The following is a 144,179-nucleotide window of genomic DNA, read 5'->3' on the forward strand; positions in this document are numbered from 1 at the left end:
AGAGAAGCGAGGTCTTCGGTCAGCCAGTACAATAGCACGGTCAGGCCTAGCTGTCATCTGTCGAATTGCTGAATGCATGCAGCATGGGTTGGGCACTAGATCATACATATTTTCCAGTATATTGTAAATATATCTATAGTATACATGTGCATATATTTAACAATATATTACAACATATTTATTTGTATATTTTTTCCATATATAAAGTACATATATATATATATATATTCCCATATGTATTACCTTATATTTCACAATATATTTTTCCAAACTAAAATATATGAAAATGTAAATAATTAATAATTTGTATATATTAAATAAATTACAACAAATACATTATGAAATATATGATAATATATTGAGCTTAATATATTATAAAATATATTTCATTTTCATAAGGGTGAGTCAAAAGTCATTATGAGTGTCTGACTGGTGTAATCAATAATACATGAATAAATAAGTGGACACACTTCACACATTAATAAAAGAACCAACTATATCAACTTAAACTAATCTTGTGTACTGCTGTATTGTTATTTTTAGGTATGCATTAAAAAGTGGTACGCAGCGTATACCTAAACAACTTCTGCTAATAAAGCAGGGAAACGCCCATTCAATATCTGGTGCGTTATGCTGTTTTTGGTCTTTTATATATTTTAAATCTAATTTATCATATTTTCCAGTCTTTTAATGTAATTTATCATATTTTTGCACCATTAAGAAAATAGTATGCAAATATTTATCATATGCAATTGGGTCTTGTAATTTTTTTTACTTGTGCAGCTTTGCGGCGACTTCTCATTTTGTCTTGTTCGTCGTGAATTGTTTTTTTCTTTTAAGAGAAAAACATTTCCTGTTTAAGTTTGTAAAAAAAATGGTTTATAATTAACTTTATCATTTGCTTTAAGTTTTCCTACAAACCTCTTTTTGACAATAGCAATCAGATTGCAGTTGATTGCACATATACCAAAATCTGACAGTGTAATACTTTCTGACATTACAGCGGTCAAGTTGTGGTACACATACCACATTTTTACAATGTACCACTTTCTAACACTACACCGGTACTGAAAACTATTTTCATAGAGACATGGATGTATTTAATAAATAATCACAAACCTTGTCATTTTTTTTAAGTTTTTACTTGAAATAGTGTGTTTGTACATATAAACGAAGCCTGTCAATGTACGACAGGCTCGTAGTATAACACGTCGTTACTTACTGCACTCTAAGCCTAGCGTAGACGTTTGAGAAAAAAGCAATAAGGAAGCCCGGTACAGTACAAACAAAAAAATGCAGGGGCGTGGTTTCAAATTTCGAAGACACTCAACCTTGGAGTAAAACATTTAAAAAAAAAAACAGTTCCTTCACCTGCCCTCGGAACAACAACAGAAAAGGAATACGACGTGACTTCGTTTTAGGTAAGCTGACTGCAATCGAATACACAATAATATACCAAACTTTTTCAAAAACTTTTTGTGCAACAGGATTCGTCTAGTGCTACCTGCTATGTTTAAACAAGTCACTACAGAGAGAAAAAAACTTCAAAGTATGCAAACGGAACAATGAATAGTAGGAAGTTAATACAGCAGCAGTATGGTATCTCTGTTTTATGTTGCCCAAGGGAACGAACTTCTTGTTGTGTAAATTAAAATTAAAAAGTCGCTGTATTTATAAACAAATAAAGACAAGTAGTGTATACTCATGATGAATGCAGCATAGAGACGGTTGTGCGTTTTATTCTGGTCGCATGCAGATAGAATATTACAGTAAGCTAGTACAGTATTTATTTTGTTATTTCAAACGTTTCAGTAGTGCTTACAACTAGTTTTGTTTTACATGGGTAAAAGGTTAAATGATTAGTTTTCGACTAATCGTAAAAAACCCCTCCCTAAAAAAACACAACATTCCAGATACTGTATTTGGCTTGACACAAGGTTGTATGTGGTGTATGGAAGGCCATCCGGGTCAAATATTTTGTACACGTTCTAATTTGTCTTTAGTACGTGTTGCCTTTCTAATTATTACGCACTAATTTACCAATCAGATCAATGAAAATGAAATGAGAACCAATGAATTTAAAGAAAACAGTATGTGTAAAAAAGTTATCCAATTAAAAATCTTGTAAAATTTGCCACACACCCAATTCGTGGCGATATATGGACGATTGGGTAAAGTCTAGTGAAAGATGGATACACCCGGACCCTCCGAGACGGGTATCAACTGGCGGTTTCAGAGCCAGAAATCGCGTTAATTCAGTGGTAACCCCACTGTAACTAACGCCTCTTTCACACTGGCATGCTCTACCCGGGTCAGGACCGGTGTCAATCTTGATTAGAGCAAATATTTCTTCATCCCTGCTACAATCTGGCTCATGGTGTGTCTCAGGCAACACAAAAATATGGCTAAATGGAATAAACAAAAACGTTCCTTATGCAAGTGAAACCTTCACGCTGTTTGTTGACCCACACTTTGACCCAGGTTAACCCGGGTACGACCCAGGTACGTGGTTTCACACTACACAGGATTGTGACCCGGGTAGCCAGAACCTGAGTCTGGACCTGGGTGGAAGTGCCAGTGTGAAAGGGGCTTTATATGGAATTTTTAAACAAGTTTAATCTAATATTAACTATGGTTTCTCAACATTTTAGTGTAAAAGCTGAAATAATATAGAGAAAATAAAAAAAAAACGATTGTGTACATTGTTAATATAAACTGACCCGTATCACGGTCAACATTGTCTGTCTCAAGAAGTCGGCAGCACTCAGCAAATGTATTTGCAATTTTCCCTATTATATATATTTTTTTAAAGGCGTATTTCATGTCTGAAATTATGGCAAACCTCGGTACTTCTGGCAAACCTCGGTACCCGCAAGCAGGGGCTTCTTACAGGCCGAGGTCAGACGCGAACCCGGGACCTCCCGCTTTAGAGCAGAGCGCCGATACCGCTGTACAAAAGAGCCGGGATCCCTTGCAGGAGCAGATATCGGGCTTCTGTCTTCATGTTTACCTGGCGTCACCTACCAGCCCTGACCCCTAACCCCCGTGCACGCTACACTATTATGGAAGACCATCCGGGTCAAAAACGCATACCTAGTACACATATTGATTTGGACCAATCAGAATACATAAAATAGTATGTGTTCTAAATAAATGTAAATGAACTATGCATTTTTTTTTACATAGGAGCTGGTCATTTTACAGTAGTACCTAGTTATACAGACATAGTCTCTTGTAATGACTTCATATTCACAGTGTAATTACAATATGGGAATAGTTCTGTGTGCTAGTATAATATACAGTAGTCTACACATGGAGCATAGTTCTGATGTTTTGAAGCATAAATGGCCTGGTGTTTTGATTCAGGTTGATTCAGGTATGACGATCCGCTGTTTGGGAGTTGCTTCAGCTTCTAGTTTGTAATTCTTGTTTGGGGACCAGGGCTGTTGATTTGAATCTCTTTTTTTTTTCATTGTTCATGTGCTGATTTGTTGAACAGCCCTAAGGTATAGTTAGTCTTAAGCCTGGGGCACTTGGACGTGCATCTACTCTGGCCATAGATGCAAAATTCTTTTTGTGCATCCATCCCACCCACATTTGCTTTCATCACATTGGGCTTAAGTTAGTAAGACCCTGAAGGTAATTATTAGCAGCTAAATAAACCACAATCACAAGCAATTTTCTGGTTTAAACAGGATTTACCAACGAAACAAAACAAAACAAAAACAAAAAAATCGGTGTCTGCCTTTAGTGCTAAGGATCAGCAGTTCAAATCCAGACCACGGTGAATGTAAAAATAAAATATAATTACTAAAATAATAATAAAAAAAAAAGTATTACAAATGGCACCCAACTAGTGGTACGACTCCCTCGGGATGTGTAGTCTCATTGCTGAGCTCAGATATATGCTGCTCAGCTGCTCTACACTCGGGGACAAGCGTTCTCTAAGCAGGGAAAATATTTAATGAATGACCCCTACTGGCCAAATAGGCATGTGTTTATATATATATACACTGTATGATAATAACTAAAAATATAAATCTTTGATGATTGAAAACTATCTGGATGAAAACAGTTATAGTAACTGGTGCCAAATACACTTGTATTTTCTGGTAGTGAAGGATATGAATCTAAAAGTTAAGTAGCTGACTTTAAGATTATGTTGCTAAATAAGAGATGGAAAACTGCAAATTGATCCAAATTAAGCAAAAAAAAATCAACAGGTATTTCTGTAAAAAAAAAAAAATCATATAGTAATCAGATAAATCAAGCTAACGACAATGTGGATTGGTGTTCAAAATTACTAATGCAAAACAAAAAACAAAAAACAACTTTTATTTGATAATTGCAAAAAAACTTTATAATTTATTGTATTAATTAAAATAGCATACATAATGAATATTTCTGGTGATGCATTGTGCATATAACATAATTACAAGGTCACTAATTCATACTTAATAATATAGTAATTACATTTGCTAAGTATTAGCAAGGCAGTGAGCCAATGGCATCTGTAAATAGCTATTAAGTAATTGTAGTATTGATAAGCCTTAAAATTTAGGGCTGTCAGTTAATCTCAGATAACTTCTGCGATTAACGCGTTAATTTTGTGGGAGATTAATTTTTTCAACGTGCGTTAGTTGCACTTCTGTCTTGTCCCTCTTAACATAACTTAATTTATTTCCTGCGTCACCATTTTAGTGCCTGCCAGGACTGAGTGAAGGCAGTGAACTGTATTATGTAGCAAAGCACTATGTAGGGAATCTTATTTTTGATGGTTCATTGGATAGAAAGAGGGTTACTTGTATCTACTTTCACAGAAGTGCTAGGTGTCTGCTGTACCACCTGCATGCTAAACATGCTTTCACTTCTCAAAATACACTTTCACGTAGCTTTTCTGCTGTAGACAGCAACAGTACTACAACAAATGAAACCTGTCAGTACTGTTTAAGAAATTCAAGATTGCTGCAAACCCATGAATCAAGCTATGTGATTAAAACCAAGATTAACTGAGATTTTTTTTTTAATCTCAAAATTAATCACAATTTTTTTTATTTTATTTTTTTTATCACTTGACAGCCCTGTTATAATTAACCCCAAGTACAGACAGAAAAAAAGGACTCAGTGTTACACAAGACAGTAAACCCTTGGTGTTTATTCATATTTATTGTATTAATTCAATCTTGTTTTTTTCATAGCTGTTTTTGCTCCTATGAAGTGTTTCTGTTTTTAAGAGTTTTAGTGCGTTTTAGTGCCAAAGAAGCTCCAGACAGTAGAAAATAGGTTTTTCTTTTTAATGTGTCAAAATACTGTATACATATTCTACAATATTATTACACTTAAAGCTTGTTATTTTGGTTGCACATACAGCCCACATAGTCTGATTTATCTGTGTAGTAAAAATTCCTGTTTTCACTGACACTTACTATCATTAATCTGCTCCTAAATAACTTGTGGTAAAGTAAAGCAATCCAGGATCAGTACTGGTCGGGGTCTGTGAAAACAGAGGCTAAGGGTTGCTTGTTGGATTCTGTGCACAGTCTGTTTTGATAAATCAAATATTGGATCACATTACCAAAACCTTACAGACAGCGCTTTGGAAACTGACATTATACCAACAAACCCTCTCTAAACAGGTGAACATGGAACTGCAAACTTGATTTAATTAATAAAACGGTCCAATTAAAAATAGTCCTTTACTAAACATTCCTTAAAAACAGTCCTTAAAGTCATTACATTTTTTCATTTAAAGTTTAATACAATAATTGAGATCTGCAGTTGCCCTGTTAGGTGGTCATAAGTAATAGTCTGTGTTCCTGTTTTTAACTGTTCGGTGTCATTTTCAAAACTAAGATAATGTTGCTGTTGGATTTTGTGAGACATTTTTGTATGTAATCATGTAAGTTATCACTCATTCATGATGATTTACCAATACTGATAAGAGAGTTGTTATCCTGATTAATAATTAGCCTGTGTGTGTATTGTTGTATGTTATCTTTTGTACGATTCACTGTAAGCCTTATTTAATCCTGAATGCCTCTGTACAAAAACTGTTTATTTGAAACCAGGCTCGTATTTTGTTGGAGTGGAATTTGCTGAAGGCAAATAAGAAATGACGAAGAAAAATGTGAGGTCATAAACTGGAACAAGTTGTACCTTCTGTGGTATCCAGAAAAAAAAAGTGTTATTGTGCTAATGCTGGGGAGGGTGGCACAATGTTGTACCTTTCACTAAATGTGATGACACAGGAAAAGCTATTAAATGTATAGGGATTTAAAATAGTCATGAGATTAGACTAAAACATTTGTGTACTTGACTTGTGTTTTCCTGTAGTTTCATTTCACAATAAAACATATCCTTTTGTGTAAACTTCTTGATGTTAAATGTAACATGTGGTTTCTGTAGAATTGTGGAGAGATGCTTTTTTGTTAGATTAGACAGAGGGAAACAGAAAAAAAAAATACTAGCACATTTAAAAAATGGGGTAAGTTCCAAGGCTGCTGTAAAATTCTTTATTTACATTTTTTTAAGCAAGGCTTCCTGTTTAAAAGTGTTGTGCTATGTGTTCCTTTTCATTTTACACCAAAATATTTGAATAGGATTTATATGTGGCTGAGAATAGACCACAAAACATTTTCAATTTTTATCCAAGTTTGCGATTGGTCTTTAAAGCAGGAGCAGTTCCTTTTTCATGTGGTTTTTGCAAATTGTACAACCTGGCAACAGGCAGGTGGCCCTGTATGATACTGTGCTGGATCCTCTCCGTGTGTGTATGTGTGTACTAGGGAATGCTTGCAGATATAGGGAGCACTTTTGATTTTGTCCCTTATACAGTATAATACACCTGACATGGGCAACTCCTGTCCTAGAATGTTACAGTAATTAAAAATATCTAGGAGCCTACATAATGCTGACTGTACTGTTTTTTCAATAACATTAAAAGCATGCATTTGTTAGAGAAGAGAGCACAGAGCCTGCTTTGTGGTTGTGATGTGCTGTAATAAAGTTACTGAACGTAATCAATCGACTTCCAGTTCTTTGATGTCTAAACTTGACATCCAACCTGGACACCAGTTGCTATTGCTGTTGTGGTTACTGAATCACAGCTGACACACGAAACACTCTTCTCAAAATGTTTTATTTTATTTGCTAAACTCAATTTAAATAGGTAGATTGAACATATAGGACACCGAGGAAGCAGCCATTAGTCTACAAGACTTGAAAGACAACATTCAGAGGGCCTGCACTTGACCAAAGTTTCTATTAAACAAAGCAGAAAAACGGTGAATACAAATTGAATATTTACATATTCTACAACAGATTGATTAAACGTAGTTTGAAGGATAACATTCAAGGCCCTTTACGAGGGATTAGAAACCTAATTTCGACCAGTCAGGTAAAAGAACATTTCAGATCCATTTTCAAAAAATTCTTAAGGAATAATGAAGTGTTTTCGGATGGAGGTTCCATTTGTTCAGTTTAACAGTTATGGTTGAATCAAACACCTGGAAATCACAGAGTTCCCCATCATTTTATCCTCTTTGTTAAGTATTAGTATGCAACTCTGGTCTTAGAAAGCCACTTAGCTACAGATTTAAGATATATTTAAACACTTTATGTCCTACTCAGTCTAAATTAGTTAAATGTATTAATTAAAGCCATAGCTATAAGGTCTGAGGTTTCTTACCCTGGTAAGTATAATGGACAATCTAGGGATCAATACTGACACCAGGCCTCTGGCCTCTCACATTAGCAGTCCTAGGGGCTGGCCGGTTTTGGCATCCTTTCCTCTGCCCGGTTGTTGCTGGGTTGATAGTGCACATATTTTGGAAATGTTAATGGTTTAGCTACTTTAATTTTTATTTTCAGTCTCACCTCTGCGAGGGCTGCTCTCCGCGAGCCAAGGGGAATCTCCTTACTCGTCTCTAAGTTATAAGCATATATCTTTTATTATCAATTCCCGAGGTCTCTTCCTTCACCCAGCATTTCACTTGTTTTATCTTTAAATGCACCAGGGAAAATGCTGAAGGCAATACATCGGGTAGATGCTTTCTTTCATTCCGCACACTGATGGCTGTGGTTTTCCCACCACATATAATTCTTAACCCCTTAAGGTACACAAGGAGTAAAGCGAGAGCAGTTGTTCAAATGGTTTCTTTTTAAAATACATTTGGGAGTGACTCAATATCACAAGGAAACTTGGATGACCAGATCCAACCTGTCAGTAAATTTTAAACCCTGTTTCGTGCATCTCATTGCAAAAATAAGAAAATAGCATTATTGTGCCTAGTCACAGTGATATAGTTAACAATCTCTAACTATTTCAAAGTTTTTTGCCACTGACCTCAATGGGGAACACTTTTGTATTCATGTTGCTTCTAATTTCTACTGCAGTATTTTGCCCCTATTGTGTCTTGTTTAACTTACATCTTTCTTGCCCCCTTACATATAACTTGCCCCCTTTGTACAGTAGATGTCTGATCTTTATACGACCGGTCCCTCTATCATCCGTTTTTGTATAAATGTCAAATGTTTTTTAAACAGCTGCAATTTACAGGAACTTAAAAGAAAAAGCTACATTCATAGGCAGGTGTCACTGTGTGTGATGTGTTGAGTAGGCTTGTCATGGTAACAGTAAGCTGATATCTACTCGCTTGCATGCATGCAGTTCTAATGTGTGATCAAAACAGGATACAATGAATGAAGTATAGACTTGAACATCTGTTTAGTAACAATACATTTTAAACAAAAAAAAATAAAATGATAAAACTGTTAAAAGTTACAAACCTATAATGAACTCCAAACCCTAATTTGTATTTTAAAATAAAAATACTGAGGCAGAAGTAACACAAATAATTATAGTTTAAGCACAGCATCAATAACGTGTCAAAAAATAGTTTTTTCAGAATCCTCACCGAATTTAAGCTTTCTGCTTACAAATCCCCTAGGATATAACTAGACTGGCTCTCTATGAATCCCTAACCACAAAAAATATTAACATGCACTTTCAGGAACTGTGACCTACTGTAGTAGGTCCTTTTAAAACACTGGGATTCTAAACAGTGTGGTGTTATTTAGAGCCACGATTGTTCTGATCAAATGATTGGAGCCTGACCTATTCTGATCTCTAAGCTAAACAACGTAGTGTCTGGTCAGTACTTGGATGGGGACATCAAAGAACATCAGCAATAAATTGCATCTATATAAGGAAGTATCTATGAGTAAGGAAAGCGCAGAAGGGACTCACACAGTCTCTGACGAGTCCTGACTATCTGCAGTCTCCCGTTTTTAACATGACAGCTTGACTGACGCATGTTCAGCTGCAATGCCCATCCTTGTTTCTTGTTTCATAACTTTGTGGTTTCTTTTCCTCTGCTGGTATTCTATTGTTTCTGTATTTGACACAATGTCTTTCTTTCTCTGTTGTTTTCCTCTCCACTCTGTTTTGTTTGTAATTTACTGGTGGCAAAGTCCATTTATGATTGTTCATTGTTCAATGGTGTTTACAGTCATTCTGAGTGGTTCTGCATTCTGTGTTCATTGTTCAATGGTGTTTACAGTCATTCTGAGTGGTTCTGCATTCTGTGTTCATTGTTCAATGGTATTTACAGTCATTCCGAGTGGTTCTGCATTCTGTCTTCATTGTTCAATGGTGTTTACAGTCATTCCGAGTGGTTCTGCATTCTGTGTTCATTGTTCAATGGTATTTACAGTCATTCCGAGTGGTTCTGCATTCTGTGTTCATTGTTCAATGGTGTTTACAGTCATTCCGAGTGGTTCTGCATTCTGTGTTCATTGTTCAATGGTGTTTACAGTCATTCTGAGTGGTTCTGCATTCTGTGTTCATTGTTCAATGGTGTTTACAGTCATTCCGAGTGGTTCTGCATTCTGTGTTCATTGTTCAATGGTGTTTACAGTCATTCCGAGTGGTTCTGCATTCTGTGTTCATTGTTCAATGGTGTTTACAGTCATTCCGAGTGGTTCTGCATTCTGTTTCTCTGAAGTTGAGCTATCTTATTCTGCAGTTAACTTCCTGTCTTTGAGATTGTCTGGAGTATCCTATGTGCCGGGACTGAACATCCCTCCTCATTCCAACTACTCTGCAGACATACAGTCTATACAGAGAAAGCAGGAGGGACTGAGAGAGTTGGAATGTTACATTGTCACACGATTTGAATGGAACGAGGAAAGCATTGAGTCCCAGCACTTAGGGATTTTCCAGACAAGCTCAAAGCCAGGTAAAGGAAGATTTAGAATAAAACAGTAATAACACAATATTGGAACAGCAAAAGCCAGACCTATAAAAAAAAATAAAAAATCTAAAGCAGTGTAAACAAGCTACTTACTCTTTACAGATTTGTCAACAGTGCCAAATATACGCTTGAAGGTTAGATAAGAATATAAGAATCTCTAGAATCTTTAAAAAGGTTAAGCACATAGCAACTAATAAATCAACTCATAAAATACTCCCTGTTAGCAGCTTGATGAATTTCACAAACAAGATTTCCACGCCTATGTTGTAATGATAGGATACAGGAAGTGAACCAAAATTGACACACGTGCTGAGATGGGGCTGTGATTGCAACACAGGTACACAGGTTTCAGAGCAAACGCCTGCTTGTCTGGCTTTTGCCCACTCTTGCCTGTGGATAAACTGGAGACTGCAGTGTGACTAACTCCACAGGATCTATTCCATATTCACTGCATGCAAGAAGTGCAGAGCTGCAAAATGGCCTTGTCTTACATAAAGTTAACCTGTTTTAGATGTGTGTGATACTTTCGTTTTGGTTTTAGGACGAATGGGATTCAATCCTTTCCTGAGATACACATGTGAAATGACCTCTGATGGACTCAGAGCAGCCTGTATTTAAATGGAAGTTCAATATGAATACTGCAATACAGTTTGAGCTTGACACTGCAGATTTTTATATTTCATGTATTTATAAAATGTAGCACAACCTCAGTTGGGTATTGGTTTGCAAGGGTAAAGCTGTAGCAATGGTGCTAAGATGATTACTATTAAACCCTTTTCCTAAACGTCAGTTATATATCTTAGTCATTTATACATCAACTAATGACTTATTAAAATATTATCTATATATTCACTATTATGTTCTTAAATGTGCCTCCTTTCAAAACAACATAATGCATATGCCACAAAGGCACATGAAAATGTAAAGTCAAAACTTAATTGGATATTATTGGGGGATATAAGTTGTGTCCGACATATACGAATGTACAGCATAACGGCGTCTGTATTAGTGAGGGACTACTGTACCATTTTAAACAAGCGTGTCATGGCTGTAGCTTCAAAATAAGAGCCCTCAGTAAGATGAAAAAGTAAACCACCAGGACTGATATCACTTTATTTACTGTATGCACATGTAAAAATCTAAGTTTGATATTCAGACAGACAGATGCCTTCATATACCTCTAGATTCTGATACCTCCAGGTTATTAGCATGTGTGGGTGTTTATTCTATAAAAGCAGAAGTCAATGTATTGAATAAATGCAAAATGTAACCACATCAGGATTTTGATGCATTGAGGCCTTTGTTTTGGTCAGAACTTGTTATAAAACTTGTACAAGAGTAATTGTTATATTTCATGGTTCAGATTTGAACAAATGAATGGGGAGCAAGTGACTGCTGCATGTTTGCTCTAGTGCATTTGATAATACCTATATCAACAATCAAGGTCACAATCACAAGTTGACATGACACCTGAGAACACATACAGGATGTCTGAATTGCATATTTATATAGATAATTATCTGTAGAAGTTGAGTACCACTTGTAATCCGGTATAACATCTAATGGAGTCCAGCTCTTTTAGCACAGCAGACAGCACGTTAGTTACTTAAGCTGGGTCTTTTATGCTCAGTTGTACAGCACTGTGCACATGGCTAAGGATGGGATGTGGGGAAGTGCATGATTACGCTCAGATCAGGCTGTGGTAAAGTATAAATGAGCTTCCTCCTCTATCTGACTAAGTTGAGTCAGACATGAGTACAGAGGTCACGTTGGTCTGCTATGCAAAAAGTTATATACTAGTGATGATTTGACCAATCTCCCTTTTAAACTTGTGCTGACATGCCCCTAATTTCACAAATCGAGAGGGGATGCCATCCCAACTCTCAAGGTTTCTCTGTAACTGAGAACTGTACTTCACCAAATCATTTCACCAAATTCCATTTTCAAATAAAAAAAACTACATATCATATTAACTTTCTAGTGAAGCATCAGTTCCTCAAAATTATATTTTACACTGCAGTATACAGGTATTTCCTTTACAGTACAACATGAAGCACTAGGGGATTATACACAACATTTAAAAAGGACATTACATTTTTGTGAATGTTGTTTTGTTTTCCTGGTAACATCAGACAACCGACAGTATAGCTATGATATTTTCTGAAAGTACAGTAGGCATTTAATATAGAATTACCAACCCTTAAAATATAGAATTTAAAAACCAATAGTGGTTAGTAGGAGATTTTGTTATTTGGAGGATTTTTCTTCTCCAAATAAAGGTAAAACATTAGTTCAAGTTTGCTGGTCACTATGAAGGTTTCCTGTTGTCTTTCTGTTTCAGGTTACTACTGTATGGAGAGAAACATGTTGTGTCTCTTTGAATGTAATAAAACAACAAACTATGACAAGAAAGTAAATAAGAGTGAATACATATATTTGGGGAGGGGAGTTTGTTATTGTGGTCTGGTATTATATTGATATAACACATATATAGGAATGCGTAACATTTCGTAACCTCGCTCAGAATGCCTCCAGATTTTCAAGAAGGCGCAGGTGAGAAATGGGCAATTTTTCACTTGACATTTCAGCCAAAGGCACACTATTGTACTAGCTGTCCCTTCGGACTGGCTGTGGTGCTTCTGTGGAAAAGCTGATAATGTATTTGTGGTATTTGCTCACAGTGACACTGGGCACAGAACTACAAAACCTTCTGGGTAGCTTGTGTGATTTTTGAACTCTTATATTTTTGTGACATTTTACAATATGGATGATATATTGCGAGGCAACTTTTAGGCAACTTTTTCTGGCAGCCGAAAACATTATCAAGGATTTTTCTTTTTTTTTTTTTACAAAAGTTCTTGATTCTTTTTAGAGAAAGCTATTTATTTTTTGTTTGTTGGATTAAACCCATATATAACATAATGTCACCACCTAGTAAATAAAACCACATGTATTTTATCTATAAACATTTTATTTTGAATGCGAATTCCTGTTCAACCCTTGCTTATTCCTCTCTCATTATTTACACATTTCATTGTCCTGAACTATTAAACAGTCAGTGCTGCTCAACTTAGACTACTTAAAGAAATGTAATAAATTCAGTGAAAGATGTTTCGACTAAAAGTCTTTTTCAATGTCTTTAAATTATGGAATGAGAATTTCACTACCTACACTGTTTTGAACATATGATTGACAAATTACTTTACAAATCACAGTCGTAAACAGTGAGAGAATCAGGAAATGAGTTACAATGTCTTATTTGTTAATGGGAAGCATTTATTCATTGCTATGATACAATAATGGTGGTGATGCGTGTGTGATGTCTTAGTGATTCTAGTGTATAGACATGCAGTCCGCTCTCGCGCCTGCACAAAATCATTGCGGTATGTCTTGATAAAAAGGCTCCAATACAAACTCACAACCACAGACAGCACAGAAATAATAACACAGCAGAGCTTCTTTGATTACAGGAAATCAATCTTATTTTATGTTAAACCTGCTACAGTATTGGAATTCAAAGTGTTGTTATTGATGACACTACAGCAATGAGCAAATAGTAATTATCTAATTGGTGACTTAAGATATCTGCTCAGTAATCTTTAAGAGTATGAACTCAAGCTGCTTGTGTTTTGCATAAATGCCAGACTCGGCTATATATCTTATACAACAGTGAGAACTAATGATTCACTCAGTTTCCATGTGTGTTGTAACATTAAAAGAAATGTTGTAAGATTCTTTGACGAATGTTTCGAATAGAAGTCTGAAGACATTGTTTCCCCATCCGCACACACGTCTCCAGACTGCACAAGTATTTCGTTTTGAAAATATTGGCAATTATCCATCATGCTGCTGAGTGGGGAGGTAGAGTTGTCACTCTTACTGTGCCCTCTGTTTGCCGTACCCATTTTCATATTTTTGAAATTCTTGCAAAAGACCAGAGAGAAGTTGCGCCAGGTTGGCAAAGCTACATCTCAAGCAGTTTAATTCAATGAGTGTTTAGATCAGCTGCCGCTTTGATCATTAAGTCTATCAACACTGCAGATCAAGAGAGTTAAGAAAATCATTTAACACAGCCGACTTGTTAACCAGTCCCAGTATTTGTCACAGTAAGGTTGTCTTTTTGCAAAATTACTTGCCCTAGGTTTAAATATGAATTATGGCACCACCATTGTTATAGACGATTTAAAAAGTGTCAAGCAATAAGAATGATATGATCAACTGTACAATAATGCTAACTGTCAGATTCCACATGTTCTTCTTTTTATTGATAAAGTATATGCTCTGAGCACACTCTTAAACTCAGGGGAGACGTTTAAGGAGGACAGAGATGTTTCAGACTCCTGTAAGTGGATTGTTCGTGCACTGGGCTTGCTATATGTCCAGACAACTTTTTAGTAAACAAGTAGAGTCTCTTTCGGTTTATTAGATGCTTTAAAAAGTGGATTGGTTGGTTGCGCAGACCACCGTAAATCACAAGTTTAATTGATATTGTAATGTCTGAAAGACTTTTTGTTTATAAACTTAACTAATTCTTGAATTGATTAAATTAAATTAAATGCTCGCTTTGACAGTCTATTTGTATTACAGTAGAGCCTTAAACAAGCAAAAACACTTGTTAGTTTAAATATTCTGTTTCCATTTACTTAAAACATATTATTTCTCTTCAGAGAGTTTTGCCACTCTATTATTAGAGCAGAATACTTTTTTTTATTTAAAACCTCTATGCTTAGTAACAGCACAATCAAATAAAATCATTAAAATATCGTTCTGTCTAAAAAGGGTTACCTTTTGTTTTTGCTAATTTGCAATACCTAGCCTCTGTGTTTAGTTCTTTAAAAATTATGGCATCATTTTCAAGCTAATTAAATGAGATGCCTGCTTCTGCCAAGGTTACAGGCTTCTGCAGGTTAATTTTAATTAGGCACCTACTTGGCAGCAAATGCAACCTTGAATATTAAAACTTAGGACTGCTCATACATTTACTTAATGTTATTATATTAGGTTTTTTTATTTATTTAAATACTTTTGTTTTTTCTTACTATAAATGGCATATTAACTCTGTTCCATAGAGTTTGCCATTCTGCTCTTGCTGACTGAGATTGTTTTAAGGCTCTGAGTCTAATTAAAAAAGATGCTTTTGCCAGACAAGGGAGGTTTGGAACTTTCAGTGCAAAACTTAAATCTTGTTAGCCAGGCTCTCATCTCTGCATTTTCATTCCCATCATCAGTGGGCAAACACATTTTAACTGAATCTGGGTCTTCAAAGAACCACACACCCTTGCAACCGAGGCCTTCCATGCAAAAGGATCTAATGACTGAAAGCACAAAAGAGACATGCCTGAATCGTCTATGAAATACTAGGCGTGGGAATTTCGAATCGTTTAGTGCTCGAGTACTCGAGCTTTCAAAATTTCAAGTATTCGAACCTAATGCCAGACAATATTATTCTACATATGCACCACAAAAATTACCACGTTAACAGTAGAACCGCCGCGGTTATACTCATACCTAAAACCGACGCCGACAGTCATTATGACGTTACATTTTAAACAACATCAATATTAAAATGAAAGACAACTATCCGATATAACTCAAAAGTTTTATTCAAGCACCTCATATCAAACGTCTGCACAGCCGAAACTCTGTGTTTAAATGAACAATTAAACATAAAGGGGTTATTTTCTAACTTACCACATATAAAGCACTACTTCAAAAAATGAAAAACTATAATAAAATAAACATTTCAAAAGAAACTAGTGTGTAAACAGGTATATGTACATACAAAACTGTAAAAACGAAAGTAATTTTTTATTTAAAACGAAGGTAACATGTGTTAGCTATTGTGTGTGTCATTCGGTGTAGCACAGAAATCAGGTTGAGCTGCTGCTGTGGCTATATATATATATATATATATATGGACAACCATAAATGGACAACCGCATACCTTTCAGACAGGCAGAGCAATTTAAATTTGAAAACCTCAACCCATCAAAATGACTTCCGTGGCTAGTGTTAAGGTGGTATATGTGAATAAAATATTGTAACGACCCCTGGTCGTGAGGCTCAAAGCAGGAAACGGAGGGCGTCTAGATGACATGGTACGCACCCAACAGTGGCTCACACACACACACACACCAACACACACCCACACTACCGAAACTAGTGTTATGGTCCCACCCCAGAACAATACAGATAATGTGAATACGCAGGACCAGATGAAACAATAGTCTGCCAACCTGAACTGACTGGGTCGCTACAATATATTGAACTTACATTCATGAAGAGATATTATTTAAATGTCTGAGTACTCAAGTAATACATGAGTGCTCGAGTAATTATAATTATTTCGAGTACTCTAGTACTCAAGACCCTTTACCCACCCCTACATAACACTGCAAAAAATTCCCAGAACCATGAGTTATCATTATCACAGTTGTTGATTTCTTTGTTATCTGGTACTTTTTAATGGGCGCTACAAGGATAACGGCACGATAATTCAAATAAACTCAAAGTAAGTGCTGAAAGAGTTGTAGCCCCTGTTTGTTCTCTGTGTTTGGTCCTCTTTTTCCCTGAGCTGCTAGGTGTTGTCTTGCAGAGAGGATATCGCAAGCTCAGGAACACTCATGTGCTGACATGCAGGCTGTTTGGGGATCATTTCGAGTTAGTACAAGAATGTACAGAAGAAAAGACACAGTATAGATCAGGACGGTGCTGAGGAGAGGAGTGCTTCCTTAAACTTAGCTTACTTCTCCCAATTGTAAAAGGCAAATTTATTTTGTAAATAAAATTGAAAGACTTGCATAGGGTTGCTGTAGTAAAGATTATTTTGTTTTTAAAATCATTAAGAGTCTTTGCATCTTTGGGACACAATGTCAGAAGAGTACAGTATGTGTGTGTTAATCAGGTTCTGTGAAACCATGCGTTATGCATTTTTTAAGATATTAGAATGTCAGTGCAATTATGTGTGATTATGAGCATGCACTGGTTTTGGTTGTTGTTGTCTGGGTTCAAGTACAAGGCTGTCTTGATCCTTATTTATGGTATGGTAGAAAAAATGCTTGAAGAATTGTCAACTGAATGGTCAGGGGAGAGGATGGGGGTTGGCAAGTTAGCCTAAATCTCGTTTATAAGACTTGCCTTATTTGTCACTTCTTTTTTTGTTTCTTGATGAAAAGAAAAATAATTAAATCACATTATGATTAAATCAATGTTTTTTTTTTATTCCTAAACAAAATTAATCACTTTTTTTTATTTCTACATGTAATGAAAAATGATGAAATCACATCTTATCACAAGGCGAGGCACCTGCGATGTTGACACGCCAACTTTCTTTGCCACAGCAGCCTGAGAAATCACAGGAGACTCCAGCTCCTTCAAGAGTTCAACGTGATTTACTACTTTATTACTCACTGCACTGTCCTACGCGACCTGTCTTGCTCTGAAAAGTGATCTCCATTCATGATTAGAAAATACTGTATCCCAATTAAACGAAGTGACGTCCCAATTAAACGACATAAATAGCATTGGGAAGAACCGTCTCCCAGGGTTGTATCCCATTTAAGCGATTATCAGTATCCCGATGAGGAGGCGCTGACTGTATATATATATATATATATATACAATATATAGAACACCATTACATCATGTAAGAATAAATTATGAATTTGAATGTAAACAATAACAAGTAGTTGTCATGCCGTCAAAAACCTATAAATACCTCCAATGTTTGGATTCAAACACAGGCTCCCTTGAGAAAGATATGTACAACATATCGAAACGTTGGGCAGCTGGCTCTTTGAGCTAAAATATATATATATATATATATATATATATATATATATATATATATATATATATATATATATATATATATATCTATACAGTGCACTCCGTTTATAAGAATCACATCCGTCCCAGATGATTTGATTCTTATAAGCGGTTGATTCTTAAAAGCAGGCCGATATGATTACTGTGGTGAAGTGCTGCAGAATCAGTATGTTAGTTTGAGAATAAGAGCTTTGTCCCTGCAGTGTAATGGGTTGACCACTAGATGTCATGAGTTCCTGCATGTGTGCATGCCTCTGGAAAATTCATAGTTGTTTTCTGAATAAATTAAGGATAATCAATTGGTTAACTGCTTGTTAAAGTTAATGACACCTCAAAAAGGGCTTAGCCGATAGCTTTGTGATGGGGGTATAGAGGAGTAAGGAAGTGGAAGCGTGTGTGCAGTGCAGAAGTAAGAGAAAGAAACCAAAACCAAAGAGCGAGTAAGAGATCTGTTTGTTCCAGTACGATACTGTGCAGATAAGTAAAGTAGTCACAGTATATGTGTAGTTCCGCGTTGTTAGCGGTTGTTTCCCCATCGCACTGTAAGAAAAATAAAACCAACACCGGTTTTAAACTGTAAATCAAGACTCCAGCCTGATCATTTACACTGCCCTCGGCCACGTCACATTACAATTAGCAAAAGCGCCTCCACGCGTCAACAGTTTAAATACACTATACAAATGTCAATGGTGCTCAATCACTGAGAACAATACATCAGAACAATCAAAACATGTCCTCGTGGGTAAGCAACTTGTTATATGATCACGATTATGTTTACTCAAGGCTGCAGAATCCTATTTTACTACAGTATACGTGAGAAGCAATCGTCTCATGAGGGTGCCTAGTTTAACTGCCGTGCGGTGTTATGTGTAATGGCCTTTGAATTAAAATGACATTACAGTACAGTATTTTACTGTCAGGACTACCACTGCATTTAAGCATCTGTGGCTAACTTATTTTCAGTTAGGATGCAAATCTCAGTTTTTCACCAAGTGGAGATGCAAAGCTACGCAACCCCCCTCCCTCTACATGCATATCACACAGTAACACTGCTGTACTCAGTATGTATTCAATGCATGTGTATTCACTTTATTGAAACACATTTTCACTAACAGAGAACACAAAAAAACATACCTGCACAATGCAGTGGCGCAGTCATGTTTGATTAGAAACAATGCAGTGTTTCCTGCGTCATTGCAAGATCCATGCTGCGTACGTGCCTAATCACGCAAGATTTGATCAAACTCAAATTCAAAAACAGCTTTATTGGCTGTACACGTCATTGCACTTGACACAGTGTTCAGTTTGCCCCGAAATTATTCTTATAAGCGGATTTGCTTGATTCTTACAAGTGGAGTATTTTAGCATGGTTAGTATAGGAATGATTTGGTCCCAGTGGTTTTGATCACTATATGCGGTTGATTCGTATATCAGTGATTTATATAAACGGAGTGCACTGTACAGATTCCAAAGGTACCCTGGTAAAAAAAACAACAACAAAAAAATTATAAGGGACACAGCAATGCAGGAAAGTATCATAACTTGAATTGTTAACAACAACAGCAAAATAGATTGCAAGATTTAAGGGCAGGTTCTTGAGGTACAGTCTAGTGTCAGAGGTACTATAAGACTCAAACTGATAGCGTTGCAGTGAAGGGCACAGTAGCTACGATCACAAGTAGAATATACTTAACGAAAAAATGACAAAAATATTCGAAAATAACATGAAATACTGCACTACTGTAGTTTATTTTTATTTTTATTTTAGCTCAATCCTAAAATTCTGGGTGATGCAAAACTTTTGGCCATAGATTTAGCAACATTTTTTATGCTAGTGAATTTGAACAATTTGATTTGTGAAAGGAAAATCAAACTCTTAATTCTACAATACAGTTCTGTTGTAGCAAACTAGCAAACAAACCTTCTGAGTTGCTTCTTCAGATTATTGTCACAGTTTGATTGTCCTTTGACAGAAAAAAAAAAATCCAAAATGTGTGCACTGGTAGGAATAAAGATCTTGATAAATGTGGACCACTATCAACATTTGGCACTGAAACACAGAAACTATATTGACACAGATCCATAGCTAAAGTATAGAGGCTTCTCTTTTTTATAATGAGCTGGGATTGAAACAAAAGCTAATAATTTGGTCCACTGCTCAAATCAGGGTAGGAGACAGTACAGATAATACGAGCAAACGATTGAAACATAAAAAGTGAAATAAAATCCAGCATCACAGGGTGAGTAATCTAACTAACTGACACTGTAGCCACTGCTGGCAGGATGCCAGTGCTTTGCCGCAAGACAGCTCCACAATCAAGGGAAGTGACTGTGGGTGTGACTTTCTCTTTTAATATTCATTGGCAAGCATGTGTTTTCTTAACACATCTTAAAGCTGTAATGTACAGCATACAAATAAAGAGCTTCTTCACAACTTTTGAGTTGATAGTAATCAATGACACATTGTGGCTTGACCTACAGTATATTGTTTGAATCTTTGACATGAAGTGTGGCTACTTTCCCCAATGCAGACCATCAATTATTTTATACGATGGCATAGATCACCGAAAACATATTCAACCAGCTGCTATTGCTGTTACTAAAATGCAGCCGCGGTAATAAATAAAACAAAAAACGTCAAAGTATGAGTGATTATTATTTATGTTTCCCGGATCATTTATACATCTAAGAAATGCAGAAACATTGTGCTTCCAGACCCGGAGGAAGGCAAACTAGGCAGATTTAGGGGGGCTGCAAAAAATAAATAATGAAATGAAAGCAAGAAATCTGCATTCTGTGCGAAGCACCACTCTGGTAATTGGCATCGCACCGAAGAATCCTATCCAAACATGTTCTTTCGCATGGTATGGAGTGATCGATAGTAAATTGCGCTTATTTTATATTCCGTTCTACAGAGAATTGATTTATGGAGACGCAAAGTTTCAAGAAGTAAGCCACTAGACAGGCATTGATTTTCGCGGTAAGAACGAGAATTACAGTAAATACAAATGATAATAAAATGAAGTCCTGTGTTATGTTTTCAGCCCGAGTTTTATCGCATTTCCTGCACTACTAGCATGTACTTGAATTGTTGTTTGTCTGGGCCCCACCTCCTCCTCGCTAGATCCAGCACCAGTAGTAGAAGCAGAGTAGCAGTTATTTGGAGACACCCTCTTGTTCTTAATATTTGACCTGCGCATTTTTGACAAAGTTTAAACAGTTAAGCAAAATTAAAAACGTTTGACACTTTACACTTTAAACTCTAAGCGATTAACACTCCTAGAAGGTAGCAGTTGGTGTGACGACCTCTGTTGCACTTTTTGCTAAGTTGTTGTTCAAGTTTGTATTTTCAAAACATATGGTACATTGGGAGTGTGTTTTTTTGGTAAGTTTTCTGGTAGTATTCACCTATTTATATTTCCCAATAGTGTTGTGTTCTTCAGTAGAACAGTTGTTAAGCAGGAAAAGCTCCTTTACAACATCAAAGGAACGTTAATGCTTTACCAAAACATTAATTTTCATCTAGTACATTTCGTTTCATAATACAGTTTAAAATGATGACGTTATTGAGGTTATGAAACAGTCATTTAAAAATCCCATATACCGTGGGAATCCCAATTTAAAACCTGTACACGGTCCATACAACAGCAAAGATCATGAGCAGCACAGAGCGCTCTCCATTATGGAAGGCCTTTCGGGTCAAAAACGCACACGTAGTACTTGATTTGGACCAATCAGAATACATATAATAGTATGTGTTCTAAATAAATGTAAATTAACTACACATTTTCTACGTAGGGGCTGGTCATTTTACAGTCATGCAGCATAATTACAAGAGTAGCCAATCTTTGGGATAACACCTTTTTAATTTCAGACATGAAATACACTTAAAAAAAAAAATGAGAATAAAGGATAATTGCAAATCGTGGCGGCGAGAGATTTTCTTCTGCGGTGCAAATATAGATTTGCTGAGTTCTGCCGACTTCTTGAGACAGACAATGTTGACCGTGACACGGGTCAGTTTATATTAACAATGTACACAATCGTTTTTTTTTTTTCATTTTCTCATTATATTTATTTCAGTTTTACACTAAAATAATGAGTTACCATATAGCTAATATGAGATTTAAAGTCAGATCTTTCAACACTTGTTTAAAATTACATATTAGTTACTTGGGTCCGGGTCTATCCATCTTTCACTAGACTTTATCCAATGCCAAGTCCATATACCGCCATGAATTGGGCGGGAATGGCAGATGTAAGGCGACTTTAAATTGGATCATTTATTACATGTACTATTTTCTTTAAATTCATTGGTTCTCATTTCATTTTCAGTGATCTGATTGGCTAAATAAGTATGCGTAACAATTAGAATTACAACACGTACTAAAGTCAAATTAAAACGTGCACTAAATATTTGAAACGTGTTCTAAATAACGCGTTTGTGATCCGGATGACCTTCCATGCTCCATAGGCGCAATTGCCAGACGCCTGCTTAACCTACAGTATATATCAGAATGGAAATCCACTCAATTGAAATTGCGCATTTTTTTTCATCTGCGGTTCACTTTAGCTGCTAAACACATATCAAATAATTATACACAGTGGTTTAGAAAAATCAATTCATGATCATTATTTTCTTTTACTTTTATTTGTGCATTTCTGAGTCGTCCTACGTACCCCTTATGACCCTTAGAAGTGCCCCAGGGGTACGCGTGTACCCCCATTTAAAAATCCCTGTACCACAATATACTATTTTATGCCAATACTATGTAGATAATGATAATATCTTTATTTTTACATCACGCCTTTCATAGCGGACCACCATCACAAAGTGCTTTACAGAGGTAGGCTGTGAACTGTGCATTATATGCAGAGTCATTTACAATAGGACATTGATTTAACATCTCAGGATGGAGCACAAGGAGGTTAAGTGACTTGCTCAGGATCACACAGCAAGTCAGTCAGTGGCAGAGGTGGGATTTGAACCAGTGACCTTCTGGTTACAAGCCCCTAGACTTTAACCACTGGACCACACTGTCTCCTATAGATATGTTTTTATATTGGAAGCTAAGTACTTTGATGACTGAGTTGAGATGGTAAACCATCAGCTGAGATCTCAAACGTCAGCTTCACATGCCAGCTAGGCGCCAACTGGCATGTAGTTCTCACAAAACTGATATAATATTTGTGCAAGCAAGTGCAAGCTTTTAATATGCAGATGCAAAGTTAAAAAAAAGGAACAGTCAACCTTTATGTTACATAAATATGTGCTTGCTCTTTGTTGCTTTTTTTAATTACATTAAGAGATGCACATTGTTTCTTTGATTTTCAAAAAATACTTTACGATACCAGTATGGAGACATTCTAAATTTATGTTGTGGTTGCAGGTTGGACTAAAGTAATAATAAGTAATGGTATGAGCGGGACTGACCAAAACATCAATCTGGTCTACTGGCCGTATCTTGATGAATTAATGGGTTGAATAAATCCTGCATGCCTGCCCTTGTTTAGAAATACTGTAAGAACCTTTTGAAGGCATTGCAGAAGTATAGTGAGAACGTTTATCGTTTAAGTTATGAAGTATTTCTAAATGTAGCGCTAGTTATGGATGAGATCTCTTTTCCCTTGTTTGCAGGGGGGTGGTGTGATGGTGGTGGTACTGCAGTGACCAGCGCTGGACAATGGCAGGAAACACCAACACCGTGACAAGGAGCATGGGCGATGCGGGTCACAGTCTAGACGGGCTCTCGGACAGACCCCCTGACAAGCTTATGCCAGGGGAGGGGAGTGATGTCAAGATCCTAAAGGTCTGCTTCATCAGTAACAGCTTCAACCTGGGCAAGAACTTCAAGCTGGTCAAGTGTGAAAGCTCCTGGGCAATCAGGGTAAGTAGACTGGGCTTCTGCCAGGGCATTCTCTACATCCTTTGGTTCCCTGTATACGTACAAAATATGTGGATTGGTGTCAGGTTAAAGTCAACAGTTTTGGTAAGATTTTAAGCAGCCCTGAGTGTTTATTCCTAATGAAGTAATTTCAGAATGGTGCCCAGCACCCCAGTTAGTGCCTCATGTACGGTCCATTCAATGCAAAGAGCTTGTTAAATGTTCTTTTATCTAGTTGATACTGTTGCAATACTCTAGATGATGATATTGGGCTGGATTCGCAGCACTAATCTGGGATTATCTTGTTTGACACTGAATTAGATAGTTCAAGATCTATGAAACCAGATTAGATTCGATTTTTTGTGGTAGCATTGTTACTATACTAACAAGGATGGTAGTCCCTCTTTACAGTATGATAATTAGGTGTAAACAACCCCAACCTTTATGACAAGAACATCAATGATATTTAATATTAAATATGCACCAACTAAGTATGCTATCAGTACTTTAGCTATATGTTTGTGGGATGAAACTATTTTGAGAAAGTGTAGCCTTCACATATGTTGCTGTGTTAATTGATGAGGGGAGGCAACGCAAAGTAAAACTGCACCCAGTGGAGTTAGAAATTGTAGTGGAGCAGGTTGTTTTAAATTATAATACTTATAATACTCTATTATTTGTACCAATGTAATAAACTATAAAATAAAATCTAAGAAATTATGACAGTAATTCACGTTTATTCATGCTTAATATAACCTGTTATTTACAGGTAATTTTCACTGCTCTATATGAAAACTTTAATGCAAGTACAGCAGAACCTCAGTTATGAACACCTTGGGAATGGAGGTTGTTCGTAAGTCTGAAATGTTCGTAACTCTGAAAACTGAATTTTCAATGGTTTTATTAAATGTGGACACCCGCTATCTACACCCTCAATCTGGCGAATAATACAAGGAGACAGCACAGTAATGCAATACTCATATTGTTATGGTTCTAAAGTCTTTAAAACAGTACTGTAAATGGAAATAAAATGCTACATTTAAGTTACCATTGAAATCATAACTATCAGATTTAAACGTCCATGAAAACCTGGGTTAACGTTGTGCTTGTTTTAAACAAAATGCATCCGTGCAGCTTGCGTCCTTCATCTTGGAAAAAAAAAACAAAAAAAACTTGTGCTGTGTTTAAAACTAAAACGTTCCTAGTAAAATTGCCTGCACTTGCTTTGAAATCTGCCTCACCTTTCTGGATACATTTGTTGGTAGTAATTTTGCCTTCTCTGTGACCAGCATGCTGCTTATAGGAGCGCTTATGTGGTTGTATTGCACTGATGGGCGTTTTGATTCTTATAAGCGGATGATTCTTAAAAGCGGACCGATATGATTACTGTGGTGCAGAATCGAACTTAGTATGAGAATGATAAGCGTTTGTTCCTTGGCTGCAGTGTAACAGGTTGACCACTAGATGTCACGAGTTCCTGCATGTGCACGCCTACGAAAAATCCACAGCTGCTTTTCCTCAACGAATTAAGTATATAAGTCAAGTGGTTAACTGCTTGTTAAAGTTAATGACACCTCGATTGAAATGGCTTAGCCGATAGCTTTGTGATGATTCTTATATCAGTGATTTTTATAAATGGAGTGCACTGTACTACTAAAAATATTAATAATAATATGAATTTACGCTTGTCAAATGACCCCGGAGATTGGTTGTGCCACCATGATACATCAACAGTCGCTTGCAGTCGTCTGGGCATTTAACAAAAAAATCCCAAACAGCAGAGGGGTTTCGAGACATTTCTTTCAATACAGCTTACGCTATACAACGCTTTGCTGTCGAGGTGGCGAATGAAGAAATTAAAGGTTTGCCTCTGGATAACACAAGCTGGAGGGGGGAGGGGCGGACTGTGCTCAGTTTTCTAAATTAAAATTATTAGTGTTAGCGTATATTTTGTATGTTTCAAACATACTCTACCATAGCACTTCTCTTACACTGTCTTGTACACGAGGTATTCACTACATATTTTACTGAAGCACTACAACCGCTATAGATACCCCCACCCAGTGCTTTGGCATACTATACCCTGCTCCCTACACAGCAGCGGCACATAAAGAGTTGCTATGTATAATGATTTGGTAGTGGATTTTAATACAACAACTTCTATTTATGTAATATGCGTTACACAATTGAGTGCGAGTGCGAGTGACATTTAATGTGTGAATAAAACACAGTGCGTGAAAGCCACCTGACAAACCCTCGAAGGTTTAAATCTATCTTCCAATTCCTGGCTAGCAAACAAACCTTCGAACACAGCCCTAGTAAATATGAAAATCATGAACGTGCACACTAATTGCAATTATGGGGCACTATAATGTTTAGTGCCCTTTCGTAAATGAGGCCCAAAGTGTACTAATTGGTCTTGAATTCCAGCAGTGCTGCAAGATAGCACACTATACAGCCATTACCACACTGGCTGGCCGGCACTATCTATGCACAGCTATCCCACAGAAATAATCCCAGCACAGAAAATGTTTAGAAAATGAACACTAAATTCCTACAAAAAACATTGCTCCACCTGTCTTTTCTAATAAGCAGGGTCCAGTAGTGGCTCCATTTGGCTTTCATTATGGTGTCTGTACTTCTGTTTGAAATATAAAAATCAAATTATCCCTTGTATTTAGGAATGTGGATTTCTAATTTCTAATTTTTTTAATAAACAAAGTGTTGTGATTTTTGTTTTACAGGATATCATCAACTCTATCTTGACGAGTGGAAGGTTAGGCCCCAATATCACTTCCACAAGCTGCTACGGGCTGCGTCTAAAGCATCTGAAATCGGACAAGATCCACTGGCTGCACCCTGACCTGACTGTGGGGGATGTGGAGCAGAAGTACGAGTGCCTGCATGTGGAAGCAGAATGGAGGTATGTGCCTGCGTTACCTGTACTCGGCCTCTCCTACCACTGAAACTCAATTCATTTGAGATTCACAGAACACTTTAATAAGGGGTGTGGTTTTCTCTGAGTATGTATTTGCATATGTTGTATCAAAAGAAAGGTTATCAAAAGAAAGACAGCCATTACCAACAACAACCTTCATCAGAACGACCGTTCAGTAAAAGATCACAAGTTAACTGTGCCAATGGGTGGAGTAGTGCTCCACCCATTGGCAAAATCCAGTACTGCACGTACTCCCGTAGACGTGAATATCAATAACAAAATGTTAGGTTACTTTTCGTAATTCTGGTTCCCTGAAAGAGAAGACGACCAACAACATACTTATGGGATATACCTGCCTATAGGTAGGTATTACTGAGCTCTTTACAGAGCTGACGATAGGCCCTCTTTTTGCATCGAACCCGTGAGGATGACCGATGCGACCTTGCAAGGTTTGTTGGTCGTCTTCTCTTTCAGGGAACCAGGGTTACGGTAAGTAACCTAACGTTCCCTTTCAATTCGAAGACTACCAACTTATGGAAAAGTAGAGCAGTCATGAGGGAGACAGAATGGCAGCATACGAGGTACGCGTCAGAACCGCATAACCCAAGGTTAGCGATGGAAGCGTGCAACCTCAAAGACCCTAGTGCCTAATGAAGGCAAGGAAGGATCTATCACATTAAGGCGATAGAACCTAAAGAAAGTATGCGGCGTAGCCCAGCTAGCCGGCACTGTCATACGCAGACTGTGTCCTCAATCCAGTGTGACAGTCGTTGCTTTAAGAGGGGCTGTCCTAGGGTCCGTATACCGTGACAGACAAAGAGCTGGTCAGAATGACACAGAGCTCTTGTCCTATCCACGTAACACCTCAATGCCCGCACCGGGCAGAGGAATTTCAATCTCCTAGCCTCCTCCTCCAAAGAAAACAGAGGTGGATGGAAAGACTCCAGTTCCACAGACTGATTCATGTGGAAGGCTGTGATCACCTTAGGGAGGAAAGCAGGGTTTGTACACAGTGACACCCTGCTGCCATCTTCCCAAATATGCATGCAGGAGCTGTGTACCAACAGCGCTTGTAGCTCACTGACCCGCTTTGCGGAGGTGATAGCCAAGAGGAAGGCTGTCTTCATAGACAGATACTTCAACTCTGTGGAGTGTATGGGCTTAAACAGGGCTCCATTCGGGGAGAACGGCCCTCCTTGGAGGGCGTAGTCGCTGAGCACCCTTGAGAAACCGGGTTGCCAAGAAATGCGTACCCAGAGATACTCAATCAATGGGGCCATGGCACGCAGAAATGGCCGCCAAGTACACCTTCAGTGTAGAAGATGACCTACCGAAACTGCAAGATAACTGGCATAGGGCAAGAGACTGGGCCATGACCCTTAGTCAGACATCAGTTCTGAAAATATTTCCATTTTTAGGCGTATAACGACCTAGTGGAGCCTGCCCTAGCATTCTGCAACGTACTGACTACTGCGTCAAATAGCCCTAAAGCTGACCAGCGGTCCCGTTCAGGGGCAAGACCCATAATTGGAAACTGCCCAGTTCCGGATGCCAGAGAGTGCCTTTCGTCTGACTGAGGAGATCCAGGCGAAGCAGGATCTCCCAGGACTGGCCTTGTAAGAGCTGGCGCAGGGTCGAAAACCAGATTCTTCTGGGCCACCTGAGGTCCACTAGGAGAACTGTCGCTTTCTCTAACCGGACCTCTAGGAAGGCCGGGAGCAACGGTATCGGCAGGAATGTGTAAAAGAGCGTCTTGGGCCACTTGTGGGCTAGGACGTCGAGTGGAGGGATTACCATAGGGGGCAGTGTGTTGTCTCCGCCAAGGCGAAGAGATCGACCTGCACCTTCCTGAACTGTTCCCAAATGCGCTCACCCACCTGAGGGTGGAGCCGCCACTCCGACTGATGCACACCCTCCCTCAAAAGGAGGTCCGCTGCCCAGTTCGACACTCCAGGAAGATGCGTCGCCCGTTGGGACAGTAGGTTCCTTTGAGCCCAAATCAAAAGCCGAAAGGCTATGCGATGTAACCCGGGGAACCGAAGGCCACCCTGGTGGTTGACTACCACTGATATGTTGTCTGTCCGGACCAACACGTGTTCCTTGTAGCACCGGGAGAAAGTGCTGAGGGGAAGAAAAACAGCCTGCAGCTCCAGCATATTTATGTGTAGGGATGTCCAACGGCCCGACCAGGTACCGCGGACTCCTCTGCCTTCCCAAACTGCCCCCCATCCCAAGTTGGAGGTGTCTGTCGTCACCACCTGATGGTTCGCCACTGCTCCCATCCGCATGCCTTTGCACAGGTAAGAGGCACACCTCAATCAGTGCAGGACTCTCGAACAGGAGCTCGACACTGTCAGATGACGGTGTCTGTCGTGCTTTGGATGCAAGAGGAATGCATTGTGCAGCCATCAGACCCAACAATTTCTGACACAGCACCAAGGTGACCTCCAATCCCTGTCGAAACCGGGAGAGGCAACCTTGAATAGCTGCTACCCTGTCATCCGACAGGTATGCACGCATACTCTGCTCTGTCACAATCGTCGTGTGGGCCACTGCTCCTTCTCGCGACTGGGAACAAATCAACCAGTTATGAGGTAGTACCTGCGTCCCCTGCAACCGCAAGGGGGCCAGGATAGCGTCCACACACTTTGAAAACGTATGAGGAGCTCAGGAGAGGCCGACCGGTAGCACGGAAAACTCGTAAACGTGTCCCTGAAAGGCGAAGCGGAGGTACTTTGGTCATTCCATGAGGTGTCAGAACCTAGTTATACATGAGTTTTGACTTATCAGGTTATATCTTGCCCAAATTTGTAGTAATCATGCTTCCCATGAGTATTATGGGAACTATAGTTTTTATTCCCACCATGGGGACTACACTGTCCTATTTTGTTCCAGGTACGACTTGAGAATCCGATACATCCCAGATAACTATGCTGAGAAATTCAAGACGGACAGAACCACATTACTCTACTTCTATCTGCAGGTTAGTCAGTGTTGGGGATCCTGAGGGTTACAGATTTTCTCAAATCTACACAATAGAGATCATGTTCAGCTTGATAAAGCAACTTCTTAAATAGCTAGCCTGTATAATTTATGTAGCTGCCAAAAATTCAGATCACTTTTGTTATTTAGTTTTGGGGAGTCAAAGAGGTGGTTTAAAGATTAAATGTGTAAGTGGGTTGCAGCCTTGACATTCACAATAGCATGGGCTGAAGACATGAGCTTACAATATTTATAAATATGTATAAAAAGAATCACTTGGGAAAGGTTTATTACAAAAGAAAATGACATACCTGACTGTAGTACTAGTCGCTGTACTAGTGCCAAATCTTGGTCTTGAAAGCTCTAATCTGCTTACTTTAACTGTGACTATGTATGGATTTACCATTTGCTAACTCACAGTTGCTACAGTTCGTGTGGTCCTTTCTAAAACCACCTCATTCCAGGAATGTAACCTTTTCCGGTGGATGAAAAGGATATTAGTTCATAAGCAGAAACCGCAAAAGAGAATGATAGAGACCACACAAAATGGAATATTAAAGAGTTGAGACATGAAATATTAAGAAAATGTAGATGGTATAAAAATTTCCCTTTATTGTAATGGCTGTATTTGCTGTATGCCATGGTTTGTCAGTAGGATGAACATGTCACTATAGGCTGCCAATTCTGCCAAAAAAGAAAAACGGTGCTGTGAGGGGAAGTGGCTTGATCAATTCTTCATTTTAACTCATGAATACTCATAGCAATGTGGCTGAAAGAGATGTGCAATAATGTGGTGGATCCCAATTCCAGCTGTCTCACAATCCAGACAAGATTGAACACATGTAGGAGCAGTGTTACACAAGCAAGCTGGAGGATGAAGGGTGAAGTCACAGCACCCAGGAATTCCTGGCCGTTGACAAACTTGAACAGTCTTACCCAATCAAGACTCATGCGGTGTGCGTAGCGCACAGCACTAGCATGAATGCTGATGGTTGCCAAAATCAGTCCAGTGTTTACTGCAGCGGCATTTGTAAAACAGAAATGTGACAAACTTGGTAGAATCTAACATTTTGGTCAAACTGAGGCTGAATTTTTTTTTTAATCATTAAAAATGGCTTCTTTGTAACCTGAAGCTGCAGTGTCCCTCAATCATGTTTGCTTTTTTGTTAGACTAAATATTTTCCTGGGTGATTGTTGACTGCTGCGTTCTTCAGTAGCTTACCCTTACATGCTCTCCACTCAACCAGAGACCAAGCCTTTGAGTTTGTTTACATCCCCTCCAGGCACACAAGCTTCCTGCCTCTTTGACTTGTCACACTGTGAACTAACGCAGTCACACTTTGGCGGATACCTGCAGATACAGGAGTCTATGACTCACCTGCAAGCTCTTCTGTATCTCTGAAAAGCAAAACAAAAATGTAAATTACCTTTTTTTTTCGCATGGTGTTTTTATAAACAGTTTTGTGTCTTTGTGTGGCCTTGTTGTGGACAAAGTGGCATAGCTGGGTGATTTAACTAGCTTCTCATGGTTTTCATCCTTGGAGGCCTTGGTTTGAATCCAGTCATACGTCATGAATTTGGTTGAGCAGTTTGTCTACATCACAATTGGCAGACTACAGGGTAGGACTGAAGTACACTCTCTTGCAGAGCTACGAGGGGAAGCTCCCACTTATTTAGTTTAGATACATTGAGGGAAAAATCCAGCAGTAACGATCCCTAATGTACACTTGTCAGAGCAAGTCATGCTGGTTCAGGAGCTGGTTAGGCCAGTAAAAGAAACAAATAATTCAATTAAAAATAACTTTATCAGCTGTTTGTTGTCAACACTACTAATCTTTTTGCTATTAACCTTGTCTATGGTTTTATATACATGTAGGGTGCCCATTAAGAGGCTTGACAAAATATTTACTCAATTTCCCAGCTATTAGCTGGTCACCAGCTCACCAGCAGTTGCTGGAATTTTCAAAGGGAAAAGTAAACAAAATGATGCTATTGTCACACTTTCTGAGATTAAACCAACCTGTTTTTAGTTCCATTTTCCTTTTAAATTACATCTGTTTAAAAAAACATGTCCATTATACTGGGTATGTCCCTTTTGAAAGTGTACCTAGTAAAGGCATAGCAAAATGTAAAGAAGCATAGTGAAAGCATTGTAAAGACAGGAGAGGTGTGGTGAAGCATATTAAAAATCCAAGCAAACTATGATAAATTCATAGTGTAACCATGGGGACAGCATGACAAAACTCTTTTTAGGGCTATAACTTTAAAAAGGGACATTCTTAATGCAATAAAGGAAATTGGAACATCTAAGATATTGTCCTTCCATAAACTCTAAATGAATAAATGGGGTGCAGGGGTATGAACTGAGTTTTCTTCTCCCTGTGCAGGTCCGCTGTGACTACATGCAGTACTGCGCTAGCAAAGTGAGTGACGGGATGGCTTTGCAGCTGGGCTGCCTGGAGATCAGGTAAGACTCATGGTTTCAGCTTCATTCAGAGGTCAAGTCAGCAGAATGTTTGAACTCTCACCTACATGTACAGTATGTGAACTGTTTTTTGTTTTTTGTTTTTTGTTTTCTTAACAGGAGATTTTGTAAAGACATGAGTCCAAATGCTCTAGAGAAGAAATCCAACTATGAACTCCTGGAGTAAGTGCTGTGCTTTTGCAACTTAATGTTTTTGGCTTGTCTACCCAATCTTCTTCCTCTCATCTACACTGACATCTGCTGGTAAAGATAGGGATCAGCACAGGGCTTCCAGGATCATCGACGCATAAACCTACATCTCAAGTTAAATCACAATTTGACACAAACATGAGCAAAATATACTATTTAAAGGGTGGCTCCTCCTGGTGCATTTTTGCTGGACAAACCAAGCAATGTTTTGAAAATTCCAGCCAAGTGCCCTCTTCTGGTTAGCAGCTGCCAGTGCACTTTGCTGGCACATTAAATTGTTTGCATTGTCATCTGATATACATGTACCAATCACTTTAGTTACAGTTCAGATCTAACAGTAATATTTAGTTTCTCATTATAACAAAAAAGGCAAAATTAGGGTTATTCAAGGACCAGGGTTTGGTAATGTATTTCAGATAGTGTGCCAACAAGTTCTAAAATGCACTGATGTAAAATGTATTCTATAAAATGCATTTTGATATTTTGCTAGTACAGGGTTAGCTCCATTTATCACCACTTATGTGGTTAATTACTGTAGCCAAGCTGTGTGAAGTATTATACATGTCTTATCATATTTAGTATTGTAATGCTACAATTATTAATTATTTTTTGTTAGTGTTTATCTTCACTTATATAAAATGACTGTTTATAGTACATATTTGAAATCACTTCACATACATTTTAATTAAAGTACTATGTTATATCTTGCACATTTCTATAATATTATTACACTGCTTATCTGTTTAATATGGTTCTCTGTTAATCTCTATTCTTGTTTCTGCTTCGACAATTACTTCCCAGGCTTAGTGTCAACCACAGAGTATGCACAGTGCTCCATATAAGGTTTTGGGTCTGAGAGTAACTTACCCTCTAATTTTAACACTGAGAGAGTAAAATGTATTTTCAGGGGAGTAAAATGCAACATTACCTTGAAGTCATAAGTAATCTCGATAAATACTGTACAATCTTTAATGGTAATGGGGTTGGCATTAAAAAAAAGTCTTCCATTTTAACTGCAATGTTACTTTGAACTCCTGTACCACGCATGTGTTCTAGAAGGTTCTTTATCGGATCAGCGCATTTATTTTGAGGTATCACACTGACTCTGCAAATTATAGTTTAACATTAAATTGATAAACTCAGTGAACATGTTAATATTTGAATATAAAGCCATACAGATAAATAAAATAAGGAAATACATTAATACACTATAAAACAGTTAGTTTAATATTATAGCATCTTTTTTTAGTGGTTGCCTCTGACGATGGTTTCAGTTGGATTTGTAGCTGTGTTTACGCTTCAACCTGTGTAGCTTTGAATTTTTCTTATTCTTACTGTGATTGGCTGCAAAGACAACAGGGCTAGCCAGAGATTGGATAATGTTTGTTCGGTTGTTTTTTCTTGTGTACAGTTTCCTAGTAACTGAAGACATTGTATTCTGGGAGATGTAGTTGTTAGTGGAAGTTTTAAATTTAGTACGTATTTTGGATTTTGTAATGCGTAAAAACGGCAGGTACGCAGCTTATCTGGACCGCTGAGTATGCATCTGAAAATACTTTATGAAATTAGGTTAAATGACCACTAGGGGTGTGCAACTGTAATTTTTGTCCCATTTGAAACTGAGATTTTTTATAAAGATTTTCCATTTACTTCATCACAGTTGCAGAGGGGGTCGGCATTATAGCTGCACACCCCTAGTGGCTATTTTTAAAACCACTTCAGTTCAGAAATTCAGCTTTTAAGAGCCATAAGTTAGTAAGCCTGGTAAATAATCATCTAAAGAGAAACAGCAATAGAGAATTATATAAAACACACAATTAGATATTAAGCAGGTAACAAACACATAGATGGCAAAAGTTCCTTTAGTCCCCTAAACAGGGTGCAACTGAACCTGTGTGAATAGCCATATTTTATTCTAGACTAAAAATACCATCTTTTTTTATTTCAGGAAGGACGTGGGTCTTGATCTGTTCTTTCCTAAACAGTTGCAGGACGGTTATAAGGTACCCAAAGCTACAGTATGGTCACTACTAGGGTCTCCACAGCTGCAGTGCTGAGATTGAGATTAAGAGAGAAGAGGGTTCCCTATATTAAACATGCACACATTTTAGTTCTAAAACAGTACTTTACGTTTTGTGAATAGGGCTCAGTGCGTTCGTCTTTCATATGGGAAGACCTGAGAGCTATGAAGTGAATGGTAATGTATAAGAGGTTATTTTTACTGCAATTGTTTCACTGAGACTGAAGCACAATATAAGAACTAAGTGAGTGGCACACACATTTATGAACTAGGAATAGAATCTTTTTTCCAATATGGAATAATCTTAAAATACACTTAATGTCCTGCCCAAAACGTGTTTTCATTGATATGTAACTGGGAGATGTATCTAACAATGCAGTGAAATCTCAGTCCAAACAAAGAGATATACTGCAGATTTCCACATAGTGGTACCTGTATAGATGGCTCAGTGCTTTGTGTTTTGTAGGCCAAGCAGTTTCGAAAGATGATCCAGCAGACCTTCCAGCAGTATTCCACCCTCAACGAGGAGCAGTGCATCATGAAGTTCTTTGATACCTTCAGCAACTTCTCAAACTTCGACGAGGAGGTCTACCCTTGTGAACTGGCCGTGAGTCTCCTGGTACCTGGTACCTGGTACCTTTGCTTTAGGTCATGTGGCCCGATTTCAGCTATAACAGGGAGTGAATTTAAACTACAACATGAAGTGATTAGGAACCAGGAGAAGTTCTGTATATGGAATATCTGCATATTTCAATTCAAAGTATAAAATGCAAACACAGAATCAAAAGAAAAAGTGTGGGGGTGGGCAGTCATAATAATTCTTGTGCGCATGAGTGGTACGAAATTGATTTGAAACCCTTGGTTTGCATAGTAATTTGCAGAGGTGCATGTGTCAAATAGAAATAAAGTTGTAGTCTATCCCTAAAGCCTGTAGAAATATAGATATAGTGACACATGGTAATCGTTTATTTTTAATAGCAAGGATGGAGTATCGCAGTGGACCTGGTCATTGGATCCAAAGGGATTCTCCAGCGATCCAGCAAAGAGGCCAAGGTGAGTACAGGACATCCAGTGACTCAATATGTTTTCAGCCACCCTGCTGGTTTGTGGTTCTGGTAAGGGAGGGACATTTGTTGCACGTTTTAACCTAGAGCATTTACTTAATAATTATCTTGGTGTACCTGAGTAGAAATGTCCCCTTTGATAATGTTCCCTTCTTCAGAAGTAGGCAATGTTTTTTTTTCTTCTACTAATAAACATTTTGTTTTGTGATGGGAAATGAAAGAATTAATTAAATTACTTGGATTTCTTCTGGCTTTTTAGTAACAAAGTTTCTAGTAATATGCACACTTGTACTGTCTTTTGTGAAGCTTTGAACACACTTCTCAACGCAACGATTATGTAAGGGATATTCACAGGACAGGAGCAAGGGCTGCGAGGAGTAAGCCCTGGGACTTGAAATAGGAATTATGTGATTGTGACTTTAGGAAGATGACATGCTTTCCCCTTGGCTCACGGAAAGCCGCCCTCACGACGGTGAGACAGAAACAGATCAACCTCCAAGGCTGGGAGCGTCGAAGCTTCCCCCAAGGGAAACCTAGTGATAGAAAACGGTGTGCAGGCTTGCCCCCTGGCTCAGGGAGATACCGCCCTCTCGGAGACGAGACCGAACCAATCAGCCTCCAAGGCTGGGGAGCATGCCCCTCAGGGGGAACCTGCAGTGATAGAGATTGTTAAGATAGATTTGGCCGGGGGTCTCCTCTGACTCTCGGAGAACCTTCCTCTCGGAGGTTGAGGCCAGCTCGGCTGGGCCTAAGGTTGGGAAGTGAACCCCCCAAAAGAGGACACCCGGCTCCCTGCATCTGCTCCACCAATGCAAAAAAGAAAGAAGGGTCAGTAAAGAAACATAGGTGAATTAGTGACAATCAATACTGGAGGATTTGTTTTATTATTGGAGCCCACTCAGAGGTGAGGGTAACAAAGCATTGCCACTCTAGAATGAATGTAGACAGAATGAACACAGTGGTGAGTGTAAGGGGTGCGGCAGTAATGAACTATTTGAGTATGAATGAATGTGTTGCTACTAATTCTGGAGGCTGAACTGGTCAGCAACACTGAGGCGGCAGGCTTGGGATTGTACAAACAAGTAAGAGCACAGCAAAACAGCGGACAAAACACAGAGCTGGGCGGGCATAAGCAGACACCGTGAAGCCGAGAGAGGTATGGCAGAGCCCACCAAACAAAACGCATATAAATTAAAACAAACTAGGGTGAACCGTCCCATTCATTTCTCACAACCAAAGCATGGAAAAATGTAACAATGCAAGCGAAAGTCTGGCGAAGCACAGACGTCAGAAATGAAAACGACATGTGAGGGTTTGGCAATACGCAAATGCAAAAAGCATGACAGAGAATGAGTGTTCGACCCAGGGCTTAAATAGGGAGGTTAATTGATAGATTGGCTGGATGAACTAGAATGAATCAATAAAAAGATCAAAAGGTGACATCACAGAAATGTTTTAATGTGGAATATTTAATGTTCGATTAGGAAATTGGTTTCTGATTGCACCTTTAATGTTTGTTTTTTGTTTTATTTTTGTACTGTAATAATTTATTCATGTTTTACTTTCAGCCCTAAAATCATAAAAAAGTATCTTCTTTGGACTGTATTTGTTGGTAAACATCAAAATTATTTTCCAGCCCACTTGTTTAGCGGAGTTCCACCAGATTAAAAGCATCACGTATTCTACACTGGACGAAGGAAAGACCATGGTTCATCTGGACATAGCTGGAGCCAGACAGGTAAACCAACTGGTTTCAACTTCAAAACACAAAATGATGCGGGTAAAATTAACTGTGGGTGTGGGGGGGGGAGGGGGGGGGGGGGGGAGTGTGAGAGAGAGAGAACATGTTTTTATGAAACTGTTTTCAGGTGATTGGGCTCAACTCACAAAGCTTAATTCACAAAGATATTTACATCTGTTTTTTTTAAAATAAAAGAGTAGTGATCAACAGTTTTATTAATTTTTAAACTATATATATTATATTTTCATAAAAACAAATTATTGACAAAACAATATTAGGGTTTTGTTTTTAGGCTATTAAAGTGCTATTGATTGAAATACTTTTTGGTGTGTGTTAAGAATTATAAACAATATTTAACGTGTGAGTTTTTTTTTTTTAAACAAAAAATAGCAATGAAATATAAAAACATACCATCAAATACAATTGATACAGTATTTGTATTATATTTAAAACACTAATTTGAAGAAAAACATCAGGCATGGTGTCAGAAGACTATTGAATTCTACTGTGGATTTTTAGAAAACCAGTAAAAAGTAAAATGTGAATACTGGTATCTTAAATGATACTGTAAACTGAGCATGTAGGCAAGCTGAGCCACCAAGGTATACTGTACACATGTCTTACTTATATTAGCTAAAACAAGGTGTAATAGTATTGTACTAACTGCATTGGGTGTACTCTACATATTCTTCTGGTTTTAACAGCCCTTGTCCATTAAGACCTCCTCCTTGGCAATAGCAGAGAACATGGCTGACTTGATTGACGGTTACTGTCGGTTACAGAGTGGAGAGGTTAGCTCCCTGATTGTCAGACAGAATAAAGGTAAGATAGTCCTGGTGCTAGACTGGCCACCTGAACGCAATGCCTGCCATTCTGAATCTAACACCAAACAGCTTTTATTTCTTGATCTATTTTCATAGCAGCAACTAAGGATGAGGGAACCAGTTCAGGTGTCTGGTCATTTCACTGAAAAACAATTAAGGTACACATCATAGTGATAATACATACTCAAAAGTACTTGACTGTCATTTGCTTACGGTCAATGATTGCATACACTGCTTCAATGAAAAAGACACCAGCTGCATTAAAGATCGGAAATAAAGATTGTTCTGTCCTGTACAAGAAAGGGACATTTCATGTGTCTGTTGTTATTTTTACATATATTTGTGTTTTTATTTTGTTTGATAAATGAAGTTTATAACTTCTGTTCAGGGGTATGGACAAACCGTCATTCGCTACGTCATTCAGTTATCACCTATTCATGTCCTACTGGTTAATCATCACTATTATAAATACCCTGTGTACTCACCCCGCACTTTGCTTTTGTTTAGTTTTTGCAAACCCACCTCCCGTCCCCTGTCTCCCTCTTCCATTACTCTTATTCTCAAAGCTATGGGGGAGGGGGTCTCCTGCCTCGTCCAACGGCCAGGCACGAGATCTTCAATCCAGATAGGTGAAATGCCAAATTTGTTTAGTTTCATTCCTTGCATAGTGCATCAATAAAATACTTTGTTTATAACTAATCAATAGTGTTGTGGGGTTTGTCCTGAACTGCTGAATTCACTAATGGTGAAAATAGAATGTCTTTAAAAGTGGGTCTTAAAAACATTTAATGTTGTACAATTTAGCATGTACTGTTTTTCAGGTAAGCGTTTACCTGTGGAAATATTTAGGAACATTTGTTGTATAGAGAAAATTATCGATTTTGAATGTGACAACGCTAAGATCGATACAGCACAATGGCATTGTCAAGGATTTCCATTTGCTGGAGTCCACTTATATTTCCCCACACACTTCTTTGATTAGAGCTTTGTTTCAAAGCTGGTCGCTGTAAAGGGAGGGTGTTTTGCAGCTTGGAGGACCATGTCATTACTGTATATGTAGAAAGAGACTGACTCCTGATTTAGAAAAGCCAGCAGTGAGTGTAAGTCTTCTGAATGCTGTACTCTGTTACACAAGGCTGTATACTGTACAGGCAAAAGCTGCAGGACACCATTAACTGAAATATTATCTATAGTAGTGGTCAAAATACAATAGTTTACTATTTGTACAGTATAAATAAAATAAAATAATGTTGAATAGTTGAAATCATGGGCTACCATTGCTAAATACACACAGTACAGTATGTTGCGTTCTGTGTGAAAAGATCACTGGCAGCTCATTTGATTGCATTCTCTATCTAACACACAACTGTGGCTAAACGTTTTGCACCAACCTATAGAATTAAGAAATTTTGCTTCATAAAGGCGAATGAAACCTTCTGAATAATTTTACGTTAACATCATGAATTGCATACCGCATTGTAGTTTTCCATATACTTGATGAAAAAAATGACAAAAATTAAAAAACGTGACATTTCGAAATCTAACATGAAACACTGTACTACTGTTATGGCTTTGGGTAGACTTTTGCGTTATCATTTTGTAGTTTCTTTGATTACATGATGTTAAAATATCTAAATTAAGTTCATATATATATATTTGTTTAATTATGTCTCAATCCTAAAATTCTAGGTGATGCCAAACTTTTGGCCATAGCTGTGGATAACATAGAGTAACAGGAGAGCTTAATCACATGTTTTGCTGGGATCTAATCACCACAATTGTAAATGGTGTAGAAGGATGATCATTAACTGATCACACTTCTGGAATGCAGCCAGTCTGTGCAGTCCCTGCATTCCAGGGGCTGCTGGAGACATTGTGAAATGGTTTGTGGTGTCTGTGACATTTTTTGGAAGCATGTTGTGGGTTTTCAGATCACCCTGCTTAGGTTTCTAGTGGACACGCACACACTGAATATAGCAGCCTTAAAGTGTTTAGACTTCTGCTAACAGGAAACCGCAGCGAACGAGAAGTGGAAATATTGGTCAGCACACAACGAGCCCCAGTCTTGATAGCAGCGGCATTAATAGGCAATCTAAAGAAAGGATAGCTCAGATTAAGACTGAAAACTGGTCTTGCTCAAGTCAAGAAGAGAGAACCAACGGCCATATGTAGTATATATTGTAACTATAAACATAGAATGTCTGTAGTTATTGGATGTGCTTCTGGGTCAAACAAGTTGTAATTTGAGATTTATAAGCGAGAACGTCTTTATAGGACTAGATGTTACACCTGTAATAACTAAGGGTTGAACACATTTTTCTTGCCTCTCGTTAGTGGTACAGCAACCTCGCAGGCCCTCCATTACTTGTATGCTTATCATTTTGTTTTCCAGATTGGTGAAGCCCATTGTTCCTACTGCAACACTAGTTCACTTCCTGTGTTACGAGTAATAGGACCCCACTGGAGCCATACCGGTGTTCTGTGCTCCCCATTTGAAATGGGGCTGTGCTGTATTACATGCAACAAAGATCATGAGATAGAGAAAACCAAGTACTTCAGACCCCTAATAAAAATATACTCAGTCAACCATTCGTTAGATAGCATATAGCTGCTTCTGTTATTATACTTCACTGGGGATGATGTGAATGAAGGGGACATACTGTAATGGAGGTGACATATAAAAATGTTACATTTTTCCTTAAATCTGGAGAATTGTTCAATTGTCATGAAACCTGATATTAACATTATTTAGTTTAAGTTATTAAGTATATCAGAAACTGGGGACATATTGAGGTGTCTGTCTGCCTGTCCGTTCAACCATCTGTCTGTATGTCACACATTTTTGTGGCTATCTGGAGAATCACTTATCAATTTGTAATTAAACATCTAAATTGATGTATATTACTGACATACTTGTTAGTTGTTAGTTTATGAAATCAAAAACGACAGTATAGAACTAAATGAATTACACAACATCATAAGCTAAGATTGACATTTAAATAAAAACAAATGGTAGCCATGCCGTCAGAAACTACCTACACATAGATGTTTACAAACCCATTCCACTGTCTTTAGAAAGGTATGTTGAAGATACTGATCAGTATAGCTGGAGCTTGCTCTATGGTGAAGGAGAATAGTAAACTGTATATCACATATTGCAGCGCACAACATAAAACTGAGCAGGAAACCCAAACTCTCTAAAGTATGGCTCAGTATGAACACTGTGTCTATTTTTATAGGGGCGGTTATATGTCATTCAAGCCACAGTGGCAGGCTTTTGAGTAGCAAATGTTTTTGCCTGAATATTTACTTTTTTGTCACTGTTTCTTTTTAAACATTTTGTGGTCAGTTCTCACGTGAAGCTACTTTTGATGACTTTTTTAATTGAACCCTCCAGTGACAGTGATTTTAATTATTTTTTTGAAATTGCTGAACCTGTTTATGTGAACTCTATGAGTTACGGGAAATTGCCATGCTAAGACTGAGTGAATGTATGCCTTATAAAGTATAGCGTTATGAAGCATAAAGAAACTGCACATGGCACAATCACACACACAGGGACACACGGGAGGTTGCAGGGTTGACATGGGAAGTCAGACTGTAATTGAGTTCATTTCTTTTATTTTGCAGACAAAGATAAACGACTTTCTCTCCCTGGAATCCCCACGTATGTGTATGTTTTATTCTCTTGCTTTGTGTTTACATGTTATTAATGTAATTGCATATATGTAGATGCTGTAACTATTTGCAAAAATACTTTGATATAACGGTACTGTATCATATACTTGGTACCAGTATCCAAGGGTTTTGGATCATCCCAGTGTCTTTGGACAAATTGATGAAGCGAATTGGTCACGCATGCTGACCAAGATCAATATGTTGTCCCTTCACTGACCGTTTATTACAGAGGAATACTGTTATGCTGTTGCTCTTTTGTATGTGAATATCTTTATAACTGAAGACCAGTCATTTGGACTGCATATGTGGGCTCTGATTTTAGAGTTAAACCAGACAGATGTGGATTTTTTTTTTTTTTTTTAAATTAGGATTAAACTCTATTACACTCAAAAATGATGACACTAATTTAATTACTAACCCTGAGAGGTCGCTTCACCACTGCTGCGTAGCCATTATAAAATCAAGGAAACTCTCTTAAACATAGATCCTTTTTTGTAAATAAAGTAAATATAGTTGTGCTTTTTATAAGGTCTGTTAAAGATGTCTAAGCTTTTGGTGTTTTACTTGTAAAGAGTATTAAAAATAAGGTTCAAAGGGGTCCTCAAAGGTCTCCCCTGGTCTAGACACAACATCACAATGACTCTGCCGATATTTACGGAGGTAAAATGGGCAGGGACAACCACAACCACAATCTTCACACTTATATAGTGTCTTTCACAGCTGAACCCCAGTATATGTGTGTACACTGTCAAGAATTCTCGCAACATACTCTTTTTATTTATATATATGCTCTGAGCACACTCTTAAACTCAGGGGAGACGTTCAGGAGGACATAAAGATGTTTCAAACTCCTGTAAAAATTAATTCACTTTAAAAAGGTTTTGTGAATAGAGCCTAATATCTCACGAAGCAAGAACTCAAACCCATTGCAGCAGGTTTTGTCGATACCTGATTGTCGATACCCCAATGTCTTTTTGTCCCTGTCAGAAATGAAGGCGACAGAAATTCCAGAGATTTTCAAAGACAAAGCTTTGGTAAGTGACACAGTTTGATATCCACACATTATTTAAGCAACCATTTGAATTCCACTGGTCTATTTTAATGATCAACTACCACTCTTAAATGCCATATTAATCCTGCTAGCGTTTCCCCCCAGTGAAGACCTAATTACAATCAACACATATCATATGTGAAATGAGGTGTGTACAAAAATCAGGTTTATGCATTTTAAGATGGTGACATTAAGATCCACCGTTGTTCATATCATTAAAATTGACTGCTTTATGTGGGAGTTCATATTATGTAAAGGCAAATCATAAACAGGAAAGTCCTCACAACAGGAGTGAAAGACCACTTTTGTATATTAGATACAGATGTTGTTTTACAAAAGATAAGTTTCAAGCCACTTCTTTGGATGATCCTCAGTTTTCTTTTCTGTTTAACAGGGTCTGATATTTATGCAGAAATACCAGATGAAATGTCAAAGTCTGGTAAGAAAAACGTAGATTTTTTATATCATCCACATTTGATCAAATTGCTACTGTTGTTGCTGTTTTCATTCTTACATCTGGTGTTTTTAAATGTATGAGGCTAATTTTAAATCTACATAATCACCACCCTGGTTCTTGATAGCAGCAACCACACATGTGCTGTGCTTTACATTCACCACGTATGTTGAACTTCAACATATATCCGAGAATAAAAGGAGCCAACAAGCTGTATAAAGATGTGATATCTACAAAAAGGGATGCGTTTCAAAAAAGGGTTAGCTTTTCTATACCATTTTTTATGCTAAATCTGTAGTCACAGTAGTTTCTCCCCTCTAACTTGACTCGATTTGACTATCATGTTTGTATAACTCTTTCCTCTTATGTTCCTTTGCTGTAGTTATAAAATACGGCCTCTCCCGAGATGATATAGTCCTGGGGAGGATTCTAGGAGAAGGATTCTTTGGAGAGGTGCACGATGGGGTTTATAAAACCAAAGTAAGTAGGAAGAGACGCGTGAGCTGTGTAAGCACTTTATCATGGTTTTCTCCATCTCGCTTCTTCATTGTGATCATCAAGGTCCAACACAGCTTGCATTTTTGGCTGCCGTGTACACAGACTAAAAAAGTAAAGGAGTATTTTATTCATTTAAATGCAGTAAATGATTGTATTTCTTTTACTGAGGGTGGTGGTCAGTCCAGTGTGTTTAACTCCTAGCATGAGCCTGTTGAGGGGTCTGTTCAACACCACAGCCCTCACTGTATTCGTTTGCTTTGTAGAAAGGGGAGAGGATATCGGTGGCCGTGAAGACGTGTAAGGACTGTTCTCCTGATGTCAAGGAGAAGTTCATGAGTGAAGCAGGTATGTAGGGGTGGCGCTGGAGAAAATCTGAAAAACCACATCAAGCATTTCATGTAGAACCCTTTAAGGTAAAACTACAAAACTATGTACAATAACTTTTTCAGTCAAACTTTATTTTAACAACTAACTGTTAACAAATGTTGTTCATGGTTAGTCAATATATATTTTAAGTCACATCCCCCTCGGAATCTATTAGCAGTAACTACACTTATGTCATCAAGAGTGTCTCACACTCTTAATGTCAGTGACAAAGAATGATAAATGTTAAAACCACAACAGAATCTACATAACAGATTATATATCTTAATATCAGCATTTAATTTTTTTTAAATTTAGATTTCATTAAGTATTAAATGTTTTTAAAGGTGTTCAGTGGCTACCTCCTGTTCAAGTTCGCTTGTGTCCTGACACATCGAAGAGAAATACACTCTTTAACACATTTAGTAACCTGTTTATAAGCTTCATAAAAAAGGTCAGCTAGAAATGTCCATCAAACATCAGGCCCATATTTAACCCCAAGGTAGCAGTGGTAACATTTCTCCTGTGGCTGCTTGGTTTCAGTCATCATGAAAACTCTGGACCACCCGCACATAGTGAGGTTGATAGGAATCATTGAAGAGGACCCAGTGTGGATTGTCATGGAACTTTACAAATACGGAGAGGTAAGTGTCATGGAGACACTGCATTTTACAGAGGCCTTTAAACTTTATGACCTCTGAATTTGCACACTATTTCTTTTTTTATCTGTTTATTATCCTGTAATATCTGTTATTAATCATCATACGGTTCTATATAAATACACATTCTCACAGGGCACTATTTTATTAGTTACAGTTGTGTTGTCATTTTGCAAATATACTGTACTTGATCAACCAATACCCTACAGGGATAAACCACAGCTGGATTTTATTCCAACATTTTACATATTGCATTAACCCCCTATTGTAAGGTTAACCCCATCAGAACCAAGATTAGGTGGTGTAAAAATAAAATCTAGTGTCCCAGCACGGATAAATCGAAAATGATATATTGTTCAAGTGAAAGTGATGCATCAAAGTGAAAGCGATATATTGTTACCTAGTCCCCCAGCCTAACGCCCTCTCTTTCCCACTCAGCTTGGACACTACCTTGTTGAGAACAAGAATGCGTTGAGGACTGTGACTCTCGTCCTCTACTCCCTGCAGATCTGCAAAGCACTAGCCTACCTCGAGGGAGTTAACATGGTGCACAGGTAGGAAACCGAATGCCAACTCTCACAAACCGCTGGTGCCTAGACATAAACCGAAAATGTCTTGTTGCTTGTTAAAAAGTTTGCTTTATAATGTGTTCACTAGTGTAGGGGAGGGGGGTTGGGGTGAGTCCTGTGATTGAGAGCTTGCCAATTCTAGCTGGGGATCAATGCATAGGCCTTTGCACTTCGAAGGGCTAGGAATAAAACTCATCTGTGACTGGTTCACCACACTGCACCACAGTGACCCCAGCTGATCAGGCTCCAGACAGTCAGAAAGAGACCAGTCAGGCTGAGCCTTGTCTTTAGGGTTCAGTAACTTGCCAGAAGCCACTGCTTGCTTTGTTGGGTGATAAAAGGAGATCTTCATTGCACTGGTGAGTTGGGGGTAAAATAAATGTTTGTTCAACTCTGGTCAAGCCAACCTGCTTAAAGTTTGGTTATTAATTATTTTGTGATTCCATGAATACCCTTACATGTGATGCATTCTTTTTAATTGAAAGAGGTTTCCTTGTTTTCACAGGGACATTGCAGTAAGGAACATTTTAGTTGCAGCCCCAGACTGTGTGAAGCTGGGGGATTTCGGCTTGTCGCGGTATTTGGAGGAAGAAGAGTATTATAAAGGTGGGAACTGGACATATCTTAAATCCCATGTGCTCTGGCATTGCCTTTGACGATCATTTGTCTCTACCTGCTCTATAGTATAGTATAGTATAGTATAGTATAGTATAGTATAGTATAATGTAGTAAAGTATAGTTTCGTATTAAGCAGGTACAACCCCCAAGAGTTGAAAGGCAACAGCCTCGGATGAGGAAATCAAGGATAATGTCTGTATAGAGGATGAGCCAAACCTAGTTACAGGCCACTGTAAAACAAAAATGTTTAAAATTGCACACAGGAGCAACTTAATTCAGAACCACTCAACATGATTATTATTATTATTATTTGTTTATTTAGCAGACGCCTTTATCCAAGGCAACTTACAGAGACTAGGGTGTGTGAACTATGCATCAGCTGCAGAGTCACCTACAATTACGTCTCACCCGAAAGACGGAGCACAAGGAGGTTAAGTGACTTGCTCAGGGTCACACAATGAGTCAGTGGCTGAGGTGGGATTTGAACCGAGGACCTCCTGGTTACAAGCCCATTTCTTTAACCACTGGACCACACAGCCTCCTATTACAAACAAAAGGGTAACAAATACACACATTAAATGACAAAGCAGTATGTTAAGTTATGTAGTGTAACTTAAGAATAATACAGATGACTGTATCAGTGAAGCTCCCCTTGCACAGCGCACTGAGCTCATTGCCCTTGTCTCTGTGTGCAGCCTCTGTAACCCGCCTGCCTATCAAGTGGATGGCTCCTGAATCTATCAACTTCAGGCGCTTCACCTCGGCCAGTGATGTCTGGATGTTTGGTAAGTTTGCCCCTTTCGTTCGTTTGTTCATTTGTTAATCTTTCTTTCTTGTCTGGGTCCGTTGCTTAACATTGGGACTGAGACCAGTATAAAAATGACTAATAGGGGTGTACACTGTAACAACCTGCCCTGCACATTCAAGTTCAAAATGTTGACAAGAGAACAAAAAAAAAAAGAAGCATGTTCAGAATTTTTGAAGAACAATATATGTGTTGTGAATCCCACTACTAATACACACACCCCAATCACAGGCATAAGAACATAAAAACATTAGAAAGGTTACAGACGAGAGGAGATAGAAAATAAGTATTCAATGGCTGAGTTATTGCAGGAAAAGTACTACTGGACAGTTTTAAATCTAAAGACAAATCCAGCAAACTATATATATATATATATACAAGAAATCCCTCTCCTCCTCATGGGACCTCGGTGAAACTTTTTTCTCTGCAGCAAAACCTCAGGGTTTATATAGGGTGTCAGAAGTGAAATGCTGTTCGCCACCTAGTGGTGGAGATCAGTATTACAGCACATTAATACAAATACACAATAACCAACAGGCATGAAAAAGAAACATAGAATTAGCTCTGGGCTTTAGACTTAACAGTGCATTTACCCTTTCCATATTAATAATTTGTATTCTCAATGGCTAGCTTTATGTGATGATGTCACAACACTGAGGTGTACACTAGTAATCATCTTGGCTGACCATGTTGAGCACTATGGCAGGTTTTTCTAATTCTTCGCCCAGCTCCTGTTTATAAACCTGCTGCGGTTCTGTTTTAACAATGTCTCCTGGCTGCTCTGATTCCTCCAGCGGTGTGTATGTGGGAGATCATGAGCACAGGGAAGCAGCCTTTCTTCTGGCTGGAGAACAAGGATGTGATCGCCCAACTGGAACAGGGGATCCGACTCCCCAAACCTGAAGCATGCCCCCCCACCCTGTACACCCTGATGACCCGCTGCTGGACCTATGACCCCAGAGAGAGGCTGAAGTTCACTGAGCTTGTCTGTAAACTCAGGTACACGCCCCCTTCTAGTTCCCTTAGCTTGTATGCCAACATTGTTCTTCTAAATATTATTATTATTATTATTATTATTTATTTCTTAGCAGACGCCCTTATCCAGGGCGACTTACAATCGCAAGCAAATACAAATACATTCAAGTGTTACAATATAAGTCATACAATAAGAACAAGAAATACAATAATTCTCAAGTGTGACAAACCACAATTCAATAATACAGCAGATAATAGTGAAAGTTACATCAGGATATGATTAAGTAGTGATAGTTACATCAGGATATGATTAAGTACAAAATACTACAGATTAAACACTTGGGAGATTACAATATTCTGAGGTACAGGATTAAATGCAGTAAAATAGGGGGCAGATAAGAGCAAAATAAAGCATATTTAAATGAAGGGTGATAGTGTCCCAGGATACAACAGAGGAGTTCTACAGGTGCTGTTTGAAGAGGTGAGTCTTAAGGAGGCGCCGGAATGTGGTCAGGGACTGGGCAGTCCTGACATCTGTAGGAAGGTCGTTCCACCACTGCGGAGCAAGGGTGGAGAAGGAGCGGGCTCGGGAGGCAGGGGAGCGTAGCGGAGGTAGAGCCAGTCTTCTAGTGCAGGCGGAGCGGAGAGGTCGAGTGGGGGTGTAGGGAGAGATGAGGGTCTGGAGGTAGCTGGGTGCAGTCTGATCAAGGCATCTGTAGGCTAGTACAAGAGTCTTGAACTGGATGCGAGCGGTGATCGGGAGCCAGTGGAGCGAGCGGAGTAGTGGAGTAGCGTGGGCGAAGCGAGGTAGAGAGAACACCAGGCGAGCAGCAGAGTTCTGGATGAGCTGGAGCGGACGGGTGGCGGACGCAGGGAGGCCAGCCAGGAGGGAGTTGCAGTAGTCTAGGCGGGAGAGTACCAGGGCCTGGACCAGGAGCTGGGTAGCATAGTTGGTGAGGAAGGGTCGGATTCTTCGGATGTTGCTCAGGAAGAATCTGCAAGTGCGTGCCAGAGTGGAGATGTGCTGGGAATAAGAGAGGCAGGGGTCCAGGGTGACTCCAAGGTTTTTAGCTGAGGAAGAGGGAGAGAGTGTGGTAGATTCCAGAGGAACAGAGATAGAGAGATCAGAGGAGGGGGAGGAGGAGGGAAAGAAAAGGAGGTCAGATTTAGAGAGGTTGAGTTTGAGGTGATGCGAGTGCATCCAGGAGGAAATAGCAGACAGACAGGTAGAGATACGGGAGGAGATGGTGGAGTCAGAGGTGGGGAAGGAGAGGAAAATCTGAGCATCATCAGCATAGAAATGGTATGAGAAACCATAGGATGCGATGAGGGGGCCCAGGGAGCGGGTGTAGAGAGAGAACAGGAGAGGACCCAAGACTGACCCTTGGGGGACTCCAGTCAAGAGAGGGTGAGGTGTGGAGGTTGCTCCACGCCAGGTTACCTGGTAAGTGCGGTTGGAGAGGTAGGAGGAGAACCAGGCCAGAGCAGTGCCAGAGATCCCCAGGTCAGCAAGAGATGATAGTAGAATAGAGTGATCAACAGTGTCAAAGGCAGCAGAGAGGTCGAGGAGAATTAGGACAGAGGAGAGAGAGGCAGCTCGGGCACACTTAAGTGAGTTGGTGACAGAGAGAAGGGCGGTTTCAGTGGAGTGAGCAGAGCGGAAGCCAGATTGGAGAGGGTCAAGCAGAGAGTGGTTGGACAGGAAAGCAGAGAGCTGGCGGTGTACAGTCCGCTCGAGGGTTTTGGAGAGGAAGGGTAGGAGGGAGACAGGACGGTAGCTCTGGAGGGAGGTGGGGTCGAGGGTAGGTTTTTTGAGGAGGGGAGTGATAGAGGCTTTTTTGAAGGCAGAGGGGAAGATGCCAGAAAGTAGAGAGGTGTTGAGGAGGGAGGAGATGAAGGGGAGTAGAGCAGGAGCAGCAGCTTGAAAGAGGTGAGTGGGGAGGGGGTCCAAGGCACACGTGGTGGGTTTGTGACCCTGGAGCAGGGAGGAGAGGTCAGAGTCTGAGAGGGGCAAGAAGGTGGAGAGGGAGGGCGAGTTAGTAGGGGATGTAGTGGGTGTAGGGGTTGGAGCAGGAGGGGGTGCGGGGGAGGGAGAGGTGTTAAAGAGTTTGCGGATATCTGAGATTTTAGAAGAGAAGAAGGAGGCAAAGTCGTCAGGGGAGATAGAGGAGGGAGGAGGAGGGGGGGGAGGGTTTAGGAGGGAGGAGAGGTAGAGAATAGTTTACGTGGGTTGTTAGTGGAGGCTTGGATTACAGATTGGAAATAAGCACATTTAGCAGAGGAGAGAGTAGAGGAGAAGGAGGAGAGAAGAGTGCGGTAAAGGTCTAGGGCAGCAGGGAGTTTGGTTCTCTTCCATTTCTTTTCAGCAGATCGCAGTGTGATTCTTGCCGAGCGGAGCACAGAGGAGAGCCAGGGATGGGGAGGGGAGGGGCGAGCGGGTCGGGAGGTGAGGGGACAGAGGGAGTCGAGGGAGGAGGTGAGTGAGGAGAAGAGGGTGGAGGTAGCAGAGTCTACGGAGAGTTGTGAAAAGGAGTCGATAGGAGGGAGGTGAGAGAGAGCAGTGGAGGCAAGGACAGAGGGGGAGAGAGAGCGGAGGTTACGGCGAGAGGTGACAGTGGGGGTAGGAGGAGCAGGGAGAGGGGGGAGAGACAGAGAAAAAGAGATGAAATAGTGATCAGAGAGGTCCAGGGGGGTGACAGAGAGGTTGGAGGGGCAGCAGGCCCTGGAGAAGGTGAGGTCCAGTTGACGGCCAGCTTTGTGGGTAGGAGGGGACGGAGAGAGACAGAAGTCGAAGGAGTGAAGGAGAGGGAGGAATCCAGCAGAGTGGCTGGGGTTGGAGAGATGGATGTTGAAGTCACCCAACAGGACAGTCGGGGTAGACAGAGAGGGGAGGGAGGAGAGTAGATAGTCGAGTTCATCCAGAAAGTGAGTGAGAGGCCCAGGGGGGCGGTACAAAACAATGAGCAGGAGTTGACAGGGAGAGGTTAGTTGGACTGCATGAAATTCAAAGGTAGTGACAGAGAGGGAGGTGAGATCAGAGGGGACAGAAAAGAGTAAGGAGGGAGAGAGGAGAAGACCCGTCCCACCTCCCCGTCCGGTGAGACGCGGGGTATGGGACAGGACGTAGAGAGAGGACAGGGCAGCAGGAGTAACAGTGTTATCAGGGGACAGCCAGGTTTCAGTGAGAGCAAGGAAATCGAGCGAGAGGTGGGAGGCAAAGGCAGAGATGAAATCAGCTTTGTTAGCAGAAGAGTGACAGTTCCAGAGTGCACCAGAGAGTGTGCGGGAGGGGGGGAGAGGCAGAGAAATGAGGTTAGAGGGGTTGGAGGAGCAACAGCGGAGGGAGGGCAGAGGACGAGGACGGGAGGACAGAACAGGGATGTGAGAGACAGTCATAGCAGGACAAGCAAGACAAAAGGCACAGTAGGAGCAGTGGGGTGGAGGATACAGACCTGACTAGTAGATGGCTTCTTCCAGAGCGCTGGGAGGTTCGGATCTATTCGACCAGTGTCTTAGCGCAGGCCTCCTCTTGCTGGACTCCCACAGCTAGACTCCCGGCTCTTTTGTTGAGGCTCTTCTGTTGGCTGGCGCTTCGTGCTGGCGCTAAAATAAGCTGCTTAAATAAGTATAAACATAAAACACATACAGCTACACTGTGATCATCTGGATATACCACTCACCATTGGTGTTCTATATGAAAGTTGAGCAAATTTGCAGAGTCATTTTGCACTATGCTTAACTGTACATTTATTGAGTAAATAGCACACATTGTTCAGTGGTGTATAATTCTCTCAAGCATTTTTGTAATCCCCCCTCCCAGATGTGTGTTCCCTTGCATTTAACGCTAAAGGGTTTATCATCCATGTCCCTATATTTAATTGATATGAGTGGTTTAGTACCTTATCGTGGTTTAGTTAATGGTAATGACATGGTTTCTCCTTGCCTGAACTGTTTCAGGGACCCTGGACGGTGCTTTAGGTTTGACTGGTTTACTGTATTTCACTGTGTTTCACTGTATTGCACTGTGTTTCTTTGTATTGCACTGTTTCACTGTATTGCATTGTGTTTCACTGTATTGTATTTCACTCTACTGTATCTCACATTGTGTGTTTTTCTAGCGATATGCACCAGATGGAAGTGGAGCAGGATGAGGAAAGGAACCGGAGTCGAGTGAGAGGCACCAAGTTCCACGAGCCCATGATCACCATCAGTGAGCCGCCGCCAAAGGTACTGTGCAGCCCCTGACAATACCTGAGACACAGGGAGAATTAAAGAACCATTGTGATTCTATGTTGAAAAAAAAAAACCTGAGTCGAGTCCCATGTCACATACTGATTGGGATGATCAACTGTACTGTTTTCATAAAGCATTAACCTTTATTAACATAGGCCTTTATACTCCTTCAAAATCATTTTACTTTCTGGGACTATATGGCATCAAGCAAGCACTTTGGTTTTTGTGAAGATCTGATATTGAATACAAACACCTAAATGTAATGGCAATTGATACATGTTGTAATTCCCTCTTTTCCTCAGCCTTCAAGAAACAAACCCATGCAGTTTGTCAACCCTGGACTCCAGGTGCAGGTAAGAAGCTGGTTCGGCTTGACAACATAATCACAGCATCTGTGAGGAATACTTCTGTGGCTTCAGAACTTCACATAATTGGCATAAATACATCCAAACTAGACAAAGTAAAATAATGAAGTGCTCCTCTCGCTGGATGCTCAAAATCCCAACTAGCACATTCCTAAGAGTAAAGCTACCGAACTTCCTGGTGTCCTGAAGCCTTTACAAAAATCAGGATTTTGTCCCGGTTTCACATTTTTGACTCAGGCGCTGGCTGGGCTGATGGAACTCAGTGGAGGATTATTGCCAGCGTAAGTGTATTTCAGTGATGGTGGTGATTTAACACCAGCTCACTGGCACAGCAGCAGACACGTAGGCTACATGTATAAAGAGCAAAAAAAATTGCAATGTCTAAATGGACCTGTGTTTTCTGAAGCCTAAACAGCCAGTCACAGATGAAGCTTAAGCATGCACTGATACAGAGCAAAGCAGAGCAGAAACAGGAACAAGACAATTCTAATCATTTCTTGAGGATGTACCGTTCACATTGCACAGAATATAAACTCATGATCTACAGAGTTTAAACTAACTGCCTTAAATCGGTTGGAAAAGGGCGAGAAGCTTTCCGAAATACTGATGGACTCCAGTGGATCGAAACGCAAGATGTGGACTCGTAACATAACGTGTCAATGTGGCAACGTGATCTATTTTGTGTTACTGTAATTGTGTACAAAGTAGGCTATGGTAAAAAAAAAAAAAAATTTGCTAAAATCATTTAGTTTTGCATCACCTAGAATTTTAGATTGAGATGTAATTTAAAAAAGAACTGTATGAACATAATTAAGATATTTTATTTAACATCATGTAATCAAAGAAACTACAAAATGATATTGCAAAAGTCTACCGGAAGCCGTAATAGTAGTATTTCATGTTAGATTTCGAAATGTCACGTTTTTTAAATTTTTGTCAGTTTTTTTATTAAGTACCATATTCCTTCGAATATAAGACACCCTCGAATTTAAGACGTAGCCCAAATTTCCCACCTTCAATTTGAGGAAAAAATAAAATATCAAATAAATATGCATTTACAAAGATACACCCTCAATTACGCATATGGAGGCAGTTTTCTGCTATCACACAGAGCATTACAGTTATGTGCAGCTTCTCATGACTCACATCTGATTTTCTCCCAATTTGTGATCTGTGGTATTGCTTGGTATGTCAAAAAGTACCATCCAAGTTGGTACTGTTTGTTAGAACTGAGCCTAATAATAAAACACTGAAATTGTAAAAGAGCGTCTTTGAAAATGGCTGCCTGTATGTCATGGATGATTTGAGATCTGGCAGTAATGTTTTTGTTCGTCTTTTCTCGGCAGTCAGTCACGTTGCTGCATTGTGTACTCTGTAAGTCACGTCTTTTGTTGGCGATTTTAATACATGCATCTATTCTGTACTCGAATTTAAGATGCAGGCTATTTTAGAGAAGGAAAAAATGGTTTAAGAAGTGCGTCTTAAATTTGAAGGAATAGGCTATATGGAAAACTACAAAGCGGTATGTAATTCAATATGTTAACGTAACATTATTCAGCAGGTTTAATTCGACTTTAAGAAGCAAAATTAATTCATTCTATAGGGTGATGCAAAACCTCTGGCCAGAGCTGTACAAAGATGTTTGTAACAAGAGATCTATACTCTTTAACATTAAAGGGCTCTTATAATGTGTTGAACAGCTTGCCTGGTTTAAGGTGGAAAGGTGAGTCCATTGAAATTTGACCACAACATTAAAAATACAAAGAACTGTTTGCTGTCTGCTGATTTTGTTCTGCGGCCCAAACGTCCTTGTTGATGTGCTTTTGTGTTGTTGATGCTTATTGCCTTTATTTATGTTGTATCCTCCTTTGCGCCCTCTCCTACCCCCTGCTTCCAGCTGCCTGAATCTCTGTGTGCCAGCTCACCCATTCTTGCTAGCCCACCTGACTACCAGTCGATGGTTGACTCAAACTATGTTCCTCCGGTGCCGCGACACGACATCTTCAGACGTTGCAGCATGAGGGTAAGAGACGCTTGCTTTAGCTGCTTTAGGGTGGTGGGGTTGATGGGGACGGACCGCCACAAGGTCTATCACCTGCCCCAGTATCCAGTACAGTTCTAACTTCTGGCTCTCTGGAATTGACATTGCACTATATATCCAGACTGCCACACTCACACACACATACACACACACACACTGCCTCCAGAATGGCCCCTCGAATTACCACTTTTAAGAGTTTTCTTCAGCAATTTGCGCAGTCTTGGATATGGAAGAACCTTCTATCAGCACACCATCAAAATATGTGCCTGATGAGAAGATGAAGCTTTTATCAATTGAGATTGTGAAGGCCGGTTTGTACTCCATCACTCGACCCTCGTTAAAGATCAAGGTGAACGGCCCGTCATCATGCTGTTTATAGTCTCGCCCGACAATCGCCACTGCTTGAAAACGTCGCTGAGAGGTCAAATCAGCTGAGCTTTAACCTTGTCACTTATGACCTTGTTGCTAGGTGATACTGGCTAACCCTGTTTGTATGCAGTAGATAGAGCAGATTAGAAAGATCAGCACAAAAAAGAGAATGTTTGGGAATGATCCTCACAGAAAATGAAAGGATTCAAGATCGTGTCTCTTTTTTTTTTTATAATTTAGTCGTTGCCAATTAGTTTTTATTATTTTCTCCCCAATTTGAAATGCCCAATTATTTTTTAGGCTCAGCTCACCGCTACCACCCCTGCGCTGACTCGGGAGGGGCGAAGATGAACACACGCTGTCCTCTGAAGCGTGTGCCGTCAGCCGCCCGCTTCTTTACACACTGCGAACTCACCGTGCAGCCGCCTCAGAGCTACAGCAGTGGTTTTTTCCCACAAGAATGCGGTCAATCGATTACAAAATGAGAGCTACATTGCATATTTTATAATACCAGAAGCCAGAATAAATCTGCATACAGCACATGGATGGAAGTAAGACACTCATTGCATAGCAGTTTGAGACATTTCAGGTTTTACAAGCTGCAGGCTTCTTGTAAAAATTGTACTGGTAAAGCAGAAAAGAGAAGACAGCGTTGTAAAAATGCTTATATGTGAGAAATCCATATAAGCATGTTTCGACATTGTCTTCTTAAAAGTAAAGCAGAAGTAAAAACTAACTGAAGCGCTTCATCTTCCATTTCTGCTCAAATACTTCTCGGGCCAAGTGGAACTGCAGTGTCGCTGCGTTTATAGTGTGTCGATGGGCGAGCACAGTGTGCTGATCGGGCGATAATCGAGCAACAGCCTGCTGTCGGCAGGTTTTCAGTCGAGCAACAGTTCAGCGATGGAGTGTAAACTGGCCTTGACTGTTATAACAAGCAACATAAATAAAAAACACACCGGCCTTGTTGAAAGCTTTGGAAGACGATTGTTCCCTGATGGCTATAGACTGCATTTCTAGGCAAAACAGGACTACTAATAGTGTTGCTATTTGAATAACAGGACGGTGTACTGTATGTGTATTACTATACATATGGTAGGTAGTTGGGATCCAACTACAGGCCTATAGAACCTTTAGAATCCCATCTGCTTCTCTGTATAATTCAATGACAAGTTGCTCATCCTCCTAGAGTGTCGATGGACCAGCTAGCTAAGACCTGACAGGGTTTCTACTGCTACTTCTGTAACTGACCTGTTTGTCTCCACAGGAAGCTGATTTCACCTTCGAGCCCACCAGTAAAGAGGATGCCCAGAGGCTGTGGGAGATAGAGAAGGCCAAACTGCAGGCCACCCTGAAGAAGCAGAAGCAGGACATGGTGGAGGACAACAAGTGGCTGGAGAATAACGAGAAGCAGCTGGTGAGAAGCTGCCATTGTGGTGTACCGCTCAGCTCAGCAAAACTCATTCCAGACTAACCACACCATTAGTGCAATCCAGCGAGTTTGCATACAGATGTGGGGATTATTTCTCAATCTAGTTCATAGCAGCCATTTAAGGAATAGAACTGAGTCATCGAGATCCTTTAAGACCCTACTTGACAAAGTTTTGGGTTCAAGCAGCTACTAGGTACCGGACAAGCACTGATGTTTCCCTTCGGGTGTACATTTCTTACAGTATGTCCTTATGTTCTTAATGTACATGTAGTACCAGGATCAGGTCTAACCAAATCTCTAAAACAAAGCTAGTGTTGTGCTGGCTGTGGAACATCAGTCCAGACGAACACTGTGTGGATTCAGCCAAGGAAATAATGCTAATAGAAGAGGTTCTGATTTGTGCTCTGAATAAACTGGAGTTGGGCAGCTCATGGAACGAGGTCTAAGATGAGAAAAGTGTAATTGCTGGTCTTACATGAGCGCTTTCATCCCCAGTCATAACCTAGCGAGGAGGTAAAGATCTGATTGGTACCAAGAAAACATGCCTTCAGGGTTCCAGCTGCATGAGTGATTGTACTAGGCATTTACCATAGTTTACCATGGTTTGCCATGTTTTTAATATGCTTTACTATACATAACTGTGCTTTACAATGCTGACCTATACTTTACCCTGCTTTCACTGTGCTTTATTATGCTTTGGCTCAAATCATTTAAAAAACAATTGAAAACACCTGTCACCTAGCTTCACCATCTTATTTAACTGTCTGATTAAATTTGATACTCATCAGAAGTTTTACACGTTAAATAATTCAATTTCATAGAAATACAGTTGACTCTGGCTAATCCAAACCAGTTGGGACCAGTCTCTGTTCAGGGAGTTCTTGTTGTATTACAGTAATTTTAATGCAGTTTGGGACTGATCAGTTAAAGAGAGAACTGGTTTCTTAATTATAGTAAAAGCTTGTTCACAGCTTTTAGGTTTAGGCTCATTCAAAAAGCCAGATGGAAAACGTTCAAAAAAAGCTTTTACCTTAGAAACTCAGCTGCAGTACATTAACACTAAAGACTGTAACAAAGCAAACTGGTTTAAGATTGACAAATGCTGATTTGATAGTGTGAGTGTTCAATGAACATTTTAAGCCAGCACTCAGTAGTATTATATTTAATTTATTTTTGCTCTCTCTCTTTTTAGCCAACAGACTCTGGATATGGTGAGTGCTGACGTATTTGGACTGCTGGTTTGGTTGTAATTCCGATCTATTTATTTAACATAAAAATTTCTAATTTATAGCATAGAGTTTTAATTTTAGCTTTAACTTTTTAAATATTGTATCTTTCTCTCTTTCAGCTGAATTTACCAGTCCCCCTGTGAAACCTCCACGAGTCACAGTGCAGGTAATTAAACAGGCCTTATCCAAATCAATACCATTGGAACCCGTATCAACAGAGAAGAAAACTTGCCTTCTCCCATAATAGACTATATGCAATATTTAAAGGCTTGCTATCCAAGGTTTGAGCTTTTTATTATTTACAGAATTATCCAGAATTGCCCCTTTTCTTGTGTTGAATGTATCCTCCACCACAACCCTTTCTTAAGCAGCAGAAAAAAATATTTAATGAACTGCAAACTTGATTTACCAACCCTTAACAAAAAAACAAATGTTGGTACTGTGACTGACTTTAATAGAGAGATCACACTAAACTGTGAATCACTGTGCTAGTCTGTAGCCTGAGTGTGCTGGTCTGAACCCTGTGTGTAGTAGTCTGTAGCCTGATGTTGCCGCTGTGTTTCCCCGGTGTTTCAGCCCGCCCCCACTGCAGAGCTGGACCGCACGGATGACCAGGTGTACCACAACGTCATGGAGCTTGTGAAGGTGGTGGTGCAGCTGAAGAACGAGGTCAAAGAACTGCCACCCTCTGAGTACTTCAGCATCGTAAAGGTAGATGTCCTCTTTCTCTTACCATTTAGAAAAGGCAAGCGCAGTCGGTTTACATGGTCGTGCTGAAGTTTACTATGCTTTTACCATGCTCATATCATGACTTTACTACACTTTACCATTGTCAACCACTGCGCCTTTTAACTCCTGCATGACGCTCTCCCCTGCGTGCTGAGAGGTGAGAGGTTACTCCTGTAGAGATTTAACTGAGAAACAGTGAAACTGTGTCTGACTGGAGAAATCTCTAGCTACCTGTCTGAAAGCCATATTGCCACACTCTCAATCACTGTGGTTGTATTGTGCACACAGAGGAAACATGTGGAACGCTTACTATGTAGATTTAAACACAGGACAGTGTGATGTTTGCAAGGCAAACAGGATTTTCTCTGCAGACAGTTCAGTGACAGGCTAGTGAGGTTACTTTGGGAATATCCACCTGTTGATAGATGACATTGGACAGGTACAAATATCAAAACAATTGTGGTTATGTTTAAAACGACATTCACATCAATATAAATTACACAGGAGCCAGCAATACTAAGTAGTGAGTAACTTAACTTATAAAGAAATAAGATAAGAAATAAAATGCTAAGAAATAAAAGTTTCTCATGGTGAAAGCATAGGAAAGTATAATGAAGCATAGTAAAAGCATGGTAAAGTATAGGTAAGCACTGTAAAGCACAGAAAGGTATGGTAAAGAACATTTAAATAAAATAAAAACATGGCAAACAATGGTAAATGCAAAGTATAACCATGGGGAAAAGCATGGGAAACATGCAAAATTACCATGCAGATGTATTGTGGTAAACTTTTATAAGGGTTGTAACACTAAAATACTCTAGTTAAATACACAAGTTGTGAAATTCAATGTGTTCACATGTCTTCTACTGTATATATAGTAACGTCTAGTCCTTTCAGAGAAACAGAACAACAGGGAAGTCAATACACAACAAACTGTTTTCATCCTTAGCTTCTGTTGCAGTCAATTTAGGAGCAGTCCATGATTCATTTATATCTCTGCTGCAGTGCTTCAATGGGTGCAGTAAACACTCCAGTTTTTCCATTTCAAGTGCAATCAACAGTGTGTTGAAAAGCTTGAATTTACTGCTGTGAGCAGCTCCATCTGGATCATATTGTCCAGTCTGAGCTGTTCAAGGAACCCTGATGTTTTTCTGGGAAATCAAGTGCTGAGAAATATGCCTCTAATTATCATAATGCTGATCGGCCAGATCAAACAAATACCAGACTCTTGTTGCCAGACAGAATTTACATAGACCATGTGGCAGTAGAATAGTGTGCGCTAGACAACTGGGCATATTTACTAAGCTTTCCAGTGCAAAGTTTTTCTTTGGAGTAAAAAACTAAAAACAAAAAATGAAACATTTTCTAAAACTCAAAAGAAACAACTGAGATATAGGTAATAACTTGCCTGTCACCTATACAATTGCACGTTTTCCAGTTTGCTTAACTTTGAGCACTGAAATAAAGAATGTTGTTCTCTGAATCAGAGAAGTTTGTCAGTTATGGCTCCAATAAATATGAAAGCAATGAATTACAGTAGTTGTACCCTAGGATGCAAAAGGGAAGCACTAAAGTAACTGTAGATGGTGCAACATCTTGATATACAGTTGTAGCCATCCAGAAGTTACCAATGTGATCCCACGCAGGAAAACGAGAGATCCAAGAAAAAAATGGTCTTAGTGTGCGGCAGAGGACCAATGGGATGTGTGTCAGCTCTGGTACCCTAATCTGCATAAGAGGAGGAGTTGAAGGTATAAGAAGGCGCTGTGCCGCAATTTTGTGTTGTTGGTGGTCACTGTCTTGTAACCTCAATATCTGACAGAGCTGTGGTCTCTGTGTGAGAGACAAAGGTGTGGTGAATAAAAGCCTGTGAAAGAAACAAGTGTCTCTCATGTTTTCTGCCTCTTGCTGAAATGCTACAATACTATTGCCTGAAAAAAAGCATTTGTCAATTATATTGTTTTGTATCCTAGAATTTTCGCCTTTCAAAACATCTGAGATTCATCTGAAAAAAATAAGGCCTAAGAATCTGAGCCGAACTGAGCCAGGGGCTTTGCAGTGTTTTTGTTACTGAGCAGTCATTGATAGTCTTCTCTCCCTCTTCCTCCTCTCTTTTTCTCTCTCTGCAGACAGTGGGACAGACCCTCCGCAGCCTGATCCACAGTGTGGATGAGGTGTTGCCCGCTCTCCATGCATCCATACGAACAGAGGTAAGAAGGTATACAGTAACACATCAGCATCACTAGAGGACTCTCTCTACCAACATATCACCCTATTGGACACTCCACCGGCATACTGAGCTCTCTTCCTCTGTACCTCAGCTGTGAGGCAGTTGAACACTTTCATTGCCTAACTCTGCCTTTTAACCTTTTAGCCTTAAGGTGGCGTTATGATGTTGACCCACATTGATTGGCAGACCTCCAAACTAATTTCATGAAGCCAGTTTCAAACCCAGGCCTCTGAAGATGTAAAGCCAGCGAAATTCCTGTTGTAAAGGAAACACTTCCCTGTACTTGAATAACTAACTCACTCCATAACTTAATGTGCCACTTGGGCCCAGCACAACTGTTTCATTAAGATATGTGTATATTTTTAAACTAACTTGAAAAATGTTGAGGGACAGGCGGCTTCGCTTTATGAAAAATAATCAGGGTTATCTTATTTCTTACTCTGCAGATCGAAGGCACCCAGAAGCTGCTGAATAAGGACATGGCCGAGCTGATTAGCAAGATGAAGCTGGCACAGCAGAACGCCGACACCTCGCTCAGTGAAGAGTGCAAGCGTCAGATGCTGGCTGCCGCCCACACGCTAGCCATGGACTCGAAAAACCTGCTGGATGCAGTGGACCAGGCGCGGGTCCGAGCCATCGTAGCCATGCCAGTTTCCTAGTGACAGACCCAGTCGGAGCGCACGTGACTCAGGACAAGGAATCATAGACTCGTAGGGTGGTGGAGGTTGGGTCGCAGCTCATGAAGTGGATGCAGGCATTGTTGCTGGCACTGTTGTGTAATATTTTTTTAATTAAAAAAAAAAAGAAAAAGTTTTGAGACTGTTTTGTGGGGAAGGCTTTTTTATAATTAACATTTTGTGGGGAAGACAAAAAGGGTTTTATTATTACTTTATCATTACCCCCAGTGTTGCTGTATTATAGGTTCTGCAGTAGGGGGCGCTGATGATGAGCAGTGTGTACTGGTAGCTGTGTCTATTCTGCAGATGCAAGTTCTGGGCTGTGGTGTTTGGAGACTCCTGTACTCATTTATTAAGGCAATTTTGCACTGTTGTTAGTTGCTGTAAATAGAAGTGCAGTTACCTCTGCCTTTGATTTTGAAAACAAAGATGTTAATCTGAAAGCTGACTTAAAATGGTCACGTGTTAGTTTAAGGGAGTTTTTTTTGTTTATTAACTGTTATTAAACAGATAATAAACATGTTAATGTACAATATTTATTTTCTGTTCACTGTTAGTCAATAATATATAATAGGCCAGCTAAAACTGCAAACACCAGAGCCCTATGGATGATCAATCAAACACCAGAGCCCTATGGATGATGAATACCCAGTCGATCATATGCTTTAAATCGGTTCAAATTGTTACTGTAGTAATGTTTAGAAAATTAAATCAGGTTTTTATTAACCCTAACCCTAACCCTTAGATAAAAATTAACAATGTTTGTTAACAGTTAATAAACAAAAAAAAACGGCCCTTAAAATAAAGCGTGAACCTTAAAATGACTAATGAAATAGTGGAAGTACAGGTAGTGGACAAAAAAATGGAAACACCAATGTAAAGTCACTTAATAGGGCGTTGGTCCACTATGGTATCCCACTCTGTGGAGTTCTCGGCGGACGATTTTTGATGAAACTGGCTGCTCGCGCCCCAGGTTGAAATTTCCAGTCAATTAATCTGCAGTTGCTCGCCTGTTTTGCCTTGGACTTCGAATTAATTCACAGATATCACGATCCAGGAGTATGCGCTTCAGCCCACTGTTGCCCTTTGCTGATGATGTCTTTCCCTCGGAGTTCCATGCCGACATCACCTTAGACACCGTTGCTCATGAAACATCAGCAAGTTGAGCTGTCTTGGTCACTGAAGCTCCTGCCAAACGCGCCCCAACAATCACCCCTCTTTCAAAGTCACTGAGGTCTCCTCTTGCAGCCATGCTAGCCATAATTATAGGCAACAAGGCCTGTCCAGCATTTTTTTACATGACCCTAAATATGCTGGGATGTTATATGCTTAATTAACGCATGAGCCACACCTGTGTGGAAGCCCTTGCTTTCAATATATTTGGTGTCCCTCATTTACCCAGGTGTTTTCCATTTTTTTGTCCAATACCTGTAGATCTGTGAAGGTATTAACCTTTACCTGGTTTACCCAGGTGCAGAATGTAATATAACAAGATCTTTTTTTTTTTTTTTTCCCAAATTCATTCTGTACCAAACGCGTGTGCTCATAATTTTCGTAAACTGCTTACTGCAGCGCTAAGTGTATACAGTAAATTAAAAACCAAGACCCCTCTGGCTGTGATACTGAGGTCAGAACCAGTTTTTGGTTGTCATCTCAAACTCTTTTTCCAAACTAGAAGCCTGGTCATTCGTCATTCCTGAATTTTGCGTAGACTATTTATTCATTGATTACTTTTTATGTTACAGTAACATTACAGTAGTAATAGAAAAAAAGACAAGCGCAAATTAGAATTATTAAAATATCAACCAGCTCTTCAGTCTTTTGAAAACTAGTCGTGTTAATTTGCACTTTTGATGGCTGGAATTTTATTTCCCGGGATGTAAATTGAAAATGCACGATGGATTCGCACAGATAACCCAACGAGGAAAGTGAGAGACCAGTAAAACAACAAAAAAATCTGTAGTCAGTTCATCTTATCAAGTGTAATTACAGCTTGTATAAAAAAATATCTCTACCATTGGCTGTTTATAGACATAAATACTGTATTGGTGTTAATCAGCAGTCACCCTAGTTGCCAGGGTATGAAGTGCCCCAGTTTTCTGTCTGGAACCTCATAAAACTTCTCATGAAAATGGCTTTCTTTGCAATGCTTTGTTGTGACGTAGCACGCTCCCCATGTTTAAGGTCTATACTAGTATTTATTAAGTAGTGGAGAGGAAGGGTTAATGTAATTTAGAATAACGTTATTTTATGTAACCCAGAAACACCAGCCAGAACACTCCGACCACACATAGAACGATCAGTGGTTGTCTCCCGGGGCATTAGCCATTCCTTAAATACTTCGACACAGTGGTTCTTGACTTTTGGTTGCAGTTGCAGACTGGGATAAAGATATTCTGACTATTATGACCTGCTATCAGGCCCCTTTAAAGCGGGGATAAATATTTGCTTTTACAGTCAAATGATTAACATGTAACATCATTAGGTCTCACATACTGTATTCACATGTCATGTGGTTCAGCTCCTTAACATGCATCACATTGCTTGATAATACACCAAGATTATTTCCTAATAAAATGTCCTGTACAACATTCTGCATCTCTGCTTATCTCACATTTGTAGCTCCCAAATGAAATGCTTGGCATTCTAGAGAAGAAAGCCACTGTACAGAATGCCTGGCTCTTGATAAGGCTGCACCTCAGCTGGGTGTTTTATCTTTCCCTGTAATAGCGGTACACTGATTACCTCCTGCCCTCATTCTGCACATGCTAAAGAAACCCGCTAGATGGCTGACTTACTGTAATGGAAGGTTTTTCAATGCCCTGCTAATTTGGCTGAAAGGTTATACAATTGAGCTGCACAAAGGTGCCCAGTGCGTAAAAGAAAATAATCTTAACACAATGGTAATGGGTTTAGTGAACCAGCAGAGACCTTACAATTGGTATCTGCTAGTGTGCTTTCCAGCGAAATGTCATATTTGCATATCTGTTCGGCTTGGGGTTGTGGCTAGAATAACATTACTTTATGTTCGCTGTTTGGGAAAGCTGTGGCAAACTAAAGTGTCTATGATAAATCATTATCTTCCTGCCTCTAAACAAGAACACTCTTAATCTATATATTTACAAACATCATTAGTAAGCTGTACACCAGTATTCCATACTTCTTTATTGTACAGTACATTGTTGGGTTTAAAAATATAGTCCATTCGATATAACAGTAGAGCAGTATGAATGGCAGCAAAACCCTGGAATAAAACTGTCCAGAATAAGGAGGAGCAGCTGTATTTATGTTCAATCAGAAGCTCACATCCTTGTCTGTGTCAGCAGTGCTAAAGCAGACCCCTTCTTCACGGTGAAGAAGCAGCTCTCCTCCTCACAGCAGACACTTGCCCTTCCATTTAGTATCATGTCACAGTTTGCTCTCAGATGCTTCTAAGTAGCACAGACCAGGGTTAAAGGCCATGCCACCCTTGGTTGTGTAAAGTCTTTAAAAAATAAATAAATAAAAAAATAAAAACTAAAAATGAATTCTAAATCATCCCAGCCAACCATGGAGGAAGGAAGAGTCCGATCGTCCCCAGCAAACACACGATAATAAACATCCAGAGGAATATCCGGTCGATCACCATGGCAACGTATTTCCAGTCCTCCTTCACCTGCAGAAGAAAAAAAAGTTTTAAAATATTGCCCTGTTTTTATTAAGGGGCTTTGTTCTTTTAAGAGAAACTCAACTTGTGCCAATCAATTCAAGTGAGCTGATGGGACAAAGGGGTGGAGTTTAGTTGTATTCTGTGTGTTTGATGACAGTGGGGCGTGTGGCTGTAATTATGTACTATAATTAAAAAGCTTTGGTATTTATTTATTTTCATATATACGGAAGAAGTGGATGCCTGCAGCTAAAACTACTTTAGGTAATGAAAACAAACTTGCAAAACCAATAATGTCCGATTTCTGATACAACACACAAGGCCAAACTAATTGAATAAATCTGCCCTGTCATGCGGTTCCATTCTCTTTATATATCTCAAATGTGAATTTTTGAAAGGAATCTCACACTATACTAGGTCAACGTAAATTCTCAGTTTACTTGCTTTATTTTCATAGTGACTGTTACTGCTTCACTTCCGGTCACCTAGTGTCTTTGGGGTTAAAGAATGTTACTGGCTGCAGAGCATGTCACCCAATATGGAAAGCAACTGATTGGTTAAAGACAGGAAAGAAGGTGCTGAAAGAATGGATACAACTTCAAATGATTTATGACATTATATCATTAGCTACCACCACTTTAAGTTAATACCAAGTAAATTACCATTTGTTTTTCAAAAGGGTTAGCCTAGTCCAGACAACCCTCACTTACTGAGAAGTCAGCATCCTCTGCACGGAGGTGGTCCGCAATATAGTGCACACCCTCCAGAGCTTGGAGGATGCTGGGCGACAAGGGGAAGATGGAGTCCGACACCAGGTTGTCTATCTTGGCGGAGCGCTGGGTGGGGTTCACTCTGCCCCCCAGACGGTGAGTGGTCCTGTCCAGCCGGTGGTGAAGGTTGTGGTTGTGGTTGTGGGGAGAGGGGACGCCTGCGGGCAGACGGGCACAGGCGGTGGGTTGTGGGGAAAAGGAGGGCAAGCCCAGCTCGTCGTCTTCATACTTGTAGTCCACGTCGGTCTCCAGCCAGTACTTGGAAGTGCTGAGCTTGAACTCACCTGACTGGCTGCGCTGGTGCTGCTGCAGGAAGCGGTGGTCCTTCTTGTCCGGGGCCGGGCGCTTCATGAAGAGCCAGCGGGGGATGAAGTCCAGGAAGACTGTGCAAACCCATTTGGGCATCTTGTGAGTGCTGGGTGAGCGGTGGTGGACGTTGAGCACAAACACGGTGATGACGATGGAGAGGGTGACGAAGATCATGGTGAAGAGCAGGTACTCCCCGATCAGAGGGATCACCAGGGAGGTGGAAGGGATGATCTCGGTGATGAGGAGGAGGAAGACAGTGAGGGAGAGCAGCACAGAGATGCACAGGGTGATTTTCTCACCGCAGTCAGAGGGGAGGTAGAAGACAAGCACAGTCAGGCAGGAGATGAGGAGGCAGGGGATGATGAGGTTGATGGTGTAAAAGAGAGGGAGGCGGCGGATTATGAAGAAGTAGGTGATGTCCGGGTAGATCTCGTGGCAGCAGTCGTACTTCTTGGTGTTGTAGGTGCCCACAGCATTGATGATAGCCCACTCTCCGCTCTCCCAGTAGTCCTTCAGGTCCACGTTCATCTCTATGCGCTCCAGGTCGATCTTGGCCTTGTCATAGGTCCACGAACCGAACTTCATCTTGCAGTTCTGCTGGTCGAAGGGGAAGAAAGTCACGTCGATACTGCATGAGCTCTTGTAGATGGCTGGCGGCACCCACTGTACCATGCCTGTGTAGAACAGGTGGGCCTTCGTCATGTGAGTCACTGCAAACTCCCCGTCTGCACTGCACAGCAACACACAACAAGAAATGCATGGTGGTTAGACATCCATCCCTGAACAATACTACCATCCCCAAGAAAAAAAAAGCATTCATTTCTACATTGCATGTCATGACCCAGGTTCCTCTTGTGATTACAAACTCATGAGTCATTATAAGAATTTGTATGCAATACTAATTCAATTTTAATTCAGTTTAATTCAATTCAATATACTATTGACATTGAGGTCCTGGGAGAAAAAGGTGCATCTGGAAATGCTAGATGGCACAATAACACAATTATTAATATGTGTTGTACAGCAATATATCAGCAATTGTTACCGCTCAAGATTACTGTTGGATTGAATAGGATGACTACCATGATTACTACTGAGTAAGAGTAAGTAGTTTGCATTTACTTGTTATACAGTACGATGTCTGGCACCCAGATCATTTCAGAGGGGACTCGAATCGATGTAACGTTGTCATAATCGGCAGGATTCCATCGTAGTTTGTAGTCGTTCCACTCCTGAGAACAATGGTTAGAGCGTCACCAAAGAGTGCAGGACACTGATTTAAAAGATCATTATAATCATTATAAGTACTAGCACTGTTATCACTGGACCCCCTTTCTTGCTTGTATTTCACACTTCAGATCAGAAAATGCAGATATTTCAAAGTCACATCTATAGATAAAAAGTTGCTTCTGCTTCCTGGTACAGGTATAATATCTCAAAAAATGTATCACTGGTCTACCTACAATCAGCTAAGGTAACAATATGCCAAAGGGGAACCAGTATTGATAAAGCTAGTAAAAGGTAAGAAAATACATTTTAAATAGATCACGGCTTATTTTCACTGCCTAATGTCCTTTACTGTTTGTGAGTATAGAACTAATGATAATGTAACATGTTATTTAATAACTCTCTTTTAATCTCATTCTTGTTCCCAGTGATTACAAGTGGCATGATAACTATAAGTTTTTTTTGTTGGTGTCTTTTACTTTTGTATGCTTACCTGTTTGAGCCAAACATTTGTTGTCATCATCTGATTCTTCTCATTCTGTTGAAGAAAGAAAGCTGATGAGGCTGCCAGCTGAACATATCTAATGCCAAGTTTAATGATTGCTATGCCGTTTGCAGCCTACCATTATATTATGATTGTGAATTTATTACAAAATGAAACTACAGCAATCAGCGGAAAAGTGTATAGTGCTGTATAGCAAAAACTATCATGTTATACAGCCTGCCCATACTTACCACGTCTATAAGCTGTGCAATGGAGAGTCCAAACTTGACAATTACAACATCAGAAATGTTACGGACTGGCCTGGGCCACCTGTTATAGCCAACAAAGAGATCCTTAAAGAGGTTTTCTTCAGCATGAGAGTGGGTCCTCTCCTGGCAGAAAACTGCAGAGAGAGAGAGAGAGAGAGAGAGAGAGAGAGAGAGAGAGAGAGAGAGAGAGAGAGAGAGAGAGAGAGAGAGAGAGAAGTAAAAGGAAGATCTAACCTACAGCGCTCTTCAAACACAGGAAATCATTTGCCCAAGGCACGGAAAAACAAAGTTTGAAGCAAAAAAGCCTGCAAAATGAATGCATTGTGAATTTAAAAAATCCCATTTTGGTGCATGTGGCTTTTTCACAAAGGAACTGTACCAGACAGAGAATATTTTCAGTCACTAACAACCTTAGCTGGAATTAGGCCGGCAAAAGAATATAAATATAATAAAACATGTTATATCTCATTACATTGCCAATCCACTTAACCACCCAGGAGAGGACCTGATACAGTTGATGGATTGCTTTTAAGTTAATGTCTCCCAGAAGGACTCACTAAATTAGGCTATCCAGACACATATTCATATAGCAAACCAGACACTAATGGGACTAAGAATAAGTACAGGTACAGTCCATCTAATTATAGACAGACATGAAATAGGCATTACTTCCATACACAGCAACCCTAGTTAAAATCATTATTCCATTATAAAACACAGGTGGTTTGAATCAGGGGGTTGTGATAAAATTACATTAATTAGAACTTGTCATATTTATATACTATAGTAGGATTAAAAATGAATAATTGCTTAAACAGTTTAACTCGTTTGAGTATTATTGCTTGATTATTGATGACACTTTTGCTATTTAAAGACCATTTTTAGTAAAAAATAAATAAATAAAAGAAACATTAGATTTTTACATTAACTTTTTAAGCAATATTTTTTTTTAAATATATTAGCGTACAATACAATCTCCATGGGTTTCAATAATTCGCTTAGTATAGTTCCATATGTTTTGGGCTTCATTTCACTCCAAGCTGCTCAATTATACCTAATTGCTTTACTGAAACAGCTCTTGCGCTGTACATGGCATTACACATTGTATGACAAAAAGTGCGAGGCTGGGATGGAAAGATTGATTGCGTCAATTGCTGCTAAGAAGTCAAGAATCATTAACTTCCCTCATTAGAGGAATTTCAGCACAGTGACCGCCACTGAACCCTGATCCAGAATGAGAGGCACTGGTAGATGTGCAATTGGATAATGTGAGGGTTCAGGGAGGTCAGTGATGTTATTGTGCAAGGGACTTGCACGCTTTCCGTCTTCTGCCTATCGCAGGCAAGCTCCAAAGCTGTGTGCATTATTCTGAAAGAACGGGTGTCCTCTCTCGGTCACTAAGCATCATCTTTCTGGAGAATACTTTGATAGCATTTTAATAGCTCAATTATATATATATATATATATATATATATATATATATATATATATATATATATATATATATATATATATATATATATATATATATGGACAAGGAGGGCTATAGTGGAAAATTATTCACCCGAGGGAAGACTATTGTTACCGACAGGAAGCTATAATGTCCGAAACCTCAGCTGGAGGGGCATTTCATTTTCCACTATGGCCGAGTCTGCAGTACATATTTAATATATGAATCAGTCAAGAAAATAAGCGAGGCAAGGTTGGATAGTAAATACGACTTCATATATTTTGTTTAAATATAGCTGATACAGAATACGTAAATAAATATGTACATGTATATTTTGTTTAAATATAGCTGATACAGCATAAGTAAATAAATAATATAAATAAATAACAGAAAATGTTTTTGAAGTTCATACCGCATAGCTTGCTCACTGTTGCATAATAGGAGGCTGTGTGGTCCAGTGGTTAAAGAAAAGGGCTTGTAACCAGGCAGTCCCCGGTTCAAATCCCACCTCAGCCACTGACTCATTGTGTGACCCTGAGCAAGTCACTTCACCTCCTTGTGCTCCGTCTTTCAGGTGAGACGTAGTTGTAAGTGACTCTGCAGCTGATGCATAGTTCACACACCCTAGTCTCTGTAAGTCGCCTTGGATAAAGGCGTCTGCTAAATAAACTAATAATAATAATAATCCAGTTTATATCCCGGCCATCATATTTGTTTACATCGTCGAGTCAGAAAACAGTGACAGTGACGTTTTAATCACCATTTTAGTGTTTGGAGCATCTTTCTTTTGTAGTATGTTTTGTAATTCATGTTCTGTTAAGTCACAGAATCGGTGTTCAGCCATTTTCTCTTGTTGTGATGAGTGAAGATGAAAGGCATTCCTTTGAAAAGGGGCGGGACTGACAGTGATGTGAACCAATCACATGACAGATGGAGACTATTGCCCGGTGGTGTAAGCATGTTAGGGCAATAATTCAATCTATTTTTCCACCTCTGATGAGGTTTTAACTATTCACAGGCCATAATTTCTAACTACTGATTCATATATATATATATATATATATATATATATATATATATATATATATATATATATGTGTGTATGTGTGTGGTTCTGTTCAAGTGCCCTGGAGGTTAATCAGCAATACCAACATGACACACATTTAGTCTCCAGTGGTGTGTAACTCAGACCCAGCCTGACCTGCCTGTGCACAAAGACAATACACTGAGGCACTGCTCCAAGGACCTGCCTTCATAAAAGCACCATGCAAGTCTACTAAGCAGTGATTAACTCAATTTCACTTAGGCAGCATTTCTTAGAAACTCAGCAAAATAAAAATGCTTGTGGCTTGTGGGTCAACAGAGTTGTTATTATCACTGTCAAAGTATAGACATTGGGCTGAACTTTCAAACCTATTTACCCCAAATTGTCGTTAGGGACACTTTTTGTACCAATTAAAATGTATTAAATGAATAAGAAAAAATCCAAGACTGCTCAAAAGGTCTTGGTCTCAGTCTGTGCTTTTTTTTTTTGGAACAAGATCAATTATGAATTAATTCATGGAATGTATTTGCTCAGTGATTAGCTTTGCGGGTGATGGCACAGAGCCATCATGCAGATATGCTTTGTTAATGCACTTGGACATCATTAGAGAACAATGTATCTTTTAGCAAACACTTTATGATAGTCATGTATATACATCTGGAATGCAATACTGAATCAATCACTTTGGATTCCGCATCAGCGCAGGCAGTAGATCTCAGTTCAATTAAAACCTGCCATGGATTGTCAACCTATTCCTCTAGACTGGCCATTAATATCCAGCTGCTTATTTGTGGAAAGATCTCTGAGGAATAACTAATCGTTGGGGGAATTTATGTCAGGGTAGTCTTGATATAACAGCAGATATTGCCAGGCATCTCCTTTTTAAGTTATTTTAGAACACTGACCAAAGGATATTTGACTCCACCAGAAAGTAACGGAGGATTTCAGCCACTGAAAAAGTTAAAATCTGAAATTAGACATTTGACTCTACTGGGATTCTTACTAAGAAGTTACTAAATGTGCTATTAAGAGTCACTGACATCTCTACATAAGATATTCAATATTCTGAAGAAAAAGATCACCTGTGCTACACCCCGAGCAAGCATCGAGCACTTTGTAGAATTGGGCAATGTAATTATTCACAAAGATTACTATGAGTGGTTTAAATAGGCTAGGCGATGACAGGCTGGTAGATGTGATTTTAGAACTGCATAATCACTCTCTATAGCATTTCCACCCCAGGGGCAATCAGCACCAGCAGACTGGAAACGAATCACGTTATGCAGCACATGGTGTTACACAATTCAAAGGGTTATTCATGTTGAATTAAGAATCTCCGTCATTTTTAAATACAAGTTACACTTAATTGCTTTTCAGTTGAACTGAGATCTGACCTTTTTGCCTCTTCCTACCTCTTTCAGGCTATGGCATCTTTGGAACTGGAGTATTTAAAGTGCATATTTTTTAAAGTCTTTCAGAAATGCCTGGGATATAATAGGCACATTGTAGAGTCTGTGGTTTGAGACACATTATTGATGGCGGTGGGGAGTTAGGGGTTGCATGTGGGGTGCTTGTAGGACAACTAACAGTGGCAGTGGTATATTATCTAGGAGTCAATAGCCTCCATCAGATATTGATGCTTAATTACACTGCAAATCAAGTCACACATACATCTTAGGCAACAGATTATACCAAATCGTTTTTTAATTGTGCATATTTTACACTGTAATTTTGGTAGGCACTAAAATAATTTAAAAGGACAGAAGTTACTACCGGTAGGATTTGTGTTTATAAACTGTTCTACAAGATTTATTTTAAATTTGTAATCTACTTTTACAGTGACAGTGCAACTATTTTTTTATATGAAAGAACATTATTACCTTATCCCCAGTTGTATCTTTCATGAGGTTTTGTTCAAATTATGTGGTTAAAACTAATAGTTTCTGATCTGCTTTTTTTAACAGACCCCCAGACGCAAAGGAATATCTCTTTTAGCAATTGAGGAAAAAGAAGTGACACGTTATTAAACATTTCTACTTACCTGACTTACATAAAATGAAACAGCAAAAAAACGTATACTTCTTGGAGAACAGCCTTGGAAAAACGGGTTCCATTCTTGACACGGCAGAAAAAGTAAACAAACAAAAAAATGGCAGTTTTTGGTTTTTGATTTTTGATTATTATTTTATTTTATTTTTTTGGAACTTGGTTATCTTGAACACGTTTTGTTTAAACTGGTTTTCAAGTACTGGTCGAAGGACAAAGACTTCCCTTTCCTCAACTTATTGAAAATTACAAGACCAGGACATTAGGCACTCCTGTTCGAGTCATTTATGTAGATTGGCAACAGATTTCAATTTGCACTCCCAAACCAGAACCACAGAAGAAAAAAGAATCTATCAGAAGTTTAGTGGAAAAAGTAGTCTTTTTGACTTATTTGACACAAAACGACGTGAATATTAAATTAAACACAGAAGCAGACCGTCGTCTGTGATTTAAAAAAAGGCAAGTTAACCACTGCGCTGGCCGCTGGCCGCTGAACTGGAAGCAGGTTCAATGCTGAGACGTCAATTGAGAACTCGGAGCTGTCCTTTGTATGGTGCTGAAACGCTATCATTCAAGGCGCATCTCAGTGTATTGGGTTAAAATGGCTAAAAGGGTAGAGAAACTCTTCCAAGGTCTTCATTAATATGATTGGATTACCAGGGGAGCTTTGGAGTTAAGTTCAACCAGGAGAAACATTCAATGCGTATAAACATCAAAATAATCCACCGTAATGTAAAGAACGTGGCCGGGTTAGTGGCGTTGACAGGTTTACAACATTCTGTTACTCCTCAGAGGAACTTTGATTAACCACCTTGGCTACAGACCTGCAGAGGAAAAGGCAGAACAGAAACAAGTATTTACCACGGGAGACATATGAACTGGTTAAAGGGGGGGGGGGGGGGGGGGGGGGGGGGGGGTATACTCTTGCAAAATGTTGCTGTCTTTGCCTGACCCATTTAATATTTCAGAAATAGTTCCGGTAGATAAACGAGATAAGGACATTCATAAAACTGTATATCGCGTCTTCTAGCAAGATCATCAGCGATTCAAGTATTGTATTACAAATACATTTTAATAGTAGTTCTAAGAGCTGCAGACAAAGCTTTTTTTTTTTTTAGGAAAACTATAGGGAAAGGTTACTAAAACTTAAGTCCAGAAAATGACTGCAAGTTCACGGGGTATGAATACAAATGTGCTCAAGCTGATACATCGAAAAGTTACTTGTTCTTAGTATTACCCTGGTGAAATCTAAATTGAACTAGGAGCGGGTTTATCTTTTGCAAAGATATTTTTGTAATTAACTGACTGACTGACTTGCGAGCAAAGCCAGTATAACTTTGTCAGTAATTAAATACGAACTTGAAATGGGAACTTTTTTTCTACTACAATGTAAACCAAGCTATTTACTTCAAAAACACATCTGAGCATTTGTATTTTGCGTTTATTTGATACACCTTTGAGTGCACCATGATATCTGTACCTTCGGTATTAGTGTGGGGACCGCTAACCAAAACAAAGCCAGCTCTTTTTCTGCAGTAGTTTAAAAGTAGAGCTGTCAACCATGTTTTTGTCTCTTACCTTAAACAGAGAAGTTGTCCAGTAGCCTCTATTTATCAATATAAATGTTTATATGCATATTTTTCCGTTTTCTTTTCAAAATCAAGCTATACTATACTGTACGATATAAATAGAAATACTTCCTGGACCCTCTTCATGCACAACTTTTTTTTTTCTAAAAAGGAGACTCCTTATACACTGACTGAAGCTGTTATAAAACACTAAATGTGCGTTGGAAGTCAAGACTTACCTCATTGCGAATGCCACCATCAGTGATAACGCCCAGATTATGAACATTATACATTTCAAAGAAAGTTAAAAAAAAAAAATCCAAACCCAGTCCTCAGTTTTTTTTTTTTAATTTTCAAACGACCGTTTAAGATCTAATATGGAGCAAGGTTCCGAGAATCAATTTGAAGATTAATGCATCAGCTATTTTCAAAAGCTTCAGTAATTAGATTTTTTTTTTCCAAACTACAAGTATGACTTTCCCTATAAAGATAAAAGTAGGGAATTACAGAGTACATTTTCTTATGTGAAACAAGGTTCTTCAAGGTTAAAGCTTCATAGCGTTTTTCTTTGGCAAATAGTTAGGATTCGATTCCCATGTCATCATACGCGGAGCTCCCTAACCAACATTTTTAAGTGACGGTGTTACATTCAGCCTGACTGTCTTGAGCTCGTTTTGACTCCTGTGCATCCTCCCTGGTTGGATGATATCAGGAGCGAGGGGAGGGGCCAGTTCAAGTGTAGGAAAAAATAACTCCAATAACATTCTATAGTTCAACAACTTCTGCAGGCCATGTCACAGGTAACGAGGTCATTTCTGTAGCTTTCAGTAAGGCTTTTTTCACTGCTGTGAACAAAGAAATTAAATAGGCCTATCTGAAATGAAAACTTAAATCATGAATTAGAATTTTGATAATTACAGGACTTTAATGTTCTGTTAGGAAAAATAACACGTGGACTACCAATGAATGTAGTAGAATGCAGTGTCAAGAACTATCAGGCATTATTATCTAATCCTGGTTTGTAATCTTTAGTGTCAGGTACTTTCCTTAAAGGGAACAGCGGTTGTCATTGTCTATAGCAAATAAACTATTAATATTAAACTTCATACTGCTGAATATAAAAACAAATTAAACATTATAAGACAGTCCAAAAACTCAAATGCATCCACAAATACAAAGTTTAGTTTAGCGCATAGGCATACTTAAATTATAATGATTATTTTACTTTGGTATGACAAAAAAAATAAAAATAAATAAATAAAAAAATAACAATGCATAGCTTATGGTGTTTTTTTTTTCTCCCAAGAAGCACTTTATGTATAAAAATAAAACAAATCGAACTATTGCTAGTCAGTACCAGCATTTATCCTTAACAGAAAATCGTCTCGTTTTGGGTGCATTGACATTTGTTCATGAAGACGCTAGAGGGCGACAGGTACTCTATTAAATAAAAGAGGGAAGCAGCAGACACCTGGAATCAAGGCGGATGGTAACACCTGAAGTGTTTCATTCATGTGACTGTGTCCGCGATGATGTGTTCCGTGACAGACGATGGCAGTGAGAATAAAGAAATGTTGCACTTTTGCTCTCCCAAAACATCAAAGGTGTCTCATTATTTGTTACTAAGCATCTAATTCTATCTCTAATGGCACAAAGTACAACATGAACTATGTTGTGCTGTACTGTATACTAGAATAAAAGCATAACATAGGGTAGTAAAGTACATTTTACTTTGGCAGACTCTTAAAGGCAATATTAAATGTGCATGGTAGTTGTATTATATATGTCTTAGGAGTTTTTTTTTTTTTTTTTTTTTACCATATTTGAGAAACTTTTATTGCAATGCAAAGTGTAAATGGAAGGAAACCAAAAACTGTTACAATGTTACAGTATTAGTCAGAAAAAAACATCTTCTAGAGGACCCTGGGTAAAGAAGACAAAAAGGAATCTAGAGTTTGTTTCCGGTGCAAAGTAATCACAATGAGTTAATGGGGTGGTCACAAATCAGAACATAAACACAGGCATTTTTTACCACTTGGTTGGTGGGCTGGCTTCTTATATTTAAGGATAGCATATTACTGGCTTAAAGCACGTCAGCCAATGATGGAAGCAGCTGTGTTCATAACATCCCCAGGCCAATAGATAACTGCACTAGCTTTATGGGGGGTTATTCTGCTTAGTTTAATTCCTTTATTTATTTATTTAACCAGGATTATGTGAAATGAGTTATTTCAGTTCACAGCAAAGTTTTTGTATTGCAGTCAGCACAGCACTTGCTGGTGATTTCTCATTGATGGTGAAGATAGGTTGGGCACTGTGACCAAACTACTTATCTAGATATCGAGGGTAAAGAGGATATAACTACCCATTGCTTCAGTCAAGGCATTGATTTATTTACCTTACTGACTTGCAGGCTGTTTTTTTGCATTCAAAGCTTGTCTTCTTTTTAAGAAATGGGTTAATAAAAATGAATATATATATATATATATATATATATATATATATATATATATATATATATATATATATATATATATTCATTTTTTTTTTAAAAAAAGCTTGCAAGTCAGTAAGGTAAATAAATCAATAAAAAAGTAAAACTATTTCAAGTTGACGAACACTTCAGTTAATATTTTAATCAGTGTGTTGTCTACTTGGATTCGTTTCTTATATATTATGATTGAGGGTTTGATGTTGCATGAAAACAGATGTGGTCTGTTGCTGCTATCAGTGAATCTCATGCTTTTGTATATGATACTGTTAATAGCAGCTAGAGGGCGCAAGAGCTAATGGGAAATGACCAGTGCACAGTGCTTGGATTAAGAAACAAATATAATTATTCCAATATTTCCAAATGTTAGAAAGCTTCATCCACTTTCACAGAGGAAAGCAGCAGTTTGAAGTTCCTAAAAAACATTGTCTATAAGCACAGTACTCCTTGCACCCAGGAACCCTTGAATTGAAGTGTTGTAATTTAAATGGGTGTTTTTCTCCTTTTACAAAAATAGTGCCTGCAAATTTTGTTAAACAATTTTTAATTTTTTTATTATTATTGCTAGGCAGATAGTATATCTTGGTTTGGGTTTAAATGGATTAGTTCATACATTTTTTGTTGTTGTTGTTTTTGTTTCCAAGAAACCAGAATAAAAGAAAGATCCAGTTTTTAAATTAAAATGAATAAATAGTATCTGTCAAAAGGCAAGATAATTATCTTGGTAAGTTACTGTCAAGTTAATATTTATTTTTTGTAGTTCACATTTTTACATAAGAACATAATAAAAGTTACGAATGAGAGGAGGGCATTTGGCCCATTGTTGCTTATCCAGTTCCTAATGGCTAATTGATCCAGGAATTGATCCAGATTGCTCGTGTGGAATCACAGTGAATCAGATAGAGCTACATGTCCACACACACCACTGTGTGAAAAAAGTGCCTCCTACCCTCTGTCCTGAATCTATCCTCTGGTCTTGGCAGCTCTGCTAAGTTTGAGATAGTGACTGGGGTTGGCTTTGATATTTGTTTTGCTTACTCTATTTGCAGGACCAAAGCAACACAGAGAAAATGGATCTCCTCCTCGCGACTGAGGAGTTAAAAATACTGACACTTACCTCTTGATTACACAGCTTGCTCTTTAGATGAATGGTAAGACTTTCGTCTTTGAAACATATGGTTTGCAGTTTTGCTTCCAGCCCTTGAAATGCCAATTCATTACCAGCTGTGTTTAGACTTCTGGAAGAACACTACTGACTGGAAAGCAATGAAGAATCTGGCAATACCGAGTAAAAAAGGAAACTATGAAACAATAATCGAAAAGGCACTAAAAAACACCTAGACCAAATGCAGTCCACTGTTTGTAGCTTCTTGATGTGAATTGTATGGCGAAACACCTAGAAAGGCATTAGCCAAAATGTCTATTTGTCTTCTTCTATGTTTTACATGATTGGTCTCATATGTAACAGATTTTAGTTTAATTGCATATTTTTAGAGAAAGAAAAAAAGTGGTTATAGCATAATAAATGAATGGAAAAGCTTTTCATTCACATTTGGCAAAAATATTTTCTGTACAAAATGATTTCCATTCTTAACAGTACATATATACCAGCAAGGGTATTTGCTTATATACATTCCTGTAGTCAATAAACAATGGGGGTGTTTCAAGACTTCACTACACATCACCCTGGAATAATATGCGTTTGAACTTGTCTCATTTCATATCAGCACCCATTTCTGTACTCCATCGCTACAGACATTTTAGAACTTGAGAAACTATTAGTTGGAGTACACCCTTAGTAATTCACAGAAAAGATTGTGAACGGTTTTAGACAGTTTTCAAAAGTTCAGGACGGAGAATCCGCAATGTGGATGATTTAAATTGCAATTATACAGACAAATTAATGACGGAAGATGAATTTGGACAGAGACCCTGTCCGTGGGTGCTGACAGCTAGCCGCTATGCTGGCCGACTAGCGAATACATGATGACATCATGCAGTCTAGTGCCGAGGGTAGGAAGTGGCTCGTAGGACCGCCTCCCCCCCATTGACAAAGCACGATGCAGGTGGTGGCAGGGGAGGAGGAGGCCAAACAAAAGAAGCAACACGAATGAAAGCCACACAGAGTTTTTATGGTGCTTGGATATGACATGTTGATTAGCGGGCGGATTCTCCTTCCAGAAATACAACCAAGTTTTTTTTCCAGGTGAAAATAGAGGGGACCAAGGGATAACCAACAACTTTTTAATGTTTCTGTCTTGAATATTCTTCCGTCATCTTTCTATATCTCAATCGGGTTTGAAAAGCATACAGCAAAACATCATATAGACAGCTTTCATTTCTATGTAAGCACCAGCTGTGCTCTCGTTAACAGGAAATTTCTAGGTGACTATTACTGTTGCATTTTGTTATGATGCCTGCCGTGCACTACAGTACCTATTTAAAGCTGACATGTATTCCTACTGCCTAAAAATCTGTTAAAGCTGCAATATATAGCTGCACTAGGTTAAAAAAGCTTAACTCTCTTTATTTCCATCTATCTATCAATACTGTATATATGTATGTATGTATGTATGAACAAGGTTCTTGTTAGTGATACATTTTTAATAGCATCAGCTGAAATATGTGTACAATGTTTTGAGTTGAATTCAAATGTCGTAGGCTGTGAGAGGAATTTTCTTCACCTTCAATTTTCTCACCTGAACAAAAGTCTTTTATGAAAGCTAGTTTATGTATATTTTTATAGTCTATGTATATTTTTATACATGTTTTATCTGACCCTATTTAAAAGGTATCACCAAAAAAAAAAAGCCTTTTGTTTTATTTCTTCCTATCTTGAGGTTCTCCTGTTTTAATTCCTCTGGTTTGTTGTGTGTTTCCCTGTACAGCTTCTTTCCAGATCAGCTAGAGTCTGCTCAACATACAGTAAATGGACAAATGATAATGCACGTGAATGATGATGAATTGCATAAAGGGGTAATTGGCCTGTGTTTCATCTACATCTCAAGATATACTGCAGGCCCTGGTTGTTTTAAAGTGAAGATTCACTAGAGTGGTCTCTATAGACAGTCTTTATGCCAATTCTTGGTGCAATTACATTGAATAAGGTAGGGTAACGATACTTCCTTTACATGAGATACTGTATCAAGAAAGGGGTGCATATCATGATACAGGACCAAAACACTACATAGCTGCTTGTAGAATACCAAATAGTTATTGAATGATGGATCTCAGCCTGTTGGGAAAATTATGCAAACAGAACAGAAGATTGTCAATTATTTGTATTGAAAAAAGTGGAAGGAAGTATGTATTTCTAAATGGGAACTATGTAAAAACAATGTGCACCATGTTGACTAGCACTTATAAGGTGGTAAAATGTCTTTAATTGTGGATGGAGAGAGATCTGACTGAATGTTTTGTCAGTGAGGAATAGAGGTCTTGGGTAGCACTCTCCAGTTTCTTCGCGATTCTCTCTGTAGAGTGTAGCATTTGTTCAATGATCAGATATTCTTCTTTAACTCTGTAGGGAAACCAAATTAAAAAAAAAAACAATTATAATAACAATTATATATATATACAGTACTGTGCAAAAGTTTTAGGTAGGTGTGAAAAAATGCTGTAAAGTAAGAATGCTTTCAAAAATAGACATGTTAATAGTTTATATTTATCAATTAACTAAATGCAAAGTGAGTGAACAGAAGAAAAATCTATATCAAATCAGTATTTGGTGTGACCACCCTTTGCCTTCAAAACAGCGTCAATTCTTCTAGGTACACTTGCACACAGTTTTTGAAGGAACTCGGCAGGTAGGTTGGCCCAAACATCTTGGAGAACTAACCACAGTTCTTCTGTGGATTTAGGCAGCCTCAGTTGCTTCTCTCTCTTCATGTAATCCCAGACAGACTCGATGATGTTGAGATCAGGGCCATACCATCACTTCCAGGACTCCTTGTTCTTCTTTACGCTGAAGATAGTTCTTAATGACTTTCGCTGTATGTTTGGGGTCGTTGTCATGCTGCAGAATAAATTTGGGGCCAATCAGATGCCTCCCTGATGGTATTGCATGATGGATAAGTATCTGCCTGTACTTCTCAGCATTGAGGAGATCATTAATTCTGACCAAATCCCCAACTCCATTTGCAGAAATGCAGCCCCAAACTTGCAAGGAACCTCCACCATGCTTCACTGTTGCCTGCAGACACTCATTCGTGTACCGCTCTCCAGCCCTTCGGTGAACAAACTGCCTTCTGCTACAGCCAAATATCAAATTTTGACTCATCAGTCCAGAGCACCTGCTGCCATTTTTCTGCACCCCAGTTCCTGTGTTTTCGTGTATAGTTGAGTCGCTTGGCCTTGTTTCCACGTCGGAGGTATGGCTTTTTGGCCGCAAGTCTTCCATGAAGGCCACTTCTGACCAGACTGCTCCGGACAGTAGATGGGTGTACCAGGGTCCCACTGTTTTCTGCCAATTCTGAGCTGGTGGCACTGCTGGACATCTTCCGATTGCGAAGGGAAGTAAGCATGATGTGTCTTTCATCTGCTGCAGTAAGTTTCCTTGGCCGACACTGTGTCTACGGTCCTCAACGTTGCCCGTTTCTTTGTGCTTCTTCAAAAGAGCTTGGACAGCACATCTGGAAACCCCTGTCTGCCTTGAAATTTCTGCCTGGGAGAGACCTTGCTGATGCAGTATAACTACCTTGTGTCTTGTTGCTGTGCTCAGTCTTGCCATGGTGTATGACTTTTGATAGTAAACTGTCTTCAGCAACCTCACCTTGATAGCTGTGTTTGGCTGTTCCTCACCCAGTTTTATTCCTCCTACACAGCTGTTTCTGTTTCAGTTAATGATTGTGTTTCAACCTACATATTGAATTGATGATCATTAGCACCTGTTTGGTATAATTGTTTAATCATACAGCTGACTATATGCCTACAAAATCCCTGACTTTGTGCAAGTGTACCTAGAAGAATTGATGCTGTTTTGAAGGCAAAGGGTGGTCACACCAAATATGGATTTGATGTAGATTTTTCTTCTGTTCACTCACTTTGCATTTAGTTAATTGATAAATATAATCTATTAACATGTCTATTTTTGAAAGAGTTCACCACATGCAGCAACAGTAAGAAGTGAGAACTCATATTGTAAAAGTTAACAAGCTCAGATTAACTTGATAAAACATGTGTTTAGACTCCAAGATTTGATATGATTTAATTAGGTAACAAGTAACATCATTTTTGCTATTAAACAGATAAACAGTACATGGATTGTGCTATTTTAATCCTTTGCGGTCCTATGTCGGACCAGGTCCGACATTACAATTTTCCCTTTCCGGTCCAATGTCAGACCCTGTCCGACATCATCAAAAAGACGTAAAACACAGGTCTCTAGTCGTTTTTTCTCCGGAAAAAGCAGAGAAAACCATTCAATGGCTGAGTGAGACCGATAGGCGCCGAGAGAAGCCCCAAAAAAAGGGCCAGATCTGAGCAATACACATAACACCACAGAGATAACACGGACATAAACAAACAAGTTAGCTGCTTCTGCATCCAGCGCTCAAAGAATATCACAGACATTTGCAGAGCTTTTTGAGATGTTATGGTAATAAAATAATGACTTGGATCGCATTATTGAGGAGTTTCGTGTTGATTTGGTGATAGTTTGAAGATGATTTATCGGTATGCATGACTATGAAGAGGTATGTGAAAAATACAGCGAACAAGGGGTGGGGGGGGGGGGGAGGGGCTGGAGATGCAGTACTGAGTGCCCAGTTGATATGCAGTGCCTTTTAAACCTGTTTTACTGTGAAAAAAATACTTTTAAACAGCGCGTCTAAAATAAACTGCGCATGTGAAAATAAATTGGACCTGACGCATTTGAGACACGCTGAATAAATGGACCGCAATGGGTTAAACATTTCACAGGTGGGAGCTAGGGCTGCGTGAAGAATATAGGTTAGTATTTAGAGGCTTAGCCTCAAGGGAATGATGATGGCCTGTGGGCCAGGCGTGCTTGTTTTGAACTGTGAGTGGCCTGTTGGCCAGGGAAGGTTTGAGCTGTTAGTGGCCTGCGGGCCAGGGCAAAGGACGGGGTCCGGACTTTATACTGCAAGAACCTCGTACTGCGGAGGTCAGCCCCATGAAAACATAGAAATCCTCTGACTGCAGAGAATCCTGGAGGCGCTGCCTTGTGGACAGGGCCATGCCCCCAGAGGACGGAAAGGTTCATAAACTGGAAAGAAGGAAGGAAAGATAATCCCTGTCTCCAGGAGCTGCTCTCTGGTGGTAAGGGTGCCCCCACTCTGGGCATACTAGCAATTGATTGGTGAGCTGCTGAGATGTCTGCAGGAAGAGAACAAATGTAGGAGTGGACTGCTGCTGATGACCAGCGACTGGTCAGTCTTAGATGACCGAAAGAACAGAATAAAATGATTATCAGGAATTACTGAAAGATCACAAGAATGAATACCTATGGCTGGGAAACTGGATAGTGATGGTACTGTGAATTCTGCTCTTCTTATATATTCAAAGAAAGCTGACAGGCACATAGCTTCCATCACCAGGTCGTCAAATGGGTTGAAACATCCGGAGTGCAAAATTGAAATTAATTGGGAAAGGACATCTGTAGATATGGATAGTCTGGATGGAGATGAAGAGGGAAGGCTCTTGGCAATTTTTCTGAGTGTGAGGCACACTACGGGGATGGAAAAAAGTGTCGGTGAGGGGATGAACAAGCTACGATAATGAAATTGAATACCTGAGATGTAGGATTTTATGGATGCTGGAAAAAGATGAAGAATGCCTCGTGTGTGGATGATGAATGCTACAATCCAATTTTCATTAAATAGGGTAGGGGATATTTGGTTCTGGGCGCTGAATGCAGAGATTGACAACCAACCTGTGGCATAGGAGGACCTGGTAGATGGAGAGAGGGGTGATGACATATATTCTCTTTGCAGATGAGAGTAGATTGGAGAGCGATGCGTTTAGTTGAATATGAGATGATGGAACTGGGGAACCTGAAGAGGGATTATTATTATCATTATTATTATTATTTATTTCTTAGCAGACTCCCTTATCCAGGGCCACTTACAATTGTTACAAGATATCACATTATTTTTACATACAATTGGACTGGAGCTGCTGAAGGAACCAAACTGCAAAACTTGGTGATCTGTAAACGAGATAAAGCATCGGCTGCATTATTGAAAATACCTGGAAGATGACGAGCTTGAATTATGAAGTTGTAAGAAACTGAAATCCATATGAGATGGCAGAGAAGTTGCATGATGAGGGTGGAGGAGGATCTGCCTTTATTGATTATATGCACAGTAGATTGATTGTCGCTGAAAAATAAAATTCATTTCCTAGACCAGGAGTGCCTCCAGAGGTGAGCTGCTGTGACAATAGGGTAGATTTCGAGGAGAGCTGATGATTTGAGAGAGATTTTGAATTTCATGAAGTCAGCTGTCGTAGAACCATTCATTGCCTTGGACACCTCCGGCATACAGACATAAATCATGAGGGGCAGAGATGAAGTCATCGTAGAATAGCGAAAGTCTGTTCCAGTGTTGCAGGATTTCTTTTCTGGCTTCTGTGGAGATTTTTATATGGGAATCCAGGTTTTTTGCTGTTGAGGAAAGGGCGAGAAGGCGAGAAATGAAAGTCCTGCCTTGGGGAATAATACGGATTGCATAGTTGAAATGGCCCAGTAGAGACAGAAGGTTGTGCTTGAAATTAATTGATTAATTTAACTGTATCTAAAGTGATTCCAAGAAACTCGAGTCAGGAAACTGGACCAGTGGCTTTATCTTCTGAAAGAGGGACTCCTAGAGAAGAAAATAGGGTTCGAAGACTGGAAATTGCTTGAGCTGGAGGGTCTGAGGGGGGATATAAGGAGAAAATCATCGAGGAGTTGGAGCAGGACGGGCACCCGATATGAGTTAAGAAGAATCCAGTAGAGCGCTTCGGAGAGAGAATCAAAAATCTTTGGGCTGCTGCGGCAGCCGAAGGTGAGTTGAGTGGCGAAGTAGAATTTGTCCTGCCAGCAGATTCCGAAGAGATGAAGAAGAGAGGGGTGAATAGGCATAACTTTGAATGCATCAGATATGTTGGCTTTTGCAAGCCAGACGCCATGACCTACTATTTTTATGAATTTGATGACAATTAAACTGTAAAGTAATGAAGGGAGAATTGCTCCTGGGGAATTAGGGAGTTGATAGTGCTTGTAGAGCTACCTCTTGGCGCTGAGAGGTCAATAATTAAACGCTTTTTTCCAGAGATTTTCTGGGTGGCAATTCCAAATGGATTGATTCTAAAGGAAGGGAAGGGTGGAGCGGAGAAGGGGCCGACCATGAAACCTTTGTCCACTTTGGCTCGGATTAAGGACGAGACGACTTGGGGCTCTAGAGTAGCTGATTGGAGATTTTTAGATGAATGTGTATAAACCTGAAGAAAATCCATACTGGAGGCCATTAATTAAGCAACAAATTGTTTATTGGAATGCTGCTGCAGTGCGTTGGCAAGGGCTGGGATACAGATAGGGGTGGAAACTAAGAATAGCTTTGATTGTCATTTGGGGATGACTGTACAAATGGACTGTGAGTGTGTGTCCCCGCAGTAGCTTCACATGTGGAGGAATCTGCATTGAGGGCGAGTACAAGAAGAAGTATTAAAGTTATTACAAATTTGTTTGGATCTGGAGAAGTTGATGGGGCGGCTGTAAACATCTTTTGAATGGGATCTTCTGATGGGGAGGAGAGAATGAATTGGGGCCGCTATGCGATCTCTGAATCTGGGAGGGGTAGCTGGAGGTCTGGAGGATGAATGGGAAACTGCTGTTTTTGGGCACAGAGCTGTTTAGTGAGCAGTAGAAGCGCAGAGTCTGCATGCATTGGCAATATGGTTAAAGAGGGGAAGATCAAGCAATAATAATATTATCTGAAGAGAGAATTGCTGCTGCTTTGACTGAAAATGCTTTATGATATTTAAAGAACATGACTCCCCCTTATCTTGCAGATAACTCTACAGTATCATAGATATACTGATCCAACTCAGAACGGCGATGGGGATAGGCAGAGCAGAGGATATCCTGGAGGATAGAGAAGGCGAGAACAAACTCACCAACAGAAAGATTTATAAGAAGGCGGGGGTCACGAGATTTCAGTGTGACTGATAAGGCTCCTCAATCAACAACTCTATGATCAATGAATTCTGATGATGCAATAAGAATGGCAACGAGATTGACATCCTTACCTTCAATTATTTGATGGTGTAATTGAGGGGAAAGAGTGTGGTGGCGAATAGCTGCTGCAGACTGAGGAGAAGCTGAAGCGAAGTTGAATTCTGGGATGTTGATAGTTGGAATTGAAGTTAAAGGAGGGGCTGGCTGGGTTGCTATGGTGACTGTATCGGCCAATCTTTGAAGAAAAGTCACTTGGGGTTGGGATTCTGACGGCGTTTCCTTTTTGAGCGACGCGGCTGGGAAAGCTCTATGTCAGGGGCTGCAACAAAGGAGCAAGATGGCGCTGGAGGTATCGGAATGTTCCGTGAATCCTCGGGTTCAGGAGAAGACGAGGTAGGTAAATCCATGTTCGGTGTCGGGTCCGGTCTTGGTTCGTTAATCAAATTGGGTAGTCGTGCTGGAACTAGGTCAAAGTCAAATCGGGAAGTCGTACAAAAAAGGTCAAAAGCCAGATCGGGTAGTCAAACAGGTTCAGTAGTCGAAATTGGGATCAGGGAAGTCAGACAGGCAAGGTTTTGTTCACGATAATTAATTTAATATTCTTTCTCTCTTTCTCTCTATATGGGCAAAAAAGCAAACGCAAGAGAAAGAACATAGATTGTGACATGGCTTAAATAGGCAGATAGCTTTAATAGGCAGAAGAAAATAGGAGGAGAGGAGCTCTACCTCCCGCCCCTGAACCCCACTTTAAAGTTAACATTTAAATCTTGCAATTACAGATTTTCTATATACTTCTTCCTAGGCTTTCCTTTCTAAATTCAAAACTAACAAATTTGTAAATCTTCGTTCCCTGACTGTATGACTCATCCTGCACACCACATGGCCATGCCTTTACCAGGTGAGCCGCTCTGGGACCCTACAGTAATTTCCTATGCTTTTACCACAATTTACCTCACGCATACTGACCATGTCTTTCAAGGTATAGTCAATTATAATCAGGTACACCAACTTACTTCTGTGTTCCACCCAGGTGCCCTTGAAACTGCATTTCAAACTCATCCACAACTTTCTTCACCACCCCGTCAAACTTCAGGTTGTCCTCCCTGATCCCCATGATGGCTTCTGAAATGACTTCCTGGTACCTCTCCTCCCCCACCTCGGAGCTGACTGTGTAGATCAGGCTCTCCATAAGGACCTTGTTGCTGTGGGCGATTTTCTTGAGGTAGCTAAGCTCCTCCTCCCAGGACACCCTCTGATCTTTCCTGGCACTGCACGGGCTGGAGCTGCCGGGCTGTCGAGTTGTGTGAAATGTGATTGAGCATTGGTCTGAAGAAGACTCGGGCTCGAGAGTCACAGCCTTTCTGGGTTCCCTCTCTTGTTCTCTTGTGCGGTTGAAATAGAAAACAGCCAATGGTTCTCTGGAGCCCATTTCTGTTTCATCCTCCCTGCTTTGTGAGAGGCTGTTGGGTACCAGGCACATCCCGAGCACCAAGCAAAGTACCCGGCATTGCAGCATAATGACCCTGTAAAATTCATTCATATATTTTGTTAGCAGTTCAAACTTTATGTACAGGCTGGCTTTTTAAGCTTGTGTGCACATTTTGCAAGGACGGCCTGTCTACATACTACCACGGTGGGAACTATGATCATAACCCTTGTACTGTAACAGGTGCAGCAGGTAAAGTTCTCTGTAAGGGTGGAATTCCTACACAGCTGTTGCCTGGGTCACCCAATATCCCCTTACATTACATGTATTTGCATTTCGAACACAAGTTATACCATTCAAACATATTTGAGAAATGTTTCTCTATTTCTGTATATTCTAAACATTTCTGAACTATTAAGCATTGCATTATACTGTTTGCACTTAGTTTGTAGTGTATGCTTCATGTATACCCTTTCAGATCCACTGTAGTAGAGAGATGGGAGAGAGTTCAAGATGGCAGTCTGTATATCTGTTGTGCCTTAAATACATACATTATATATATATATATATATATATATATATATATATATATATATATATATATATATATATATATATATATATAAAAAGTAATTCGTGCACAACCCAAGTTCACAAATCTTTTATGTAGGTGCTGACCCAAAACGGCATATGTTGGGTAAAAAACAAACCGAAGTCCACTTGACTGTTGTTTGCAGAGACTGGGTGGGTCGCACACTCAGGATGGCTCAATTGTATCCTCAATTAGACTTGATGTTTAAGAAAGTAAAAAGCAAGAGGCAATGTTTTACATCTAAAAAACAATTATTTATTGTTGAAAACACGAAACACACGAAACACAAGGCGTTTCGACATATATATACAGTATATAAGAGAATTTCCTTAAGGAATGGAAAGAAGACAAGTGTTGAATTGACAACAGAACTGGCAGAAGGCACAGGTGTCGTTATCCATCCATCAACAGTCCAAAGCACCTTTGACCATTGATCCATAGCCCAATTTCTGTGTTTTTGTGCATATTTTAGCCTTTTAATCGTGTTCCCCTTTCTTAACAGAGGTATTCTTACTGCAACACACCATTTAAGTCCTGATTTCAAGAGTGACCTTTGTACTGTTGATTTGATGGACAACAACACCTGTGCCTTCTGCCAGTTCTGTTGTCAATTCAACCCTTGTTTTGTCTTTCTATTCCTTAAAGATATTATCTTCAAGTATTGCTCATCCTTGTTAGACAGCTTTTTGGGTCTTCCAGTCCTTGGTTTGTCAATTACAGATTATGCTTCTCTGTACTTGTTGATTATGCTTCGAATACCACACCTTGAAAATCGAGTGATGCGAGCTATTTCACTCAATGTTTTTCCTTCTCTATGCAAGGTTGTTATAATAGTAGAAAACACTAGTGGAGGCTTTTGAGTAAATTGTTGATGCTCATAATGCATCAGAGTAGAAAAATGCAACATGTCTAGAAATTCAAGAAATATAAATCCCATCTTTGCCTTACCGTTCTGGAATTTTCATCTTGAGAATAGCTACTCTATCACTTGAGAAATTAGCAGTGGTGAGTTAGCCATAGTACACTGCTCTTTCGATCTCACTTCAATCAGTTGCATTCAGCCTGGCACACCCAGATATATTTAAGGTGCTAAACTGGTCAACATTTTTGACTAACAAAGCCGAGATAGTAAAGTTGTTATGGATGCTTATCCGAATAAGGTATTCAAGTAAATCTAGTTTATTGGAAATTGTTACTGCCCAATATTGGTGCCCCTTGTCCTATTCAACACAGGAAATCAATTGATATCGTTTATCACTGATATTCCAACTGAACATCTATCACAGTCCTCATCAAAACTCAACAGTGATAGTGACACTAAAACTTGCTAATGGACTAGATATGGGCAGGCTGCAGCTGGTGGCAGCGGTCTTTATCAAACTTTTGATTTAGGCAACGAGGATGTGCTGATGATTAGTAAATTAGTCATACTGACTGTGGTGGAGATCTTCTTTACTGCATTGTTTAAATAATAGTCAGAATAATCAGGTCATAGAGCTCATGTTTCTATTGTCATGGTTTCTACTCATTCCAAAATCTCTTTAAAGGACACATCAATATACATGATTTTATACATGATTTTAAAGCAAATAATGAATTGCCAATGGACTTTCATTAGATTGTTTTGTGTTCTTGGCGACCCAAAAGACATTAAGAAAGGTAGATGAAACGCATATCGAATTTTTTACTTTCTTTCACAATAGCTACATATACCACCACTGAGTGTTGTTTTAGTAATGGATGGAACAGGAATATAGCTGTCCTGAGCTTGTTGCCTCTGGATCTTGGGGTTTGTTTGTTACTTTACTATTCCAGTGACTTAAGAAGTCTGGTTGAGCCTCATCAAAACCTTATGATTAAGCCCTCAATCCACTTGGTGAATGGCCATGCCAGTCTTTAACACCCCAAGCCCATGTTGTATTACTCAATGTATTGCCAATCTTGCCATCTTGAAACATATTTGGATTGTACTGAATTCCTATTAAGTCTGGATCTTTTTGACAAGCAGTCCTACATGTGATGGGTATCATGCGTTTAACACATAACATGCATGAAAAAGTCAGAAAACAGCTCTGTGACGTTATCAGTGAACCAGTTCTCTCTCTGTTAAGTGGAATAACCCCCCTCCCTCACAATGTGTTTAGGTTAATTTATTTGTGTACCTCCTGTGGGCTAGATTCTCAAAGCTGGATATTTGGAAATCCCAATTGATTCAATATGCTCATGATATTCACTGGTATATTATCTAAGTAATATAGTGTATATCTTATATGCATACCCACTCGAAAACAAGTGAGGAAGGTGGCTCTTGACCATGAATAATTTGTTATTCATGTGTAACGATCCCTGAAGCAAAAACAAGCATTGCCCAGACTGTGATTTAGCCCAGTGAGACATGGATCTCCCCCAGACTAAAACATAGAAGCCCTAAACTCAGATAGATAATATTTTGATAGGATCTTTGCATGGTTTGCTTACATAGCATAACACTTATAATCGTTAAACTATACAACAGTTAACTATAACATTCCATAGAAATCTGGATATAGTGGAAGTGATTTTGATGAACTACTGGCAAGCTCAGCATTAATTATAGTGACAGTTTACATACAAATGCGGAGATCACCTTCCCTTATTTCCTTAATTTTTCTGACACCTTTCTTACAGATACTGTATACCACAGATTTGTCATCTTAAGCTATTGCACAGATTTATTTAATTTTATAATGACTCTGTACATACTCTTGTTAACAGAGGTGTCCTGCTAAGCTTCCCCACAGAGCTCTTCAAAGGGCCTCAAACTTGACCTGAAATGCCACTGAACTATTTGTTCCATGAGTACAGAAGTGAGAGGCTGGTGCCAAACTACAGTGCACATTTACTATTTAGTTGACTATTAAATCCCTAACAACCATAACCATATTAGGAAAAAGAGTTGAAATCATGAAATAATGGTGTTTATTTAAATACCAGTTAGAGCATGCTATTTCAGTGTTGTATACAACAACCAACCAGTCCAAGTCTTGGCTTACTGTTTCTGTGTTTTGCCCTCTAAGTGCATTTTAGTCAATATTATTACTCTGAGGAACATTGCAACCCATTTTCCACTATACTGTAATGATATACAGCTCTAACAGAACATTAGTAATTTTAGTAAATTAGAAAAATGATGCGATAATCACACGTCTGACTCATATTTTCCTTTAACTCTTACATTTATTTTCATGTTGCATGCCCTTAAACTTGGGTGTTCAACATCAGTGAATGATTTTCAACTCAATTTGAAAGGGGAAAGTGGAACTTCCAGGTCGTAATGCTAAAATTATATACTATGAGATGTTGCCTTTCCAAGAGTTTGAAAGAACGTATATGCATTAGAAAGTAAAGCGTACTTGGTACAGTTATACACACAGTGACCTAAGCGGATGTATGTATTTATTGCATTTATATAGCGCTTTTTACACACAAGTATTGCAAAGTACTGTACAGTACATAGCAGAAAATACATTAAAACTCAATATATATTGGTACCATGGCTTCTCTCTCTCGAGCACATTACAAAATACAGGTGGTGAATGGTAGTATACTGTAGTATATGAGCCCTTATACTTAGTGTACATTCTGAACTGCTTATTTCTGGTGTTAGAAACATTACCAGTGAAAATGATATTTTTTTAATATAAATTCTTTACAAAAAGAAAAACAAAGAAATACGATGCTCAGAGAGAAAAGTTTTTCTGCATGCTTAATTCAATGCTTTAGTTAAGAAAACTGCTCTGTGGAGGGGCGTAAACTAAAAAAAACAGGCAGGCTGCATAAAGAGAGATAAACATTTCTATAGCAAAGGAAACAAAATCAGGACTAACCTCAGCAATCCAGTATCACAAAATCAGTGTCCAAGTCTGAATAATGGTGTCTTCCAATAGTGTCTCTCTGTTTTTTTCTCAAAAGTAAAATCACATCATTTTTAATGTCTGCCTTTCCTCTTAGTAAAACTCAGGTCTGGGCAGTCAGAATGTTTTCCCTGGTCTAGTAATGCAGTGAGCCACAGTGGCCGCCAGACAGTGCATAGTTTGAGACAATCTCCCAGTCAATGTACTCTTTCTTTGTGCAGAGGGGAAAGGAGGGGGGAGTAATCTACTTCACATCTGTAGAGCGCTAATGAATGACAGATGAGACTCAAGTTAAAAAGTAGACAGGGGAATCTATTAAAGCAGCACCCTCTCACAATTCTTTTAAAGTCTATCCTTCCTTCAGATTAATTTGTTCTTTGGTTTTCTGTTTATTTACTTTACCACCCATGGGTGGTGTTTCTGTGTTTCCTAGGTGTCCTATTTGAAAGGTGAAGTATCACAGAAACAGCATGTTGGTGGTTTGTACAGCCTCCTAAACATACGGCATGTTTTAGATCATACTGGGTGGGTTTCAGCACTTCTTCATTAGTCACCTTATTAGGGCTGCCATGCACTGCAGCACTCCACAATAAAAATAGAAGATTTCAATTTCATAAATTGCTGTAAAATGCAGTAAATTTAGGTTATCTGTAGACTACATACTTCATATTAAATTCAAATTAAACACCATAGGAATAACACTTATTCCACTGGAAATAATAAGATTGTGTAGCCGTTATTTGAAAGTGCTATCATTTACCTTTCCACAGCTTTTAAAATAATCCTACAAAAACATGAATTTGTGTGAGTAGCCAATGCTAAGGGCCATGACTACTGTTCAACCTCCTGGATAAAATGATTATTTCATCCTGCACTTATTTTGAAAAAACAAACAAACAAACTAACAAAAACCTGAAGCACATTTGTAGATAGATAAGGGTCTCAGTAATAGTCAAAGGAGACATTTTGTGTGACTATTTGTGTAGTTAATCTGGACTTCTTGTATACTGTATGCAGCAGAAAGGGAAACACATCTGCCTAAAATGTTTACAAAAGGAAATATCTGACTTCAGTTCACTCAGCTTCTGGCAGCTGCTGGCCATCTGAAGTCATGTGTGGGGCAAAAGCTGCTTTTTGGGCTAGAGTTCTCAAATTGGAATCTATTTTGCATCACTCAAATCCAATGACAGACTGGCTGGGCAAATTGCAGTGTTCCAAGAAATGTTGTGTGGCTAAGCAGATGCGGAGATTGATCTAAGGAAAGTAATTCTACAATATCAGCTGTTAATTATAGGTTTAAACATTCTTTATTTCCAAACATTGTGCTTGTTATATAAAACAAATATTCCTTGAGCGTCCATTGAGTGACATGATTATTTCAATCATGGAGGATAGCCATATACAACCCACTTCACCACTTCGGGGGCCCATGGGGTATTTGCCTAACTACAGTACTCTTTGAATGTTCATGGTGTGTCCTCTGTATGTGTATCGGTCAAGCAGTGCTGCACGACCCGATTATTCAGACGGAGCTCTCCACAGCTCAGGGTCATTGGTGTTGGTTGGGCTAATTTACCAATCCAAGTGAAGAAACAGTTGCTTGGATTTGTGTGGATTGCTGGTCTACACACTCTAGGAAAAGCAGCTGTTTTACTCTAAATGGAAAATTACCCCAATCAACCCCAATGAGCCTCACCTGATCGTCAGCACCTATTTTCTGTGGAGAGCTTGATCTACCAATTGTTTTTTCCATAGATCATTATTTGCCATGCTAACTATTCAGGCAAAAATATCCCTCATCTTTCTGAAGAGAGATGATTTTAGAAATGATCGCTATGAATGTGAAGCACCAGTTTCGGTCCCAGTCTCTAACTGTGATTTTGTATAGGGATTGTCCATTTAGTTGCAGAGGGGGCAGAAATTTGAGTGACACACCCTTTGTAGTCATTTCTAATTATGCAGAATATGGCCACATAATACAAAAAACAACTTTCTGGTAATATTTGTATTGTTCTATTATAGAAGCAATGGGACCAGACTTTGATCAGGCAGTTTGTAAACTGTGTGCTATATGCTGTTTTTTCAGGCAATTTTCCTGGATGACATTGGCACGAATCTGAACTTGGCTCGATAACTTGGCATGGCCACTGTTCTGGTTGGAGACACCACAGAGGTCCTGAAGGAGCTGCAGACTGTCTCTGTATGAAGTCCTGTCTGTTACCTGACAGTTCAGTATAGTGTATATACAGTGATACCCATGCATTGGTTTACTCTGTCATTTTTGTTTATTTGTCAAAAATCCTCTGCAGGCATTGCCTTACCCCATTGACATACAGCTACTGGATTTCCAGGTTGCAGTTGCAGTGTGAATGGAATGGAATGGAATGGAATGGAATGGAAATGTAATGTAATAGGAGGCTGTGTGGTCCAGTGGTTAAAGAAAATGGCTTGTAACCAGGAGGTCCCCAGTTCAAATCCCACCTCAGCCACTGACACATTGTGTGACCCTGAGCAAGTCACTTAACCTCCTTGTGCTCCGTCTTTCGGGTGAGATGTAGTTGTAAGTGACTCTACAGCTGATGCATAGTTCACACACCCTAGTCTCTGTAAGTTACCTTGGATAAAGGCGTCTGCAAAATAAACAAATAATAATAATAATGTCGATAAGGTTTGCAGAACTATGATTCAGCTAGCTCTTTAGCTCGTCAGTCTTAGTGCTCTGGGGTTCAAGTCTGGCCTCCAGTCGCCTGATATTTTTCTAATATTTCTTTGGAGGCACTGTATCCTAATGGAACCCATATATTCTGTCTCTTTACTCTCCTCTAGATCCCCACTCTCGCTGGTGCAGGTTTCAGAGTCCTGGCTCTGGATATGACAGGCTATGGTGAATCTACAGTGCCCTCTGTGGGTCATTGCCCTGCTGTCAAACTAGCCACATATGGGTGGAGGTAACATGAGAACCTTGATGAACATTCAGTTACAGGTGTCGTTTTAATAGCTTACTTTACTCCATTTCCTTTCATGACATTTCCAACTGGCTGCCATCTTGCCTTTTTTTGTTGCCATTTCTGTTTATTTCCTAGTTGTTGCGAAGTTAAGTGTTATTGTAAACTGCTGGCTCCACCTGCTTCTATGGTCTACCACAAAAATTACTGTACCCTTTAAGACTGCAGTTACAACATACCTGTCATTGTTTGGCCCTGGTTTCACAGCATATGATGGTGCTGAGGAATGTCTGCAGGCTACTAGAGCTGTGGTTTAGAAGCAGCAGGTCTAGAGTGTAAAACATTCCTGGCTGATTCAGGAACTGTGGGCAGTTTCTCATTGGCTAGGCATGTCAGGCTCGGCTCCCTTTCTTTGTCTGCAGTCTAACCATGATTGATTAGATTTCTCTCGACAGGTTCCATTATGTCCACCGATTATATATGTTGCTTTCATGCGCCTGGGAGGAAAATGGAGACTCAAAGTCACGTTTGATTTTTTTTTTGTTGAATTAATTCAATACTATGCGTGAGTTGTTCTTGGCTTGTACACAGAGTGTAAATATCAACTAATAAAGAACAGGGAGGCTCCATCTGTCCAAAGGGCATCTATCTCTTAGTTCAGTGGAGATTCAGGACTTAACCTTAAAGCAAGTATTACTGTGTTAGAATGTACAAAGGGTGAAGTAAGATAACTTAGAAAGATTAACCTAATTATTAACCTCCTAATTAAATCAATTTTGATTCCATGTTGTAACACAATAAAATGTGGAAAAGTCCAAGTGGGGTGAATACTTTTGAGAGCCACTGTATGTACATTGTAATCGACCCTACAGAAGGCAGGCTGGTGCTCTACTTTGAGGAATGTCCAGACTGCACATTTGGTCTCCCAACACCACTCTCATAGGCTAGCAAAAGGCATGAACTGGGCACCCCGCACACTGCAGGCGAGTGTCTTAACCACTATGCAAAAAAGCCTGGCTCGTTTGCATTCGTGGTTATAGAGCTTTTAATCTAATTTCGTCGAGAGTGGACAGAATCCATAACTGCAGTTCATCACACAACACTGCCCGTTACATGTGCCTGTTTTGAAAGAAGCACAGGTTATAGCAAACACATATTTACATTTTACGATGGGATTTATTCAATTGATGTAAGCAACGACAGATGTAAATACAGTGCTCACCCTTTATAACGCTATAGTGGGGAGACATAGTTACAAGGCCGTGCTATTTGTGTTCCACCTTATAACAAGTATAAAAGGGTTACTGTAATGGCATTATGGAGCAAATGGGAGCCACGACCCTACCGTGTTATAACTGATTCCACACTATAACGAGGCGTGTTATAACGGGTAAGCACTGTACCACCACTGAGGCAATATACAGTAAATGATGAAAATCAAATATTTAACAGTGCATTTCGATAAGCAAAAATATTGAAAATTGCAAAGAGGGTCTTTTAATTATTTAAAAGACGTCCATATTTAGATGCACCATCGTTTTAGATCAATTGAATACACCCCGATATCTGCACTACACTACAGTAGATTAAAGAAATCTCTGGTTACAAGTATTGCTTTCAGATTGTCTTGCATTTCCTTGCCCTATTCAGCTGGAGAGTGAAATGGCCCCACATCTTCAGTGCTACAAAGTTACACTAAAACCTGAAGACAGAACAAACTCACAATTCAGGCCCGTTTTTTAGCCTTGACTTTGTCCTATTGAAGGCAATGTAAAGTCACCTTTAATATTAAGGCCACCATCTGCAGTGCCAAACATATCAAACCTCTGGTCTGGCCTTCATAGCAAAGCATTGTGAAACCTGTAAACTTGTACAATATGTAGTTGAATTAATTATCCACACTAGCTGGTTTCACAGGTACTGAGCAGAGAGTATGTGCCTGCATCTGTCTGTCAAAGAAATCTAGAACAACCGTTTTTGACAACCATGTCTTACTTGAAGGGTTTGATTATTTATAGAGGGGGCGAGGGTGTCCATTTAATTAAAATAAGCATATAAGACCAGTCTCTTAATATGTCAAAAATATGCCAAAAATAATGTATTCACAAACTGTACAGGTGCTATAAATCAAACATGAAGGGGTGTGTTGTAATGGGATAGCCTAGGGCTTGTACAGTCTTGTACTGAATAATTCAAGTGGTTGTCCTGTCCAAGGACACTGTACTTAGGTCTGTGGAAGCTGTTCTGCCTGCTGCCCCAGGATACTGACTGGAGTCCTACGTGTATTTATTTAACCAGGGTAGAACCCTTGCGGTATACAAGGGGGTCCTGGCAGAGGTCGAGCAGTGAATTCTGCTAGGACCTTAAACTATAATATTTGTAAAATAATACTTTGTTTTTTCTATCTAATACTCTGCAACTATTTTGAAGGGTAAAAGACAAGTCTGAAACATTCATTCATTTTAAAGTTGATCATTTTACTTTTTTGAGAACATAGTATTCTTGAACTCTTTATTATTAAAGGGAAAACCTAACTTATTAAATAAGTAACAAGAATAATTGTAGAAAAGGGCTTGTAACCAGGAGGTCCCCGGTTCAAATCCCACCTCAGCCACTGACTCATTGTGTGACCCTGAGCAAGTCACTTAACCTCCTTGTGCTCCGTCTTTCGGGTGAGACGTAATTGTAAGTGACTCTGCAGCTGATGCATAGTTCACACACCCTAGTCTCTGTAAGTCGCCTTGGATAAAGGCGTCTGCTAAATAAACAAATATATATATATATATATATATATATATATATATATATATATATATATATATATATATATATAGTGTTGCTGGTGAAGTGCATATATGAAGCTATACATCCGCTGTAATTGGCGCACAAATGGTTTTTGCTCTTAATAAGTAGCTACAAGTTTGTAAATCATTCTGAGTGGTTTGAATTGCAGTGGCTCAAATATTGTGCTTTTTCTATTAAGGTGGTAAAACATGCACAATCCTTTTATAAATCTGGGCCTGAGTGTACAACAGTGTATTGTCAGAAAAACAAAAGGAAACCTCATCCAAAGTGTCAGATCACTAGATAGCACTGGCACTTATTTCTATAAAGGCCCCTGCTGGGCTGATCTAGCTTATCTTACATACATCTATGGCAGGCAATTAACACTGAAGAACAGCTCCTGAACTCTGCTGCTCTACAGTTAAAAACAAAACTGCGTTTGAGTAATTATAATGAGAACCACTCTGAATGATTGTAATCTAATATTTAGCAGGTGTTTGAATGACTATTTGAATGAATAGAATTGAAGAGGCCCTGTGTCCACTTGGAGTGAGTATTCAGCCAAGCATGCTGAAGCTGTCAATTGAATCCAGTGGATCAGGAACAATCATACAGGGTCCTGCTGTCTTGCAGGAAGTCAAACAGACCCAGGTTGTCAGCCGTTGCGTTCTATGTTTCCAAGATTAAATTGGAAAATCAATAATTGTTTTTCATTTTTGGTTGTGGAGTCATGTTTGAAATGCTCAATGACCTATTACATTGCTGCCTGTAGTAAAATAAGTTTATAGTGTAGGTAGCTGTTGCAGGGGCTACTTCAGCTACACTTCTACGAAAACAACACAGTATTACTGGAAGAGTGATGCTAGAAAGTGATAAGTGATATGGGGTCTATTTAAAGAAAAGTCACAGGATGATATTCACAAAGTCTTTACTACCTTGCTCAGGTAACACTGAAAGAAAACATAACGTTGGTTTAAAAAAAACCTCAAATACAGATCTCAGGAGGTACATCTAAGAGCTTCCACTGTACATGCACTGTACTTGTTTCTTGCTTCACAAAACAAATTGTGCTTTGTGAATCTATGTTCAAAATCTTGAACTGTAACGCTAACGTTTTCTAGGTTGTATAGGTTGTACATAGTGTGGCACACCGTGGCAAAACAATCCCCATTCGGGATCTTTTTCACTGTCTTCTGGTGTAAAAGAAGTACTCAAACAACCAAAAGGATGTAAACAGACCGTTCCTGTATATTTATTCACAAACCAAACAAAATAAATAAAACAAAAACCTAACTACACAAGGACTGCTTCACTAAACATTATACAGTTCTAGCTAATAAAACCGGACATTTACGGGTAACCAAAACATCTAAACTTTCCAAGCATCACAATAACTTTGATATATAGGCCTGTCCCCGCAGGCCTTAGCCTTCATGCAAACCCCATACAAAAATGTTGGCCCAGCTTATATACACCTGCCTAAATTACCAGCAGTTGTCCCTCTTATTGGCTTAATAGCCCCGTGGCATTCTGGGGAATGTAGTCCTATAATAACCCCATGGACTACATTTTTCATCTTTCCTTTCCCTACTCTGCCACAACAGTTAAAGTATTTCTCGATCACTACAGCTATATTTAATGTTTTTTGTATTTGACTTGACTTCTAGATTTACATTAAATGCGACATTTGCTCTCCATTTGACCACCAAAATGTGTGTATGTGTGTTTTTATCTTGTGGGCAGGTTGTGTATAGCTAAATTATATCCTATGTTACAGTACCTTATCACTGTATCTTACCCTACAATCAAACTTTAGCAGCTTTCATAAAGTACCAAATAACAAAACAAACAACTGATATAAAAAAAAAAAATTCTGGTATTTTCTCAGGTGCCAGCATTAAATAATAGTTTTCTAGGTTGTACATTGTTACTGTATTCCTCATTAATAAACTCAAGGTAAGGTAGACAAATGTTTCAGCTGACTCCTTCTTCAGTGTGACTACTTGACTTCTTGACTGAGTTTCTTATTAGTTTTACCTCAGAATTCTCATTGAGCGTTTTGAAGCTGTGGATGTGCATTAAGAAATCACAGTTATTTAGCCCTCTACATTGTAGTATAAGAACAGAACCTTAGTTAGCTTTTATAGCCTTGTGTTTCCTCAGTTCTTTGATATTTCATATCTTGTGGAGACCCACCCTTCTGCCAGACAATAAAAGAAGATAGGGGGAAGACATACAGTTTTAAAAAAATCACATTTACGATTAGGCATAAGACATTTCATGAGCGTTCAAATTCTGCCAGTTTTGTGATGACCCATAAAATAACAATATGACGTGAATATAGAAATAGTTTAATTTATAAATAGAAGTGTTTGGTTCTCTGGGTGCAGCGGTTTTAATAACTCACTTTCTTCCTTTGACATGTATTCTGGCTGTGCTGCTATTTATGTTTTATATCAGGCCAGACAGGCCTTCAAGCCTTGCTTAAGGGCATGCACTTTTAGGAAAATACAGTTCTCTGTGTGTGTGTGTGTGTGTGTGTTTGACAGTGGAAAAATAACTCCTTCAACTATCTCAAAGTCAATGGATGACACAGTCAGCATCCTTTCACCTTGGGCTGTGGCGGAGGGAAATATGCTGCTATTCAGAGAGCCGAACATGAGACACTTTGGATCTGGATATGCAAAAGGCAGCATGGCAATGCAAGCACTTTTCCATTGTGTACGAGCAATATAATCAAAGCAAGAATTATGATGGGCAGCTGCAGCTGATGATGTTAGCAGTTTGCAATCTGCTGAATTTCCAAACAGCAATTTATTACAAACAGCATAGAGATCCAAAGGATGACCGCTACAAACCACCCGTGGTAGGGTGAGCAACTTTGTAATTGCCAGGGTTTTGTGGTTATCTTAAAGGGAAACCTGGTATGGGTATGCAATATCAGAGTTATCGTAAGTATTATTTTCCTCCAGTTGTTTAGATCCACTTTTCTATTTCAGTCATCGCATCCTGGTGTGGATGTCTTATACCCCTTTCACACTGGCACTTCTACCCAGGTCTGGACCCGGGTTCTGGATGGAAGCGTCTGTAACAAGCTGCTTCTGGGTCATTGATACGCATATTGTTTACTTGTGTCTGTTACCCAGATCAACCCTGATTTAGCAGTGTGAAATCGTGTAGCCGACCTGCATGATACCAGGTCCTGATCCGGGTAAGTTCAACAGGGTAGAGCATGTCAGTGTGAAAGGGGCTATAATTGCAACAAGGGGAAGGGTATTGCAGGGGGTAAAGGGTTAGTTGTTCTTTTCTTGTTGCACAATAACTGTCACAATATAGGTGCAAACTGAATTTTAATATAAAGAATTTTACATGGTCCACTGTGTTCAGTGGATGCTTAGCTTTGTTCACAAAAAATCCCATTTCTAGTTAACTTGGGACCAATAGTATAGTATAGTATTTACAAAAGTTTCCTTTTAACTTCACCTGTCACACCCTTTGGTTTCAAGGCAGACTGAAGCAGCGCTCAGGTTTCTCTAAAAAGTGAAGGTGACATTGCTATCACGGTGACAGGTATTAATAAATAAAAAAAAATAATAATGCCATCATTCTGATGAGCTGCTTTTACTGGGCTGCCCCCCGAGCTGAATGGAGAAAACCAAACCTTTAAATCAAACGGAAAGATGATGGGCTATAAATAACACAGCTGACAGGCTGGCAGAATTAATTCCATCCAGAAAAAATAGAGAGGGAGAGTATGTAGGCAGACAAGAATGAAACGAGCAAATACAGTATGCACTATACAGTAAATCATTTTTTTGTTTGCCAGTACCAATGTTGATGCACTGTAAAGGTCTTTGTTAACAATGGTTAGTATTGTATCTACAATGTCTAAAGCCCCTTTCACACTGGCATGCTCTACCTGGGTCGCAACCTGGTGTCATGCGGGTTGGCTACGTGATTTCACACTGCTTTTGATAAAGCGGGGTTGACCAGGGTGACTGGCACAAGTACACAATGCGTGTCAATGCTTGTTATGGACGCTTCCATACAAGCTTCTCTGGATTGAACTGGCCCAAATGTTGATTAGAACAAATGTTTCTTCATCCCAGCTGCAATATGGCTCACGGTGTCTCAATCAACAAAAATATGGCTAAATAGAGTTAACAGAAATGTCCCTTGCGGAAGTGAAACCTTCACGCAGACGTGGCTGTTTGTTATTTTGTTGGCTTATGGACATGCGTCATGCATTTTGTCTTGCTTGACCCGGGTGAAAGAGTGTCATCCCACATTCTGAGGTGGGTCGCTGCGACCTGGGTCAACCTGGATACAACCCAGGTACGTGGTTTCACACTTGGGATTGTGACCCAGGTAGGCGTGCCAGTGTGAAAGGGGCTTATAGCACACCTCAGTTCCTTTTCTAGGTTTTTACGTGCCACTTGGACAATTGGACAATTTTAAAGTTATTCTACACACAACAATCACACAGGGACTTTGGGGAATGAGGTGAGTCGAGTTTTTTTCCAGTTACACCTGCTTTTAAATGCATTTCAACTGATCTGTCCATTCGAAGGTACAGTAACAGTTAATTAAAGCCCAAATATATTTTACAGGAGAAAGGTAAAGCAAGTTGATAATTTGCTGAGAGGAAACACTGTCTTGTTACCACCTGAACTTGCCAGATAAACCTTTTGTAAATTCAGATTTAATAATGAGTGCGGTGAGAGTCAGTTCAATAGCATATTGTAACAAATATTCATGCAAAATTTGAGTGAATACAGACAAACAGTTTCCTAGTTTGTCATCATTAAAATTACCCGTCACAAGCCATAGAGTGCGAAATACTCACCTAAACTATCCTCCAGCAAATCACAATACTTAGTGTACTTATATACTTACATAGAATTCAGTCTCAGCCTTGCTGATTTTCTTGAGCCCATGAGAGCACAAACGACAGCTTGACATGACAAAGATTCGTACCAGTGGCCTCCTGATTGCATGACTTTTCCCAGCACTCCAAATGGTAGTGCCATTACTGGATGAGCCATTACGTGGTGTCAGTGACCTACCCATATTCATCTCTCACTTTGGGAAATGGATGATTTTGTAGCAAAGAGCAAGCAGACCTTTGACTCACTCAGGATCCATTAGGTTGATTACTGGCCTCATTTCCCCATTTCCATACTCTGCACCTGGCGCACTCCAGAGAAAAACCATCAGATAATAAGATTTTGTTTTTAAGTGATGACTATAGTTCTGGGAAGGTGACGGAGACTCTGCAGAGAAGGTACAACACAGACTGCTGACATTTAAACTTTCACCTCATCCAAAGTGCCTTGACCCTGTTCTATAAGCATGTAAGAGCCTGAGTGCGCTGTGGAAATGCCCTTCTTGTGGGGGGTGGGTCCAAAATATTTCTGCCTTTGTGATCGCTTCGATTATTGGTGTTGGTTTCTGAATGTACGATTGAGAAAGGGTAGCGTTGCGGGCCCAGATGTTATCGGCAGGGAGAGACACACAGGCAAGGAAACTGCAGTTGAAGCGCTGCTGCGCGGTTTAATAAACAAAAGTAAATAAAAAGGTTGAACAAAACACTACTGCTCACAGAACAAAAATAAAACAGTTAAAGAAAAACAAAACCGTCACAATAAACAAGAACAAAACAACCGGCTCAAGGGCCAAAACAAAAGGTTTAAACACATAGGCTGGGCATTATCCTTCAATACAGTTTTTCTTTTTCACAACACACAACACACAACACACAACGCACAACAAACGATTCTCTCTCTTTTTATACCATGTGGCTGGAGCCTAATTATCAATTATTCAATTAGCTCCAGCCACATTCTCACATGTATTTTGGCAGGGATAGGAAATTAACCCCATCCCTGCCAACCACCACCAAATCACCACAAAACAATATTATTATTTACAGGCAGGCCCTGCCCTGCCACAACGATGTTGTCGACTTATTTATCTGCTTCTTCTTAACACGTCACTGTGTAATTTTGTTCTGAAGTGCATTGTCAGATCGTACACCCCTGATGCCACCACTTTGATATCTCAGCTACAAACGGTGCAGAAAGCATACTGAGCATACTGTTCCTTTAGTTTCAACGCCACAATGCAGTCCAGCTGAGTTATCCACTGTGGTAAAAACACATCTTCTACTTCTCACGTGGCTCCATTTCCTGCTCTCAAATGCCTCTCTAAGTGATTTGTGTACACAAACATAGAACTCTCGCGTAGGTGAGGCGAGTCTATTTTTGGAGAAAGGGGTTGCTAAATGAGCTTGCGTAGCAGCTGTAGGCTAATGTACACCTCTTCATAGCGAACACTCCCATAACAAATTAAATAATAATATTAACCTTGGAGTGTTGTAATTGATTTCCCGCTGCACAAAGTCTGTTTCATAGTCTCACAAACATTAACAGATCTATGCTGACAAATCACGCTATAGCTAGATCAGCTGGTCATTTGACCTGTGCTTTTAAAACAGACGGAAACCGGGGAGACAACAAAAAACCATAAGAATCCATTGCACGGACGTGAGACCCTCAACATTGTGAAAAACAACGAGTTTCAAGGGTAAACCTTGAGAGTTGACATGTCTGCATATACAGTGTGTCCCGCAAGTCAGGCATTTTAGACAATATCATACGTTATGCTGATTAGGAAGTTCTCTGTTCAGTCAAGCGGCCACACCACATTGGCTATCTGTACCACACACGACAATGATCTGAATTTGTGCCTCTTTGCTTAAAGGCATTTTACTCCTGAAAGAAACAGAGATAACCATTATTAAAGATTATGTCTAAGATGCCTGAATTATGGAACACCATGTATATTGATATGGAATTAGAAAGACTAAAATAGCCATTAGAAGGTACTATTAGTAAGACATTTCAGGCTGCACTATCGGAGCAAGGTAGTTGCTGTTTACTGATCATTCCAAACTGAACCTTGGCAGAACTTTGAGAATATTTAATGATAATAGACCTCAAATAACCAACTATACTTTCATCACCCAGTAATTGACTTGGAGTCAGCCATTTTATCAGGTATATCCAAATCCTTATTAATGCACTTTACATAATATAATATGCATCTGCAATTTGTGAATAATCTAATCATAAATTATACCTAATGGAGTTTGTGTCCCCACAGTCCAACAAATCCTAGGATATATCCCACAGTTCTAAACTTAAGACAATAAAAGAGAAGACTTATGGACATCTAAACAATATAATAATGTAGTAATAGTCAAACTTATTGCAATTAGACATAAAAAATACAGGGTCAGGGCCAGCTACATTAGGTTGACTTTATTACCTAACAAATTGGCTCGTATTTGGTTAAGGGCTGTGACCCATACTGGCCAATGAACTATATTGCCTGTTATGCCGTGCACGTAAATAAGACACCCTCGTTAGGTAATGCATTGCTAAAATGGATGTCAGTCCAGCAGCACTTCCCATTAGAAGTCCTGTGATTTTTTTCATTTGATTAATGCGGAGTGCACTGACTCCTCACCAGATCGGCTGTGCTTTATTGATTGGGTTAATTGAACAGGCCAGGGCCTGCTGTGTTCAGTGACAGGCTGTCCTCGGGTCCCATCTCTCTGGGTAAACCTTTCAGTAAAGAGCTGTAAATTAACCCTCCTTCCTCACCTGGGAGCCATACATTGCAAAGTGGTTTGTAATGTGATGCGATTGCAGTGACAGTTTGTCTGTAGATCATAGCAACTTTTAGAGAGAGCAGTTTCCAGTCGATTATCTCCCACCAGACTCGCTTAAATACACAGCTTATCCACCTGTTGTAGTTGGGAACATACTTCATATCAGCTTCAAACCACTACCAGCACATTATATACTGGAAACAAACCCACTGATAGTGGGCCTTTTATCCCCACTGTGACAGGGTGCAAGACTTACTGCATTGCTGTTCTTCAAGTTTGGCAGGGATAGGGTTAATACTATCCCTGCCAAATACACATGCAGATTGGGACTTAATTGGTTAATTAAAAAATCAATTAAGCACAGCCACAGATGTATATAAGGAATAATCTCTGCACTTGTGGGAGATGAACCCAGGGCAAGAAGCAGAGCAGAGCAGAGCAGAGCAGAGCAGAGCAGAGCAGAGCAAGGACTACAATGCTCCTGTTTATTTCCCGAACTGAAAGCAGCTAACTACCTCCAGAACACCCAGAGAAGCTTACTTGCCAACCCCGCATCTACAGCTGCGCCTGTTTACAAGTATACCATTTGTTTATAACTTTGCTCTGCCTGGACTATCGTGCAGATCACTGGTTTTCAACCTGAACTAAGCCCTTAATTGAATTAATAATTAGCTTAATTAGACTTTTTACTTGTTCTCAAACAGTTGCAGATTTCAAGTTATTTATAACATTTTATAGTTGTTGAAATCTCCAACTGTTTAAGACCTGAAATCAAAGGCCTAATTAAGCTAATCATGAGTTCAATTAAGGGTTTAGTTAAGTAATTGAGGGCTCAGTTGGAATGAAAACCAGAAGTGTAGATAGTTGTACCATATTTAAAGATGCAGTACCCTTTATTATGATGAACATTTATTTTGTTTTCTTTGTAAATAAATATGTGCAGTGCTTAACAAAACAGTGCTTAAACTGCCTCTCTTTCTTTTGCCTCTGCCTGCTATTTTTAGTTTTTTTTAAAGGCTGCACCACTCAGACCACTTGCTTACTAAATATCTTGCTGTTGCTGAATAGATAAGCGTCTCCTCCTGAAATATATTCAAAAGATTTAAATGATCAAATGTAGAGTTACCTCTACTATCCAATTAGACCCTTTGCTCATGTAACACCATTTTTCTTTTTACTCCGAAATACGATTTCCAAGCCACTACGTGAAACGTGTGAGTTGTTTTTATTTTGTCAATATACTGAATCTGAAAAAAAAAAAAAAAACAAAAAAAACATGCTAATAACAATTCAGAGAAAAGAGTTTTGAGAATCCAGCCTAACTTATCTGGATATCTCTGAGCAAATAATGCACAAGCCCCACAAGTGCCCTCATTGTACCCCAAAACATATGTCTCTAAGACTGGTTCAATAGTCATACCATTTTAAGTCACCACTGCAGAAACATTGGTTTAATTTGTGTGTGTGTGTGTATATGTATATGTGTGTGTGTATATATATATGTATATATATGTATATACAGAACAGTTGGTTTTTTTAAACTTCAGTGTTGTACAGATGTTCTATGTCATTATTCATTAGTACTTGAGCTTTATTTGGATGATTCTTTACTTTGTTTTAATTTCCCGTTCCTATCCAGTTTCTCCGAGATACGAATATACCAGCTTTACATCATTTTCTTTAACGTATTATCATTTTGATGATAATTAATGAACATTTCTGTACTGTGGGTGTTGTCGAGTGATTGAAAATGAAACATTTTGTGTTTGAATTGAAGTGATGGTCTTCGAGTCAAATGGGTCAAAGTTCAAGTATATTTTCCTCTAGAGTAATTATCACTTTTTGACGTCACTACTGTGGTATTATGCTTTTTTTTTTTTTCGAATGGCTCAGGATGCAAATATAGCCTTCATCCATGTAATATATATATATATATATATATATATATATATATATTGATCTATATACTGTATATATCTATATATATATAGATAGATATATATATACTGTATATATATATATATATATATATATATATATATATATATATATATATAGATAGATAGATAGATAGATAGATAATCTATCCAGGAGTCAAGCCTAACACGCCACGTGCAGTTTACAGCACAGTCCTGTATTTTGATGTAACACGAAGAACAAATGACCCAGTCATTCTGTTGTTGGTAAATGGATAATATGTGGGGGTGCAGCTGAACTGAATGTTTTTATTGGGCTTTTTTTTTACATTCAGCAATGATAGTATTACAGAAAAGACACACTGCCCTTTAGATCTTGTTTGCCACTTCATCACTGAGTGAGTCAATGTCTTGTTACTCTCTGAAAGATTTGAAAACCAATTCAAAATTTATTGGATTTACTAAGAAAAACAGCCAATTCATTTTACATACATTGCCGTTTTTAAACCGGAACCTGAAAGAAGCAGGGAGAACAAAGGTTGCAATAGTCAGTTCATACAAAGAATCTGGCACTTCTGCATTAAAAGGGAAAGATTAAGTATATTTACATTTTATTAATTTGTGATTTTCTACTGAGTGTGTCTGCATGGCTGCTTTTTTCTCAAGGTAATTAAAAAAATCTCAGTCATTCAAAATTAATCAAATGCACCTGGAAAGCCTGCACAGGTTTATAAAATATGCGGTTCAGTTACAAATAATTACTGAACATTAAGTGGTTTTCAGTGTCACTGGAGAGCATAAGATTGTACCAGTGCTTACTTCTATGTGGACACTTTAGGTGATAAAGCCTCTGTTACATGTTTCTATGACTGGCACATAGAACTGAAGAGCAACTCCTGAAACCACTTTAACACAAACTTATCAAACAAGAAAGCAAACACAGTATTTGAGTAACTGCAATCAGAAGCACCTTGGAGTGATTGCACACATCATAAAAAGGGTCTTGGGACTTAACAAAAAATTTAAAAAAATTACATTTCAAGCTAATTTTCTCTGTTTTTAAATGACAAGATAAAGCTTTGCAAATAGGGACCACTATTTCATTTGCCACACTGTTTCCAGTGTGACATTATTGTGTTAGAGGTAGGACAATCACAGGCATGGGTATCTGGTCACTCTCCACTGGACTATGTCATACTGCTTTAATTTATAGCAGCAGAGGTATCCATCTTGTCAGAGGTCTTACAGTAATGAGCTTTTACTGGACTCGATTTGTCCAATCTGTTGTGTTAAATCTCTGTTTAAAGCTCTGAGTAAGTCTTTTGACCGGACTCTTCCACCAGAGGGAAAAATAATGTTTAATTACTTTGGATGTAAATTTGCTGCATCTTATTTTCTGGTGTTTATTGGGTCTGGTATCTGAGGACAGCAGACGCAATAAAACATGGAAATGACTGTTTTGGGAACAGCTAAATATCCAAATGACAGATCACTAATGAGATGTTGTTAAAAGCTAAGTAATCTATTTCAGCTGATTCACTGGCCAAAAGCAGAACAAAATTATTGCAGTCTTATTCAGTTTCCACACACACAGACACACACACACACCACACAATACAGAAGTTGTGTGTCAGTGCTGGAGCTTTTTTAATTGTTGAATTATGTTGAAAAGGATATTGCAAGCATGAGTAAAACAAAGCACAAAGCTTGGGAAAGAAATGTGTTGTGTTTTAAACCCTACATCCTGTTCTGTAACACTTTAAGTGGTCCCTTTTTAATGAATGAGCAACCAGCTTTTAAAATCTAAAGGATAGGAATAATCCACCTGTGTGCACCTTTATGTACTGCATTGTGCAGTTATTTGTGGTACAGGGGTCTCTGTTTACAGTACATCCATGTCTTCCCCTCCATATAGTATAAATCAATAAGTGAGGTAACACATAAACATTGTTTATGTCTTTACTCTTGAATTGATTATTGATTGTGTTTTTCGCATAATTAATCATGACCATATGATTATCGATTTCAGTAGCTCATTTCTTTTTGTGTACAGGGCTAAACATTGTCGTTTCTGTGGGGAGCTCTGAATTCAAAGCTTGGTGAAGCCGTTTTTTTGACAGCACTTCTGCGAGCTGGCCACTGAATTATGAAAAATAAATGCCCTTTGGAACACAAAATGCATTCTACAGCCATCTGAGATTGCAAGAAGGTAATACAGACAGCTGCGGTACAAGGCTCAAATGGGTGTGATAGGGCAGATAAGTCTGCATGCTTGTCTAATTCCTGGTTTCTCAAAGGCCAATGGGGGTAACAAAGCCAGGTTTCCTGGTGCCATTTCTCAAGCAGCTAAAAATGAACTGCTTTTATTGTTTTTTTTAGGAGATTTTAATGATATTACAAAGCACTGTACAGTAAAACAGCATCCAACATACTGTAGCTGATGTAAAACATGACTATAGTTAGTCTGTTCGCTACACGCTTGCAAGTTATTGAGGGTGCACAGAGCAGGATACTTCTCCTTTGAGGATACCCTCATGAGATTGCATCAACAGATAAAACAATTAAAACACACAGCAGTGTCAAAATCTACACCAAATGACCCACAGTCATTCTGCATTGTTGGTGAATGGACACTATGCAGGGGTGCAGTATACATTTATAATACAACAATCAAAATAAAAAAATACATATTGTAGGCTAGATTCTTAAAGCTATGCACTCCAAATCGTCATTAGCACAATTTGTTTCTGAATGGGGGAAAAAAACACACCAATTAAACAAGTAAAACGAGTAAGAAACACCTTAATACTTGATTCAAGCCACTGAATTAAATGTCTTAGTTGTTTATTTCTGTTTGGTAACTTCATTGGGTGTGTTTCTCCTTTTTAAGAAAACCGTGTTAATGATGTGATGCAATAATTTCATGTATGTTTCTTCTATCAGAAGAACTGAAAATACTGTTATTATTATTTATTTATTTGGCAGATTTATTTGGTGTTACAGGGCTACAGTTTTATAGTACTTTGGCAATGAGGATGGGATAAACCATGTATTCTGCAAGGAAACTTAATCTTACTGTAAAATAACACAACTTAATGTAAAATAACATTTATAATTAATTTACAGGAACAAAAAATATATATTTTGGTGAGAGACAGGCCTTACTTACAGACAATATGCATACAATATTCACTGCAGTACAGATTTCCTTTTCTTCAATTTTCAGCTGGGGGTCCCTGTTCAAAATTGTTATTAAAAAGGGGTCCCCAGACAACAACAAGACGAACCTCTTGGATAGAGCAACACACAATGTAACAGAAGGTGATATTAAAAAGTTAAAACTGAAACGTTTCTCATACTGGAATGGAATCCAGTGTGCTGTGGGTGAACAATGGCAGTGCACAGCTGCTTGGCTGCCTATGTTTGAGAGGGGCTTGCTTGTGCTAGAGGGATTAGTAATGCAGAGATGCAGTTAGTTATAACTGGCTGTAAACATAGTCTCTGTCCTTGACTGACATAAAATTTGTACAACTTTCCCTTAATTAAATCAAGGTTTGCTTTCTACCACAAAGCATGGCACTGCTCCTTGCCTTAATAAAATACTATTCATTGCGTTGTCGACAGTTTGATTTATAAAAAAGAAAATAATCACTATTAATTTGGATATATATTTGTAGAATAACCCAGCTGATTATTATACAACCCAAAGTCAGGAATGTAGATCTTTGTATATTATCAGCTTTTTAAAATAAATCACATGACACATCTAGGTCAGGGTGACACCACTTAGACAAGGCTGTGTGGGGCCCTAGGCGGTGATGAGTAAGTGCTGGGTCCAGAACATCAAATGAATGCTACAGTAGCAACCGTATCTTATAGTGAGTATATAGTTGCATCATGTAGTCATATGCACCTACATATACTAAAGTTAAGATATGGTAAATAATATTAATAATATTAAAATGTTAATGAATACTTGTTTCAGTTCATTTGTTAGACTTTATCATTTTATATAATTCACAACTTCAAATTCCAGTCTACTTCAAACATATCACATATTAACTTTTTCTAAAATGACCATGTCCCAGTAGGCCTATTGAAAAATACTGTAAAAGTGGGTTCTGACAGGTCGGCGGCGAGAATAACTAGGCATAAATATAATAATAATAATAATAAAAAATCCCTCTGCAGTGCTACTTTTTACAAAAACATTTTTACTAATTAAAACCCCTGGGCATTATCAAATCCTTGCTTTCATTTTGCATTCTAAATTACGTAAGAACATAAATTACAAAGACATTATTGTAGCTTTAGTGGCAGCAAAGTCCTTTATAAAAACGGAGTATTCTAAATTCTTGGCAACTTCACTCTGCCAAATGTGACAATCTTTTTTGAGTCATCGTTGAGCGCAAACATGTCTTGATCAATTTCAGCCTGGAAAAGCTGCGCTCGCCAGAAGCACCCGTCACTGGAGTGGTCTGTCGGCTCATCTGTTTTCATGCATGTCCTGCAGCATTTTCATAGGACGCATACCTTCAAGGTGCCGACATGAGGAGCTGCAGCTACAGTGTCAGAGGTGCAAATCATTTAGAAAATTGGTGCTTTTGAAAGTTTAGGACCAGTGAGCCGACCAGTGCTAAATTATCAACCCCACCCCCCTCAATTAGTTTTGAGTGTTTTGTGTTACAGTAAATATTTAACAAAATGTACCCCATATCTAATCATACCCATATCTGTAATATTTTGTAAAACGGAAATTCTGCCACATCTCTCTCATCCATGGCAAGATTCATAGCAGCCTGTAATATTTACATTTTTTAGTAAACAAACATGTACTTAAAAATAGGGTATTTTAGCTGTGGGTAGATGTAGTTTAATTGTCATCATTATTATTCTATTAGTCCATTCACAATTAGAGCATTTTATTGGGTAAAAAAAATAAAATAATGATGAACGGTATTAAAAACAATCATGCTGTATATTTGTATATATTATCTCTTAACACCAAAATTACAATATTAGGAAACCTAAAGCACAGAACAGACAGACGCAAAGAATTTTAAAACTACAAAGCGATATGTAATTCAATATGTTAAAGTAACAGTATTAATTCTTAGGTGTGATGCAAAACATTTGGCCATAGCTGTAATGCTCCCCATATAGCCTAATCTACTAAATAAAAACACTGGTTTGTTTATCAAAGTTGTTTCTGTCATGTAAATGCAGGTGTATGAAATGAGCGATCAACTTAGCAAAGAAACATACAATATGTTACATATAGCAAGTAGCCTACTACTAAAGTGTTAGAAAATACATAATTTTACAGCCAGTTATTTAGGAAAAATAGTAGTAAACTACAGAAATAATAATAAAAAAGGCAAAAAGTGATAACAATATCATATTGGCTACAGAAATGATGCTTTTTAAGGGTCGATATATAAAATAAAGAGGCTTGCGAACACGAAACATTATTTTACAATGTATTGTTACCTGTTAATATACCTTATTGACTTGCTGAACAAAGATGTAATTGATAACTGTGTAAAGGTGCACTACAACATGTTTGCTACCACTTTCCCACACCACAGGAACCCTCTCTCCTGTGTATGTGGATGGGTCATGCGAGTAGTCCAGACCCAATGAGAAACTATCATCTATGGTTGCTAAGGAATAAAAAATATTAAATGTCTACTGGCGCCAGAATTTAATTTGAGCATTTTGCGTGCACGTAACAAACACATTCAATCTCATGGTGAGGCCCTAGGCGGCCGCCTCGCTTGCCTTACCTTGTCAGCCCTGAATTCTATTAAATCTCTAATAAGAACCATTTAGAAGACATTGCTTGGGCATCTGTTACAATTAAACAAATTGGGCTAGATTTATCAAGGATTTTACACTACAATGCAATTAATATACCAGTGGTTCCAGTGACATCTGATAAAAGTCAGTAACCCATTTTTTAGAGCTCTAAAGGAAGAGCAATTATCCAATGCAGTCATTCTTAATGTCTTGGTAGTAAATGGGTAACATTTGGGGTTCTTGCACTTGAGTGACATCTTTGTTCATAAAATATTTTGCCCCTTTCGTAGAGGGTGGTTTTATTATCAGGAATACAAAGATGTTTAGTAAGCAAGCGGGTTAAATGGGGTAATATGAGTGGGGTAAAACATGAACAAAGATGCCTTGGGGTGGTTTGAATATGAGTCATTGGGTGATTTATTGAAAGTTTAATCTTGTTTCCTGCTTGTCTAATTTTGATAAGGCAATGTGAAAACAAAGAAATACACTCTAGAGGCAACCAGGTTTGAGCTGTTGAGAATCTGGACAAACTAACTGTCCGACTGGAACAAACAAATCCAAAACCACATCCCTTTGGGCATTAGTTATGTGTGTCTTGCCAAAGTATCAAATCACCATTTGTGTCACCATTATCCCTGGTGGGGATATGCATTTTACTTTTATAGCTTTATTATACGCTTTCAGCACGGGTTTCAAATGAAAAATGCCAGCCCACTGAAGACTGGAACTGGGGATTCAAATTCTAATCCTCAGGCCTTCCCGCTTGGCTTATTGCTTTTTCATTTGGACAGAAATGAATCAGTATTTTGAGTCACTGAAGAGGCCCCTCTTATAGCTGCCGTTAATGAGATAACACAGAACATTGCTCTGCAAACCTGTTGCTTGTCATAAAATAGGCAATTGTAAGTTGTTAAATGTATCCAGAAATCTCTTAGTTTGATCTGCAGATGCAATGCTTCACTAGGCCCATGACACCCAATTTGGTAGAAATATTAAACCCCAGCTATTTTATATTAAGTGAATTGTAACAAACCCAGAGGAATGAAACCATGGTACAGTGCTGAACCCAAGTGACTTATTCTAATTTAAATTTGTTTTTAAAAAAAACTGGTTTAACTGGTACCGTAATATAAAAAGTGGTCTGTTTATTCACATCCATATGTTTCCAATTAGTGTGTTTTTGTTTTTGAGGATTGCACAAAATATTGTAGTACTGCACTCAGCTTTTGGAGTAAAGTATGGGCTTTTAAGCTGAATTAGTGTTTTTTTTTTTTTTTTTTTTTTACATTGAAAGTGTGAAACCAATGTTCAGAAACAACAAATAGATTTTATTTTATCACATGAAGCAGCAAAGCCCCTGCCTTTACCGCCAACCTGCTGCACAAATAAACATTAAAGATGTTTCAATGAACAACCTGGGTCGGCTCAAAATAAATACAGGGAGTGTATTACGATGTTTTATATTCTCCTAAAACACTGGTATATTGACACCATGTGGTGCCAAATCAATCATCAAGTTCTCTGAATGTTACAAGCAAACAATCTGAGTGGGGTAAAATGTGAAACAAATGCCCCACCCCCAGATGCCCAGTGATGGTAAAATATGTGTCACTGCCATAACTGTAAAACCCTCAATGGTTAGTACTAAATACAAATACTTTCTGTAAAGGAAAGTCTTGTTCGTAAGTATTGACCAGCACTCAGTATATATCTTTATTCCATTTTGGTATGATCTCCTTTGAATTTATAACAATTTCTAGATGGTTTGTCAAGTCCTAGAGAAGCTTTTTGCGCACGGTCTTAACAAATTCTCAATATCCGTGTACCGGTGGCATGATGATGACCTTTGAACCTCTGTTCTAAACCAGACTGTACAGCATATCTTTTACTCAACACACACACATTGTAAAACAGTATATGTGTGGAAAGAGCTGGGTCTGTATTACCACAGAAATTAAAAGATAAAGAACCACAAGACAGCCTGTACAATGCCCTTTACTCTCTTTTGTTTTTGACAACATTAGATGCAGTGTTAAAAATTAGAACGTATGTTCCAAAAAAATACTACATTGTAACAAACAGATAGAATATGTGGCCGCGTTGCATCATGCACTTTTTGAACTGTAGCTCCTAAAAATGGGTCAAGTTTTCATAACCAAAACAAATATCTATTTAGTGACCTGCTTCGAGAAAGACTCGCTGTCATTTCATGCTCCCTGCAAATTAAAAAACAAGAAAAAACAACACTAGTTTGTTTCAGCTTTGCTGTAGGAATGGGTTTTTAATATTTATAACCTGTGAAGTCTCAGGTTCATTAGCTTCTGTTGCTATGTAATATAATGTTTCTAAATATCAAAAGTTAATACTACAGTCTACCCAATGCTATAGCCAAGGGCAGAGTATATGCAATTTTTTATTTAAAACAGTATGCCTGCCGTTGTAGTCTGACTTTGAACCGTTAATGTTATCTCTCTCACATCATCTTGACCAGAGGATTTTTGTTTACGTTTACTGACAGATTCATGTTGTCCAAATACATACCGCTGTACCTGGGATTTAGGAGCAAAGTTTCTTCAAGTAAATACAGACACACCAGAACAGTAGGATGGCAGGTAGGCTGCAACATAACAGTGCGTTAAAAGGTTCTGTTTTGTATTTGTGTCAGTCTGATCACTATTAATCAAGAGGAGGCACTTCCTTTAATGGAAACCGTATTGTGAAAAATGGGATCATTAGGTGCTAATTAAAGGCTCATTTAAGTGACGTACAGATAACTGACAATGACAGAACCCCTGGATGAATGAGAAGAGAAAACCCTGATGGATACGATTTGTCTCATTTTGTTTCAGAGCTACAGTATGTGAAGGTATGGATAATGATTACTCAAGCTGGATGGGTACTAAGGTCCCAGAGAGAGAGAGAGAGAGAGAGAGAGAGAGACAGACCTAGGGCCTGGAGCCAAATAATACAGATGTTGTAGCTCAGCTCTTTCTAGGCCCACAGAACCTTAAGTCTCTAGTGCTGTGTTATACATGTGGTGCAATATAACTAGGCTTGCTACTATTCAATATTAATCGGTAAAGCTTGTTAAACGTCGAATTCCTAAAAAATGAGTTCGACTGAAATAGTTTATATAGGATAAACGTTGGTAAAACCACTCTCTAGTTTTTATTTTCTTACCAAAAATAATCATTTAGAAATCATCTCTAGTTTGTGCAGTTTGTATCTGTCCCGTCTCCGTTCTGCTCTGAATGGCTAAGCGTCGCTGTCAGTCAATTCAGTGGTCTGTTAGTACTGTGCTTTCACTGTCACTGTCACTTTACCCTGGTCAGACATATCTCATTGCCTGACTGTGCACTTTCATTTGCCAGCTACAGTGTCTGTCATTCAATGCGCCGACTTTGAATTTAGCGGGTAAGGTGTAGGTAAGCTTTTGCTATATATATACGGTGACAGTTACTTGTTAGATTTAAAAATGTGGTGCAAGAGGAAAACACTAAATAAGTATTATGCAGAATACCCTGACTTTGAAGTGAAAACTGTAAAGAAATGTGGGACAGGAGATGAAGAAAATATCCTGGTATGTAAACTGATATGTAACTGTGCAAAGCAGAAGTCACTGCAAAGGCAAACAGAATAGAACACATGCAACTACAACAAGGTCATAGGAGTATGAAGGACAGAGCTCAGAAACTGTCTTAAAGTACAGTGGAAGCTTGCTTGGTGAAAATGCAGGAAAAAAACAAGAATCTGGTGCTGGTTTCCCTCATGATTTAATGCATGCTCTCACAACATGGACTCATTTAAAGTGCTTTTTAAAACCCAAAAAGTAACAACTAAAGCTAAAATTTACAATTTTAAAAAGGCAAACTATTAAGGAATGAAACAGAGACTAACAAAAGTATGCTATTTTTCAAAAATGTAGTACTAGAGGCACAAAACAAATACATCCCAAAAGTAAACAAAATGGCCAAAATGGTTTAATAGATACATTTAAACTGTTTCGAGAAAAAAGGCACTTTACAGAGTGTTTAAAAGGGACCAAGAACAAAATACACAGAAAGAGTACTTGAAACTGCAAGCACAAGTCAAAAATGAAGTTAAAAAGGCCAAGAGAGAGATATAAATGAACACTGTCAAGTGGGCTAAAACCAATTCCAAAAAGTTTTTCCAAAATTATAACAGCAAAAGAACATTCAAGGAGGCAGTAAGTGTCTAACAGATACAAATGGCAACATCATAGATGAAGAGAAAAAAATTGCAAATATATTAAATGATTACTTTTCACAAGTTTTTACAAAGGAGGATACAGACAACATGCCCCACATGTCGACCTGTTCCTATCCAGTTTTAAATAACTAGCATAAAAGAGGCAGAAGTGTTAAAGGGACTAGGAGCTCTTAAACTAAACAAATCCCCTGGGCCAGATGAGATCCTCCCAATAATACTGAGAAATGAAAGACGTTAATGGGCGCCCCGCGGATCGGGGGTGTGGTCAGTGCGCTGGAGTGAACGGCAGAACCCAGCCTGTACTTTTCCACCGAGTGAGGTTACCCGCAGTCAGGCTGGGGCCCCGACCCCTCCCTTTTAGAAGGTTCTATGGATCCCTGAGCTGGGGAATTTCCCCACAGCTGCCAGCCTGGGACTTTCCGGTCTGGGACTTTCCAGCCAGGCGAGGTATCTAGCTCCGGATTGGCTGGAGCGGGCACTGCCTCCCTCCAGCTCCCCTATAAAAGGCAGTGGGAGCTGTGGACACGACTGTAATGCGACTTGTTATAGAAATAAAAATTAATTTAACCCTTGAGAACTTGCCTTGTGTTTTCCTTCTTGACATTACTACAATATGTAAACTATAATAAGATCCAAAATAGAAAATTACCTATATGGTAACAGTATCCTGGGAGACAGTCAACATGGTTTTAGGAATTGTAAACTTGGTTGCTTTTCTGCAAGGAGAATCCGCCCCTAACCAACACATCACCAGCAAGCGCATAAAGGCTCTGCGTGTTATTCTCCCATGTCGCTTCTTTTTAGTCTCTGTCACGTGCTGGGAGGCCTAAACGGCAGTTGACTGCTTAGAGTCTGGAGGAAGGTCTACCCTCAGCCACGGGTTCCCTGAGGTTTCCCACTACATCAGAAATTAAATATATGTGAGTAGTGGTCAGGCTGGTGAGGATAGGCTCTTTCCTGCAGCGCAGTCATGCTCTGGGGGACAGGCCATGTCTCAGGTGCTCATTTTTATTAATTTTTCAATATTTTAGGGGGGTACTGTGGGGTGCATTAATCATTATTATTTTTCCATTCATGATATGGCGGCCTCGTCTTTTGGGGGGAGGTGGCCCATAGCCACTTCCTATCTGTGGTAACCCTCGAGCACCCATTGACGACGCCTCTGGCCAAATTTACCCATTCACTCGGGCCCTGAGCGCCCATTGCAGTCATCGGACCCTAAGCGTCCATCACAGTTCATTAAATCATCTGCAATTGCAATCAATAAATAATTCATTCATTGTGGATTCTCCGTGCTGAAAGGGAGATCATGTCTAACTAACCTGCTTGATTTTTTTGAGGATGCAACATTGACAATGGATAATTGCAAAGCATATGACATGGTTTATTTAGATTTCCAGAAAGCTTTTGATAGAGTCCTGCATAAACGATTCTCAAACTGAACGCAGTAGGGATTCAAGTAAATGCATGTACAGAAAGTACTGATTAGAGGAGAAACCTCAAAATGGAGCGACGTAACCAGTGGTGTACCACAGGGATCAGTATTAGGTCCTCTGCTATTCCTAATCTACATTAATGATTTAGATTCTGGTATAGTAAGCAAACTTGTTAAATTTGCAGACGACACAAAAATAAGAGGAGTGGCAAACACTGTTGCAGCAGCAAAGGTCATTCAAAATGATCTAGACAGCATTCAGAACTGGGCAGACAAATGGCAAATAACATCTAATAGAGAAAAGTGTAAGGTACTGCACGCAGGCAATAAAAATGTGCATTATAAATATCACGTGGGAGATACTGAAATTGAAGAAGGAATCTATGAAAAAGACCTAGGAATTTATGTTGACTCAGAAATGTCTTCATCTAGACAATGTGGGGAAGCTATAAAAAAAAGGCCAACAAGATGCTCGGATATATTGTGAGAAGTGTTGAATTTAAATCAAGGGAAGTAATGTTAAAACTTTACAATGCATTATTAAGACCTCACCTAAAATATTGTGTTCAGTTCTGGTCACCTCGTTACAAAAAGGATATTGCTGCTCTAGAAAGAGTGCAAAGAAGAGCAAGCAGAATTATCCCGGGTTTAAAAGGCATGTTGTATACAGACAGGCTAAAAGGATTGAATCTATTCAGTCTTGAACAAAGAAGACTGATCTGATTCAAGCATTCAAAATTCTAAAAGGTATAGACAATGTCGATCCAGGGGACTTTTTTTACCTGAAAAAAGAAACAAGGACCAGGGGTCACAAATGGAGATTAGATAAAGGGGCATTCAGAACAGAAAAGAACAGGCACTTTTTTACACAAAAATTGTGAGGGTCTGGAACCAACTCCCCAGTAATGTTGTTGAAGCTGACACTGTGGGATCCTTCAAGAAGCTGCTTGATGAGATTCTGGGATCAATAAGCTACTAACAACCAAACGAGCAAGATGAGCCAAATGACCTCCTCTCGTTTGTTTAGCCGCATATGCAACCAAATTAGTTGCACAGTGGAGCCCTGTTGTGTTTAGTTTCTGATTTAGTTCCTGAGAAGTATAGTCGCCGCAGTTATTATTATTGAGGTATACTTGCTGCTCACTATTGTTTTCTGTAAAACACTGATATCCTGTCAGTTAAGAAAAGGCTTAATGCAAAAGCTTCTTTTAACATTGTCTTTTATTACGCTGGCCAGAGACCCACGCTTACAACTGTATTGTTATATTTTCTACATTTTCATTAAATCGAAGCCCAGATAGTAAAACGAGACCCGGGTAGAGTCAGGTAATTTAAAACCCAGGTTTTCGGGTATCCGTGCCGAGCTCTAATCCATAGCTAGGGCTACTTTGGGGGCCATACGAAAGAGCAGCCACATGACAGTGCAGCATTGAACAGATAAACTAGTATTTTGTTATTCAGGACTGTTTTAAAACATTTATATCAATATTAGAAATTACATGACGGGGTATATTTCCCAAAAGTTTGTTATTTTTTTTCAAAACACAGATTTGAGTTTTATTATTGCAATTTAATATTTTGTGTAGATAATTCTTGATACTCGTTCAGAATTTTTTGTTGTAGATTATTATAAAATAGTGTTGTAGCTTTGACAGGGTCTAATGCATACAGCACAAAATGCCATGGTGTTTTTTTTATTTTATTTATTTATTTTAATTTCAAGGATTCATATTCAGTACTCATCTGTTAAATATTTAAAACAAGTATGTTAGACATCCCCTACCACAGCTATAAATATAAACATATTTACATATCATGTAAATGTGCTTTATTCTGCTCTTATCTGCCCCCTATTTTACTGCATTTAATCCTGTACTTCAGAATACTGTAATCTGCCAAGTGTTTAACCTGTAGTACTTTGTATTTAATCACATCCTGATGTAACTATCACTATTTAATCATATCCTGATGTAACTATCACTATTATCTGCTGTATTATTGAATTGTGGTTTGTCACACTTGAACAAAAGTTATTGTATTTCTTGCTCTTATTGTATTACTTGTATTGTAACACTTGAAATGTATTTGCTTACGATTGTAAGTCGCCCTGGATAAGGGCGTCTGCTAAGAAATAAATAATAATAATAATAATAATAATAATAATAATATAGTAAGAACCTCCATACATCCCCATATTGTGACACTGTCAAAATGTTGTGATAAAGAATGTCTTAGCCAAGTTTTATCACAATTGGATAAGATGTCATCTAACTGTATATACAAATGTGCATGTGACATACCTAGGTACTGTATGTAAAGAAAGCACTTTTTTAGGGCCCAGATGCTGATGATCTCACTATCTTGTGCTAAAGAATATCCAAACCTGTTTCATGACAGTGCAGTGCAGTACAGTCATACTCTAGATCCCCAGCAGATAATAAAGTGGGAATTTGTGAATAGGCCCCTTTCAAGGACATTGCCTGTGTATAAGTTGATTGGTTCATGACTGTTGATTTAATTCTACTTTTGAAAGGTATGTTTCTTACCCAGAACTCCCTGTTCTCACATCGGTATTCTTCTCTATTACACAAGCGGCTCAGGTAAAACAGTGTAGCACAGCTTTTAGGAGCCTGTGGACAGTAATTAAACTGCGGTGTAGTTTTCTGAAAGCACATTTTTCTCTGTCATTGATCATGACTAATTAAACCTCTCCATGTTAGGAGGACACTGCTGGGATAATTCATCTCCCAGAACTGATGAACCCACTAAATTTTAGCTCTGTAAATTCCAAACTGCTGCCATCTTCTGCAGAGCAGGCAAAGCAGGTGATTTAGTAAAAACTTAGAGAAGGTCAGTATTTAATTGGGTAATGTCTTTTAGAGAAGAACTTGCTTACCTCGAACCAAGCCATGCTTTAGTTCTGGTTCTGCTGTTCTTGAGATTGTGAAGCACTTTTAAATTGTTGTGTTGAACAGTGGTCTTCTGTATATGATTGACTGACAGGCATTCAAATAATGTGTTTACTAAATCTGGAATGGGGTATGTAGGTTAAAACAAGTATGTTGCTGTTGTATTCCTTTGCCTGTTGAGAAAAAAAAGAAACAAATACAAAAACTAGAAGGGAACCAATGTGCGCATAGATCTCTTTTAAAAAGCTGTAATTGTGCCTGTTGTGTACACATTTTCAGAGCTATCCACAAGGCATTCAGAAGATATAAACCACAGAAGCTTTCAAAGAAACATCCCACTACAAAGTATATAAAACCAGTATGTGCACAGAGAATGCAGCTTGTCCGAGTGTGAGTTGTTTATTTCTTGTTTGGTAACTTGATTGCTAATTGTGACTGAAATAAAGGGATAGATTCTCAAATCTCTTTACTTCTAATTGTCATTTGCACAAAATCTTCAGAAAAGAAGAAAAAGCACCCAATAAAGTAACAACTCAGGCATTTCATTTAGTACTTGCAAATAGTACATTTACATTTGCTTAGAATTGTGTTTAGGTGTTCTTTCCAGACAAGACCTGAAGATAATGTGTGAGGTCTATATGCGAGCCAGTGAGTGCTCCCTGTTCTGTTTGAGAGTGGAATCCCAAGCTGTGTGAACTGGCATCCTAATGAGGACCATTAAAGAGCGCTCCATCCTGCCCCCAGACGCATTACAGTCTAATAATACATTACAGCCCCAGCGTGTGACACAGCGATGCTCTGTGCTAATGAACCCTGGGGCAGAGGCAGGCTGCACCACCTCACAGGCACACAAACAGACACAGCGGCGATCTGTCAGAACTCGCTGCAGCTCGTTACTGCTGGATATCACAGCGTCAGCAGAGGCAGAGCTCATTTCAAGCCCACTCACCAGCCCATGCCGTTTGCCAACATTAAAAGCCACTTTGCTAGCTCCCTGAACTGACATGATCATTACCATTACTATCGTTTCTGTACCTCGGTGCATTAAGACATTTGTTTTATGGGTCCGTAGCCTTGCGTGTAGCTTTCTTTTACACCAACCTTTTGGTTGAAAATAAGTCTTCCTAACCTTATGAGAACATGGCTTACATACAGGTATATGATCATATCCTATATCCTATCCTATAATCATAAGATTTATAATGATGATTATACCGGGGAGATTTTCATTTCCTTGTATATCATGACCTCAGGACTGGGGTTGTAGACCAAATTGTTAATAACAAGTATTGAAATGAATGCAGGAGATTTGTTCAGTGTTCAGATGTACAAAGAAGGGTTTCACGGCTGTCTATGTCGTGGTGGTTCATAATTACAGTGAGCAATAGATTTTTTAACAGCTAATTGTATTGACCCCTAGGAGCTGACACAAACATGCGTATGTACATTGCAGGAAGTGTGACATACAGACAGAGAGATAAACACCTCCATATTCACCCAGATTCTCATCCGCTCAGTAATGTATACAAATGAATGTACTTGGCAAGACTCTTCACAATTGTATAAGCCGTTCTCTACATATATGTAAAACTCTAAGACATGACAAGCGTAAGTACAGCCCCCTACTGTATGTATCAGAAAGCAATGCATTTTAAAACCTTGGTTATCACTGCTTTAACAAAATATGCAAAGGGGTCTTCAGCACTGACGGCTGGTTTATGCCCCACGTGTGCCTCTTCCACATGTCAGTGGTGCCATTGTATTCCTCTACAGAAAGCTGAAACCTGTCTCTACAGGCTCATGATGTTACAGACTACAGCTATAACTATAATAGCTGCAAGTCAGACATGAAACAATACCATTGTAGGCTTACATGGTTACCGTTTGTCACTGCATTGTGCGCTGCAACCAAGTGACATTAAAAGAAATTGAAGGGTGAGAGAAAAGGTTCCCTGATAGCTTTGCCGCTCAGGAGGATGAAGATTTCCCTGCCAGGCTGCAGTAAGTGTCAATGATGATAAAGGGTGACAAGACTGCAGTGTCATTGCTTTTTTTGAGATGTGTTTTGTTTTAGCTGCAGAATACTTGTCAGTCTTTTTCATGAAATAGGTTAATATATGCATGGTAAAATAGGATTGAAAAGGTTGCAGAATGCAGTGTTTTGAAAGCAGGGCTTAGTAATGCGATGTGCCGTGCTGTATCTTCAGCCTGGCCTATCCAGGTGCAGGAAAGGCTGTAGACATATCCTGATGTTAGTCTCCATGGAAACAGGGAAGCTTGACTATGACTAGAGCTCTGTGAAATTATTTTTATTTTTTTATAATTCTTTTTATTTTTCACATTTCATTTTATTTAGTTTTATCTGTTAAAAATGTTGTTTTATTACAGACACAGATTAATAAAACAACTCACATAGATCTATATCAATAAAAACAACATATACATCATGTTTTAACTATATACATATTTTTTATTAAATATTTTAACTGCTTTTTTTTTTTTAACATAAACAGACCTAGCACAGTAAAATAATTTAGTTACCATCATTTCTCATTAGTGGCAGTAACGGTAATGTACAGTCCCCCACTCTTTTTAATTAACAGCCTATTTAAAGTAAATACTGCCCATGCCCTCTATAAAAATACAATAAGATAAAGTATACAACTAGCTTGGGATTTCTCAGTATTTAAACACTAAGCAAAGCAGATTATTCATTCAAATTCATTCAAAACCAAAACAGCATTTGCACCAGTGCAAAGTTTGCACCCCTTGAAATAAAACAAAATTAGCATCCTAATACAAAATACAAGCAAACAAGCCATATTTCCCTCCAAAAGGAATAAATAGCTAATGCTTAATGACGGCATCTTTTGACTCCCATTCCAGCAAAATCTGCCCATCATTATTTTGTCACCGTCAGCTGCATGCATCCCCTCGTGCACATTGGTTCAATTTAATTGTTTGGTTTTATTGTTTAATTATTTATGTTAATTGTTTTATTGCTAATTGTTTAGTTTTTCATTGGTGATTATCCCCTGCATCTGGTGATTATTATTAAATTAGAGCCAGGTGCAGGGTATAAAAGAAAGGCAGCCAGTCTGTGCGATGCTGCTGTGTGTATAGCCCACCTGCGAGTGTGTGCAGGTGTACCAAGTGAGTGAAGGTTTGTTTTTGGAAAAACGGTGTGTTTTGTTACAGGTAAACGGCTTAGCCGTCCTGTTTATAGTTTAGGTTCTTGTGTGGTGTTTCAGTTATTGCTCGAATAGAGCTAGGTGTTTGTTTTTGTTTATTAAAAAATAGCGTGTCAGCGCTTTCAAAACCTCTATTTCTGTGTCTGGGTCAGTGTTTAAGGGGCAACGAACCGAGTGAGTTGCAGTCTTATCACAAATATATATACACTGAATATGTGTCTTAAAAGGAGTTGACATACAGCAGTTAACCCTAACCAATGCTTTAAACGCAGCACAGAAACCAGGACCAGAGGACACAGTTGGGAATTAAGTAATAGACAGGACAAGGGGAAGGAGATAGTTCTTCGCACAGAGAGTGATTAGGGTATAGAGTAGGTTACCCAGTCATGTTGTTGAGGCAGAATCCCTTTGATCATTTCAGCCCAACTTGACAAGCATAGATGAGCATAGGTGGGCCGAATGGTTTCCTTCTGTTCGTTAATTGTCTTATGTTCTTATACCTTCTGAAACGTTGCATGTATATCATATTTGTTACAAGTTAATCCACATACTAAGTTATTTAGGGCTATATCTTGTGATTTGAGTTTGATTAAAGTTATTTAACAATTCTGTAAATTAGAAACACATATTGGTACAGTAAATATATAATGCATACATTTAAGTTACACAGCAGTTTGTTAATTCCCTATGCTGTAGCACAGGGAAGGTATTTTTGTTTTTGTTCAGCACTGTTTTAATTCAACTGCTGTTTTGGCTCGGTTGTAGTATGGGAGGGTTATCATAAGTACCATTACAACCTAGACTCCCATAAAATAAAATTGGATTGCTTGAATGAATACTTTTATTAAAAAGCCTGACACAGAAAACAACACCAAGGTTGTGTATGTCTGTTCCGGCAGTATTCAGCCTGCTCCCTGGCACTCTTCTCTAAATCACAGCACACTGACATTTTTATAATCACGTTGCTTTGCTTTATTGCAGGACCCGAAAAATCCTTCCTTGAACACCGCTGGTGTCTGCAAAAGAGGTTATTTTAGATGCATGCGTCTCGAAACAAGCAGAAATCTATAGCTTACTGTGGCAGAGCAGGGCTCTGCCCTTAGAAATACTGGCAGGGAAGGAGTAGGTGCCAGCTCGACTTCAGAGGCCGCTAGAATAGCCACAGCCACAACTGCCAATGCCAGAGTGTCTGGAACCGTTGCCACTGGAGGAGCTGGAACTGCCGTTGCCGGAGTGGCCGCCGTCTCCGCCTGTTGTTCCTGAGGGTCCCCTGTCTCCACCTGCTGTTCCAGAGGGACTGTCTGCTGTTCCTGAGGGCCCACAGTCTCCACCGGTTGTTCCAGAGAGTCTGTCTGCTGTTGCTGAGGGTCCACCATTTCCACCGGTTGTTCCAGAGAGTCTGTCTGCTGTTCCTGAGGGTCCGATTGCATCAGGTGGGAGCAATCAGTTAATTCAATTAAGGTCCCAGCCACCTGGCATAAAAGGAGGCCTCAGCCTCCCATTAGAGGGAGTGTTCTAGAAGGAGAGGAAGAAAGTGTTTTTGTGTGTGCTGTGTTTTTGTTTTTGAAACCAGTGAAGGCAACGCCCAGCCTGGAAGCTTTATTTGTAAGTTTTGTTTTGTGTGTATTTTCTGTTTGAAACCTTTTTTTGTCCCTTGTGCCGGTTTATTTTGTATTTTTGTTTATTAAAAAGCTTTATTTTGAACTTTCAAACTGTCTGAGTCTCAACCTCTGTCATCCTTGTCACACTTACATTTTTAATAGGCTGGATTCAAAGGCCCCGATAAGCACTACCTTACATAAGATGATATTGCAAAGCCTAACACTAATCAGGGTTTTTTCACACTGCATGGTGAGCCTGCAGTGTGAAAAAAAGCGGTCTGCTGATGGCACACGCTTCAAAGGACAGCATGTTTGTCTTTGCCGCTCCTCTCTCTCTCACACACATAATTATATAAATTATAATTTCTACTAAGTACAGGTTTTACTACTTAGAATTTGTTTGTGGAACATCTAAAAGTTAAATTTCATTCACACTAGAACCGCCCTTTACAATACATGTTTTTATTTTGAATATAACCTACAATATTCTACTTTTTTTTTTATATATACAAGCCTGTTATTTCTATTGGACCTAGCAGCCATCGATTCCTTCGTTTTGTACAAGAAATGCACCAGGGAAAATATCAGTAGGAGAGATTTCATCTTGAAGCTAGCCACAGCGCTTTAGCAGAAACATTTCGATCAGAAAGCTGCAAAGCTGCAGGCAGCAGCAGCTCAACCTGAAATCTGTGCTGCCAGTGACACACACACACAAGAGAAATCATGTTACTTTCATTTTAGATTCAAAACTACTTCTGTTTTTACAGTTTTGTTTGTACATAAACCTGTTTACACACTAGTTTCTTTTGAAATGTTTGTTTTATTATAGTTTTTCATTTTTTGAAGTAGTGCTTTATATGTGGTAAGAAAATAAACCCTTTTATGTTTAATTGTTAATTTAATTAGTGTTTCGTGTGCTTGAATAAAACTTTTGAGTTTGTCTTTCATTTTAATATTGATGATGTTTAAAATGTACCGTGATAATGACTGCCGTTGTAGGTATGAGTATAACCGCGGTGGTTCTAGTGTTAAAGTAGTCTGTAAATTTTGTGTGTGTGTTTTGTACGGCCTTTCTGCTGGAGATTACGTGACATTAAGTCAGAAGAACTGGATCTGAAATCTTGTGAGCCACAAGCACGATTCCTGCTCCGGTTTACATGGGTTTTTACAGCTATTTTTATCATGAGAAAGCGATTGACCCTGCCCTTAAAGTCGCGCTTAAAGGACGTTCTTTTGCTGTTTCAGGATGTATTCGCGTGACAACGTCACACAGTCATGAGTCGATTTTCATGTGCATGTAAACCCAGCCATTGATAACGACTTGTCAAAATGGTAGTGTGCTAATAGTTTATTTGTACCACATATTTAACGTTTTGTTCACATCCGCTGAAATAAATAATAGTTCTCTAGACTTTGCAGATGAAAATATGATATGAAATGGGTGGCAGTCCAGTAGGTGCTTAGAAGGATCTTGTTTTAGGATACCCGGAACTGCGTTCTGAAGGAAGGACTGGGGAAATAGTGTTCTTCAACTAGCTGGACTGCCTGTTGCGCATCTTTCTTTTATAAAGAAATAAAATAAACATTACCTGGAAACGTGTTTCTTACCTGGGCAACGATGGACTCCACACAAGTCCTTCCTTGCTCCAGTTTGCAACATTAAAGGAGAGCCCTACACCAACATCATATTGCTGCAGTTATCAGCAGTGGAGTGACTGGGGGAAAGGGGATCTCTGTACCAGTAGCTTCAATACATTTTTGGAAAAAGTGACTTAAATATACAGTACAGTATGTGTTAATAACTTAAGATATACTGGTAATTGGAGCTGCCAAGCTGTTTAGTTCTTTAGTCCGATTTTCTGGATATATTTCTATATGTTAAAATAATGACTCCATAACTGCTTTTTTAATGAAATCAAGCACAAACTTGCAATTGATAAAGCCAAGTGATGCTAGAGTGTATATGAGGGCATTGAAAAGAATGAAGCAAAGCAGCTTTTTCTTTCTGGAGGTGGGGAATTAATTATGGGAAAAGCTAAAAACAGTCAAGACTTTGGCTGCACTAAAATTTAAAAGGTGTCTCCTAATAGAAACTGCATTACCATTGCAGAGCTGAAAATCAATAATAAAAACTGCGTCAACTGAAGTTGCTTTGTTTGCAGCTTTACCAGTCTGAAATGTGGACCACAAATTAAGTTGAAAGGGTTTTTTGTTGTAGCACAGTGTTGAAGCACAATTTGTCTATGAGCCAGGTCCTGCCCTAGGGTATCCTCTGTATATTCTATTTAAGCACCCCTGCTTGTTTGATCCGGCTAGACTTCAAACAGGGGCATTCAGATTACACTCTTAAATTGCATTGGACTAAATGGATCATTGTGGTGCAAAGATTCTGACCAATGGTGTCTGTTTCTTATTTATAATGTAGCAATGACTCGGGTATATTTTGAATTTGCTGAGGATTTCTTCTGGCTCTGCAACATGAAGACACTTCCTTTGGAAATGGAAAAAAGGACATTTAAAAATAAGATTGCTTATAAGCATTTATTTATTTATTGAAAAACAAAAAAAAAGAGGCCCATTGAGGTCGGCCGCCCTGCACATAAGGAGGGGGCTTCTGTGATTGTTTGTTATAAATAAGAGTGTAGTGATTGTATACATAATAATGGGATTAGTTTTAATGGGGAACCTGATGCTATGTGTGTAGCGGCCTGCCTGCTGTGTTTAGTTGCGGAAACGAGCAGCACGTGTGTTCACCAGCTGTGAGCGCCTAATCAGCAGGTAGGCATGGTGCAGCAGAGCTGCCAGGAAAAAAAGGGTCCCGATTACACAGATCAAGTCTGGTGCAAAGCCATAGGGGTCAGAGCGCTGCTGCCGAAGCATCTCTGCTGAATGACTGGGTTCAGGATACGAAGCGACCACCTCTAACAGCAATCATGTGTATATTCTGAGGCTGGGAGGTGGTCTGGGTTTTGTTCCGGTTGAAGGAAGCTGCAATAAACCAATGATCATGTGTATATGAGGTTGGAGTTGGGTGAACTGAACTGCCCGTGGGACGGGGAGTTCGTTTTGGGATAGTAGACCTCCAACTGAGAGCGGAGTAGCGCGGACCGTCTTCACAGCACCTTTTGTTTGATAGTTTGTGTAGTGTTTATTTTGACTTTTGTACGCAGGGCCATATGTATGTCTGTAAGTAAATAAAATTGCGCGCCTGCGGGGAGTGTCAATCACAATCTTCCAGTCTCCGTCTCCTGTCAATCACACAGCGAACACGCATCCACGTTGTCACTCATCATTAGTTCCATCATTCGTGCATTGTAGCGAGTCCCCTGGTACAAGGTCTTATCATGAAATATATTAATATTCAAAAAAGTTAGAAAACAAGTGTATATTTACTCTTCTGTTGGCAGCAGAAATCTACCCTGTCACGTATATAAATTTAGAACCAGATCCACAGCTTAACATGAAAGTTGCAAAAGTCTGCAGTTGTTTAATTCAGAATTTAAATAAATTATAGTTGTAGTTTATTTATAAATGACTTATATATATTTTAAATGCATTATTATAGGGGAAGCCAGAAAACTGCTGAACAAAATCATTAGCTCTATAGAAATGTGAGCGTGCCATTGCCAAACCATTTTTGCTGACAGATCGCAATCCAGAGTCATTCCACAGCCGTCTATTAGGTTTTTGGATCTCAAACATGCATGCTGGGTTACTTTTTTAATTGATAAAATAATGGATATCCATGGGATGTAATAAGAGTTAGACAACTTTATTGAAATTAATAAAAAGTACCCAGTGCCTCGGGGTCTGGGATCAATTACAAGCTGATAGCTTGGCACCCTTATGGGAGAATAGAAAATGAACATCTGTTTAAGACCTTGTATGTTATATTCAGGCACAGTTCTTTGAGAGGCACCAGCAGAAAATGAACATAAAAAAAAAACAACTCACAAATATTGTCCTACTGGGAGCATTGTACTAATTTGTAAAGTGGAAGACACCAGTCATAGGTGAGCCTGTGTAACAGAAAGAGGTTGCACAAGTGCCTATAACCTTGTCTTGCCTGTAGGGGTCAGAATTCGTAACGGCTGTGAATCCCAGACCACTTTGTTACAACAACACATCATCCACTCGCTGAAGATAATGTTCTGTGTAAATAAGCAATGAGCTGTGTTAATGTCTACAGGTGTCAGAGTGCACTGTGATTCTTTGCCTTTGCTAGCAAGTACCCATGTAAGTTTAGGCTAGATGCATGAGAGACAGACAAACAGTTAAAAATGTAGACCTTGGTGCCTTTGTGCTTGTAGGTGGTCTGTTTGTGGGAAAGCTGCAGGGCCCTCATCAAAGCCGAATCCCAAGTGAGTCGGCACTACAGTACTACGTCCAGCAGTACAGCAAGACTGGCCGCAGGTATGTTACAGTTTGTTCTTATACTAGCGATGTAACTTTAGGAGTTTAGGGGAAGATATCCATGCACAATCCTTGATAAATCCATCAATTCATATCAAACAAGTAAATCAGACAAGTAATATAGAACACAATCTGGGTAGATTGAAAAGAGCATTTATTATATTATAGTCTTTTGATTCTCTTCAAGGGGCTTTTTGCATCCAATCTATTTATGTATTTCTTTCTGCCAGGAGACAGTTCTAGTTTTGTTGTATTGATTATTTAACAAAGGTAGAATTTGCATAATTGTTTATGCAGTTGAGTGGAAGGAGGTTGAGTTTTGTGGTGGGAACTGATCTGATGAATTAATCATTCTGCGTTGCATGAAAATTACCCACCTATACTTAGAGTGGTGGACAATACTTCAAACCTACACCAAACTAATACAAAAATAAATTATGTCTCTGATGTAGAAAATCATAATGATTTAAACAGTGGCGTGTTAATACTGTTGCTCTTTAGCTCTGCTGTTTCCACCAGGGTTGATAATTGATCTGCTCACTAAAAATGCTACATACAATAAAAATACAGTGAAATAAGGGACGCGAAAAATCAGGTTAAGAAATGGTATGTACATCTATGGCCAAAGGTTTTGCATCACCCTGTAGAATTAACTCATTTTGCTTCCACTCACAACAATGTGTATTTCACAGTTCAATAAACACGGGGTTCAGTCCCGAAATAATAAACACGGTATTAAACACACACACACACACACACAAAACACAGACACGGGCACAAGTCCTGTAGTGCTTGTGGTGAAATACAGTTTACTCCTGCACAGAGGTGAAGTGTTGTACGGTTCTATGCTGACCTGTAGCAACAGCTCCAGATCGTGTTAGTCGTCTAATAAATAACAATGAGTACGATACGATACAAACAAACAAAACACTCAGTTATTTTACACTTGTCCTTCAGCGGTTCTCTCTTAACCATTACAAAGGAACAGATCACCTAGCCACATCCCCTTTTGTACCGTCAGTCACGCCCCCTTGGTTAGCGAGTGCAACCATTTCTCCTCCAATCCGCTGTTGCCACATCACTTTCCCTTTGATAATACTGGGCCTTATTCATACAATGTTACAGGCAATTTTAAGTAATGTTTTATTCAGGACTATTTTGACCTTGTATTTAATGTATTGATAATACAATTTAACTAATGCTGAAGATTTTGTCAAAAACAAACAGTAAAGAAATTCACTGCACAAATTCCTCCATTATGGAGCCATTTTTTCCCATGATTTTGATAAATGGTTGGAAAGACAATTCCACGGCTATACCTTATTTAGAACATTAGTGGAGCTTTATAACTGCAGCAGAGCAAGTTCAAATGTATATAACAAGACCAGAGTGCGTCCTAGTCAAGTTTCCCTTAACATATCTAACCAATCACATCAGGAGAATACAGTTTATTATTCCCACTCCTGTATATAGTAGCACCTAATAGAAGTCTAGTTAGTAAATGCATTGCCAGTTGAGTCCCTTGTGCCCAATACATGACAGGACAAGAGCCAGCAGTCTTTGGCTTATTGGAGCAGAGGGGGTCTCTTAACCCAAGTTTCGATTTATTTTACACAATTCCCTGATCTGCATAAAGTAAACTGTGTGCTTTGCCTTCAGGGGTCCACTGAACTGGTACAGGAGCATGGAAAAGACTGGTGCTGGGTCTGTGCTACCCCAAGGGAAAGGTAACTGAGAAACAAGCCACCTCTCTCATTAGAATAATAACATTCTCACACTTCCCTCTCTGTTTTGTTGTTGATCTTTTAGTTTGATCCTACTTCTGTGGGTGTTTTAATCTATTTTTCATAATGCAATGGCTAGCTCCCATGAAAGGTAGAAGGAAACATGCCTCAATCATTAGCCAGCCGAACTTCCTTTCACGTACTGTATTTCAGTCTTTTCAGTTTAAATGCCCTGAATACTGAGCATGTGCACCAGCTACAGTGTTTTAACAGTAACACTAGCCAGAATGACTTAATTCCATAAGTAGTAAATTGTTAATTTTGTATGGGCTAAACAGAAATCACAATGGTTCTTTGTATGTTAACTTTAAATATACATTTTATGAGTAAAGGCATAACCATATGACATCTATTACTAGACTTTGACTTTTCGCTACAGATCCACTTCTATGGTCAATAGGGCCCCATCGATAGGTAACAGTGCCCCATAAATTGATTGATACATGAATTAATTGAAGTAATTATAGGGTTATTTATCACGATCCAGTTTTGTTCTCACTATGTTGCTTTAGATTAGCGTGCCTGCTTTGATGGTAACAGCAGGGAAGGACCCAGTTCTGCTTCCAGTATTTATTTACAACTTGCTTGGAGAATTTGGTGTGTGTGTGTGTGTGTTTCAAGAGTTTATTATGGTATCATGAAAAGCATAGTCACACAAAAGAAAATATGGTGTGGCATGTGGCACATTTTGTTTTAAAACATTATGTTTTAAAACATTTTAAAAAAAGAATGAATATATACATGTATATATTGGCATTTTGTGCTATATATATATATATATATATATATATATATATATATATATATATATATATATATATTTATATATATTTATATATAGCACAAAATGCCAATCAGAAGTTGTGGCCTGGAGGTTGAATCTGGAGTTACAACATACACGCAAGCTGAAAGCTGCCTTGATGGCCAGGGCAGAGAGCACAGGAACCTGCAACCCCAGGTTGAATTCAGGAGCTGACTCTCCACTCTTCCTTTATATATGTGGCCAGGCTAAATAAGCAATCCGTTTTCCAATTTAGCCTGGCCATATACTCAAAGGGTTTTTGCTCAGCGATTGGGGGGGTTTTAACCCTACTCTGCTACAATCATGGTAAAAGCACAGCAAACTGTAGTAAAGCATATTAAAAGCACATTGAAATAATGGTAAAGATAGGTATGGTAAATCCCATATAAGTATGGTAAAGCATTGTCCATGTTAAAATGGTAATAGTATAGTAAGCTTCAAAATTGCCTTGCAAACGTACACAAGTCTGTGTACTACACGGTTTAACCCTGGGGTTCAGTCCCGAAACAATAAACACAGTCTTCAATACACCCACAATATACAAACACGGTCACCAGTCCAAAGTGAGTGCTGTAGTGCTTGTGCTGCAAATACAGTTTATCATGAAACAAAGTGCAGTGTTGTCCAGGTTTTGTGCTGGCCTGTAGCGACAGCTCCAGATCGTGTTAGCCATCTAAACAATAAACAATTGTAATTAGACAAGACAAAAACAAACAAAACACTCAGGATTCGCAATACGGGTCTCCTTCCGGTTAGCGTTAACCATAGGAAAGGAACAGATCACCTCACTATGTCTCCTTATATACCGTCAATCATGACCCTTTGGTTAACGATTGCAACCACCCCTCTATTCCACGGCTGCAACATAGTTTCCCTTCCGGGTCAATGATTTAATGTACCGTAGCTCCGCCCCCTTCCTAAATGTCCGACTTCCACCTGACCCTGGGAATATATTGTCTGGTCATCCAATCAAGGGCACTCTGTTCCCTTTACACAGTGCCCTCACAGGTCGGGAGAGAGATTTATCACCAAGAATCATTCTGTCTCTGCCATAAATGGATATACAGTATAATAATGTAATAACATGGTAATAATGGGGTAACTACTGGTGTTTCTGCTGTTACATGGTAACAACTGGTGGAGTAAATGTATAATTACATGGGAATAATCTATAACATGGTTTAATGACATGGGGATAACCTGTAACCTGTTATAATAGGGAAATGGAGTTCAAGTGTTGTAAATTGTATTTCTATCCTACCTACTCTAGTATCACAAAAGCCATGTCACCATGTGCCATTGGGACCATCTTGAAAGCGGTCTGAAATCATTCCTGTTCATTTTCATCAACATAAAAGTGATATCAATGTGATTTTAACTTTGGTGACGGTACAAGTTTAGAACACAGACCTTTTTTTTACATTCCCCTAACACCCTGGGATGCTTTATTTTTGTTCACCCCCCCCCCCCACACACACACACACGCACTCTTATCAGATTTATAAGTGCAGTTGCTACTGGTGAGCTCTAATAGGGATATGACTTATATAAAATGACAGTCCACTAGTTGGCCTGTCCTTGGCTCATATCAAATTATAAATACTTCTGTAGCTTGACCTTCAATTCAGCACAAGCAAAAGAGACCCATGCTGAAGGCATAGAAAATCATTGCTAAAAGTTCTGTAATACTCTGTCATTTAGAAGTCATTTTCTGTGTTATAGTACACTTCAATGTACAAGTAATTGATTAACTGTGTACTCTGCAGACTTGCTTATTTCATAGTCAGCCAGGCGAAAAATTGAATCAGTTAGTACGTCCTAGGTGTTCTGAGCCACAGTCTTATTCACTTGAACGTGTCGCCCCTCCATGAGGACTGCATCACTTAGGAAGCCCCCAGTTTAAAAGTGAACTACAGGCTTAACTCTAAAATGAGTTATCTACATTTTCTTTTAGGGTTCATGTGTTGTCTTTTCATTTCATTATTGTCCAGTTTGTTTGATAATTGGATGAAGATATTTGTCTTGCCTAAGCATTTAAAAAGTAATTTCCCTAACTTCTGTACCTTTCACTTCTCATATGAATGTTTCAGTCCATGTTTAAATTGGAAATGGTTGGGCATTTTCACTTCTGGTGATGCGTTTTGAAGTGTATTGTATTATATAGTGCATTGCACTTTTGAAATTGCCATGGGTGCGGTTTAGTAGGCACTACTGAAAGAATCCTACATTTGAGATATTGTAATCCCACAACTACCTTGCCAACAGCGTCACTCTATGATATTCTTTATTAGACTCCTGAATTCAGTGCTCCCCTTTATAACGCTGTGGTCGGGAGTCATAGCTAAGAGACTACTTTTTGTGTTCCGCCCTATAATGAGAATACTAGTGTCAGTGTAATGGCACGATGGGGCAAATGGAAGCCATGACCGTACCCCCTTATAAACAGTTCCTTTATAACCCTAACCCTAACCTTAACACTGTGAGACTTAAATACATTAAAAATACATTTAAACTGACAAAAAAATATTTAAAGCTTTATATATATTTAAATATAAATATATAAAGAAATAGCTAAATTAACTGTTCTGCATTCTGCAAGAAATATGTAAAGCTCAAGTATATTGATTATTATAGGAGTGCTAACGAAAGCCATAAAATCTATTTTCTTACCACTTATTAAGTTTATAAACTTTAATGCAGGGACCCATTTTATTGCTATGAGAATCTTTTGGCTCTTCACTTTTTATGCAACAAATTAACTGCTGTTGGTACATTTGCTGCAGGTCACATGGTCTGCTAGCAGCTAGACTATTGGAGAGAGTTTGAACCACAACACATGAAGTGTTAAGATACAGGAAGCCGCAGCAATTTGCCATTTATAGTGATGTCTTTGAAATAACTTTAAAATACAAGCAAATAACCCAAAGTTTTTTAACAGAACAAAAAGGGAGCAATTTTGCTTGCATGAAAAATATATATATATAAAAAAAATTATATATATATATATATATATATATATATATATATATATAATATTACCAAATATAAAAAACAACAACCTGCTGCTGAGAGGCGGCATGCTGGGCTGTCACTGAAGTGGGTGATACTGTAGGTAGAAATTGTCCTCCCCTCCGCAGTGACTCACTTAACAGTCAAAGCAGAGTGAGGGATTTCCAATCATGGGTGCAGCACCATCAATTATGCTTCAATGAGACACGGAGAGAACAAAATCCCTATTCCCAGCTGCATTATCAAAGGCTTCAGTCTGAAACTCATTTAATACAGTGGCTCGCTGTGACCTTGCTGGATAGAAAATTAAATACCTGCACGGACACTGCTCTGCCTCTTAAAAAGACAGGGATCTTTCAACTGAGCGATTCGTTGATTTTGTTTTTTAAAGCATAAATACTTCTGGGGTTTAAAAAAAAAAAAAAATGCTTCTGTTTGTGCTCATAAGTTGCTTTTACTAGTTTTGGTTAAGAATTTGATCATATAATATATATCTACAATTTTTAATTTGAAGTTTAATATTTATACTGAAATTGTACACAACTAACACATTAAATAGGTTCAAATACAGCATTTTGTTATATGTAATAGCAAAATATGAAACGGGTGTAACCCCAATGTGTGATCATAGCATTCCATGTTTTTTCACATCCCTATAACAGCTTTGCCCTCTTCGGCCTGCAGGATATTCTCTGTTTCATCACTGAATTAATGACTGCATGTCTTTTGTTGCTAAGAATAGTCAATCTCTTCACCATATTCTTTATCCAGTGCATCAGTGTGTCACCTGTCGCCACATAGATCAAATAGGACTCTTCAATGTTCTCTGTGTCATTCTGTCAGCAGCAGTGTAAGGGTTAATAAGTAATCTGGCGGCTGTCTTTTAATGCAGAAGACTTTCAGTCTCGGGGTCACTGAGCGGAACAGCGTTAAGACTGCACTGATTGTGTGCTGGGCAGATAGCCACACAAGGAAATTATTCAGTGGCCCTTATTGTAGGCTGTCCGTTATTTCAAGGTTGGGCAACTGCACTTTCACAAATCACTGAGACAGATGTGTATATGAAATATGGCTGGAGTTAAATCAGCCTCTGTAAGCCTTGCATTTTATTTACTTGTAGATATGATGGTTGCTATACATGGAGACACAGCACACATTTCCCTTATTTACCCCGAATTACTCAAGGAATGGTGCCAGGTACATTGTTAGCCTGTTAATGGGACTTGTCCTGAACACCAGGATTGCTCCTCTCTGAATTTGCACACAATTGCATTTTTATCTGTTCATTATCCCACAAGATGTGTACTTAATCATCATTTGTTATTGGTTTTGTACAGCCTGTTTAATGAAGTCACCAGCATATTTCAAAATTTGGTGCAGTGTCTGAGTAAGCCTGAGCAAGCCTGAATTTGTGCAAGGAAGGCAGTATAAAAAGGCCCACTAGTTTTGTGCACTGGTTATTTATTCCCCCCTGAAACCGTGCGTTTGCCAGAGACTTTCAGTTGCATATATTTAGGTCTCGGAAGTTTTCACGTTTTTAATCACATGACGTCCCTTTAAACTTATTTTGAGCCGATTTCAGTTTCCTAATTAAACTCAAAAAAAGCTGTTAATTACAAAACAATGTCACTTGTTTTTACCTTCATATCTTGACTGAGCCTGATTCTGTTTTGCTTATTTTTTATTTCAAACAGACGTGACAAATTACATGAATTGCTCATCCCTGATCCTAATTGAATTTCATTCGTGCAGTCGCCTAGTTTATCGTTGTGAGTGCACAAACAGTAATGAAATATGATTAAGAGCACATATCATAATAAACAGATACAAATGATATATTAAGTAGGTCATTTGATATGTGAAACGCCACGCGTTGTACCCTGGTCTCTCTCTTTCATTTTACTCCATAAGAATATCCTCATGGCTCCCACTCAGCCAGCAAAAACAAAAATTGCTTTGTGCACAGATTGTACCTGAAACATAATCATGTTGTAACACAACTCGCCAGAAAAGTTAGGTGAAGAGACACAGCTTAATTAAGGCTATTATCTTGACTACCAGTGAAGCACAATTTTTATTTATCTTTTAAATGTCAGGCATCTTTATTAGGATTTTATTATAATGCTGCCTAATAATAGCTACACTAAATTAAAAGTCAGTTTATCTTAATTTAGTGCAAACTGATTACTGTACTTTAATAATGGGTTGGGAGGAAACTGCCAGTGACACAGAATGCAAGTTACTGTCTCAATTTATTAGCAGAGACAAGCGACTGCAGTGAGATAGCCTACTTAGTCTCAAAGTGGTTTTGTTTCAACAAGTTATTTACATTTGTAACTTGCCATCACATAACATTGCAAGCTTGTGCAATATCATGTGAACTGGTGATATCAATAACATTCGCCTTAGTGTTAAAATTAAAAATTGTAACAGTTTTACTACAATCCTCATTACTAACGGTTGCTGCCGGCTTTATATTCACACGATAAACCCAACAGAACGTTGTACATTGAGGATCCAGCATTTCATGTCATCATCCGCCAGTAAAGGCCCGCTATTGTACACAAAAAAACTCATCACTTTCATAAAATTATATAGAATCCAGAACTATAGACATTTTTAAAACTTATGTCAAAGCAAGGCTATTTTAAGTACTGGAGTAGATTTTATTCAATGATGTTAGTACTCTTTTCAAAGAAAACACCCAGTACACCACTTATCTGGAGTGTTGATAATAAAGTTGTGTTTGGGAATGTTTTAAATCAAAGCCATACGGTTTGCAATAGATAATGGACTGCCAGTTAAAGACCACCATATTGGTCATTAACACTTAATTCTTGTAAATTTCTTTCAAAACGCAAACAGGATAGTTTTAATATGTTTATCTAGAGCAGTCATTGATCACCTGTGGGAGTTATCATTCTTAACACTGCTTGCCTCTTGCGGGAGAATTCCTCCATTTAATCTTTGGAACGTCATATTGCGGGCACTTGTGTGTAAGGAAAACATGTGTGGTTACTAGGGGCTTTTATTCACAAACAAGCATGCTTCAGTATCGTAAAGTCAAGCTTTAACCCTTTGGATCATTAGTAAATCCTTGAATCTCCACCCCAATCACTGTACATCTGTGGCGGAGTGTCCCGCCCCTATATATTTATTTATTATTATTTGTATTTTTGTTTGCGGCGCAGTTCAAAGTGCCACGTATTTGTTGTTGTTTTTATATTTTAAGAACCTTGTGAGGATGCGTGGCTGATCAGCTACTGATTATTTAACTATCTGACAGTCACGCATCCTTACTAAACTCGTGCAGACTGTGGCCGAGGGGTAATAAGATAATTAACAGCTAGTTAACCCCTCGGCCAGAGTATAAGAACCTGCAGCTGTCCGTGCTGCGAGGAGAGTGTAGAGAGGAGAGTATGGGGAGCGGAGAGAGAGAGAGCGAGGAGAATAAGAAAAACAACTGCTAAGTATCGTGCTGGTGCTAAAACCAGCACGCTTATTTGTTTGGCCAAAGTGCCCTTTTGTTTTGTGTTGTTTGTTTAAATCTTTTGTTTTGTTTATTTATTTAATAAAATCAGCTAAACGCCGTAGCGTTCAGCTTCACCTGCCCATCCACTGTTTTGGTTCTGTTACTTCCTGGTCCGTGACGTCACCACACCTCACCACTGCAAGCCATCCTGCCACAACATCTCAATAGCAAGCTGTGCAGTAATATGGGACAAGCGATCCATCAGAATAGCCAGCGTCCACATTTCTGAACCCTGCTTGTTGTTATAATCATTATATTTGAATCATGTAATGACTCCTCTTTAATGTATCCCCAGTCCCTAATGAAGTGATAGCAAATACAGCTTAACATATCCTAGTGTATTATTGCTTAAGTATTCTTCGCTATCTCCCCCCGTATAAACGAACTCTCTGTTACCCACCGATCGGTCATGACCCTCTGCAGTTGTTGTGCTTTCCCATGGTGGTTTTCTACAAATATTATCATTCCAGGAGCAACTGGGAGTCTTGTCTTGATGGACAATGTCTCCAATGGAGCCACTGCATTGAAGGATGATCTGGAAGCACAGACACCCCCTTGTGAAGTTCCTGAGATTTGTCATGATTATTGGTGAACAGTTGCATACAACTCTCACAAAGATTTCATAGATTGAGTAAACATGTCACTTGTAATTTGATTTGCATTCACTATTATGTTTAACCAGTCATTGATAACTTTCAGTGACGTTATGCCAGAACAGTTTGTGTGAACTCTATGGAGTTCAAGAAGTTGCCCTGCCAAAACTTTGAAAAAACATATATGCATTATAAAATAAATGCATACAGTAGACAGGAAATTTAACACGGTACAATCATGCATGAAGTGACTGAAGGAGATATACTGGGCTCAAAGGGACTGAAAGGGATATACCTGATCTTTTGTTCTGTTTTATTCTTTTACTGTTTTTATTGTACTTAATGTTTTATTGTATTTAAACATTTTCTTCTTTGTTATGTGCCTTGCGATGGCTTGCCATGAAAGTGCAAACTAACACCTGTGCCTGTAATTAAAGGATTATTATAGAAAATGAAAAATGATTGGAAGCTAAAGGTATGACAGAATCTTAAGTCTGCACCTGGCATTTTCTCCACTGTAGACACTGCTATGTAAAGGATATCAATAATTTAGCAGGCTTGCTAATTGATCAGGTTAGAATGTAATAGCTGTTGACGGAGAGAGAAGGAAGATTTATTGGGCTGATTTATAGATGTGAGGGTGGTCAGGGAGTTCTGATTTAAACTAGAGGGTGTCTAATCAAATTTTCTTTCCTTTTCCGTCAAATAACTTTTTCCTATAAAGCTCACTCCCAGTGAAAATGACTTATTTTTTCTGGAAATACTATTGAATTTTGGAAGTTATGACAAGTGTATACTGTAGTCCTTGTGTGGCAGGGCAGAAGCCCTGCTATTGTAAATAGTGTGTGTGTGGGAATGTAAGGTTGGCAGGGATGGGGTTAAATCTGCCCCTGCCAGCAGTCACAGGTGTGGCCGTTCCCCAGCTAGGTAATTGGTGCTAATTGGTGAGTGGCCACATGTCAAAAAGGAGCCAGATATCCTTAGTTTGTTGGAGGAGTTTGTGCTGTTTTGCGTGAGTGTTTGTGCTGTTTTTGTATTTTTGTATTGTTTTTCAATGTGGTAGTGAAGGCTAATGCCCAGCCTATACTTAGTTATTCTTTTGTTTAAACCTTTTATTTTGACCCTCGTGCCATGTTTTGTTTGTTCCTGTGTTTTGTGTGTGTTTGTGTAATTAACATGCGCATACATGATTGAACTGCAGCTTTCCCTGACTCTGACTGTCATTCCTGATGCTATCCTAGTGAGATAGCACCCCCTAGAGACTCAAGAGCAGGACTGCAGTTGAATGTTTTTATTTTTTTAAATGGACAAACTGGCAAAGGAGTGGGCTTTAGTTTGCGGGGCCTGCCTGGGGTTTGGGCATCATAAACAGGACCTGCCAGAAAGAGAAAGAAGGGGAGGGGCAGCCATTCCTGGCGAGCAGAGGGAGAAGCCCAGCTGTCTGCAGAGCCAAAGGGGGAGGGGCTGTTGTCATCCTGAGAGCTGGAAGAGGAGGAGCCATTGCCATCTCCAGTGCCGCCATTGCCATCTCCAGTGCCGCATCCAGGGCCAGAAGGGGGGGAGCATCTGCTGTCTCAAGAGCCGGAAGGGGAGGAGCTTTCACTGGCTCCAGAGTTAGCAGGGCCACTGCCAGCATCGCCACTGTCAGCATCGCCACTGCTGGAGTGCCTCCCACATCCGCCACCGCTGCAGTGCCCAGCACCACCTCCCCTGCCGGAGTGCCCAGTGGCTTAGAGGATAGAAAGGGGGTTAAACAGGCACCTCCTCACAGAAGCCCAGGGGTCACAAGAGGGGTTAAACGGGCGCCCTTGACAGAAGGCCCAGGACCACCATGGCTGAAGGAGGCGAGGGGACCACCTCCATCACAACCCTGACCAACCCACCCACAAGTATGCCATGTGTGCATTGCACAAGGGAGGAGGTATGTGGCAAGGCAGTAGCCCTGCTGCTGTAAATAGTGTGTGTGTGGAAATGTAAGGTTGGCAGGAATGGGGTAAAATCTGTACCTGACAGAAGTCACAGGTGTGGCCATTCCCCAATTAGGTAATTGGTGCTAATTGGGAGTGGCCACTTGTAATATACTTGTACTTGCTAGAACCGAAGTCATTGTATTTTATCTTGCTCTTATTGTATTAATACTTGTACTGTGATTCTTGAGATGTATTTTTGTTTATGACTGTAAGTCGCCCTGGATAAGGGCGTCTGCTAAGAAATAATAATAATAATAATAATAATAATAAGGAGCCAGAAATTGGGGGTGAGTGTTTGTGCTGTGATTTTTGTATTGTTTTTCAACATGGTAGTGAAGCCCATGCCCAGCCTACACTTAGTTATTCTTGTGTTTAAACCTCTTATTTTAGCCCTGTTGTCGTGTTTTGTTTGTTGCTTTTATTTTGTGGTCTTTTGGTTAATAAAGTGCACAACAGTGCTTTAAAACTGCAGCTTTCTGTCTCTGGATCTATTTCCTGCCGGTAGCCAGCCTGGGCCATGACGCTGCCCTGGCACACCTTAGTTTAGGTTTGTTTGTATGGTACCTTATAGGTTTTTCAGTGTAGAATAATACACGTCTACCACAGCACATGACCTTTAAGACGACAGGAACAATTTAACTAAAGTTACTTTTAATTTTGTAAAGAGCCCAGTTTCAATGGATACCCTTGGTTTATGGGTGTGACGCTTTGTAACTGGAGAGCGTTTGGCTCTAGGATTGAGATCAACATTTGTTTTCATTTTTTTCTGACATTTTATTCAATATGTTATGAGCTTCCGCATAATAAACTTACATTTACCATTAATTAAATTACCAGAAGGACAAAACATCTTCAGACATTGAACATTAATATTGTGTAATAGCCAGAAAAAACTCAAACAACCATGCATCATTCAAAATTCAATTTATACAGTACTCCTCAAGGTTACAAATACAATGTTGCAACACTGTATGCTATTTCCTTAAGATAATAAACTCTTGAGCTATAACAACTCTTCTTTTTATTCCTCTTCTAACTCTAAAATAATCAAAAAGTGTAGGGGCTTAGTGACTGAGGATAGAACCCTGGTCCCCCGGTTCGGAGAGCAGATCTCTGTCTGCTGTGCAAAAAGAGCGAAGCATCATTTGCAGGGCAACCATTCACATCTTCATACAGTATTTTTCAACTATGATGAAGAGAGTTCAATACAAACCACAGCTGCAACATTTAGAGCTACATTATACAAGTTGTTACCATCAGGGTTGGTTGGTCAGTTTGCGGCAGTAGTTTCAAATAAGAGGAAAGGGCTGCTAAATCCCAATGTAATTATTAGTCTGTCCAATTATTCTGTACATAGTGTGACTAACCATAAGGCACTGTAAACTAAAATTCATATCCACAGGAATATGACTTTTCATGCTCACTCATACAATGCCTTTATTTGTTCTTTAACACCATAAAATGCTGGTTTCTCATAAGATCAAGCTTATGATAATTTCTTTCTTTTCACATCTGAGTAACAGATTATTCAAAAGTAAAATGTCATCAATTGTTGTCTTAACTTTTTTTTTTTTCTGGGGCACAGAAGCAATACCATTTAGCTCCCATTTACTGTGGCACCATCAAGCACTCCCTATGCAGATGTTACCCTTCTTCATAAGAGGTCCCTGCTTTTATTAATCCTCATTATTCTAATCACTGCTAGGCTATTCTCTCAATTCATCACCAGTCTGAACAAGTGCTATGGAAAATACATTAGCTCCTTATTTTAACAACATGCAACATCAGCACTATGCCAAGCTTTCAATTATCCCCCCCCCCCCCCCCCCCCCCCCTTTAGATTGCGGTTTGAAGACACTCCAAAAAACAGGATTAATAGAAAGTAATACAGGCAGGCAGAGCCAGGCAACACTTTCATCTTTAGTTTCTTTGTTTGTCTTATATGGGGAAGCGTTGTGAAACCGATCTTGTATGTAGCTTTAGTATACAACAGGACATGTTCTGAATATAAACG

At 39.1% G+C, this 144,179-nt stretch overlaps 3 protein-coding genes across 8 annotated transcripts; 1 reads left to right on the forward strand and 2 right to left on the reverse strand.

Moving 5' to 3' along the window:
* The first annotated feature begins 1,303 nt into the window (after positions 1-1,303).
* Positions 1,304-61,317, forward strand: ptk2ba (protein tyrosine kinase 2 beta, a). Of its 3 annotated transcripts, none has more exons than XM_034004512.3 (30): positions 1,304-1,421; positions 23,719-23,968; positions 26,710-26,888; positions 29,799-29,886; positions 32,273-32,352; positions 32,470-32,532; positions 34,508-34,562; positions 35,046-35,186; positions 35,558-35,632; positions 37,280-37,381; positions 38,089-38,206; positions 41,839-41,881; positions 42,874-42,920; positions 43,332-43,376; positions 43,774-43,871; positions 44,153-44,234; positions 44,796-44,896; positions 45,350-45,465; positions 45,986-46,086; positions 46,794-46,883; positions 47,698-47,902; positions 51,997-52,105; positions 52,414-52,464; positions 54,374-54,499; positions 56,154-56,303; positions 57,511-57,529; positions 57,667-57,713; positions 58,124-58,258; positions 60,406-60,486; positions 60,953-61,317. In XM_034004512.3, exons 2-30 carry the CDS (start codon positions 23,765-23,767, stop codon positions 61,163-61,165), a joined length of 2,964 nt encoding a protein of 987 aa, XP_033860403.1. In that variant the 5' UTR covers positions 1,304-1,421; positions 23,719-23,764; the 3' UTR covers positions 61,166-61,317. The 3 variants fall into 3 exon arrangements, with proteins under 3 accessions (XP_033860403.1, XP_033860404.1, XP_033860405.1); XM_034004513.3 differs by having other exon boundaries at positions 41,839-41,875; XM_034004514.3 differs by lacking the exon at positions 54,374-54,499.
* A 3,016-nt stretch (positions 61,318-64,333) lies between these two features.
* LOC117402562 (neuronal acetylcholine receptor subunit alpha-2-like) lies at positions 64,334-75,974 on the reverse strand. Of its 3 annotated transcripts, none has more exons than XM_034003844.3 (7): positions 74,237-75,972; positions 72,434-73,253; positions 67,871-68,022; positions 67,629-67,673; positions 67,031-67,140; positions 65,540-66,638; positions 64,334-64,838 (listed from the first exon to the last, which is right to left on the reverse strand). In XM_034003844.3, exons 2-7 carry the CDS (start codon positions 72,495-72,497, stop codon positions 64,713-64,715), a joined length of 1,596 nt encoding a protein of 531 aa, XP_033859735.1. In that variant the 5' UTR covers positions 72,498-73,253; positions 74,237-75,972; the 3' UTR covers positions 64,334-64,712. The 3 variants fall into 3 exon arrangements, with proteins under 3 accessions (XP_033859735.1, XP_033859734.1, XP_058880555.1); XM_034003843.3 differs by having other exon boundaries at positions 72,425-73,253; XM_059024572.1 differs by having other exon boundaries at positions 64,741-64,838; positions 65,492-66,638; positions 72,425-73,253; positions 74,237-75,974.
* A 625-nt stretch (positions 75,975-76,599) lies between these two features.
* LOC117403442 (uncharacterized) lies at positions 76,600-91,761 on the reverse strand. Of its 2 annotated transcripts, XM_059024574.1 has the most exons (4): positions 91,551-91,761; positions 86,680-87,189; positions 83,381-83,501; positions 76,600-80,008 (listed from the first exon to the last, which is right to left on the reverse strand). In XM_059024574.1, exons 2-4 carry the CDS (start codon positions 87,180-87,182, stop codon positions 80,003-80,005), a joined length of 630 nt encoding a protein of 209 aa, XP_058880557.1. In that variant the 5' UTR covers positions 87,183-87,189; positions 91,551-91,761; the 3' UTR covers positions 76,600-80,002. The 2 variants fall into 2 exon arrangements, with proteins under 2 accessions (XP_058880557.1, XP_033861495.1); XM_034005604.3 differs by lacking the exon at positions 83,381-83,501 and having other exon boundaries at positions 76,610-80,008.
* Between the last annotated feature and the right edge of the window lie 52,418 nt (positions 91,762-144,179).

This window comes from Acipenser ruthenus, chromosome 5 (assembly GCF_902713425.1).
Source record: "Acipenser ruthenus chromosome 5, fAciRut3.2 maternal haplotype, whole genome shotgun sequence".
NCBI lineage: Eukaryota > Metazoa > Chordata > Actinopteri > Acipenseriformes > Acipenseridae > Acipenser > Acipenser ruthenus.

Excerpts from the sequence above, each read along its gene's own strand:
- LOC117403442 (XM_034005604.3), bottom strand. The coding sequence starts at position 87,182 with ATGCTGCAATGCCGGGTACTTTGCTTGGTGCTCGGGATGTGCCTGGTA. Across the intron at positions 80,009-86,679 it reads CACCTGGGTGGAACACAGAA|AGTTAAAGAAGAATATCTGA; the intron begins GTAAGTTGGTGT and ends GTTTCCCTACAG.
- ptk2ba (XM_034004512.3), top strand. The coding sequence starts at position 23,765 with ATGGCAGGAAACACCAACACCGTGACAAGGAGCATGGGCGATGCGGGT. Across the intron at positions 26,889-29,798 it reads CATGTGGAAGCAGAATGGAG|GTACGACTTGAGAATCCGAT; the intron begins GTATGTGCCTGC and ends ATTTTGTTCCAG. Across the intron at positions 41,882-42,873 it reads CCTGGAATCCCCACGTATGT|AAATGAAGGCGACAGAAATT; the intron begins GTATGTTTTATT and ends TGTCCCTGTCAG.
- LOC117402562 (XM_034003843.3), bottom strand. The coding sequence starts at position 72,497 with ATGGAACCCGTTTTTCCAAGGCTGTTCTCCAAGAAGTATACGTTTTTT. Across the intron at positions 68,023-72,424 it reads TTTCATTTTATGTAAGTCAG|TTTTCTGCCAGGAGAGGACC; the intron begins GTAAGTAGAAAT and ends CTCTCTCTGCAG. Across the intron at positions 67,674-67,870 it reads TTGCACAGCTTATAGACGTG|AATGAGAAGAATCAGATGAT; the intron begins GTAAGTATGGGC and ends TTTCTTCAACAG.